Below are 144,179 nucleotides of genomic sequence, written 5' to 3'. Positions count from 1 at the left end.
TTGAAACAATATTATTAAAATTAATCATTGTAACATCCCAAAAATTATACAGTCATCAACTATATAATAGAATATTCACATGTATTAATATGACAAAACAGTCTTACAATAAAATAGATAAACCCCGCAAATGGCCGAACGGCCTTACATAAACAAGTAAACTTACGAGCGTTCAAAAACAATAATGACGAACGGTGTACAAAAATAAATACCGAACGTCCAACTATACAACTATAGCAAAAAGGCGCTCGTTCTAAAACGGCCCGTTAACCTAACTAAGCTGACAGCTCACCGAACGTCCTACTGTTCGGCCTTCACTTCAACCTCTACAAGATTCTCTTCAGCAATGAATCCTTCTTCAAGTGCTTCTTCCAGAGATGCATCTCCCTCTGCTCACATCCACACAGATGATCATTGCAAAGACAAGACGGACATACATAAACAGACAACACAATGGAAACGCAAGGGTAAGCTTAATGAATTTAATTCAAGTAAAACATACATTTCATAACATATCAAATACACATCAAATAATTTACAACACATACTTCAATTCATTCATTAATTCAATCAAATTCCTGATACTAGACAGACCGTCCGGACTGTATGAATCCTGTGTAGCTAAGGCGTCCATGCACCCAGGTGGGATAACTGGAATATTCATCAGTCGCCACCTGAGGTTAGTCCGTTCTGTCCAAGTTACAGTTATGGACTAAGACCTCCTGCCATTCCCACACATGACCTACTCCTCTCTACTTGAGAACGAGCACTCACGGAATATCAGGATGAACCACCATCTAAGCTTACCACGTTCATACTTTACAAATTTCAATTTCCACCCAAGAGTCGTTCCTCCCTGGAACACTCGTTCAAAATCCACAATCATAATTTCAGTTCTTATACTGTTCGCACATCATAATACTTCCTTTTAAATACATTTTCATTCTTTGTTCCACTTTCATAAAAGGACGAGCGTTCAGCCCTCTTCATAATGAGGACGAACGTCAAGAACGAGACCGAAAGATTTCTTTTCCAAAGGGATAAAGCTGACACTTTTTACTTGACTAACGTTATTACAATTTGAATCAGTTAAGTGAACTGACTCTAGAACAATTCGACTTATACTTAGAAAAATTCAATGATCAAGATTTAGAGTCAATCTAACTGAATGAAAATACAAAAGACGAGTGTTAAATGTACTAAGTACAATTTAGTTAGAATAAACCGACTGCCAGTAAATGACCGGACGCGGTACGCGAATTCACTGAAGTTTAGGACGAACGTAATTTAAGTTTTTGGACGAACGCTATTTCAGCTCGTTGATAATAAACGAACGTTCGGTATAGGACCGAGCGCTACTTATCACTTACACTTTGGGACGAGCGTTCGGTATAAGACCGAGCGCCACTTAGGACGTACGCTTTGGGTCGGTACCCATCGCTGATTCAAAATCTTAGAAATAGGATTTTATATAAGTTGTAATGGTGAAGTTACGTTTTTAACAATATGACTAAGTGTCTGAAGGTGTATTCGCAAGCTTCTCAAATCCTCACACAACACTCAGGATATCTACGTTTGGCCGAACGCTCAAACGTAAAGTTATTTATAAGAGGGCGTTCGTCCTCAAATAGAATCCTTTCCAAATGAAAGGGTTCGACTATTTCAAAGAATTTACTGAGAATACCGATCGGTCAAAGACCGTTTCGATAACGAACGTTCATTATCATAGATTTCATATTCAAATTCAACTTACAGTAACACATTTTTCAGTATAAACTTTCATAAATTAAATTACTCATATCATAGTACAATCCATACTTCTCATACATCAACTCATCAACAAAATCATATGCTAAAATCTGATAACATAAATCATAATTAACAAAATTCGTAGAACATGCATCCAACACAGTACAACTTCACAGAACAATCATGCAACACAGTATAACTCAAGAATTAAATTTAATAAGCTTCCCTTACCCGGATTCAGTAGTGATCGTTCTAAGAAAGATCTTGACTCGTCCAAATGTGGCTTTCTATTCTCAACTTTTCTCTTAAACTCTTCAACTAGAACTAACCAAAAGAAAACATATAGACTTAGTTTTCACCCTTGCATGCAGCTGAATTTGGGTTTGCAGGGAAACCAGAAACGAGCGTCTAGGTTGGGAAACTTACCGGTTACAGAGCTGGAAGTTGTTCGGTCTAAGATGAAGCTCACGGTGCAGGGAACGTTCCTACGGTGCTGAAACGTGAACGGAGAAAAGGGTGGTAAGTTGCAGAAGAGAGAAGGAGAAGGGTTCTAGAGAGAAGGAGGAGAAATGGAAAAAATCTGAGTTTGGAAGGGGAGAAGGTGCGCGTAAGAGAGTAGGAGATTTTTCCAGAAAAATTCACTTTTGTTCAAATCCCACTGTCAGACGGACGAGCGTCCCTCTTGTCGACACCTGTACCCCACCACTGACTTCAGAAGTTTCTAATTGACAAGTGGCGCACATGCATGGATCGGTGGTGGATTTTTTTAATGCACTCAGTGCATTAATGGAAGCAGAGAGGTGATTCAGCACAGTAATAAATGAGACGTGACAATCATTATATTTAAAAAATTGTTAACGTATGAAATTTTTATTATAGTTTTGTTTTTAGAAAATGTATTGATAATTGACAGAGAAAATGATATTTAAACTATCGTTTACCTTAACATGAGACTATTGGATCTAAAAACAGAAAATATTCATAAAAATTATTCACATATATTAAGATTTTGATTTGTTAAACAAGTTTTGAGTATGAGAAATTTACAGAGTTTTATAAACACAAATTTATAACATTTAATTTTATTGGAAATTATAATTAATTTATGAAAATTTTCATAATCACATACAACCCTTAAAAATATTATATATATATATATATATATATATATATATATATATATATATATATATATATATATATATATATAGTATAATTGTAAGGAGGAATGTAAAATCAAACAGGTGTTGATGTCTGTATACATGATAGTGGAAATATCATAGGATGGGAAATGATTTCCAAAAAAGCCTTTTGACAAACTTTGTTAATACTAAAAAGGCTTGTAGGGGTAACAATCCCATGAGTTTGGGACATTTTGAGAGCATTGTGCCTCCTACACTCATTTAGGTTATACAAAAATTATATTTAACAATTGAATACCGTTTAACCATTACAGTTTTTTTAATAGGAAAAATATATAATAATGAGATTACAGTATTTTTTAATTAAGAAATTACAATTATAAAATGACTTTTTAGGGTTAATATATCATACTCTTAACCTTTTGCATAAATTTATAACACAGACCGTTCCTAGTGGACTTACCAGAGGTTCTAGATCTCATGTAAGAGTTCCTATCGGGTACAATAATTGACAACTGTTATATTATATATATATATATATATATATGAGTTTTATGTTCTTTTTTTTTATTTGTACATTTTAACAATGTGTATCAGGTTTTAGTAGACAAAAATACTATTATATTATGAATTCTAAGTTTTAAGATAAATGGTATTTAAATAATTTTCTTTTTCAAAACTTCAAATTTTTACTCACCCTCTTACTTCCTCTCAACCTTTTCTCTTTCATCTCTCTCACTCTAACCTTTTCTCTTTCATCTCTCTCACCCTAACATTTTCTCTGTCATCCTTACTATAACCCAACTGAAAAGATCAGAAACATTCGTCTAACCCTAATTTACCTTCCTCACTTATCCAATCCAATTTGTTTCTCTCTAATCTCCATACTCTCACTAGTGCAATAAAGGGAAATGACACCGGTTAATTTCGCTTATAGGCACCGGTTCTACAACCGAGACATATACAGGCGAGGTAAAAAGGATAAGTTTAATGCCTCGGTTGTGAACTGAGTCAAAAAGGGATCGATTTTCGCCTCAGTTCTCTTTTGAACCGAGACCGTATCTTAGAAAATTCAATATAAAAAAATTCAAAAAACTGCTGAACCTGCTCGGTCCTTTTCCTCAAACCTTTAATAGTTCAGAAAATCACTCCAGGGATTCATTACAGAGCATCAAAGTTCAGATACATTACAGAGCATATAACAAAAGCCAATGGGATGAAAGAATCAATGTTCTTCATTACAGAGCATATAACAAATGGAAAAAAAAAATCATAAAATAGAATCCGAAAATCATTACAGAGCATCAAAGTTCAGATACATCAGAAAATCAGAAAATAATAGTTCAGATAGATTACAGAGCATATAACAAATGGGAAAAAAAATCAAAGAAACCAGGGAAAGCGTCAACGGCAACGACAAGCGTCAAACCCAGCCTCAAACCCCATTTCCCAGTTTCTGAAAATCGTCAACGGCAAGCGGGTGCTAGGCCAGCGACTCCACAACTGGCACGGGCCGCACCAAGCGGTCCACGAACAACACCATCTGAGAAACAAAAAGAAAAGGGAGAGAAAGGGGATCGGGATCTGGATCTGGATTAGAACCCTAAAAGCTGTTATCGAGAAGCTTCTTCACTCCCAACGGCCACCGCTTGCTCTTCACTCCAGAGGCGATGCACTCGCAGGCGAGGTGGAAGCCGCACTCGAAGCCGTCGCACACGACGAGGTGGTGGTGACTCTCGATGGCGGCGAGGCGAAAGGTGGCGTGGAGAAGGAAGAAGAAAGCTATCGGTGAGTGGTCGCGGCTTCCATGGAGTTTGGACGAGAACGAAGGCATTGTGGTGGCGGCTTGCGGGTTTGCGCGTGGTGGCCGGCGGCGTGGTTGAACGACAGTGCTTGCGGCGACCGTAATGGCTGGTGATGGTGGCGGTCTGATGATGGGGTTTGGTGGAGAGGAGAAATCGTGACGGAGGGAGGGAGGCAAAGATGAGAGCGAGAGCGCGAGAGATGAGAGCGCGAGAGATGAGAACGAGAGTGCGAGAGTCTGAGAGAGGGTTTTTGATTTTAACCTAAGGGTATACTGCCTCGGTTATATTTAAAACCGGTGCCTAAACCCTTTAAGTGCATCAGTTACACAGCGAACCGGTGCCTAAACCATTTAGAATTTATATTATATGCCTCGGTTGACCTTCTACTCGAGACAGTAACATCTATAGGCATCGGTTCAAATATAACCGAGGCATATAACTGCTCAATATTTACCGAAATGCCACCGTACTTTTATACGCTTCGGTTTCAGTAGAACCGAGACATATATAGTGCGTTAAAAAAGCCTTTTTTTACTAGTGTCTCTCTCATCCACACACAGCAACTCGCGACACCGCAATTTGTTGTTTTTGCTTTGTTCGTTCATTTGTTTTCCACTTTAATAACGAAATAATTGATAATGTTGATGTTGATTTTTGATTGAAGGATGATGTTATATCTTTTCTCTTCTGATTATTATTAAATTTCGTTTTTAAATTTTAGAATTAGTAGTTTATCTTCGTTTTTATACACTTAAACACCTTACTTCGTGTTTGGATATTTTCCATTTTATTCGTAAAAATATGAAAAAACGATAATCACAAAATATTGAGTTCAAACAGAACCCAATAAATTAAAACAAACAAGAGAAGGAAAGAAAAACCTAAAACCCGACCCAAATGAAAAAGTGGGTGGTTGACACTGATTAATTAAAGTTAGGTGAGTGTTTCTGATTTTTTTTTCAGTTGGGGCTATAGTGGAGATGACAGAGAGGAGTAAGAGATGAAAGAGAAAAGGTTGAGAAGAATGAGGGAAGTGAGTAAGGGTTTGGAGGACTTCTTATTCAAATATCATTGACCTTAAAACTTAGAATCCATAATATATGAAAATATTTTTGTCTACTAAAACTCGATACACATTACTAAAATGTACCAACTGAGAAAAAAAACGTACGTATATATATATATATATATATATTTAAAAATTAAAAATATATAAAAAAGTTGATGGTACAACTCGTTTTTAAATAAGAAAAATTAAGAATTCTAGCCCATTACGAGCAAGTTTTACCCATTTCATTTTATAGATAACCGTTTTAACACTTCTAATTTGATCAAGCCTTAATTATTAATTTGATTAGTATTTTTATTGAGTTGTTTTAGTTTTAATATATATTTTTTAATTTGATCTTAATATTTATCAATTTTATTTAATTTAGTTTTTTTTTACTAACATTGTTTAAACAACGAAACAGTGAATAATGTATGTCATTATTTGTAGTGGTTTGTTTTTTATTTTTATATTATTTATTTTTAATTTTTAATTTTTAATTTTTTAATTACATTTAAAATTAAGATAAAATTTAATTTTTATATAAATGTTTTATATATATATATATATATATATATTTGTATTAAAATTTATATTTTTATTAAATATTTCTAACTTAAGTTAAAGTTTATTTAAAATTAGAATGAAAATTTTAAAATGAAGACTAACATTGGTTTAAAATTTTAAAAAATTAAAAAATCGCATAAACTATTAAATAAAATTGTCAAATATAAATACATATTTGTTATTTTTGTAAAAATAAATATTGTAGAGATTTTCTTTTCTTTGTTTTTTACCACAATAATAATTATAATAATTTCTTTTAATATTTATACAATGTGTTAATTTTAATTTAATATTTTATGTGACTTTTAACCTCTTAAACTTTTAAATGAATAATGTTAGCCTCATTCCTAAAATATGTGTTCTAATTTTAAATCAACTTTATTCCTAAACCAAAAATATTTAACAAATCTGTGAGTTTTAATAACAATACCAGTATAAAATTTATAAAAAATTAAATCTGTTTTCAAATGGAAAAACACAATATTGCTTAAATATTAATTTAATTTTTATTTTTGTTAAGCTTATTTAATTATTTTTAATATTTATTTTGGTTTAATTTCGTCCTAATATTTGTTAATTTTTTGTTTTCTAACGTCATTTCAATAATTAATGGACATTGAATATTGTTTTTAACTTGTCAGTTCATGATTTTTTTAATTTTTAGTTTTTTAAAAAATTTTAAACTTTTTAATTCAAAAAATGTTCATGTGTTAAATTAGCATTATGTCATCTTTCAGGAATCAGTTACACGTGTTATGACCAATGTTTTATATTTAATTTTGATTTATATTCATTATTTTTGTTCAATTTAGTTTTATTTTTTTAAATGAACCAATTTTATCTATTTTTAAATTGAGACCAAATTTAAATTTTATATTAATGTTATATTGATATTTTTATTAAAATTTAATTTTTTATTAAATATTTTTAATTTAAAATTACAAAAGTAAAATAAATTTTTAAAAGTGACGAGTAACATCATCACTTCAAATTTTAAGAATTTAAAAATCATTAGTGATTTTTAAAACTTTTAAAGGTTAAAATTTTTAAAATTTTAAACCATTGATATTACTCATCCCACATTTTAAACCAATTTTAATCTCATTTAACATTTTCCTTGTAGCCAACATTTGCTCTGGTTCTTCCATCAATTCAAACTCATTTAAGAAGAACTAGCTAGCGGCAGTTCTTGACTTGTAGAACTTTGAGATTGAGTTTTTTATTATTATTATTAATGCGTGTAACTAGTGACCGTAGTTCATAGGGTTGAGATTTGAAGTAGACGATGTATCCTACCTGAAATTCCACCTGACTCCTACCCCAGCCAGTCTGTTCTTTCATTCTCCCCTGTGCTTTGAGCAGGTTTTGCTTCAATCCAGCCATGATACTATCATTGAGCATCAACTCTTGGTCAACGTCAATTATGATAGTGTTTCTCTTGGGTATGGGATAATCTATCTCAACCAGACTCATGTTTGAAACGAAATTGTATTTTCATTTACAGTGTTTAGTAGCTTTCTAATGCAATTGCATTTGAATTTGAGATACTTTATTTTAATGACAAATAAGAATATAAGTAGTTAGATGTTTTAATAAAAATTAATCATTTGGTCCTACTCTGTATAGGCCAATGCCTAAGAAAGTCTAAAATGTCCACATAAACAAAAACTATAGGACTAACATGGCCAGAAAAGCTCATGGACCGACTAGTTACCATGAGGTTAAGATAAGATTGAGTCGAGATCGAGTTAAATAGGTTGTTCAAGTTGCATATAGGTTATGTTAAGATTGATAGAGTTTTAGTTATTTGAGATAAATCTCATGTTAAGTTATTTCATTTTAGGTCAATACTCCGATCGAATTCATTCAGATCAAAAGTTAAGTTAAGTTGGTGAGACTGAATAATTGAACTAATTTGACTCCAACATCGATCTAAACTTATTCGAGAAAAACAACACATTCAAAAAATTAAGTAGAGTTCACCTAAATGAAAATTTGAGACAAATAGGTTAAATTAAATTGACCTAAGTCAAAAGTTGACTTAAGTAGATAAGATCGATATATATATATATATATATATATATATATATATATATATATATATATATATATATATATATATATATATATATATATATATATATATATATATATATATATATATATATATATATATTTTATATTTATTGTACTAGAAACTATCCTGTATAGTTGAAAAAATTAATTACACAAGATCACTCATTCAATTACCAATTTTTTTACCATGTCGTGTTCTAGTTGAATTGATAGTCATGATCCTTGTGGGAAACGTATCAACGATTGACAGAGTTTTCCTGCGATTTCTTAGGCCATACTGCTCACAACTTTCGTAGTTTTACTGTCCTCATCAATTTTCTTATCAATTGTTGGTTTGGGCTTTGGGTAGACCAGTATTTGTCCAATTTTCCTATCAATCTTACCAATTAGGGCTAATTAACATTGAATGAAAACCATATGGTTCCAAAGAAATGTCGCATTAGAGATTAATAGTTGGATGCTTTAATAGAAATTAATCATTTTCAGACCGAAGCAAATTGACAAACAAATAAAACTACAAGAGGTATCAATTTAATCCTATCCACGGGGCTAGTCTTAATCTGCATGGATCAAATCAAATAAATTATCTAGTTGCGCGTTAAAGTTAAGACAAGGTTGATAGAGTTAAAGTGAACTCACTGTTATTGCATTCTAGTTACGTAGATTGCATTTACATGTGACAGTGGCAGTGGGAGTTAGATGGAAATTGAAGTTCCATGCGTTCAATCTCTCATAACTGGTCTTGTTCTTCTCTTGGTCTTGGTTCAGGCGCGAGCATCATCACCTTTCTTAAGGCGTGCAAGAGCAGTGAACAGCTGAAGCAAGTGCACGCTTCCATCATCTACCGAGGCCTTGAGCAAGACCACTTCCTCATCTCCCTTTTCATTCCCCTCTCACACACCCTCTCCACTCTCTCCTACACCTCCTCCGTCTTCCTCCGTGTCCTCACCCCTTCAACCTTCCTCTGGAACACTCTCATCAAATCCCATTGCCAAAACAGCTGCTTCTCCCAAACCCTCACCGCCTTCGCTCGCATGAAGGCGCACGGGGTCCTTCCCGACACCTTCACCTACCCTTCTGTCATTAAGGCCTGTTGCACCACGTGCATGCCGTGGGAAGGAAAATCGCTTCATGGGTCCGCGTTCCGGTGTGGAGTCCACCGGGATCTCTACGTGGCCACCAGTTTGGTTGACATGTATGGTAAATTCGGGCAGATTGCTGATGCTCGCAAGGTTTTTGATGGAATGTCTAAGAGGAGTGTCGTTTCTTGGACTGCTATGCTTGTTGGGTACGTTGCCGTTGGGGATGTTGTGGAGGCCGAGAAGCTGTTTAATGAGATGCCGCAGAGAAATGTGGCTTCTTGGAATGCGATGTTGCAGGGTTTTATCAAGTTGGGGAATTTGAGTGGTGCTAGGGACGTGTTTGAGGCTATGCCGGGGAAGAATGTTGTTTCTTTCACCACCATGATTGATGGGTATGCTAAGGTGGGTGACATGGTGGCCGCGAGGTTCTTGTTTGATCGTGCTCCTGGAAAGGATGTTGTTGCATGGTCTGCTTTGATATCGGGTTATGTCCAGAATGGGCAGCCTAATCAGGCGTTGAAAGTGTTTTTTGAGATGGAATCGATGAATGTGAAGCCTGATGAGTTCATACTGGTTAGCTTGATGTCGGCTTCGGCGCAGTTGGGACATTTAGAACTCGCTCAATGGGTTGATTCTTATGTAAGCAAGAGCTGTATTGATGTTCAGCAGGACCATGTAATTGCAGCGCTTCTGGATATGAATGCAAAATGTGGGAACATTGATAGAGCTTCGAAATTGTTTGAGGAAAGACCTAAACGAGATCTAGTCTTGTATTGTTCGATGATACAAGGGTTGTCAATTCATGGGCGTGGGGAACAAGCCGTGAATCTGTTTAACAGGATGCTGATGGAAGGGCTGTATCCGGATGAGGTGGCCTTCACAGTCATTCTCACAGCCTGTAGTCATGCTGGGCTTGTTGATGAGGGCTGGAACTACTTCCAATCCATGAAGCAAAAATACTACATTAGTCCTTCGTCTGATCACTACGCGTGTATGGTTGATCTTCTAAGCCGGTCAGGACACATAAGGGATGCTTATGAACTTATAAAATTAATGCCTGAGCCTCGTGACGGTGCCTGGGGTGCACTTCTTGGGGCATGTAAACTATATGGTGATTCAGAGCTGGGAGAGATTGTTGCCAATCGACTTTTGCAGTTTGATAATCTAAATGCAGCTAACTATGTGCTGTTGTCTGACATCTATGCGGCAGCAGAGCGATGGATTGATGTTTCCCTTGTGAGAAGTAAGATGAGGGAAAGGAGAGTGCGTAAGATACCTGGTTGCAGTAAAATTTAGTCCAGGGCCGAGTTGTTCTGGTATATGAAGTTCTGAAATGGGAAATTTGGTTGCAGAACATCGAAGCCGATCTGAATTCATTTTCAGCTGATCTGGAAGCTTTAGCTGTTGCCCCATGGCTGTTAAACTGTCAATGGAGAAATATGAATTGATCATTCTTTCTTCATACGCTAAACACCAAACCGTATACTGCTTTCTCTCCTCAGTACACTTCACTGCACTATTATTCTAAAGGTTTTCCTCCTTTCTATGCTGTGCATTTCCCCTTTGATTTTTTGCAGTAAATAACACCATTATTTTCGTAGATAAGTTTTTTCCTCACTGTAAATTCTGAATTCTTTTGGTAATCTGTTATTTTCTTGATGCAGTTTTTGTTGTTTAATTTGGTTGATTATTAATACTTAAGGTTCTCTATTTTTGTCGTGATTAAAATAAATATGTCTCACTGTTACTGCTTCATTGGAATGGTTCTCTGTACAGAAACTTACTTTGTCCTGAGTGTGCTAAAGACTAAAATATTATTGTGAATTGAGAAGCTAAAGTGATTTATTGGAGTGATAATTTAGTGTGATCAAATCAATGTTGCTGTGTTGTTTGATCTTGATGGCAAGGTTCAGTGCTAAATGTGAGTTGGTGTTAATACAATAGTCAAATGAAAACTGGAAAAAACTGATGCAGTTTGTATCAGAGGTGCCTGTAATTAGATAATCAAAATAACAGAATTAAAAAAAAAAAAAGAGGGCAAATTTCCAGAGAGCAGAGCTCTCCTAAGCAAGAGAGGAATCTCTCTACCCCAAATACCCAGTCCAGCGATTCACCGGATGATCCCCACATTCTTACAAAGGAAAAATATTTGACTAACCCCACTCCCTTCTAACAGAATAAGTTACAAAGGGAAAATGTAACCAACCCCACTCCCCTTTTAAGGAGTCACCCATTCCCCAAATACCCCTCCTTTACTAACCAAACTCAAATAGAAAACCTCTAAACAATCAATCTTGCTTCTTATTCTTGGGGCTACGACAATGTTGCTTACTCCACCCGAAAGAATAGTTTCTATCAAAAACACAATTGAAATAGAAAAACAGAGGGAAGCGTCTATTTATTCATTTATTCTTTTCTGATTTTGTACGTGTTGTCTAGTGCTTGCAAATTAGTCAAAGTTGATATGTGGTGCCTTTAAATGTAACACTTAATCAGCAATGTATTGTTGGCAGGAGCATGTCATAAGTCGGGACGAAAAAGAATTTGTGACCCAACTTTTGAGTTTAGATTTCTTTCGTAGCTATCATTTTTCCCCAAGAGGGAAGGGATGCTTTGCATGAAGCACGAACTGTTGGTAAATTTACTGGAACTTTGCTTTGTTGGTCGACTAGTGCAATTTCTAATGCAAGTAACCTATGGTTGTCATTTGGTGATATATTTTTTATGGAATTATTTACTCCTGAAAAAGTTTGGTAATAAACTTCAAATTTTGAAGAGAAGTTTCATTTCATTTGGCCTCCAGTTAGTGCACATTTTAGTTTTTTAAGGCCTAATCTGCATTTTCAATTGCTTAATTAGAGGCTATTGTGCATGGGTACCAAAACTCTTAAAGCTCAAGATATTTTGTGGTGGCCAGGGAATGGTTTTATGCTTTTCAAGTATCCAGTAGGCATGTGGCTATGTACGTGTGCTGAGCAATACTCCTATATATGTATTATTCAGCAGGTTAAACATCAAATTAATAGGTTGTGCAACAAAATTAATGTATTTGTGTTTAAATCCAAGTAGTTTTGATTTCCTACCACTTTAGAAAGTTGTAAATTTTTTCACTAATATGTTATTATCCGTTATTATTTTGTTTATCTGTTTCCTAAGTAAGTTATGAGACAATTTCCATATAAGTCCTGCCCTGTGGTATTCGTGTATGAGTTAGTAGGTAAAGAATGTAAAAATTTAGTTATGTTGTTTGATATATGGTTATATTAGCTGTTTTGTTACACTTTATTCAATATGACTGACAAACACAATTGCAGCCTTATAAATAAATGCACGACGCATCTATTACAGAAAAAAATCTGATATTAATACTTTTCTGTTCCCTGGAGCCTCTCAGAAAATACAAAATATATTAATACAATTTTCTCCTTTAATATTGACTGCCATGAGACACTTTTAATGATAAATTTTCCAGTATCAAATGCAGTCTACTTATGTGCCTCGTTTTGCAATAATTTCACGTATATTAATTTTCTCGTGCAGCTGAGTTATCCTGGTACTAAATGAAGATAGAATGGGTTGGTGATCGATAAAAAAAGTCAGAGAAGCCGCCAAAAGTTTCAGCTACAAGGTAATATATACATAGTACCAATATTCACAAATTCTTGCAATATGATTGAAAAATAAGTGGGGGATGCTCAGTCAATGGTGTAGTTATACTTTTTCCTTCGTTTAGAAGAGAAAAGTACTCATTATTTAATCAGGTTAGACTTTAAATTTGCTATATAGCTACATCATGAAAAGTGACTGGATCATTTAAGTTGTTTATGAAACTAACATAAGAATAGGCGCCAAATAAATACAACAGTCGAGATTGCTTTGGACAAATTTATTGAACACCTAGTTTATTCTTCGTACTAAAAAACGGAAGGCTAGTCTTATTACTTTGTTTTCATCTGCGTGTTATACTCATACATTATGTTAACTGTGAGGTTCTGCATGAACATTACAAGTTTTTAAGTTAAAATTTGGCAGGAGGAAGGTCTCTATGATTAGAAGGAAGATAATTCTACTGCAAATTTAATTGAGAATCTCACAGTTTTATTTAAGTCCAGGGGCCACTGAATCAAATTGTTTATATGAGCTGCAATAGTTTTATTATTGAATGAAAGTATAGTTAGTTCTCTTAGCTGCACAAATAAGCTTCAATAGCAGTTTATGTCTTCAACACCTTAGATTTGTTATGTAGCTGCTGCAGCAAACATTTACCCGACCAGTTACATTTTTTTAACTATTGGAATGCATATCTCCTCAAATTTGTAATGAAATTTGGAAAGAACATGCATTTGCCTTCGAATTGTTCAACAGTTTTCTCGTGTAGTTGTATTGCAAGTTCGAGAAAAAATCGAACTGAGAGAAATCATTCTGAACCAAACCATAAAAACTAAATCATTTGTGAAAAATAAAAAACCTAACTGTTTCTGTAACACTGTTCGATTGGATTTAAACTGTTTTTATAAAGTGGTGTGGTTTGATTTTGTTTCGTACATATGAAAATGTCTGAATTATAAATGAGTTGTGATCCCATCTAAATCCATTCATAGAAAACCAAACATGTTCTTCACGAGAAGGAACTCTGCTAATTGTCATCACCATCTTCAAATGACACTTACATAACTTGAAAAACATGCTCAACGGCCACTGACCACCACACAACATTACCAGCCACCACCAAAACACACACCACAACCTTCACACCAAACCAAAAACACATCCATGAAACCAAACACACTCCATCCTTTTTTTTCGAAAGGGTATAATTGGTATTTCAAAGAATATGGGGTGCATGAAGAAAGTATGGAAACAAGAAGCATTGGCCCAAAACTGGTCTGCGTCTAACCAACTGCAGTTTTGGGCTTTAATAATTGCAAAATGATGTTTTTTGCTGCACCTAATCAAATTTCTTCCTGCACTCCATTACAGGTTTCCGAAAATTTTGATTTGGAATACAGGTGGGATAAGTGTCTTCCAACAAAAATTTCCAGAATTAGTCTAGTGTGTTTAGAAAAGCAAAATCTGATTTGACAGGGATATGGAAAATTTTGATTGGGGTGCAGGAAGAAACATCAAATGCAAAATTGTAAAATCGTAATTTTACTGTTCGGGAATGTACCTAAAATGTAATTGATGTTACGCAAGAATTACTGATTTCATCTGTTATCACCTACCATTTTTCCTTGTCAGGGAAGAAGCTACAAAGTCATAGAAAATCATTTAAAGCGTGTACATTTCAGCTTCTGATCTTGAGACTGTATTTTAGTAATGAAGGGGTTGTAATAAATAGAAGTGGGAAAAATATTAAGTTTTTTATTACTTGGATTGTTTAAATTAAAATAAAGAAACCAACGAAATTTGTTCAATACAATTTCTTGCAGTATTTTTTATGTCTCTTTATTTTAGGAGTATTAAAATAATTCTGGCTTTATCTTTCCTTATATTAAAAATAATAAGCAATAGTTTGTCTCACTCATCACCATTAAAAATTCTTCTAACTTGGACATCCGAATATTCTTGTGAGCTTTCACAATTCAAAGTAGCAATTTAATGGGTCAAATTGCCGTGTGGAATCCACCATTCTCCCCTTTTCTATGTTTTTTCTTCTCTTTTTCCTTGTGCACCTTTTTTAGGAGTTGATATGACACTCAAACATGATTCATTATAACCTTTTTTTATTTACTAGGTTGAAATTTTGGGCTTGAGACAAAACACAAATGTCGAACAAAACAAACGAATATGCATAATAAGCATATTATGCATGCATTCCTGTGAATCGATATTGTTGTTAACTGTGTCAAGCAAGTTTTACGTAGAAAGCAACTATAAAGCTGTTTTAGAATCAAATAACAGAGATATATTACAAGTTAAAACACACAAAATGCGAAGCGTAAGTTATTCGTAAAGGAAGAGAAAGAGTATATGAAACACATATAATAGTTAATATTTATACTAAACAAATAAGACAATAATTGAAATATATATTTAAGTTATAAAATATAAGTTTACATCAATGAAAGATGTAAAAAAACTTAAATTGTTATAGTAAAAAAACGACATATATTTATTGATTTGTTGTTTTCTTACTTCACTTTAATGTATCAAATATTTTACCTGGCGTTATCTTATTTTCTTTGCATATATGTTGACATTTTATTTGTTTTGTTATTAATTGCAAATACTTTTATTATTAAAAATGAAGAAACGACAACATTCCGTATATTTCCTTACGATATAGAAAGGAATATGCCTGAGAATAGTAACAAAAATAAATAAATAAAACATTTACATTTTTTGACTAATCCTTACAAATTTCTTTCTATATTTCGTGATTTTTTCCATGACATTGTTGGCAAGAAAAATATTTGCAAATCTCAGTGGTATAATAGGATATTATCCATAGACACGTCTTTTTTACGAAATTCATAGTGGTTTGACATTTATAAAAAATTAAGAACTTGTTTAATTAGCACTTATAATTAATTTTGTATCTTTTCTTTCCATATAAAAGGTGAAAACGTGTAAACTATTCAAACTTCTAATATTATGTCCAATTTAGAGCATTAAATAAATCGTACTAAAACAATTAATTATGGGACATTCATCAACGCACTGGTTGCTAAATTAATTTTATATTTATACATAGAATAACATATTTTCATGTGAGTTGTGTAATGAAAAGTAATATAAGGGTAAACAATCTCCATCAATAATATAATTTTTATATTAGTATTTAATTACAAATTAATTTGGAGTTGATTAATTTCTAAAATAATTTTGTCACTACAGTTTGAAGAAGAAAAAAAATCAAAGAAAAGCCTTGGGCTATAATTGGGGAATATCTTTTCGTTTTATGGTTTTGGCAGAAGAGTGTGACTCTGGATCCAGTTCTTAAATTTCGTGGGAGCAGCTACTACCTTTTTCCTGCGCTGCGCTGAGACAACACAACGTAGATAAGAAAGAATCCATCCATCATTGTTTCTGTTTTGTTGTTTTGTTCTATTATCTCATTCTCACATATCACATAACCAACCAACTAACAGCATTCTGCCAATTCCTCCCAAATATCTCATATCTCACTCCAATCCAACCCTTTTTGAGAACGCCACAATTATTCATTCAATCACTTCTCACCCTTTTCAACTTTCTTCACTCTCGCTCCACCCCTTCTCCAATTCGCTTCAAGGTATCATTTTGACGACAACCCACGTTTGCTTCTCGGAAGACATGTTCTTTTTCCTATTTTTTCGGAACCCCTTTTGTTCTGATTCTGCTTTGTTTGTTATTCTCAGGTTTTTCAATATGGAGATCGATAGAGCAATCAGAGAGTGTGACGATCGAAGACTTCAGACCAAGTACAAGAACGCTACCTATGTTGTTCAGAGAGCTTTGACTCTGTATTCGTAAGTTGTTCTTTGTCTCCTCTGAGAAGGGACGTGCAATTTGTGGGATTGGTATTCTAAACCTTTGCATGATATGGGTTTGGATTTCATTTGCGAGGGATTGGATTCTTTTGTCCCTTTTCTGTTGGTTAGTATGAATCAGAAGAGAAGAAGAGTGTTATGTGCTGTTGACTTGATTTTTGTTACTCGGGGCTCATTGCTGAATTGTTGATTTATGTTTGATCTATTTAACGAGAGTATGGGTGTATTGAATTTCCTTCCTTGATTATTATTCTCTTAGGGGCAAACTGTTTCTGAAAATGTTAATAGGTCTGTTCACCTGAAAATGTTGCTGGAAATGTGTTATCTGGAAAGAATGATGTAAAACAGTCTGTGGCGATTTGGTATAAGTTACCGGTGAATACTGAGGATAGAAAACTAGAAATATATATATATATATATATATATATATATATATATATATTTATATTTGTAACTGTATGAAAGTTTATGAAGAAAGGACGATATGTGCTCGCTGAAATTTGAAACAATTTACTGACTCTTGTAGCTTTATAGGAAGAACATTGCATTGGATGATGTCGGAATTTGGGATTTGAAATTTTATTTTTAAGGATGAGTGCATACATCATAGAATGATGCTCCCTACATTTTGGTCTTTTTGCTACTTCATTTGCTTGCAGTCATACCTGTTTTAAATTATGAATGTAAAAAAAAATGATTTTGGGTGACTATCTATCTTTTCAATGCTGATTGTCTGATGTCTGTACGTACAATGTATTTCTTCCTACAGTATTGAAGAGGTTGCATTCAGCTTCAATGGAGGAAAAGATTCAACAGTATGTGTTAATATTTGTTATCTTTTATTACTCATCAGAATCTATGGCTTCATTAATGATGACAGTGAGCTTTGGCATGCAGGTTTTGTTGCACATACTCAGGGCTGGCTATTTCTTGCATAAAAAGGGGCAAAATAGTGTCAATGGGGATTTCCAAGATTTTCCAATTCGAACAATATATTTCGAGAGCCCTTGTGCATTCCCAGAAATAAACTCATTTACCTATGATACTGCCGCTACGTGAGTGAAACTTCTTCCCTTGGATTTTTTTATATATTTCTTTAATTCGTCACTGCAGTTTAGATAATATGCTGAAGTGATATTATCCTATATTAATTTTATAGTTGTTGTAATTTTCCAACTTGGAGAGTTATCATCCTTTAAAGGTGGAACAATTGATGATTTTTTCTTGAACAGATATGGTTTGCAAATCGACACCATTAGCTTAGATTTCAAATCTGGTTTGGAGGCTTTGCTAAAGGAAAAGCCAATTCGGGCTATCTTCCTTGGAGTTCGAATTGGAGACCCCACTGCGGTATCCTTATTTCTTAACCATGAGACAGTTTTTCGTTTTAAATTACATATTCTCTGATCTCCTATTTGTCCAAAACTCAATGCTGTTTTCTGCAAACTTGTGGAAAGCAAGATTTTATTTGAATGGTGCTTGGGGCTATGTTAAAATCCACAACTAAAAACAATACACAATATATGAACATCTTTCGTAAAACTGCACATGTATATAATTATTGATATATAGATGTTGTAAAGGGAAAAGCTAAGCTACATACTCATTACTCTGTAAGTTGCAATCTAGCAAAGATAAAATGGCTTAAACCATCACAAGAACGATGCTTATTATACCATAAAATGGCACTTGCATTAGCTCATAACTTCTAGTGTTCCTAGAATACCTCAGCATTGTTATTAGTCTCATTAATAAATGACCATTATACATATTATGTATACTTTATGATGTGCCAATATTACAATCATTGAACAATTTTAGCATGCATTAAATATTTAAATGCTAAATCTTCAATTTTCCATGTTTAGCAAGCTCAAAATCACTGGAATTTGTGCATAGAGCAAATTCAACTTAAATTTAGGTTCCTCAATTTCTGTATAATCTTGCTTTTAGTTTGAAAATCACCAGAATTCTACCCACTGTAATCAGAATATGGATAAATAGATCACTCTAAGTTTTGAGGAAAGGATAATTGGGGCACATGTGCAAAATCATCTTGTCTTGAAGATCTTCTAATGCATGTGAATATTGAAATTAATCAAGAAGTTCGGCAGTATACATTGTTTTTTTTTTCATTTGAGGTTCCCTTTATTATTAGTTCTTACAAAATATATCTTTTCGTATATTGGGCCAAACCTGAAAATGTTTTCAAAAGCCTAAAACTAACACATTCCTGAAAAAATGTCTCAAATTTCTATTCTATACAATATTTAAATATTCTTCAAATTGCTTACCAGAATCTTGATTTACCACTTTTACTTCCTCAAGGTTATTCTCAAACATGTCCATTCAGAGTCAATTATGAACAAAACGTCAAGTGTATGGCCTTAGTAAAAAGTAAAAGCTTAATATGTATGCTTGATTTCAATGAATTTATTACCATACTGTTTATAAAAAACTGTATTCTATTCTTACATGTGTGCTCCTACCTTACAGGTTGGTCAAGAACAATTCTCCCCAAGTTCACCTGGGTGGCCACCTTTCATGAGGGTGAATCCCATTTTAGATTGGTCATACAGGTTTGATTCTTTTTTCTCTGCAGTCTTCTTCATGCTTTTAATTAAGTAAAATTAAAACCAGCGCTTATATTTAATGCTTTTCTTTTAAACTCTTACCTGAATGACCAAGCAATATAAAGATCTGAAGGAATAAAATTCTCTTGTAAGCACATTATTGGTTGGAGCCAACTTTGTTATATATTATTTCATTTCGGTGTAAATTTCACACTTGGTGACTAGATCTGGGGTCAAGATCATCTCCATGGTATTCATGCTTTTGTCACACTCTCCCTGCTCGGCTCACATTGACCTTGCCTTGTCTTTCATATGCCCGAACTTAGCATGGGCTTTTGTTGGGCTTGAATATTGCCTCATGCTCCTTGCTTCATTGCAATCATTTGGTTGCATCTCCTCGTTCCCTTTGTACTAGATAGGCCCAAGTAGAACCTGGACTAAAATTGCTATTTGCATTTATTTCATAAAGGAAAAGTCATACAATTAATGAGTCTAAGAAATACAAAATAAAGAAACTAATAGACTATTTTTGTGAGCAAGAATATGTTCTCTTTTATGCTCCTAGTTATCCTCCTCGAAATGATGTGTTATTGTTCTTTTTCTTTTCTTTATCTCTGCTGCTATAACATATTTGGTAGTGTTGGATGATATGTTTATTTTCCCTTAAACATTAGTACTAGAGACAAACAAATATGTTTATTAGTCGTGTGAGCAGTTGCTCTAATAGAAAGACTACCTCAGTTGCACTAATAGAAAGACTACCCCATTACCAAATTTATTTATACTTTTGGCGCTTTTTTTTCCTCAGTTATATAACTCAACTCTTCCCTTTTGTATACAGCCATATCAGTATTGTCCTTAGTACAACATCTCTTACATTTATAACCTTTTGGAAATACACAGACTTTCGTATTTGGTTAGCCATGTAGATGAATAGTTAGAGAAAACTATAAAGCCTCTTGTAAACACTGAGGGTAGCTTGTTAAAAGCAGAAAAAGACTTTACTCTAAATGGATTTTCTTCAAAATTTAGTACACATTTAATTTTGTTTTCATTTTCTGTTTTCACCTTTTAATTACAAAACTACCACCTTGTTTTGAATTTGTTGTCTATTTTCAAAGATTTGTAGAAGCTAACAAGACAAATAGTTTTTTCAATGTTTCCTGTGTAGAAATAGGTAATAATTTGAAAACAAGGTGACAATTTTGTACTGAAAAAGTCAAACTGAAGAAGAAAACATGAAATAAACACCCAAGTGTACGGACCCTTATTTTCTTGATATAGCTCAATGACATTGTTTTATCCTTCTAGTCAATCCCATCTAATGGGACAATAATTGGTTGTTGTTATAGTTTATAACTTGAAATATATTTTTCTTTTTGCTGTAATCTGAATTTTTCAAAAGGGACAATTTTCTTAGCAAGTAGCCAAATAACTTGGACATTATTTGATTTCCTTCCCTCTATTGACATATTAATTTAATAGCACTATCACTTGGAACACGTACTGCTTGTCTTTTTCGATGATTATGTTAATTGCTTCATTTACTTATGGTGGCTATATTTCTTCTATACAGAGATGTGTGGGCCTTCCTTTTAACTTGCAAGGTGAACTATTGCAGCCTTTATGATCAAGGGTAATACTCAATAAATATGATGAACCTTATTTGTTGGTTTTTATTATGTCTACTTGCCATATTTTTCTTTTTGGTTTAATATTTCCCTCCAAAATAGGGGGCAATGGGAAAATAATTTGATGAATATCTGATAATTTTTTTTTTCATCATTTTTGAACAATTTAAAAGGCTTTGCCAAACCTGACAGAGACATTCTATTGCTGAATTTAAATAATTGGTCCGTCATGGTTGACGTTAAGTTGTAGTTGTTTGTGTATTCAGCGAATTTAGGTGTGCAATTTTTCCTTTATTATTTGTGCAGTTATACTTCAATTGGTAGTATACACGACACAGTTCCCAACTCATTATTGTCCGTCAGCAATTCTTCCTACAAATTCAAACCTGCATATTTACTTGCTGATGGAAGATTAGAGAGAGCTGGGAGGGCTAAAAGGCCATCTTCTACTGGTGGACAACTTCCTGTGGATAGCAATGGTTTGACTGGCGTGGATTCACATAAAAATAGCATGCTCACAGCATCAATCATTGCTGTGGGGGATGAGATTTTGTAAGTACCTCGATATCATCACATGGATAATTGGATTTTGTGGAATATATTTGGAAACTCTATCTTGTATGAAGTTGTATGCCCTTCTTTATAATTTTCCATTGGGAGATTTCTTAATTCTATCAGACTATTTAGTCTGTTTTCAAGCTTTGGTGTATGGATTTGCAAGCGTTTAACCTACTGTTGATTCTCTTGATTGTGTGCAGGATGATTTGTTGTCATCTTTTTGAGCATTCTATATCCTGAAATAGAAGCTCTTCTACTAAACTTGGACAAACAGTATTCTCTTTTATGTGAATAAAGTAAACAACACCTCAAAAATTAATTTGACATTTTCAACGATCATTTGGGGAAAGAAAGGATTAAATAAATTTAAATTTTTAACATATATCATGTCATGCTGTGTAGTGAATTTTTTATGATCCTTTAACTGTATTGGTGATGTTCTCTTTCTTTACACTGTTCCATAGCTCAGGTTTGGCATTGTTGAAGATCAGTTGGGCCCTTATTTGTGTAGGAAGCTTCATTCGATTGGTTGGTCTGTGTTTAAACTTTCTGTTGTGCACAACAATGTGAGTTCATTTCTGTAGAAGTCCTACATATGTTTGTATGAATTTTTCTTTGCAGACATCATCAGTTAAAGGTGTTATAATGAGTCTGTTGATAATGACCCATATGCAAACTCTAAGTCAGGCATTCTTCACCTAATATTATAATTTCATGGTTTGTGACTTGTGTCTTCTGTACCAGATAGATTCTGTAGCTGAAGAAGTTGAGCGACAAAAATCTAAAAGTGATATGGTACTATATGCCATTTGGGAAGTTATATTCGTGAATTTCTTGATGATAAATGACGATGTAGCATATTTACCTGTCCTACTTATTGTAGGTATTTATATATGGAGGTGTAGGTCCACTGCATTCAGATGTTACCATAGCAGGCATTGCAAAAGCTTTTGGTGTTCGTCTGGTGCGTTACATCCTGCAATTGCTGTATTTTCAAATTTGAAGCTACTATAATCATTCCCTAAATATGCTGAGTCCATCAATATCTATTAGAGTTGTTGATACTTCTTATGCTAGAAGTAGTAGAAACTGCCTATCATATTTCTCTAAACAGGATCAGGTTATGGGTTCTGTTATATTGTAATTGTCATTGTATCAGAAAATGAGCAAATAAGACAATCAGTTCAGATTGCATCTCAACTTCTTTGTTATCTCATCTTCAAATATTTATCATCCTCTAGGAATCTGTATATCATTGTCAATTGATGATTTGGTTTCATGTAGGCTCCTGATGAAGAATTTGAAGAGTATCTCAGGCATATAATTGGTGACCAGTGTACTGGTGACAGGAATGAGGTATGAGACTAATCCTCATTTTCAAAACCGAGACAGTCACTCCCCACAAGTTCTTTTTTATTGGCTCAAATGCTACATTGTTAGGTCCCTCAACCACTGGTTAATTATTACTTACCAAAATAAGCTAATTATTTATCACAGGTTTAAGTTTTTAATTCTACTTTATGTTGGTATGGTTGAATTAAGCGCTTGTTTGATTTCAGTTGTCTGGTAAATGGGAGGGGAGGGTGCACGGTGTTGTTTTAGTAGTTGTACTATAAATTAGGAATGTACCCAACGATTGCTTCTTTGGTAGGAACATTTGAACCATGACTTCATTAGTATGATTTGCATGTTCATGCGTATACAAAATGGCAAGACAATTAACTTTTTAAGGTCTAATTTTTAATGCCTCAGTCTAGAGCAAGTCTATGAGGGCTGTTCATAGTTTCAGGCATGTTTTTTAGAAAATCCTTTGTTGTGCTCATGCGTATACAAAATGGCAAGACCATTAACTTTTTAAGGTCTAATTTTTAATGCCTCAGTCTAGAGCAAGTCTATGAGGGCTTTTCATAGTTTTAGGCATGTTTTTTAGAAACTCCTTTGGTGTGCTTTGGTTTATATGAGTGGGGTGGGAGGAAGCAACGAGAATACACTAAAAGGTTGTACATAAGATTAAAAAGGAGAAAATATATTTTTGGAGGGCTTAAAAGACCCCTACTATGATCTTCTATTTATAGTGATAGAAGTCTGATACAACGGGAAGATGAAAGATCAAAAGACTGTCCTAGACTCCTAAGTATAGAACTACGTACAATTTGTTGGAAGTCCTCCATTAACTAGAAATAAGGTCAATTTATAATATATATGTGGGTGCAAACCTCACCTTACAAACTGGTTTTGTGGGGTTGAATTAGGATTAAAGTTCACTTATGGTATCAGAGTTATGGTTTAGAGCCTATTCTAGTAAAATTTGTTGTTTATTTGGCATATTGTTTCACCCGTATCAAACTGCTATTGGACCACTCATTAATATCTAGTCTCATGCATGAGATGTATATACCTCCACGTGAAGGAAGTGTGTTGAAAGTCTCACATCGACTAGAGATAAGACCACTTTATAATATATATGTGGGTGCAAACCTCACCTTACAAGCTGATTTTGTGGGGTTAAGTTAGACTTAAAGTCCACTTGTTAACACAACTCATAGATTGCACTAGACTCCTTAGTACAAACATAGGTCCAAGAAGAAATGGTTCCTAACACACTACTTCCTAACTGGCTTTTAATACTTATTCCAACAGATCTAAAGGTATAGATAGCCATATATATTTTGATTGCTATATTTCCAACTGAGACATCAATCTGCTTTTCATATTGCGCATATTATACTGTCATGATGTTTTTAGTATGTAGTTCATTCATATTGATTTTTCCTTGCCTTTCACCTTTCAGATGGCTCAATTGCCTGAGGGCATAACTGAATTATGGCATCATGACAAATTGTCTGTGCCCTTGGTATGTTTTCAGAAGATCTTTAATGAAAATTGTTTCCTTGTGTCATTCACCAGAAGTTTACTTTCACATTAAGGAAGAACAAAAGGAAAAATTGTGTACTTCTTCGCTTAATTGTGACCAGCTCCTATATTGTCTATGATGAAAATGTTGAAGTAATACTGGTTTCGATTGTTAGAGATAATTAATGTTTTTTGCAGATCAAGTGCCAAAATGTAATAATTCTTAGTGCAACAAATGTTTCGGAGCTGGAAAAGCAGTGGGACTGTTGGATTGAATTAGCAAAATCTAGTGACCTACTAGCATTGCTGGAACCATATGTATCAAAGCACGCGGCAACCAATTTGTCAGATGTATGTACTCGTACTAACTTTCATATATAATGATGCATCCGCGTGATTTCCTTCCCTTGTGCTTTGAAGATTATTTGGAATTTGGTTTTTATTTTCCGTGTGTTGGACACAATTACTACCTTCGTTTATATTTCAGTTATAACATGTGTTCTGCAGTCTTTATCTATGCTGTAAGACTCATCATTATGTATAACATCCGTTTTTTACTTTTTGTGCTGATTGGCCTATGTAAATGCAAGTACGTAACATTCGATTTTGCTTTCTTGTAATAGAAAGATCAGAGGTGCAATTGACGTGTACTCAAATATCATTGATGAAATTCTTGAATAATGGTAGCATAAGACAATTTATTCTGATGAGAGTACGCAGCATCTATGCTGCGTTTGTCTTCTTTCCCTGCTATTTTTCTTTTCACTGAGGTCGTCTGATTTTACGTTGGGACATCTACACTGCAGGTTGAAATTGCTCAACCTCTGTCAAAGCTTTGCCTTGAATTTCCTGATCTTTATATTGGTATGAAGTTTATAAGTTATTGTGACGTTTACCAGTTATGACTTATTATCTATCTATATTTTTTATTTTCTTCTTTGTAATATCTAGGTTGTTACCGCAAAGCCAGATATGGATCTCTTATTGTTAGCTTCAAAGGAAAGGTAGAACGAAACTTCCCTATTCTAGTATATGTTCTAAGAAAAAACATGTTTGCCTGTATATTTACCAGTTCTAATTTTATGACAGGACCTAGCACGCATTGGTTCAGCTATAAAAGCATTGCACAAGAAGTTTCAACCTGGTGCATTCATTGAGATGAACTAAGATGATATTGTAAATGTTATGCTTCGTATCTTTTGGATGCCAACAGAATGAAAACCTTTCATGGGATTGAATCTTATCATTCTGATATTACTAAGATGCATTGGGATACAGATGGAGCGGGAAGAAAATCAAGGGTGCTACTGTGTTGGTAGAAGAAAGAACAATGGTACAAGCAGGTGGCTGGAGATTCAATTCTATTGCTATTCACAGCACTTTTTACTTCTTCATGGGGGCATGGACAACCTATTGATTATTGTAGAATTGTTATTAAGTTATCTCAACTTGCAGCAGCAGCTTTTACAAATATAAAGTTTTCTTCATTGAGAATCCAGCAATTAAACCTTTAAATTAGCAGCACGAATTGCATATTCAGCTTTGGCTGCTATATACCCGATTTTTATGCTGATTTAAACTATACTTTCTCTATAGTTAGCTAGAAGTAAACCATCTGGTGTATGAACCATTTTGCCATTTATTTTAACCATTCAACAGAGGCATAATTTTCCCAATGCCACAGCGTATATTTATTAGAAAACTCACCATACACTTTTCCTTTTCCTTTTTTTGAACCCTTTTTTTAATATATACACCTCTCAGACCAATTCTAGTGTTCTTCAGCAGATAAAATTCTAAGGAGTCGATTTAGATCCTCTCTTTATGGATGAACATGATATCATTATATTTGATAAACCCTGCCATGCCAATCGACATTTCCCAATCGATGTTAATATTAAATTGACGGAAATATCACATTAAATTTTTTAAATAAAATTGAAAGTAAATTAAGAAGAAAAAATTATGGATTCAAATTGAATAATTTTTTTTTATTTGGAAATTGTTAGTAAATAATTATAATAACTCTCACACCTTTTAGACCGACTTCACAGAGAGTGTCCTGATTTTTTATTTCTCTTTACAAATTACAAAACCTAAAACTGAGGAAGATTAGAATTTATTATGCAAACTATCCATCACTAATGATTAAAATTTATTTAGTTTATCATAAATATTCATATAAATTTTTATATAAGGCAATATTTTAGGAAAGATCTTAGTATTCACCATACCATATGACTTAATTAACAGTGATATGACATTTTTATGTAAATATTTTTTAAATCAAACAAATTAGATTTCTACCTTCTCATTTGAAGGAGATGTTTGAGAAAACATTATCCAATAATTGAGAATATTATTTTTTAAAACTAAAAGAAAAATCCTTATTTCAAATTTCTAGAAATTGGTTACTTCCACTTTTTCGTACCTCCTAAATACCAAAATTAACATATGGTTAAATTTCTTGACCAATAACTTCACTCTCTAAAATATGAATCTGCGCGATGGTGAAATATAGATTTCGTTGGATTGGGAAAAGAAACGACAATGGAGGGAAGCTCAAGCATGGTGAGCAACCAGCATGACAAGGCAAAGAAAGGGTTGGAAGGCAGTGCCTTAGATTTACCCATCAACCGTTATGCCAATTTGAAAAGCGCTACAAGCGATGACGACTTCACCAATGTTCTCGCACTCATCAAATCCTCCAAAACCCCCGTAAGCAAAACTACACCCCCAATGTTAAGGTCATAATCCCTTTTGTTTCCAACTTTTTAACTTCACTGCATAAATTTGATTCTTCTTTTCTGTTACAAAATTCATTGCAGGCTGTTATCAATTATGGCGCTTCTTGGTATGTTAATGCTTCTCCCTAATAATATGTGGATTCTGATTGTTTTGAGCACCAGGTGTTTGATGTTGGAACTCTCAAAATCATTAGAAAATACAAATCTTGTGGTTAAAATTTTGTTTACATCATATTTGGAAGTTTGTTTTGTTTGGGTTTGGAATAATGAAATTGAACATAATACATAGCACAGGGCATGTGGTTATGACCCAGGTGGCATGCGTTACTTGATGCAAATGCTAAAAACTCTGCTTAAAAAACATGAAATGGAAAGCTTTATTTGATCGTGTAACAATGCGTTTTCTAATGTGTTTTTAATGCACTTCCGATGAAACTTTGTCTTTGGGGAGCGGTTACAGTCCAGGTGGCCTTACTTTATAACAAATGTTAAGATTGCTGGCTGAGAAATTAAAAAAGAACAGTTTTTAATTTGAACGTGTAAGAATGCATGCTTCTATACTTTTTTATGCAATCCAATGAAAACTCTTTCATGGGCAGTGATTTGGAAGATCAGTAGTTTCTTGTCTCAAGGTTGAAATCCAATGTGGTGTAATATAGTTGACACCTAATCATACCCCCTTAACATGTTTTCATTTGTTCAATCTCCATGTTTGTGTATACAGAAAAGCGAATTTTGAGAGAAGTGAGTTCTTTAAATATTTTTTTTTTGTTTTTTGAGATATTAGTTCATGTCTTTTGATTGCAAATTATCCTATGCACCAAAAAGAATAATTTATAGTTTTTCACCCAAAGGAAATTACAGTGGCAATTGGAGTTATAAGTGTGAATTATAAGGCTATTAACAATGCATTCAACTCCTTAATCTTTCTTCGATATAAAGGAAGCCGTTAGTGACTATTGTTTCCTGGTTTTTCAGGTGCCGCGTCTGTAGCCAGATTCTCCCAGCATTCTGCAGACTCAGCAATAATTTTCCAAAGCTTACCTTTGTGTACGCAGACATTGATGAATGCCCGGAAACAACTCAACACATTCGCTACACGCCAACCTTCCAATTTTACCGGAATGGTGAAAAGGTAGATGAGATGTATGGCACTGGAGAAGAGAGGCTCCATGATCGCCTGTGGTTGCACTCTTAACTACTCCGCGTAAGAGAAACATCATGTTTGCAATTTCTCTATGTAAGTAGCACTATCATCAATTTTGTGAATCGTAGAACAAAACCTAGTTATTCTGTGTCTCCGTAAGAAATTTTCTTGGCTTTAATATCTATTATAGTTCTTGCAAAATTAACTAGTTTTAACTTTAGTCTCTAGAAAAAAAAACTATTTTTATCCCTCTCTAAGTTGAAATTTTGCTTCTATCTCAATTATCAGGAGATGCTTGTTATGTAATTGGCAAAAGTTCAATTGACTATTCCAAATAACATTTACGAGTGTTAATGGTATAACATCAATATGTGATTCCTTCAAAAGAGTTTCAGATTCTTAAAATAAATATTATTTATTACTTTAAAATGAAATTTAGAGATGAAAAAACGGTAATTTTGAACTTTAGAAGGATTAAAACCAAAGGAAATTACAATGACTAAAACTAAAATTTGTTCATTATATAGAAAAAATTGTTTTATAAGAACATATTAAAAACATATTTAAGGAAATCGTGGTTTCCACGAAGTAAACAATTAACTAACACCCTAGTTTACACCAAACACCCAAAAATGAAGAAAGATATCTCCCTCCCTTTTCTAGTCCAAAGTGTGAAACGTATCTTCAATTAGAGATGTACGCAACGAAGCTTCTTTATTTTCCTTTTATCCAAAATCTGAAAGATGGCTACGATGATAGGCACAAGTAGCAACGAATTCGATCGTAGGTGGCTAACTAACTTATGCATTTGGCTTGAGGATTTTCACGGTCTCCCAAGTGAAATCAGGATCATCACGTCCAAAATGCCCATAAGCAGCAGTTTTCTGGTACCTGCAGTTGCCTCCTCTCATGAGATCAAGATTGATGGCAATCATTCCTGGCCTGAAGTCAAACTTCTCCTTGATCAGAGCCAAGATATCCTTGTCTGGAATCTTTCCCGTTTTGTATGTGTCCACAAACACTGAAAGGGGCTCTGGGACTCCAATTGCATAAGAAACCTGCACAATACAACGTCGAGCAAGTCCTGAAGCTACCACACTCTTGGCTGCTTGCCTGACAATGTATGCGCCACTCCTATCAACCTTGGTTGGGTCCTTGCCGGAGAAGGCACCGCCGCCATGAGCACCCCAACCGCCATAGGTGTCTATAATGATCTTCCTTCCAGTGAGTCCTGCATCTCCATGTGGTCCACCAATGACAAACCTACCAGAGGGGTTGAGGTGGAAGATAGTTTTGTCATCTATATATTTGGCTGAGATGACGGGTTTGATCACTTTCTCTTTCAAATCTTCAGCAATTTGCTCATTTGTGACAGTTTCATCATGCTGAGTTGAGATGAGGACTGTGTGGACCCTGATAGGGACCATGGCTCCATTATCGTTTTTGTACTCAACTGTCACTTGGGTTTTACCATCTGGCCTCAGCCAGGGACATGTTTTGTTCTTTCTCACTTCAGTGAGCTTGGCACCAAGTTTAGTAGCAAGCACATGAGTGAGTGGCATTAGCTCCGGTGTTTCGTCTGTGGCATAACCAAACATGTGGCCTTGGTCACCAGCACCAATTTCCTCTGGCTTTTTGGTCAAGTGACCATGAACTCCTTGAGCAATATCAGGACTCTGCTGCTCAATGTTGACCAGAACTTTGCAATTGTCAGCATCAAGACCAACATCCGCCGACACGAACCCAATGCCTCTGCAAGTATCTCGAACTATTTTCTCGTAGTTCACATTGGCCTTGGTTGTTATCTCACCAAACACCATAACCATGTTAGTTTTTGTACAGGTTTCACACGCCACCTTGCTGTCTGGGTCTTGCTCCAAGCATGCATCCAGGATGGCATCTGAAACCTGGTCACACAACTTGTCCGGATGCCCTTCGTTAACGGATTCTGAGGTGAAGAGGAAAGTTTCCATCTCTGGTGCAAAGAAAACAAAAGGGGTCAAATTGTGTTGTCGATAGAAACTACGGAAGCAATTAACTTGACAATATCTACATATTCAATTCCATGGACCTAAAATATTGATTTTATTACAAGAATCAAGAGCTTAAATCAAATGATAAATGTTTAATTTTTTCTGCACCTAATATAACGGACATATTTACTCTTATTATATATTTGATAGACGTGGACTATTAATGTAAAAATTTTATATTGTCAGCCAATTAAAAAAAAGTCTTAAATATAACTTTTCATTAATTATAAAAGTAAAAAATGTATTATATATGATTATTTTTATTTTCGAGTGGATGTCAAAATGTATATTATTATTTATTTATTATGACATTTTTTTAAAAAGATAAAAAAAAAATCTTCTTTTTTTCCTTCTTTGTCTAAAGTTCAGGTGCAAAGAAAATGAAATAAAAGAATATTAAATAACTTTTATTTGAAATCTGAGGATTTTATGCAGGTCCTTGAAAAGAAATAAATTGCAATAACTGTTCTGAGGTCGTAGTTAAATATTCAAGCATTAAAACTAATGGCGAGAAAAGAATGAGGTAGTTGTAGTTCTTTTCTTTTTCTAAAGAAAAAATAACACATTTATGGGAATGTCACTAAAGCTACATCTGGTTGCATTATAGACAAACAAATCTCAAACCACACAACCAATGTCTGAATTCAATTATCATTTTTATAGAATTGCCATTTTCATTGTTTTATTACTTCCTCATTCAAACCCAAACAGAGAATTACAAAGACAATAACAAATAGGGAATACATGAGCCACCATAGATCTGCAAATGCTGCACAAACAACAGCAGTATACCATTACATGAATGAACAGATCCAATCTAGTCGGCAACGCTAAAAACCTTGCACACATTAGCTATATATATAAACACATACATTTTTAAGAAAACAAATTAATGAAAATAGAACAACCAGATATAAAGCTTGAATTATCATAACAAATAATATGAAGATCTAGATCTATAGCAGGATTCAAAATAACCAATTGTAAGACGCAGGCATTGTTTCAAGATCTGAATACTGGGAATGCTGAAAGAATCAATGGATGAAAAGTAAATTGTATGAGGTGAAAGTAAAAGAGATACATACCAATAATGCCTGGTGGTTTAAGAGAAGAAGAAGAAGAAGAAAAAAGAAAGGGGAATGAGAAAGCAGAAAGGTGAATAAAGCAATGATGAAGGCAAAGCAAAGCTTTCAGAAGTTATATGTATTTATATATGGAGAGACACGAATGACTCGCTCACATTTATCTCCTACTTTTAACTCTCATTCTTTATATAGTATCTTTTTTTATATAATCAATGGTGCAGTTTGAATCTTAGAAACGTTAACTGTCTAATTCTACAAATATTGATTTTATTCCCATGTCTGTGCTGATAATGGAAAGTGAAATTACTTGCATTGTGATGAATTATCTTCATTCTCATAATTTGTAGACCAGCCAATGGATTTGGTTCATTAATTTTGAAATAAAAATTAAGAGAACGTAACACTGCATTAAGTTCAACTTGTTTACGGTAATTGATTCCGAATTGAAGTCCAAATGGAGCATGAATAATGTCTCTGTATGAGAATTGGACAATTATATTCTCTTTAGAGTTAGCTTACCTGAGTCTAGTAAGACTTGATTAATTTCAGTTAGAAAAAACATATTTTTAAAATTTGTTATACTTTAAATTAATGTATTATATTTTTCTATTTTACACTGATTAATTTTTGTCAATTTCTTTTATAAAATATATAGACTTAACGTAATCATTATTTTTTTAAAAATGTGATCATTTCTTAAATAAATTCGTGTATTTTCAAAAAAATTTAAAAACCAAATTAGCTTTATAAAAATGTGGAAAAAATAAGTAATACTTAAAATTAAATTAGAAATAACTAAAGTTGTCAAGAAAAACTAGAAACTAATGAAACATCTTTTCGAAAACAAACTTAATTAATAACAAATCCACATATTCATTAGTGGACATGTAGTAAATAATATATATATATATATATATATATATATATATATATATATATATATATAATAAAAACAACAAAGAAAATTAAATTACAAGTAACTAAAGTTATCAAATAAAACTAGCAACTAATGAAATACTCTCCGAAAACAAACTTAATTAATAAAAAATCTACATAATATTTATTAGTTGACAATTCATGAACAATGAACACATTTTGAAACAAATATACACAATCCACATTACATGCTTTGCACATTAAATGCCTAACTTATATTTTATCCTTTGCGGAATATTTTTTAACTTTTTATAAATTTTACTTATGCTTCTCATTTTTTTTTCTATTTTTTATTTCAATTTCAATATATAAACACATACTACTTATTTTTTAAAATTTGAAAATAAGTTTAGCACAGACAAACAACACCAGATAGTTTCTTCCTGCATTACCATAAATTTATTTCTGCACCCTTATAAATTCTTCTATAGATTATGTAATCTTTACATTTCAAAAATATATAATTTGAAACAAATTTTTTACTTTTATATTTTAAAATATATAATTCAAGATATAATTTTTAGTATTTTAAAATGTATTTCAGATTATACAATCTAAAATTTATTTTTGACTTTATATTTTAAAATGCATAATCTAAAATATAAAAAAAATTATTCTAAATTATATATTCTGAAATACAAAAACTTTATATTTTAAAACGCATAATCTAAAATATATAAAAAATTATTCTAAACTGAAATACAAAAATTTAAGAAGTTAAATATTGAAATTATGAAAATACATGAAGAAATGGCCCAACACCAACTAACAAAATGTCACAAGAAGGCCCATCTCTTGCCCAAACATTAACTCGATAATTCCTCAAGAAAACCACTCCTATGCTTTTTCAACTTTATTTCTCCATACCCACTACTTTAGAGGGTGATGAAAATGAATAAGCCTGAGTCCATCAATGGAAGGTTGGGCCTCCATTGAGTGATAAATAACTTTTTTAATTTAAAAATATTAATCAATTTATTTTCATCTAAACTTCACATTCGATGAAATTATCCACTTTTTTTTTTCATTTTTAATATACGAAAAAATAGAGAGAAAAGACATCACTGTTTGAGACAAGATAAAGGGGGAAAGAGTTTAAAGGCAAGGTGACACATGAGATGAGTCACATCACATTGAAATGTCACTACATCTACAAAGTACATAAAAAAGTATAATTTCTTTTTAAAAAAACATTTCCTTATTCTATGTTAATTTTTAAAAATCAGGGATTTCGTTTCCTTTACTTGAAAATCAAAACGATGATTTTTTTCTTTTTAATCATGCATAAATGAAAATAGGAAATGTTTAATCATAATATAACATTTTTGTACATCGATCTGTTTTTCTCTAATTTTTTTTATAGATATTTGATTCAGGAAATAATAAACAATGATGTTATTTTGGGATTTAAAAATGAAAAAAACAAACAGAAATAAATATTTACTTCCAAATGTTAATAAGAAATATAATATAAAGAATCAAAAGAATCTTGTTCGAAGATTAAGACTGAAAGATAGTTATGAAGTTGACAGGGTTTTGAATTCATTGAACACTTTCTCATTATTCCTTAATTAATATCAATAGGATGATCTTAAAGGGTAAAAACAACTTCCTATTGGCTTAACAGCACGCATAAAAAGTTTAGCTTATGAATTAAAACAAACACTCGTTTAATTAGCTTAATCATACGTAGTATAATTAATTTGCTTACATGCTAGAAAGTTAATAAAGGTTTTAATTCTTTGTAAGTGACTGACAGAAAATTTGGTATCTTCATGAATAGAAATATACGAGGTGTTGCGCAAGTTAGACATTTAACTCCATTTACAATCATAGGTGTCGTCTAAATCAGAAGATAGAATTTACAAACTTCATATTAGTAATTACTTTTTAGTTATATTTAAATATATTTTTAATATCTAAACTTGGATGCAAAATTAAAATTCATTATTTTCTCAAATTTTAGTATATTTTAGTTTTCAAACTTAAAAAAAAAATATAATTATTTTAAATCATCGATGTTAAGTTTCTTTTTTTTTAAATGCTAATATTTGGTTTAAATATATCTGATAGTTCAAATGTTAATCTAAAACACTATTTAATACGTAAAAAAAATGATTAGAATGATTATATTTATTCATTTTAAAATTTGAGGATCAAATATTTTCATCTGTAAATTCCATCTATAAATGGACATCAAAGTTTTCACTTTAGTTTTAATCATAGAGTAATAAAATTCATTGATAATTGAATTTTTTAAAAATTCATTGATAATTGAATTTTTTAAAAATTCATTGGTAGTTAAATTTTTGAAAATTCGTTGGTAAATTTGTCACTAGTTGAATTTTTTAAATTCATCAGTAATTATTTGGTAAGTTCATAAAAAAATAGATGCTAATTTTTCTACTGAATATAATGAAATATTTGTCATTATTTAAATATATATAAATGAGAAGAAAAGAGAAGAAGTATGAGAAAAAAAATGAAGAGGTGGAGGAGGAAAAGAAAAAGAGATGGAGATGATAATAATAAGATGGAGAAGGAGGAAAAAGAGAATGAGAAGTCAAAGGTGACAATGGTGGTGACACCAATAGTGAAAAGGAGGATGGAGAAGAAGAAAGAAAAGAAGAAAAAAGAATAAGAGGGATAAAGGAGAACAAGGGAAATAGACCAATTTTTGACATTTACTAACAAAAAAAAATAGTAGTTATTGATGAATATTTTCTAACAAATAACTACAAACAGGTTATTGGTAATTACCAAAAAAAATTGATTATTAATAGTTATAAGCTCTTATTTAGTTATAAAATGACTTAATTACTTAATTGGTCTCCAAATTTAGTTATTAGTGTCAAATTGGTACCCCTTTTAAAAATGTCTCAATTGCCTCTTCATATGGTTTAATTGCATAAATTTTAGTATAAAAAGAATTTTTATAAAAAAATTATTAAAAAAAAAATTTATTAAATTTTTTTTGTCATATATATAAATGAGATAAGATTAGTTTCAAATTTTTTTAATTATTTGAGAAATAAACTACTAACCACACTTCACATGGAGACATAAGAATTTTGGATGGAAGCAGTGGGGGAGAAGACTTTTGAATCCCTGCATTGAATATTGTATTGAAGAAGATGAATGGATAGGAAATAGGAAGAAGAAGCATAACGGTGATAAATTTGAAGGTCCGTAGTTCCGTCACATCATTCTCTACCAGAAAGTAGAATCTGAATTTTATTATATTTTGGTGGCTGAAGATTTAATTTGGTTGCCTAACACACCTAAGACTCATTCTAAGGACACCAAACCCCATCGACAAGGGTCAGCCCAAAACCAAAGTGCCAACCACAACAAGACATTTACTTTTTCTTTTCCATTTTTTTCTTTTCATGCTTTTATTAATTATTAAAAAAGAGTACACACTTTTTTTATCATTATCATGTTTAAATTTATATTAAGGAATTTTGGTTATTTTTTTTTAATTTTAACCAAAACTTACATGTCGGTTTGGCTGCCAACGTCCTATATGTCGAATAATTTGCTTAAACTAAATTAAATCAGTCATTGAATTAACAAATATGACCATTTTTTTATTAGTTTTACATTATTTAAATTATAAAAATTAAAATAGATTTGTTTATACATTGGATAAAATGTGCATTATATGTACGTGAGGGAAACATCTAAATATACAATATCTTATTCATATTTATGTGAGTAGTTGCAGTAGATATTAAACTTTATTTGAATCATAAATATTTTTGTTAAAAGTTTAAAAAATAAATCAAACCAATAATTGTCCAATATTCTTAAAATTAAACAATATTTTAAATAAAAAATATGAGGTTTCAGATATTAATAAAACTAAAACCTAATATTCCATTTATGTTTCGGTTTTGGTGATAATGGAAACTTAAAGTAAGCTTTGTTTTTTATATAAATTTTATTGGTTTTATTTCTGTCTACACATTAAAAATACACAAAACTAGACAGAACCAATACATTACATGAATCGTACTTAAAATCAATCAGAATCTAGATATAACAATATGTTATTCTTAAAACAAGTAAATGTGCTAAAACGTAGTTAATGAACTGAATTACTTTAAACCGTCTTTCAATTAATTTTAGTTTTTATTAAGACTATGATTTCACACTAATATTAGTTGTACCAACACAATAATGTCAATTTAAAATTAATAATGCTTTAATGTTGCGTTAAGCAGTTTAGGTTAAAAAATTGAACATTTGCGGAGGAGTAACATAGATGGCAACCCTAGCAATATTATTTGAAAGTTAAAATCTCATTTTTGTAGAGATATTCAAAATTCAAATTGGTAGACAAACGATTGTAAATAACATGGTGAGGAAACTTTTTCGTTTGGAAAATGATTTTAGTATGAAAAAGAGCTAATAATAAACACAAATTTGCAATTGTATTTGCATTAGTGATTAATTATATTCCTATTTAAAGGCTAAGAAGACACAAGTTATAATAAATTATCGTCACTCATTTATTTGATTCAAAATTATTATTTATTTAAATCAATCTAATACCTAAAATATATGAGACAAGACTAAATTATTAACTCGATTTCTTGATCCACTATATACCACTTTTAATATTATATATAGTTTAATATTGAGAGAAGAAAATCGTGTAAAATAAAATTTTAATATTACGTATAGTTTAATCATATTGAGAGAAAGAAATCGCGCAAGTTGCAAAATAGAGATCATAAAAAAATAGATGATAGCATCTCTTCTATTTTGTTGGTTGATGCATGATGTCATGTTTTGTTAAAACTTTAAAATAATTGATGAAAATCCAAATAAAAAAAAATTAAAAAATATCATTTGAACACCAAACCTTAGATATAAAAGATAATTTTATTTATATATTATTCATTTTGCATTAAAAAAAACTGAGGTTAAGCATAGTTTTATTATTAGTGTTCTAGAAGTATATTTAAAGGATCGTGGGTTTTTTCCCACCTCAAACGAGTGGTCCCCATGCAGAAGAATATTTGTAGAACACAGAACATCACAAGCAACTTTTGATTTTGTCGTTCCTTGACGGATTATCTGAAGTGAAGAATCCAAGAAGAAGGAGAAAAACACCCAGAGTTTGTTCCATGGTGGAACCTACCCAACTCCGCCACCTTTCATTTCATCATAGACTTCTGAACCAACCTTTTCATCTTTTGCCATCTACTCATTTGTTCTTCTCCATTACATTACTTTACTATAATATCTTCCAAACACCAAATATGCTTTTTTCGATTCGATCCTACTACCTATTAATGCATCGTTACTCTTCATCTCTTTCACGTCTATAACAGTACCATTCCATCATTTCTGCAATATAATTATATCGTCTCTCCTCTCTGTAATTATCAATACATCCCAAAATTTAAACAGACTGTACTTGTTTTTCTTTTCATTTTATCCACCAAAAACACTGTGCGTTAGAAATGAACTTTAAGCCTAATTCAATCCCATAAAACTAGACCAGTTTGTAAGGTGAGGTTTGCACCTCACTTATATATATTATAAATTGGCCTTATCTCTAATCAATATGAGACTTCCAATACATCCCCTTCACGTCGAGGTATAGACATTTCGTGCATGATAGTAGAAATTAATGGGTGGTCCGGTAGCGGTCCGACAACGGGTGAAAACAGAAATACCCCTTTAGAACTCGTTAGGATAAGCTCTAACCATGGTTCTGATACCATGTTAGAAGTAGACTTTAAGCCTAACTTAACCCCACAAAATCAGCTTGTAAGTGAGGTTTGCACCTCACTTACATATTATAATTTGGCTTTATCTCTAGTTAATGTGAGACTTCCAACAGGAAACCACCTTCAATACCTATACAACAATTAAGATTAATCATCTACTCTTTTCTATGTCCCTTTCTCAATTCAATACTGTTTTTAAACAACATGTTATGGCGTCAAATATTTATAGTTCCTTGGTATGTACTTTATCTACAATTACATAAGTATTGATGTAAGATAATATGCTGTACTTATTCCAAATTACTAGGATATGATGAATAAAAACCAACAAGGTCAAATGACTCATCTTAGTCTATGAATTTTCAACGAATTAATATTTAAAACCTTATATTTCTTATAATATGTTAACATAAAGGATTTCTATGATTTCTTAATTAGATTGATACTTGTTTCTTTAATATGATATTAGTATAAATTATTCCATCATAAAAAAAATTGACATGTTGTTTAAGCTCATTCATATCATCTTATTTAATAGCCAGTCAACTGGCTTAATTTGACCGCATAAATAAAGTTCATTTTTTTTATAATATTAGTTCATAAACAATATATATTACCATTATCCCTTGTTCATACAAACTTATGGTCTAGTTTACACTCAAATATTAGGCATGCACCCAACCATTTATTAGAAACTTATAATTTTTAATAGTACTCACATTATCGAATATGGTTAAAACAATTATTTTAAAAAAAATTAACTATTGTATTTATAAAAATAATGTCAAATAAGTGTAAAAATTTGTTAAATATCATTATTCACAAACAAAAATAGTCCTGTTATTATAGCTACTCCTGATGGAAGTGGGTTGCATGAAAAACCACTAACATATCATATGCAAAATCACACATTGAACTGAGTAGATGAAGTTCTATAAAGTTTGTGGATTCAAATTTTGCATTAAGTTTTATTTGTTTATCCATAATAAAAGTAGATAAGTAAAAGTATATAATAACTTTTATACGTTTAATTACTTTACTGGATTCATGGTTTATTTATTTTATCAAGTTGTATACCACTATTAATATAATGTTAAATTTTTATTTGTTATTTTTCAAAAAAATAAATATTTTTTGTTAATAACAAATAAAATAAAATAAGTAATGAGAAAACAAAGATAGTTAAACCTAATTTATCACGAAGAAGTCCAATTGTGGACAATAGTTTTCTTTTTTCTTCTTTGTGTCAAACTAATTAACTTGTATCTAATTTTTGGGAGATATTGTGTAACATCCCAAAATACAGTAATTACCATAATCCAGAATTAATTACAATTAACAGTAACATAAACAGTCTTTGCATTAAAATTAGGATTTAAAAACCGAACGGCATCAGTACAAAAGAAGGCGCATAAACGCAGGCCATGAGAATCTGAAACGAACGTTCTTAAATGTATAAAACAACGTACGACAAAACAAAAATTAGAAGCTTAAGACGAACGACCTTACAAAATACTTGGCCGAACGTTTAAACTACACTAACGTTCACAGATCTATTCTAACGAGCGCTCTAAGGCTCGGCCTTCACATCAACTTCCACCAGATTTGTTTCATCCAAATTTTCTTCTTCCAGCATTTGCTCAAGGGATGCACCACCATCTGCTCACATCCACAACGGATGATCATTGCATTTTGACAAAACGGATTATACATGGACAGTAGACAACACAATGGAAACGCAAGGGTAAGCTTATAATATTTAATTTATACAATCAACACATACATTTACATTTCAAAACACACATACAGCAAGTGATTCATCAAATAATAAACATACAAAGACGTATAATAAGACAGACCGTCCGGACTGTATGAATCTGTGTAGTTACAAGCGTCCTTGCACCCGAGTGATGTAGTAACTGGGATACACCAAACAGCTGCCACTCGAGGTAAGTCCGTTCTTACGTCGCCCATGTTAACTTATGGACTAAGGACCTCCTGCCGTTCCCACACATGAATACCCCCTTCTACTTGAAGAGGCGTATCACGGAACATCAGGATGGACAGCGAGTCTTAACTTATCCACAGTCATACTTTACCAAAGTCAATATCCAATATAGAAATCAGAGTCGTTCCTCCTTGGAACGCTCGTTCAAATATCAATATCATAACTTCATTTCTTAAATCGTTCTCACACCTTAACTCTTTCATTAATTCACATTTTCATTCTATGTTCCACTTTCATAAAAAGACGAACGTTAATTAACTGTATGGACGAACGCTATTTGATATCAGATAATTATTCAATTGTACGAGCGCTTGATAGGAGACCTTGCGCGATTTAGAACGAACGTTTGATATGAGACCGAACGATATTAAAGACGAACGCTCGACATAAGGTCGAATCGTTATCAAAGGTGGACGCTCGACATGAAGCCGTACGTTATCAAAGACGAACGCTCGACATGAGGTCGAACGCCATTAAAGACGAACGCTCGACATGAGGTCGAACGCTCTTAGAGACGAACGCTCGACATGAGGTCGAACGCTCTCAAAGACGAACGCTCGACATGAGGTCGAACGCTCTCAAAGACAATCGCTCGACATAAGGTCGAACGCAAATCAAGGACGAACGCTCGACATGAGGTCGAACGCTATCAAAGGCAATCGCTCTACATAAGGTCGAACGTAATCAAACACGAACGCTCGACATGAGGTCGAACGCTCTCAGAGACGAACGCTCGACATGAGGTCGAACGCTCTCCAGTATTAAAATGGGGACGCTCGTTCACGAGCAGAATTCTTTCCAAATGAAGGAATCCCATTCTAAGTTTATTTAAGGAAAACCGAACGGTTTAAGACCGTACAGTGACGAGCGTCATTTATCAAAGGGGATGAATAAAATTTCAGATTTTCTCAACCTCAGCAGAATTTTCCAGATTTCAAATTTATAAACTTTATAACTTTCATTCCAGATTTATTTCACATTAACATAGTTCTCATACAGATTTCAACATTTTAATCATTCCAACTCTACCATAACCATACTCCATTCATCCATAATCAAATCAACATGCGTTTCAAACCACCAACAATATATACAATCCATGCAAACAGTGATCGTTCATGACAGATAAATCAAAATCAGAAAACCAGATTCCATAACAGTGGTCAACCATACAGCTCAAACATCATGCAGTTCATACATGCACAATAACAGTGATCATCCATACAACTCAAACCTTATATTTTTCATTCATACAACTCAGATCATACAACATACAGTATAAATTAAACATATAAGCTTCCCTTACCTGGATAGCAGTGAACTTCCAATAACAAGATTTTAGGTTTTCCTCTAACCACGTCTTACACCCAGGCTTCGCTCAACAGTTCCCACGTAAATCTAAGACACCAAAAATCAACATAATTCAGACCTAGAACTCATGCATGCAACCAAAACCAGGGTTCGCATGAAACCAGAGGAGACGACGTGTAGAAAGGAAAACTTACCAGATCCGATCCAAGTTCTGTTCGGTCCAAATGAAAGATCACAGCAGGACGAACGTTCCTATGGTTCTGGAAAGTGAATTGGAGAAGAAGAAGATGAGTTACAGAAGAGAGAAGGGCAACTGGTTCTAGAGAGAGAGATCAGAGAAAAATGGAAGATTTTAGGTTTCAGAGAAAGAAGGTGAGTGATGCAGGTGAGTGGAAGGGTTTTCGAAAATCTGATTTTTGTTTAACTCACATTCGTTTGAACGAACGTCTCCCAAACGGACACCTGCATACCAAACTCTGAAACAGAAGCTTCCAACGACAAGTGGCGTGTGTGCATGCAGAGTTTTGTGCGTTTTTAATGCACTGGGACGTGTGGCGCGGCGCATTCATGGAAGCAGCCAGGTGATTCAGCAGCGTAATAAATGCTGATTTGACACCTAATTACGCTTCTAATTTACCGGGATCTCACATATTGTGTATCCAATTCTTATAATTAATATTTAAAAGATAACTTTTATCTAATATCAATTGGGAGAAATTATGTATTCAATTCTTATAATTAATATTTAAAAGATATAAAATTAATTTAAATAATTTGAAAGAAAGGAAGATCTCCATGAAAAAAAAAATCTAATATCAACATTTAGTAATATACACGGTTTATGTCATCTTTTAGTTTAATCTAGTACTAACCCTTTTTCTTTGATTTAGTTTTCAGTTTAACAAGTCTCACAAAAACCAACACTAGCAATTAATTTTAATTGTTTTAAAATGTTTGACATAAATTAATTTTGTGCCGATGATCGCAACTTGAATACTATATGACAATTTCCTTACGATGAAGGTTGTGTCCACATAACACTGTTAGGCAAGCCAGTGTTGACTAGGCTATTAATTATAAAGTTTTCAATTTTCTTCTAGTTTTTCCCCTTCGATGTACATAAATTTTCTGATTAATGTTTAGGTTCACAAATAATTATTACCTATAAAATGTATGAAGTATAATCCAGTCAAACTGAAATTAATGTGGGTTGAAAGTATAGGAAATTTTGGTTTGTCGAAATGAAAAAATTGAAATTGTGAAGAGACTTGTGCAACGGCCCAAGCTAGGTCATTAATAACATGATGTGGATGGTAAACATTGACAAGTTTATCGTTTTGGAATGGTCCATCGTGAAATTTCCCCTTTACCATCATGCCACTGTCAAGAGATTAAAATTGAAAGATCAACTTTTGCAACATTCCAATCACTAATGTTTAATCCATTTTCAACTAAATTGTATCAGAAAAAAAATTTAGTACTCTTTCTGTTTTCTAAATGTTGTTAAAGTTTTTTGTTTGGAGGAAAAATATAATGATTCTTTTACTTTTATATATATATATATATATATATATATATATATATATTATTCTTTTTTTCTTAAATTAGTTAACTTTTCAAGATTTACAATTTTCTTTTTTTATTTTGTTGTTTAATTTATGAGGTGTTCTTGTAATCTTTGTTTAAAGTGATTAAAGTAACAATTGTTGCAGTTATTTCAATAGATTATGTGATCCAATTTTTTTTTGTTATTTTTTAAATTAAGAAGTTAGTGCATATAATTGATAATAAATCTAAAAAATATACGAGTAATGTTACTTTTGATTTTTTTTTAAAATTTTTAATATTCAAGTTAGGGAAGGTATAATAGTTTCATTTATAAACCTAATATTATAAGTTTCATCAACTAATTAGCTTAAGGTAAATATTTATGATGTAGCTAAGGTTGTCTTGGTTTAGTTTCATATGTTAATAATTTTAGGGAAAATCGGGATGAATATGATTAGTTTTACCATTTTTTGGAATACAAACTTTTATTTATACTAAACTTATGGAGGACCATTTATCATTTAGAACATGTTTGGAAGGAAGACTTTCACATGTTTTGGTTTGAAAGTGATCATTCCTTAGTATGTCATAGTTTTTCGAATCAATAAGTGATAGGAAGATAACATTGGTGCTTACATTTCTAACAAAAATTTGGACATAACCTTCTCATTGTTTTTGTGTGAGCCAAATTTAACAATAAAGTTAAATATAACAAAAGAATTCATATTCATAATGCATAGAAAATCTCGTATTTAAATATTCAACTCACTAAATCTAAATAAGCATCAAAGTTAAACAAATATAAAACCAAATTAAGAGTTGTTTGGTTAGCCAATTTTGTTGCACAAACTCATTGACACTATTTTGACTTAGTTAAGACAACTAGAACATTTGAAAAGAAAAATAGTTGTAAATATATCACAAAAAAGTAAAAAAATATATAAGTTTTCAGAAATAAAAACGAACGATTCACCTTTTATGCTTATGTAAGTAAAAATATACTTGAAAACCTTCAATTGTCTGATTGTTTTTAGTTATACTTTTATGTTCATATTTTGTATTTGATGTTTGTTGGAAGTCCCACATCGACTAGAGATAAGACCAATTTATAATATATAAGTGAATGCAAGTCTCATCTTATAAACTAGTTTTATGAGATTGAGTTAGACCTAAAGTTATTTTTTAACCTACAACAATGTTTTGTTTTTGAGTGAGTGTTTTGATCCTTAACTTTGTTTTTTTCATAATGTTTGACCAAGTACATAGATTGAGTGATTGTTTTGATCCTTAACTTTGTATTTTTCATAATGTTTAACCAAGTGCATAGATAAAATATAAAACAATTGCAAAGAAAAAGAATCAGACTTAAAAATATGTGTCAACATGTTAAAAGAGGAAAGTTACATGAACAATTTATGTAAATATTTATATTAAGTGGATTGTCTGGAATATAGAGATAATTTTAATCCACTCTTCATCAAAACAAAATTATTACAGCATCTAGTTCAAGAAATGGCGGAGTACTTTTTAGTTATACCTCTAGTTTATCATCCTGTACAAGTTATTTTATCTATGTTATAGGACAAACTATGTGCCTTTGGTATTTTATAACGTGGGAATGATCACAAGTTTGTCTTGTGTATAGGACTATTTTTATTAAAATTCAATTCTCACCGTAATTTTTGGATACGGTCGTGATATATTATATTTTTAATGCCAACTTTTTGAAAATAATATTTAATTATTAATCTTCAACATAAATAAAAAAGTCAATACTACATATATATATATATATATATATATATAATAATTTATTAAAAATATTTTTTTCCATCTAATTTTTAATTATCTATTGAAAAATGTAGTAAAACACTTTTTTTTATTGTGGACTTATATTTAATACGAAGGCTTATTAAGTTTTTAACTATTTTGTAAATTTAAGTATTTTTATTTTATGGAGTGTTTCAAATATATTTTTTTTGTTAAAAAATCCTGTTGTTTGATTTTGTAACCAACAATGAGGTTAAATAATTGTTTCTCTCGTCTTTTCATTTATTTCTAACTTGTTGATCAACTAGCGTCTTGTCCTTTTTATTTTTTTAACTCATTGGTTAACTCGCTATTTAAAAAGAAAAGGATGAATCCACCGGCAAATTCAAAATAATCAAAGAGAAAATGCATGAGTTTGAGAGGTGATTTGAAAATTAAAAACGAGAAATAACTACTAATAATATATATATATATATATATATATATATATATATATATATATATATATATGTTAAACATAAAACAAAACTTTTTAATAAAAAAATAATTAAATATAAATATTTTTTTTTCAGAAACTCACTATTTGTGTTTGGAAGATGTATTATTTTCAATAGATTTTAACTGACAATAAAAATATATATTACAAAATAATGAATTAATGTGTCTCTTGCTTGCTTGCTTTCGTGGTCCCTTATTATTCCCAAACTTATATCTCTCACTTTTCTTTGTTAATGTGTTAAATACATTTCGGTGTCTAACAAACTTTTCCCAAAATTCTGATAGGAAAGAACGATGTTGTTTTTAATTGGTTGGTGAGATCATGTGATCCTATAATAAATGAAAATATTAAAATTATACAATACTAGCTATAGTAAAATTATCGTGGTTTTCCGATTTCAAGAAATTACACCATCAATTGGAGCTCTTGCAATCGATAACGATCCCGAGTTACATGATTGAAGAATTATTATAAAAAGATGGAGTCTAAAGAGCTATGAGCAGTGCAAGGAAACAACACATAATTGAAGCTTCAACTTGACAATAGTTTACTCATGACTTGGCCCATTGCTTGAAATTGTGCACTAGACCATCGTTTTCAAGGGAAAAAATCATACACGTTATAACTTAGAGCAGACTTTGGATACTTTAAATTGTGACCAAGTTAAACTCCTTCTTACAAAAGGGTCCTTGTAAAAGGCTGATAGAAACTTCTATGGGCTAATCAATTATATATAATTTTGGAAACTGATAAGACAATTGAAGTTACAGAGGCTGTTCCCTTTGACTTGTGCCATTTCTTATCTGAATAAACTTCTATTCATGCCCCTCTCCACGTTCCATTCTTCACTATACCTCTACTTCATACCTTCCTCACAATCCCACTGAAGAAACCCAACCCCAGAAAAACAGGTTTCATACAAAGAGATCCATGGGTAGAGCTCCTTGCTGTGACAAGGCAAATGTAAAGAAAGGACCATGGTCACCAGAAGAAGATGCAAAGCTAAAGGACTACATAGACCAACATGGCACCGGAGGGAATTGGATTGCCCTCCCCCAAAAAGTTGGTAAGTGCATAACATGATGACTCATCCTAGCTAGCTACACTTTCCAAAACTAATGATGATGGCTAAACCATGCTTATATGCAAGGATCTTGCTACCCCTTTGTGTTTGTGTTTGTTTTCCTGATTGAGTTTGTTTGTCGCAGGTTTGAAAAGATGTGGCAAGAGCTGTCGATTAAGGTGGCTTAATTATCTTAGACCCAACATCAAGCATGGTCAATTTTCTGTTGAAGAAGATAAAATAATCTGTAGCCTCTTTGCTAGCATTGGAAGCAGGTACACTCCTTTCACTCAATTTCCACATCCTCTCTCACTTTTGACACTCTCATCTAATTTGTCAGAGGCTTTATAAAACCGTACAAATAATTTCCTTATGTAGAAACAGCCGAAGGGATACATTGGGAAGCATTTTTTAGTCTTGTTTATGATTTTCGTTTTCACTTTTGGGAAATAGATTATGTTTAAGTACGATACAGATGTGTACTTTGATTTTAGATGTTGTGCATCGGTTCATGCATTCCAATTTAGATCTGGTGTCAGTAAGTTTCTTATGGTGGGAAGACATTTTCACTGGGTGCAGGTGGTCCATAATAGCATCTCAGCTGCCAGGGAGGACTGACAATGATATCAAGAACTACTGGAACACCAAGCTTAAGAAGAAAATGACGGCCATGAATCCTTCTCCCCAGAAGAAGCCTCTTCAAATGACCCTTTTATCCATCCTTGAAAGCTCAACACCATTGTCATTCAGAGACAACAGCAGCAACAACAACAACTCATACTACCATCCCCACGGTTCTTTCACAGGCGTCGGCTCCTTTTCCTACTCTTCGTGTCTTCTGAGTGGAAACAACTCTTCCGCTTCTGCTGATTCCTTCTTTCAAGCACAAGAGAGTTTCATGGACCCCACCCAGAAGGGCCAATTCAAAGGTAGCAGCAGCAGTGGCATGCTTGTGTTCGGTGGTGAAGCCACAGCCACCAGTTGCAGCTCTTCTGATGCGAGCTGCAACAACCAGATCAGACAAATCATGGAGCCAGAATTTGGCGAGGCGAGCTTTGTGGAGCAGATAGGTGTTGCTGATAATCCCCTCTACATTGGGGTGGAAAATACTACTAACAAGTTGATGATGTTCTCCAGTGGTGGCAGTGCTAGTGTCAGTGGGTGGACAGACAAACAAAATGGATTGTGGGAACAAAATCCGTTGGATTATAGTCTAGAGGAAATTAAACAGCTAATTAGCACTAATAACAGTTTTAACAACTTTTTGTTTGATGATAAGAAGACAGAAGAAAGGTTCACGTATTACTGATGCTGACTCCGGTTAGAAATTAAGAACATCTCAGACTTGTGACTTGGACTGAGTTTGTTTGTGCCCTTGTGGGGTGGGCTTTTAGCTTTTACTATCTAGTATTGAATATAACCACTTTCTTTGTTTCAAAGCACATTGTAAAAGCTTCCTTTTTGCAGTTCCCTTGCCAAGGCAACCCTGCCCTTTCAAACCATAATGATGTCCTAAAACATCTTCCAAACATCATATATAGTTCAGTAATATTTTTCGCGTATCGCATGCATTATCTATTATTATATGTCACATGATATTTTTCTTATAAAGTCAATCATGCACCTAAAAGCACAAACACCGAAGTGCTTAATGCTCAATTATTGAAGTGTTGATTATAAGATTATGATGGTAACATAAAGTTAGCCAGAGTTCAAGTTTCTTGTAAATCTGAGCATGTTACAGTCACCTACGTTCCTTTTATTTGTCACTAGTAGTACTGTTTCTATAATTCAGTGAGGGTCCTAGGTACCTGATTAGGACAAGAGAGGAAAGGAGTACAGGTGGGACAAGAAGTATACAAATGAAATACGAAAAGTGGTTAATGAAGAGTGTTGTATGAATTTAATTTGACATGTAGTGTACGTTGATGGAGGATTGTGATGTGTTGGACACGACAATGATCAGGCCAAAACCATATGATGAGAAGAAAATCACTTGGCTGGTGTTATTATAAACATGTGAAACTTGCTTCTGTATAATGATGATGATGATGGTGATATAGAAGGGATCCCATAATTGAGGTAAACATGGCCGATCTAGGGATTTGTTTAGTTAATTACGTTTCTTAGCACTTTTGCATATGGTTTAGCCATCATCAATATAAGAAAGCATAATATAAGACGTAGGATTAGGACTTGCAATTGAAGAGCAATAGGGGCTAGTTTTGGAATGAAAGTGAGTTATTTATAAAGAAATACAACTGGGAGAACAGAGATATTAAAGATTAATTAAAGTATGCATGCATTATTCAAACTGATAAAAGAATGGGTGTGGGATAATGATACTTTCATTTGGTAATGTTTACAATACGCATTGACCTCTTCCACCATTTTTGTTTAGTTCCCTCCCTGAGAAAATAAAAGATATGATATAAGTGGGATAAAGTAATAAAAGAAGAAGGCTTTGTTTGAAGGATATTTTCTAGTGGAGTGTGCAAAAATGTCAAATTATTTATAGCCAATATCTCTGCCACAAAAAGTTCCACTGAATAGTATATTCTTGCTTTCATGTGAACTGGTTTTCCCAGTTGCTTTAATTTTCCCATTTCTTAATACACGAGGATAGACAAGTTTTCAAAGAGTTGGACTTTCATATGTTTCCTTAAAACCAGAGTTACCCAATCAACAAGTGGCATTATCATTATCCACAAATTTATTAATTCTACTTAGTCATTTGAAATTATTACCCTTCTCACTAATCCTTATATTTTCAACTTCTTTTAGTTTAATCCTCTTCTTTGTCCGTAAAATTAGTATTTTAATGAAAAGTTGAACTGTTTTTATTGAGATAAAATTTCTACACATAAAAACAATTAATTAAATAATAAACTTTGAACTGGTTAATAATTCTTCTCTCTCTTGCAATAACTCTGCAAAGGAAAATGTGTAATTCATAGTTAATAGTATGGTGATTGACCGCAACCAATGATTTGATCGTCCTTATATATAGGTGGTGGTGCAGGTCAGATATTGCATTCTTCATCGTTAATTTACAGTAATGAATCTTGGAAGAAAATTATTCTTCTATGAAACATAAATTATTGACCTTGGGGGCATAATAAACATATACCAAATTTCAAAGGATGGCATATATATAAATAATAATAATTAAGAGAACATTCACTGAAAAGCATCGTATCATTCTTAAAATCTTTTTACAAATCTTATTCTAATATAAGAGGAAACTTACACTTTGATTAACATTTTATTTGGTTTGTTGATATAAATACGTATCTTTAAAATTGAAAATAAGAATTTGTTATTCATGTAATCTAGAGTTTTGTTTAAGATTCCCAATCTTGTCAACGTATTTTAATAGAAAAAAATTATAAAACTTTATGACCTAATAATGATTTACGTTATAAACCCTAAAGAGCATTGAATTTATAGGCTTAAGAAAATAGAAGATAAGCTTTTCTTATTGTTGAACAATTCCAATCATTAGAGTTTACAAGCCATATTTTTTCATTTGTTTTGGCGAAGACGTTAAATAAAACGAAATTGTGTTTGAAGGAGTGGCAAATAATAATGCCAAAGTTTCTCTGTTGTCGAGGGCTGTGTCTAATAATCTAAAGATTAGGTACAAGGAAAAAATTTAGAAGACTTAATGTTGTTTTACTTTAATATTTTTTCATTTTCTGGATTGTTAAATTATTTATCAATATTTAATAGTCAGTTAATTATAATAATTCATTAAATAGATAAGAATATTAACTTGTTTAATTTATTATGTAAGATTATATTAGACAAACTTTTAAGTTATTAAAGTTTTAAAGTATTCATTTTATAAATTGTAATCGTTACAATATTATTAACTATATTTTAGAAATGATATGTTACTTAAATATAATCTTTAATATAGTTTAGTATTTCTATTATAACTTTAATTTCTTTTAACAGTAATCCTCTCAATACTTTAATTTATTGATTTAATAATAAATGAAGAATTTTATTTTTTGGATTCAAATAAAAAGAAAACAATTTCATGTTATAATATGTATCTAATAAATGCTCGACAAAGGAAAAAATGTAATTAAATCACCTTAAAAACAGTATGTTCAATTATTAGTTTTAATGGATATTATTCATAACTTTCATACAAAATGAAATTGAATTGTGCAATGATAATATATAACTTAGTAAAAAAATTCGATATAGCATTTTGGTTTAGCCTTATGCAATAAAACATGCTGAAATCATAATTTTTAGAGTTGTTAAAACGGGTACTCGGTTCGACTTGACTCGACCCACTACAAGATGGTCACTTAACGAGTCAACCTAACTCGACTCACTTATTAGCGAACTGAAAAAATTTGAATCCGACTCGATCCAACACGGGTTGGTAGGTTAAACGGGTTGATTCACTGACTCATAGTGCTGTAAAAATGGGTTGTAACTCGCAGGTCAACTCGGTTCATCACATGTTTGAGTTGGGTTGGATTTGAAAAAAATATAATTTTTTATGCGGACTAGTTTTCAACTCGTTAGTTCTCACAATGCTTTAATTTTTGTTAGTATAAATATTGTTATATATATATTTATATATATAAAGAGGATCTCTTTTTTTTACATATTTTTATTTTCATTTTTGTTTTAAATAAATGTGATTTTTTACATATTTTTTAAAAGTAATTATTAATAGCGTGTGTTCTAGAAATTTGGTTTCCGAACATAGGCTTCAATAATTTTAATTAACGGGCAGCTAAGCAATCAAATTCGAATGACCAATTCATTAATATTTTGAGTATTAATTCTAGGTGAAGACGTGGTCAAAAAATGATAAAAACACATTCACACCAATTTCTCTACATAAAAAATGTATTAAGGAAAAAGAAAGGAGAAAAAAGTTGGCACTTTAAGGGGTTCTTAATCAATGAACACTTTAATTCCCTAATCATCTAATTCTGTTCAACCCATCCCTTCTTCACATCCAAAAGACATTTCATTTAAAAGAAATAGTCAAGATATATTTTGTAACATTCAATGCTGTAATTTTTTTAATGAAATTTTCATTTTTAATTTCTTAACAATCATTAGATTTTTTTATGTTCATATATTATTTTTATTTATGAAATTAAGTGTTTATATATTAATAGAGCTTACGAACAAGCAGATTCTAACTTCGTTGTCCGGTCTATTATTTTCAAAGCTTTTCTTAAGAGTAAAGTTAGTGACATGGTTGTATGTTTGTTGGTGATTAAGAAAAGTATAATTAATTCAGATTTTTTGTTCAAGTGAGAGGTATGAATGAATGCACGTATAGGAAAAAGATAAATTCATTGATACTACCTTGTTATTTTTTTTAAAATGCACTACAATAATTTTGTATGATAATTATTGATTAAAACTATGCTTAATTTAAATATATTATTTTAATCCTAAAATTATTCATTAATTAATATCCACCAATATATTTGTGTAGAGAGAGTAATAAACACTACCTACTTTTAATATATTTTTATTAACAATTTTAAATAATTTTAACTTTTTGCTAAATTTCCAAATAAAATAGTGAGAAGATTAGTATGTCTAGTATGATTTTATTGGGAGAAGATGACCAATAGAGTCCAAATTTCTCAAATTTTATGTTTTGAAAAATTTAGGTTAACATTTATATATTTTTTTTATAAAAATAAATCCATATTATAATCCTATGGGGCAGATCATTTAAGGGGTCAGGGTTCCATTTTTTTTTATTTTTTTTAAATTACATGTATATTGAGAATGGATGGAAATTAAATTAGATATTTTATTCTTTGTTAATGAAATATTAATTTAATAATTATACTTATTATTATTTTTGTCATTGCATATTATTATTTTTATAAATATAGAATAAAAAATAAAACATTATATGTTTTTTTATAATTAATTTTTGTTAAATATATTATTTTTATTTTATATTTATCTTTTATCTTTAGTTAGTTTATTATTATTTTTTATTTATATTTTAGACTTAACTCATGTTTCTTTTATTATAAATAGAGGACCTTATGTGTATATTTAAAACAAAGGAGATTAATTTTATATATAGTTTTTTATTGTATTCATTAGGGTATTAGAACCAGGTTCCTTTGAGGAAAAAGTTTTTGGTGCCTCTGTCACTACATCTGTCAGTGCCGGCGGTGGCGCCATCTATTGCCGCTGGCGGCGCCGTCATCTACCGTTACTACTATCAAAGTTCAAGTTTTGATCAACGATCACATGGTTTTGATCGTCTTGGTCAGGCTACCACCATGTCATCAATGACACCTTCATCGGAGCTCCTACGCGCTCTCAGCGTCTTTTGAAGTTGTGGATCTACTCCTTTTTCCGTCGTGCACGGTGACATGTCTAGTAACAATTCAGAGCATCGAGGTCGCTCGTTTTCCTCTTTGAAGTTCATCATTGCATGTTCCGTCAGACAGATATTCAGAGCATCAACATTGCTCTTTTCCTTCAAGTGACTTGATTGGAGAATTTTGGATTTTTTATGGTTTCTCTCTATTGTTCATCCATGGCTTCTTCCGTTGGTGTCTCTTCTGACCTCATTTTTTTGTCATCATTGTGTTTGACTCGTTTATATATGCTTTTTTTCTCATGGAAAAGATGGTTCTTGTTAGTTTATTTATAGCTGTGGTGACTCTCCAACAATTACCTCTTTATCCACTGGTAATTACCTCTTTATCCACTGGTGGCATTCCTCAGAGACGATTTGCAAGAAGAGATTTACATGGAGCAATCTCCTAGATTTGTTGTCCAGGAGAGTCTTTTGGGTTGATATTTCATTTTTTATGTCGTCTTGCAAATCATTACCAATTTGGTGTTGCAGAAGCAAATATTTTCATTAATTCTTTACGAATTATATTAGTAACAAGCTTGATACATACGATTTGTATGCACGAGGTTAAGGGGAGTGTTAGATATATTATTTTTATTTTATATTTATCTTTTATCTTTAGTTAGTTTGTTATTATTTTTTATTTGTATTTTGGATTTAATCCATATTTCTTTTATTTTAAATAGAGGACCCTATGTATATTCAAAATAAGGGAGATTAATTGTAATTAATTTTTTTATAAATATAGAATAAAAAGTAATATATTATATGTTATTTTATAATTAGTTTTAAACTGTGAGTTCATTATCATATATTTTTTAGTAATTATGTCTTTGAATTTTTTATTAGATTATGATAAGTTTTAAAAATTTTCTTTAATGACTACAATATTTTCTAATTAATGATGTAATTTATTTTTTTGCCATGTTATATACTCAGTAAAAATGGTAGTTTAGTTTTGTTTTAATTATTGATAAGTTCAAAATTTTAAAGAAAGAAAGAAAATTCTTTAAATATGTATTATATTTTAAGATATGATTATACTAAATTATGTATTAATTTTTATTATATTTGTGATAATAACTAAATATATAAATTTTTATGTGTATTATTTTTTCTCTTTAAAATTTTTGACATACTATATTATATATATATATATATATATATATATATATATATATATATATATATATATAATATTTAGAAAGTAGGAATATAAACCAAAATTATTAAAATATTGAAAGACTACAAATAGCAATATGCTAACCCATTTTTTTATATTATTATATTTTTTATGAGAATAAATTTCAATTGACAGCAGAAAAAGTTATATATTTTTGTTTTAAGTTCGGTTTAGGTTTCCATATTTGGCCATCTTTCTTTTCAAAATTTATCTTCTAACCTTTTAATCCAGTTCAATTTTCTGACTTTTCATGCTTATATATTTCTCTGAATTTTACTTTTGTTTAAAGTTAACTTAGACACTTGTTACAAATAACCACTAACAACACTTTTAATAGGTTGTCAGAAACTACGATGTCAACACATCCCATCCTTGTTTTTCTTTTTCTTTTCAAACACCTAACAATTGTACGAAAGTCGGTAGTATTGACCAATTCTTACATTTGTCATTAATACATATTTATCATGAACTCATACATCAAATGTGAAAACATCTTTCGAGCCAATAGCAAAAGGTAATTGAAGTAAAGTTAAAGCAAAACTTGGTAACGAAAAATAAATAATAATCCTTTAACAATGAGCCTTCGCCACCATGCATATATAAAGAATGTCAAGATTCGATAGGATAAACAATGTAATGGTAGTCACCATATGTTATAGTTTATTACTCTTTTTTTATGTACCATGTGTTATAGTTTATATGTGAGAGGATAGTAGGGAAAAAGTAATTAAAATATCTAATGAGGTTAAAAATTATTTAAATAGGACGTGAAATGGAATTTGTATAATAATTTTGAAAATAAAAAATGTTTTATTTTATATTATAATAATTTTAAACAAATGAAAATACTTAAAATACAACAAAAAAACATTCAACATTTTCTTTTATATTGTTTTTTAGACATAAATATTACTTTGATTCCAGTTTTCAATCAAATTTTTTCAATGGTATTAGTTTTCTTTTTTTAGTTTAATTTATCATTTTTATTATCTGTGTTTAAATAATTAATGTATTGTAAACAATTACATGTCATTTCGTTGTTTTTTTTTTAATTTTATTTAGTTGTTTACTTGACAAGTCAATATCGTATCACATATAAATAATTTTGTCATGTATTAATATTTTATATTTAATTTAGTTCTAATTTTGTTTAAAATTGAGTAATTTTTTCTCTCTCCGATCCTTTTTAAATTTTATATAAATATAATATCTACATTTTTATTAAATGTTTCTTAAATGTAATATTTACATTTTTATATAATTATTAGATTTTTTATATAATTATTAGATTTATGTTTGATTTTTGTTATCTTAAAAAATAAGGTTAAACTTGATTAAAAAGACCGTGTTTGATTTTTATACATGTTAAAAATAGAGTTAGAGTATAAAAATAAGAAGATTTTCCTTCTAATTTTAAATTATCTCTAACTTTATTTAATAATATAGTTAGAGTTTGTTTAAAAGTAATTTTAGAAATATTTAATAAAAATATGAATTTTAATAAAAATATCAATATAACATTTGCATAAAAATTTAATTTAATTTCAATTTGAAGAAAAGGAAAATTGTTCTATTTAAAAAAGGTTAAAATTAAATTAAATCAAAATAAAAAAAATATAAAGACTAGATTACATATAAAACACACACGACATAATACTGAAACATGAACAATTTTTCTTTAAATAAAAAATGAAGATAATAATAATAATAATTAAAAAAAATTATAAATTGATACGTAACACACATTATATTTTATTAACTATTTAAATATAGTTAAAAGAAATAAATTAAACGAAATTAACGGAAACTAAAACTTGATTAAGAAAAAAATAACTAAGACAACGTTAGAAAAACTAAACAAAAAGAAGAATCAAAGTAGTATGTAAGTATAATTTTTATATGGCAGCCAGTTCATCCGCTTTCATGTCACATTGGATCTTGTAAAATAATGCACCATGTGTTTAATAATGTTAATTAGATAGTTAAATAATGCACCATGTGTTTAACCGAAACACTAGTTAAAGGTAAACTGTTTTATGAATATTAGAAGTAGGTAATAAAACGTGTAATATAAAAATGATAAAAAAAGAGACACAAACTAGAAGAAAAGATGATAAAAAAAGATGGAGAGTTACTCCCTCCACCACCACCACACTGCTCGCTGCACCTCCCTATTTCATTTTTTTCTTTCAATTAACGGATATTAACATCCGTGCACGTATATCAACATCCGTACACACATATCGAGTTTTGCAAAACTTTCTCAGTTGCATGTGATGCGGAGGCAGCATGGCCACTGGATAGTGCATCAGGAACTATCTCCAAACCTTAATAAGTGCTTTTAGAGTAGTTAAGGACTTTGGAAATATCTCCAAACCCAATGCCATGAAACATGCTCCTCTGGAACTTTTGTATAAAACCTTTCATTATGGATTCTTTAACAGTAAAACCTTAATAAGTGCTAAATAATATGGATATGAAAAATATAATTAAGAGGACAAATTCTATAATTATGTTCTTAACAGAGATTATTGGATATTTTGCACATTAAACAAATTTTCAGACAGATATCATTGCGTTATAATTTGAAATTTTTCAAGAGATAAAAGACTATAATTTAGGGTGACAGAGACATTGTTGATTTCAACGGATATATTTGCCATGTGAATGCTCCAATGTAGAGAGAGAAAGAGAGAGATTATTTAGGAAAAATGAAAGTGAAGAAAACTCGTTACAGTAAGATTGTGGGGAGGTATAGGATATTTTTGGAATAGAAAAAAAGTGGGGAGATGTTGGGAGCACATAGGGTGGTGGAAGGAGCAACATCCAAAAGATGCTTTGTGGATTTGGTGTTTTTTGTTTGGTTGTAAACAATGCAAGTTTTCTAAATGGGCTCACATAAAATTCAGTTCTCATAATTTTTGTATCGGCCTTTTTTGTTTCATTGGTGTATCTGCATTGGACTTTATTCGGCACAATCTTGTACCAGACTCAATAATAGACTTTTTAGGAATTTTAAATCACTACTTGTTATTTGGAAACTGATCAAATTGAAAAATGGTATATTTTTCAACAGCAGCGTTTATCTGTTTATAACAGTATATAGTTTCTACACTTCTGTTTCGAATCACCTAAATTTCAGAACTTTTAATTTAACTGTAAAATTAAGCGTGTATAAATACAATTTACTATTATTTTTCTTATGCTTTTGTGGAATCTTGTAGTTTGCTCGATTAAATTTTGCTTTATTGGGCTTTCTTTGTTATTTTACATTCAAGAAGATTGTGAAAAAAATGATGTTGTTTGCCGACAAAAAGGTAAAAAGAGCAGAAATTGTTGGGAATATATTGTGAGTGTTGTTGATGATGTAAAAGGAAACAACATTCCTTGATTGACGACATAAGAAAGGTTGAGAGGGAAAAAGAAGGAGAGTGCAGTTAGCGGCAGGAAAGTAAAAAAGGGTGTTTGAAATAGGTCTTCTTTACCACCCACCATTCTCTGACAACTTCTTCCTTCGACTCACACACTCTCCATTATGGAACATTCTCCCTGTCCTCACCATTCCTCCATGCAACACTAACAAATGGGCTTCAGCCAAATTCCACCTCCTTCTCCAAGCCCAGATTCAAACAAGAAAAAAAAAATGCTTTAAGTTGGGAATGACTGTTTTGTTGAGAAATGTAGGACCGATGAAGGTGATATTTAAGTTGACTAAAAGAATAAAATGTAATGATCTTGACAAATAACCTAACTCGATTTCATAAAATCAATTTATTTTTATAGTGAAAATATAACAAAGTCTCATGTTAGATAAATAAAGTTTAATAGTTATTCGAGTATAAACAAAGTCTCACATTAGATAAAAAAACAAAAGATGAATATAAGTTTATATTCATATAAGATACCTTCATTGTTAAAAGGTCTTGTGAAATAATGTCAAAAATAAATCTGTAAGGTTTACACCTATTTATATATAATATATTAAAAAATAGACCTTAAATCTAATTCAGTTTCACAAAATCGATTTACAAGATGAAGTTTACGTTTACTTACATATATTAATTGATACATATATTAATCGATCCAAGATTTTCAACATTGTTGTTCTTCCAAAATCCTTTTTAGTTGAAAATGGATAATTTAGGAGTTAGATGTAGTTGATTTGTAAAGGTAGTATTGAGGTGAGAAGTGGTGTAAAATGATTGTGGCACTTTTCCCCACCCACCTTGAAGATATAGACATGAGATGGTATTAGGCCACATTCCTGTGGTTCAATAATTCAGTTGAGCACATGGCACCTTCTTTTCATTCTCCTTTTTTTCTTTCTTTACCCAATTGGCATACATAGTCCACGCCATGACCCTTAACTTTTCAGCTTTTCAACTCTTGGCCCCGCCAATTAATTCTCAATCCCATCTCAGTTTATAACTAACTTGTTCCGATTCACATCTCTGCCTCACAGTATATCCTTCCCCACACCACCAAATTTCAGACACATTTCCGAATAAATACGTTTTATGCTCTCTTTTTTATGGCTAATTACAACAATATCTGCTTTCCTTTTTCTCTTTTCAGCAATTTCATACACAAAATACCCAAATGCTGCTTTTATCATTTTCTTATTTCAGAACAAGAAACAAACATATTACTTGCAATGTATTGTTTCTGACAAAGAAAGAAAGATCAAAAAGAAAACTTTCTTATCTTATCCCTTCATGCAGTAACTCCTTATCTACTCTACCAGAAAAATGCCTAACTTCTTTCGTCTCTGACCAACCAAACATGCTATATTTTATGATTCTGATGTAAAAAGAACAGAAAAAAAAAATGACCAGGATTTGCCTGATCTGAGATATTGGTGAAACCTAACACGTAAGAATTTGGTAAATAGGCGATTGTTTTGGGTCAAAGCACAGTTCTCCATTTTTCACTTCCCCCAACTAAACTTTAATGCAGTTTTCACATGGTTTGAATCTGTTATGGTTGATTTCAGTTGCCATCAGAAAGTGACTCCGAAACCCAAGTGTGGAGACAAGGGTTTGTGCATCATAAGGATCCTGCAAGGCCGCAACCTTATCAAAATTTTCCTGGTGCTAATAAACACAAAGTACTAGAGCTGTCCATTTGTGCCATCAATTATGTTGTGTGTTTTAAAACATCATTTTCATATGAACCCATGATGAAATATGTATATGTTGAAGGCTGAATTTGATCCTGAGAGATGTGAATCTTAGCCAAATCATGGGTTGTTTGTGGGTGGCACATGTCTACTACCACATTGAAGGGCCACCCTTTGTTTTCTTCATTGAATGATGTAGATAGGTGGCTGGCTAGCTAGTAATGTTACATCTTCCTACCTTTATGTGACCATCTACACTCTTGCTTAAATGCAAGAAAGGAAATGCCACAAACCATGTCATCGTCATTTTCAAGCTACTATGCTATCCTTTATTATGAATCATGCATAAAGTGATTCTATTCAAGTGTATGATCACGACATCACTTCTAAAAGAGATGGAGAATAAATTATATAGGCAACACATTCAAAAGGAACTTCAAACAACATCATATGCTTTCAAAGCCTATTTTTTCTAAGTTGATTTCCTGGGATGTAACAGAATGTACAAGAGCTTCTGAGGTAAACTTCTTCACCAATAAATACTAATAATTGACTCCATACAAAATAAAAAATAAAGACAATTTTTTTTCTGCCTTTATTTTATGCAACCCTTTTCAAACTTATCGCCTTCACATATTAAGCATTGTGCCTCTAAATATCTCCAATGCGTTATCCCACTGTATAATATATTTCGATTGTGTATAATAATTATATTTAAATTATAAAAATATACATGTAATAATATTTCAAGACACACATATTTAGTGGAATAAAATATTAATTAAAATGTAAAAAATATAATAAATTTAAAAAGTATAAAAATTATTTTAGGTAACGGAACATTATTTTATGGCTCGCACACTCACACACACAATATATTATATATGTATAGATATTTGTTGTAATGTCCGAATCTAATAATCAACTATTATTTAAACTGAAATTGTTTATGATTTTCAATTTTTTTTATAATGCAATGAATAAGAATAATTAGGATGTTACTTCTTCTTTTTATAATTGTCCATAAGGTCGAGGTTAACTGTCCAAGGTCTGGTGAGTCGTATAAGATTTGAAAGTTGTTTTGAAATCTATATTTTCAGTCTCACGGTTCGTCCAAACCGTCTAGAGGGTATCTATAGAAGACTTTTGGGACCAAAATTAGTTTAAGATTAGCACTTGAAAAATTAACGACGTAATAAATGCAAAATCACCTATATTTATAGGTTTTAGGATAGACTTTTAATTATCATTGATCTAATCACGGCCTAATCTTGGATAATAATATTTTATCTTTAAGTCGATCAACATTAAGATTAATCGATCTGTTCGATGGCTGATCAGTTTGTTTCTTGATCAATCACTCTCCTAAGTAACTCATTAAATGAGATCTGAATTAAAATTAACCTTTTTGCATATGACTAATGGAAGAATCATCCAATACACCAATTCTAATACATGACCATATTTTGGAATTCATATTAATATTTGAATTTCTTTTAAAAAAGTTTAATCTTCTAGTTTTTGAACTATATATTAAAATTAATTCAAACAATAAGTTCAAGAACACAAGAGTTCATGAATCGGTAAGTTACGTTCCTAAAACTCGTCAAAAACACAAAATTCTATCTCAATCCAACTACATCAACAAAAATCCTCATTATAAAAAGCATAACTTTTATACGTTCCATTAATGGTAATTCAAAGAAAGCATTAAAATATCATCATTCGAACTTAAGAATAAACTTTTTCGATAGAAAATAATCTCATAATGTTCACTTATCCATATCCAAAGAACTTCATTCATGTTGGATATTATTGCTTCAAACATCTTTAATGTTGAGACCAACTTTCACAAGTTTTATTTATTTATTTCTAAAAAATAAATAAATTGAAGTAAACATATAATTTACAAAAATTTAAGATGTGAAACAAACTTATACAAATTATTGTATATTTTCTCCAAAGTCTCAATTTATAGATTATTTTTCATTTATATATGTTTTTTACTCAAACACATACTCATAAAAAATAATATTTTACTGATAAAATAAGTTGTTACATTTTAATATGCTTTTAATGTTAAGTGTCTCCCTGATCATGATTTTGTTTTTATTTTTAATGTTAAGTGTCTCCCTCTAACCATATACTGTATGTTCTAAGTTAAATTTGTTTTAGTAAATTTTCAATTGGTCTACATGGTTAAATAAATACAGGTGTCAAATTAGTTAATGACAACCATTTTTGTAACATTAATTGACATATCATTAATAATAAAAAGATATTTTTAAAATGAAGGTGAATTTTTCAACTACAATTATAAAGGTGGTGTTGTAGAATGTGTATTTTTCTTAGGATAATTATACTGATAATAGTTAGTATCTATCTATCTATCTATATATATATATATATATATATATATATATATATATATATATATATATATATATATATATATAAATATATAATTCTTTTTTGTGCTCATTTTTTTTAAGTTACCGCTATATTTAAATTTAACTGATTTTTTAAATTTAATTATTTTTCTAAATTTAACCATTTTTCTAAATTAAATAAATAAAAATCATCTAAAAACTAAATAACAATTATTTATAAATTAAAAAAATAATTTATATTTATTTTTGTAGTTATAATTTTATTATATTTTTAGCAAAAACAAAAATAAAAACATATGCAGGTAAGACTTTCACTAGTGTGTATATACACCGACCGACAATTAAATTTTAAAATGTTATTATAACGTAAAGCTATTAAACCATGTAACTTGACTCGATCTGGTTCGAAGGTTGGTTACTTAGTGTATCAGTCCAACTCGGATCACTTAGTGAGTCAACTCAACCCGACTCATTTATTAACGAGTTGAAAAAATTCGAACCTGACTCGACTCATTACGAATTGGTGGGTTAAATGGGTTGATTCAGTCACTCATTTGGTTATAAGTTATTTTTAAAATAAAAAAAATTATAATTTTTTTAATTCAAATATAAATAAACGTTCACTAAAATGATATTAAACTCTAAAGATAATTCAAAATAATAAAAAAAATATCATACAATCCAAGCGTAAGCCAAAAACATGTACAAAAGGCGAATAAATAAGTTTTTAATATTGATAATTTTTGTATCACTTGTCCATTTATAATATTAGAATCTTAAATACATAAATTTATAATATTTTTCTCTCTTGAAACATCTTCTTTATCACCATCTACCATATAATAAAAAAATACTAATTAATAATATTGAAACATAAAATAATAAATAACTAAATTAAATTATTGGGTTGGTGAGTCAACCCGGCTCACCACGATTTCAACCCGGTGAGCCGGGTTGAAAATTAATCCGCATAAAAAAGTTACATTTTTTTCAAACCTAACCGGACTCAAATTCTCATGGTGAACCGGATTGGCTCGCAGTTTACAACTTATTTTCACATCACTGTAACGTTATTATATGTATTTACTATGTCAGTTTTTTTTAATAAACATCATTATATGTCTTTTTTATACAACTTTTGTTGTTTTATTCTCTTCACATTCTTCTTGTGGTATATTTATTTTTGGTTTAATACCCGATTTTGTCCCCAGTTTGGTTCGAAAATCTCAATTTAGTCCCTCGTTAGAAAAGTAATTGTAATGGATCCTTACTTGTAAATTTGTGAGTCAAGTTATTCCCTTCCGTTAAATATAAGCAAACAGAGTAATGGGATGATGATGTGGCAGTAGTTAGTGGTTAGGTGTCAAAACGCAATTGTGTGTGTGCTTACGTGTGTTGAATTAGAGAAGTTTGGGTCCCTAAGTTGGGAATACACTTCCCTAACATCAACACTTCATACCCCTTTAGCACCTAGAAAACATGCAAATAAAAGCAAACTGGAATAGCAGACGCATTTTCATAAAGCAAAACAGAAGGCAGAAATAGTTTTTCTATCTAACAAGATCTCCCTCAACATTTCTATGCTACAACATTCATCAGATTAATTCCAAAACGGCCATGACTACTCACACTCACACTCATATGCACTCAACACACACTCATAGTTTCCAACCCCAGTAGACAAAACATCGAACGAATCAATCAATACCAAACTAACCAGTAAATAAAAAAGGATGAGAAAAAAAGAAGGAAAGATGCTTTCGTCCTCGACATCGACGGTGGTGTTGCTGGAGACGTTTGGCATTTGAGAGAAGGACTCTCGAATGGGGAGGGAGGAGAATGGTGCTGACGACGCCGATGAGGAAGCAAATTTCGGCGAGGACAATGGTGGCCAGTTTCGTTGATGGCGACTGATTTTGCTCGTGGCCCGAAAGACGATGCTTGGGGTGCGGCGACCGGCGGCAACCTTGGCCGTGATTTGTGGCGTTGGCGGCGTCCTGGTTCGAGACGTCTGGGCTTTCTCAGGCGGTGTTCGACGGAGAAGGGAGAGAGCTCGCGCCAAATCGGAGGGAGAGGAGGGCCTTGACGCTGCAACTTGCGGCGTCCTGGCTCGTGGCTCATGGTGGTCGGGCTTGCCCAGGCGACGACCAATGTCGTTCTCAGACCCAAGGGGCTTCTCCTCTATCGCACGGAAATGGGGCAAGAGAGAAGATCTGACGCCGCGGCCAGCCGCGACCCTGGTGGCGCTTGGGGTCGCCGGCGACGTCATGGACCAGGCGGAGGGCCTCTTCGCGGTGGCCGGTTTGGCGGGGGGCAGCTGTTACATAGAAACAAAGTTAGGGCAACTGTTACAGAAATTGGGTTTTATTAGAAATTGGGGATAAATTGTGTTTTGACAACAACACGTAAGCACGCACACAATTGCGTTTTGACACCTAACCATTAACTACTGCCAAATCATCATCCCATTAACTCCGTTTGCTTATATTTAATGGAAGGGACTAACATGACTCACAAATTTACAAGTAAGGATCCATTACAATTACTTTTCTAACGAGGGACTAAATTGAGATTTATAGACTAAACTGGGGACAAAATTGGGTATTAAACCTTTATTTTTTCTTCTTTTTTTCCTCTTTATTCTTATTCTATATTACCTTATTGCATATGTGTCATCTGTTTAGGGATGGAAAAAAAATCCGCACCGGCGGATATCCGCGGATAAAATCCGCGACAAATAGTTAATACCCGCAGATATTTACTACCCGCAACCCGCGGGTAGCGGATATTTTAATACCCGCTTATAAACGGGTCGGGTGCGGGTATTATACTATCCGTATCCGCGGATACCCGCTACCCGCAAAAAATAAAAATAAAAATTTAATTTATATTTTATTAAGTTAAATTTAATTAAAATTAACATTAATTTATATTTTACAAGATTAAATTTAATTAAAATTGAATTTAAATTTAAATTTAATTTAATTTATATTATATTTTATATATTTTTTGTAATTCTATTTAAATTATTTTAATAATTTATTAAAATATATTTTTTTTAAATATTTGCGGGTATCCGCGGATATCCACGGGTATCCGCGGGTTTTAAAATACCCGCGGATATTTTTTAAGCGGGTATCCGTGCAGATAGCGGATCGGGTAGCGAGTGAATTTTTTTTGTCGGATTACGAATAAACACTATCCGTGCCCGACCCGATCCGACCCGTTGTCATCCCAACATCTGTTATAGTTTTGCTCTTTACGCCATCTTTTATTGTTTATCCCACCAGTGTATTTTTGTGTAGTTATATAATGCATTTGGTTAATTGTAACGTGTCTGTTTAATTTGATTATTGATGAAACAAAAAGCAAGTAGGTAGGTTTTATGCAAAACAACTAAAATATTTATGTATTAGAATCTTGAATGAGAAAAATTACTAATAGAGTATAAGAAAAAAGATTGACTTTTTTTTCCTAAAATAAAAATAGGACTAGACAAAAGAATACAAACAAATTTGTCAATGAGTAATAACTAGAAAAAGAATTACTAATAATAGAGTACAAGAAAAAAATTTAAATTCTTGCCAAAAATAAAAATGGGATTGAAAAAATAATATAAACAAAATTATTATTGATCACCAATGACAACGATTAAGGATAATTAAAAAAAATAGAAAGACACGTATTGTTGTCCAGACCTTAGTGTTTGTTGTATGATTTTATGTAATCATATATAAAATTAATTGAATTGTATTGAATTATTAATTAAGAGTATTATATAATAAAAAATTATAAATTATTTAAACTAAAAATTGAATTGTACATAATTAAGTTTTAAAGAATTAAATCTTTAAAGTTATAATTTAGTAAATTAGTCTGAGACTGTAGTTTAATATGATCATTGCTGGCTTGACCAAATTTTGGTTAGAGCCAATTAAGCCAAATTCAGTCAATTTTTGACAGAAGTCAACTCGATTGAATTTTGGTTGAGACTGACTTAATTGAGTTTTGAACGTAAATGTCTCACCAAATTTTGGCTATATGGCCCATTCAATCGAATTTAATTAAATTTTAGTTTAAATTTTAACTTCAAATGACTCATGTCGAACTTAGATCAGGTTGATCCTCGATCTTTGCTCCAACAAAACTCATTTCGACCTTTGACATATTTTGTCCATCTCAAAATTGTGTTGTATGTCAAGATGGAAAACAAATTTAGTACAATTTAGTATAGTGCAGTTTAATAGAACAAAAATATAATTCAGTTTAGTTCATCTCAACTAATTTTCGTTTATTTCGTCTGAAATAATTTTCAGTTCAATTTATCTAAACTAATTCAGTTCAGTTCAAACAAATTACCTTTTAATTTAGTAGAGTTTTTAATAATATAGTTGGTTTTACTCGGCTAATTTAGTTTAAATGTTAATATGCACAACCAAAATATTAAACACAACAATATCATAATATATCATACTTCTTTATTGACTAACAAATAGCAATTGATGCCATGTTATTCTGAACTGTGATTTGTTCATTATTAACACAGAATTTTGTTAGTAAAGCCACTACTACATTCACGAGGCAAGAAAGAAAATATTTAGTATTTTGATGGAATATTTTATATTAATCATTAATTTGAATTAAGTATTTATGATATTTTTCAAACATGTAATAAAAAAGCTAACTATTTTATTTGAAGTGCCTACAACCAAATGGACACATGAAGACCAAAACCAAGTGGCACTATGAAACAAATAGTTTTTGATGATTAAAACGAACAACAACAGCACACACTATGCCATCTTGGATCACACCCAACTCTTTTCCCTACCTTTTCTCATCTTCAAATTATTTTGTCCCTTTGCCCTCACTTCACCAATCAATGCCACCAATTATATATATACTTTTTAACCTTCTTCAATTCATCTCATTTCTTTATTTTTTTCATTCAAAACTTTACAAGAGAAGATTCTCCTTCCCTCAACCTTTTTTTCCACCAAACATATATAAAGTATATGGGATTTCAAACCAACTCTTTAATTAATTATATTTCCATGCATATATATACTAACTTAATCTGGGTTTTATTTGGTCAACATCTTAAACATCAAAACTTATTCACGTGACATAAATTTACCTTTTTTCCATGTTGACAGATAAACCGTGAAACTTGCATCTAGCAAAATAGAACTTGTACATTTAGCACCTACAAGTCCAAATTAATTATCATACCATAACTATTCTTTGAAATTAGACAACCTTAAATTAGAAGGACAGACATGTGCAGCAATAAAGCAATTTAAATTTTAAACATCCGTTAAAATCAAACACCTGTACTTGCAGGAATTAAATAAGATACCTGAGGAGCCATGTGGCTTCTCCACTTCTTCTGTCCCAACTCACCTTATGAGAAAAAAAAAAACACATAAATTAATATGTATATGTATATGTATATATCGTGGGCAGACCACTTTAGGAAGAATGAAATATCTTAGGTAGGATTTTTCTCAGTATGAGGATACCTGTTACACAAAAAGGAAGACCTTTGTTTGATTCTTAACTATAGGAATCCACAAAAGGGTTTCTGAATTATTTGAAAAAGAGATGAAAAAACCTAATGGGAAGCAAATGATAGAGTGAGGTAGAGAACATTATTGTGTTAGCATGAGGGTATCATAAGCAAGCTGGAAAAATATGTTGTTACAGACACTAAAGGGAAGGTTGAGGTACTTTAAGATGAAGCATTTGCATATGCTGACAAATGGAGGGAATGAGTTGGTAATAATGTTTTTGTAATCAAATTTCTTTTATCATTGTATCTGCTTTATTGTGTTTTTGGCACCTCTAAGGAATATGTTAGTGAGATGAAGATCTTCAGTTTAAAAATCACTCCTTTTTTCAGTGACCCTTTGCTGGATTTATATCTTTTGATGCAGCTCAGAACAACCTGGAATATTCCTCTGCTTCTTTCATTAATTAATTAATTAATTGTTTCTTGCTTGTGATAGTGAAACCAACTTACATTGCATTACTTTCTTCTTTTTAATACCAAGATTAAATTATACATTCATTATTGGTAAAAAGTACCTCATTCACCAATGAGTTACTACTACCTTTCTCTTTTTCATCAATATCTACCTTATCCAATTGGACTAGTTTATGATTTCTGACAGTTCTACTTTTGTATTGTTCGTTTTTTACAACAATATCTTTACGTATTTTTCAAAGATTTCTTTTTATTTGATTATAAATATTTATTTAACTGTAATCTTTGAAAGTCAACGCAATATTAATTATTGATCTATGCACTTACTTTTTACCTAATTTTTAATCAATTTAGGAATATTCAATTATTGTGATATAGAAATTAAAAAAAAAGCAAAATAAAAAATATTATACACATTTCTTTAAAGGAAAAAAAATTATTATATTTCTTTCTTTCTAAAATGAACCTTATACGACACTCTAAAAAATATATATAAAGAGAATCCATAATTTCTTTGATTTGGATGAAAAAGCCTATAATAAAAAAGATGAAGTATAAGTAGTACTTAAACGATGAGTTGTTTTTCAAGTAAAAAAATGTAAATAAAATATTTATTTTCACATTAATTAAGAATTCTGTTAAATTTTATATATTTTGTAAGCAATACTTGATCATATTCATTGAAAATAATGCTCAAATTTTAAAGTTTTCTTAGAAGGTATTTCACTTTTGTAAGAAATTTAAAGTGTTTAAAGATATTTATATTCTCTCGTATCTCGCATCTATATACCTTCTCTGACATTATATATTTAAAATTAATATAGAGTAGAAATTATATTACCCTATCCAAATTAAGGCTTTACAATTTAAAACAATTAAATTAATTAATCTAAATAAAGGCGGAAGATATTTGAAATCAATATTTAGTAAAAAAAGAAAATGATAAGATGCTTAAAATCTTAGGGAAAACAAACAAACAAAGATTTTAAAGTTTTTCTTGAAATTGAGCTTTAAAATGACCACTCAACCACTAAGTAAGTGCCCAGAGACAAAGATGTGGACAACCTAGAAGCACTCGTTGAAAGAAAGACTCAAATGTCACCCTATCTCGATTATTTCACCTTCTTAAACACACCAACGTTATATTCTTTAGAAAAGTGTGATCATTCATATGCACGGATCATTTATATCCATACAAGTTTTAAAAATTATCAAGAGAATATTCCAAGTTGTAACATGACCTCAGTTTCCTACTTGCGTAGCTAGGGAATATATGTACTCATCTTTTTTACAATTATATATATAATATAAGCTATTACAATAAAATATTACTAGTGTATATTTATCACTATCATTAATTTATATAATAAAATTAAGAACAACTAAGATATCAGGTTGTCACAGGGATGTCCATGCATGTCTGTTGGTGGAAATTTTGGCTACAAAATCCAAGTGTTGATGACAAGATTTGGCACTGATAATTGCTGGGATTTTGACATTATTTGCCATTATTAGGTAGCGCTTTAATCAAAGAAAAGGTTGAAAAGGAATTTTAAAGGCAAAAGTTGGTTCTGATATGAGAGAAGATATAAATTAGTGAGTAAGTTATCAAAAGGAGGGGTTTCGAAAGTCATGCATGGTTGTTGAGAGTTTGGACAATTCTGCAGTGAGATGGCCAGGTTGGGAACTTGGGATTTTCAGACACCTCTATGCTTGTCAACTCTTGAGAAAATCTTTCATGTCTCTTTCCCAAATTTCAATTCGAACAACAACACATGAGAGGACACCACAAAAAATATTACACCACAAACGAGGTTATTGTCTCGTCTCACTTCAAAATCATAAACAATGTTCTATGGTGGGAACACATTCTTATTAAACACGAATCATCAACCCTTTGTAACCAAATTCGCATTCCCAGGCAGAGAAAAAATATCAGAATTTGGACGATAAACAAAAGCAAATATGTATGTACATATCAGAATTTTGACTTGGTTGCCTGAGTCTAGACTCGAATTATATATTAAAATAATAAGTGGCAATTATGGGATGAGTTTTACAATATCTCACACCTTATAATTTGTTTCGGTTGCAGGGCGGCTGAGTCGTCAAACACCTCCACACTTTGCTCTTCTAGTCTCTTCGTCTTCCGGTTTCGCTTCCTTTTTTTCGGTCCACTCTTTCTCGTTTGAGGGAACCTGTCAAGGATTTTCCGATGTCAAAGTCACTCTGAGAACAGTGGCGTTTTTAATAGAACAGTAATAAATGTGCAGTGAATGCAACCTATCTACCACTCACCTTTTGACCTGTATTTATAGTTTTTGTTATGGGTTTGGGATTAGTGAAAAGTTAATCACGGCCCAAATTCGGCCCAATAGCTTTTAGCAGCTACTTACCTTAATCTTAAGGGTGTTGTTCCCTCCACCACCACCCTATACTTCCTCCACCTCCCAACATTATTTTAAATACAATTATATCCTTAAGTTAAAAAGATTTTTACTTTTACCCTATTTTAAATAATTTGAAACCTAATTTTACTTTCCCAGCACCCATCCACGTAACTCTCTTCCCCTTTCTCCATTTTCGTTTCACCTCCCCACCTCCCGCACTTCCATTCCTTTTTCTTCCCAGTTTTTTTTTTGGTTTGAAAGCTTCCATTGTCGCCGTGGTGTGAAGGAGCGTCGCCGCTGTGGTGTGGAGGAACATCGAGGAGCGTCCAGAGCATCAACCAGATCTTCAACGGATGTCAACATCCGTTTAAGGTAAAACGGATGTCGACATCCGTTTTTCCTTAAACGGATGTTGACATTCGTTTTTCCTTAAACGGATGTTGACATCCGTTGAAGGATGTTGACATCCGTTGAAGGATGTTGACATCCGTTGAAGGATGTTGACATCCGTTTAAAGGTTACGTTTTTTATTTTAAGGTTTTATTTCAAGGTTTATTCGAATACGAGGAAGCACGACACGCACTGCACCACTCCATGCACTACACCACGAGAGCGATACTGCACCACTCCATGCACTACACCACGAGAGCGATACTGCACCACGAGAGGGAGACTGCTTGATAATTCTTTCCACCACCACCAACCTTTGCAACTTGTAGTATCTCACAATGACGAAAGAAAGAGAGGAAGAAATATAATGTTAAAATGAAAGAAAAATATTTTACTCATGTACGAGACTAGAATAGGTTATTAGTGAAATAGGTTGTGAATGGGTAAAATTAAAAAATAATAACCCTAAAAATAAAATTTTACTGAGGGACAAAATAGTAAATGGGAGGTGGAGGGAGAAAGGTGTGGTGGTGGAGGGAGCAACACCCTAATCTTAATCCTAATCTGGTTAATTGGCGGTATGGTGGACCGGCCTCCTGATATTAGGTCTTACAATCGGCCGGCCCATATGGGCGATCTGATGAGTTGTTATTCATCCGGATGATGAGTGGCAAGGTCATGTAATTGGATAGTCATTAGCCACACGGATGTCCGGTCTATACGCTGCCCGGTCCCTAATGGTATAGGCGGTATGGCCGGCCGGCCTCCTGATATTAGGTCTTACAGCCGGCCGACCCATATGGGCAATCTGATGAGTTGTTATTCATCCGGACGACGAGTGGCAAGGTCGCGTAATTGAGTAGTCATTAGCCACACGGACGTCCGGTCTATACGCTGCCCGGTCCCTAATGGTACATAATTTATACGTTTTTATAATTTAAATTATAAGATATTTATGTATTTATATCATTTAAAGAATATTATAAATTATATATTTTAGTAATGATAAATAAAAAAGTTTAACTTACCAGTTCATTAGTGGGGAAAACCCATATATGTTATACTTCGTTATAAGGAATTGCCAAATTTTATGAAGAAACTTTATTGAAAGAAATGGAACCTCCAAAGCACTAGTTGATAAATATGTTTTCATTTTAACTGTGAATATAAATGTTAAATTTGTAATTTTAAAGATTAAACGGGAAACTTTTTATATGTATATATTTTATTTTCGTTTTAATTGTAACTTCAATGGAGCTGTTACTCAGGAAAAAAAAATATAACATTCCTTTCAACTGGAATTTCAATGGAGTAGTTACGAGAAAAGAAGAATAAGGCTCTTACCATTTTCCAACAGTAAACTTATATATATGTATTACTTTCTTTTTTTCTTTCAAGTATATCGGTTGCTTGTTCATAATCTTAAAATATAAAAAGAATAATCATCAACTTCTAACATGTTATTTTCATGATTTTCTTAATTGAGAGACTAGATAGAATGAAACAGAAATCACATTTATTTTAAAATTAGTAGAAACAATTTTCGTTTAACTATGAATATTTAATTGATTGAGTTGATGGAGCAGTTTCGAAAAAATAATAGAAACTGAAAATAACCTATTCAAAAAGAGGAGTGAGAAGCACTCAAAGACAATAACTCTCTAATTTTAGTAGTAAACATAAGCATTAAATTTATAAATTATATTTTGCCTTTATTTTTTAAAGTCAATAAACAAAAGATATCAATTAAACTACGTACAAGTTCAGTATTCTGACTAAGTTAATATAATTAAATTAAACATATGATTTTTTACAATTGATTCTTGATGTCCATCAGTTACCTTTCTCATAACTTTTATATCTATTACTTTATTTGTTCCATTGTAAAATTAGAAATTATATAGTTTATTTTTAAAATTGTTCTTTAAATCTTCATATCAAAGCATATAATTTTTCTAAATCAAACTATATTTTTTTCTCTCAAGATTTTTGACCAACTTGTTCAACATCAGTCTCCAATCCAATTAGAAATATTTGATCCTCAATCTTTTATTTTATTTTTTATGTCATTTCATATTATTAGTATCTTTCATAACTACTTTGTCACGATGAATAATAAATGACTTTTGATTCATGATAAATGACCTGTAAATGACCAGTTTCACCATGAAATGTTTTCGACAAAGCATTCATTAGTGTAAAATAGATCAATTACATCACGCGATGTATGCTCAACTATAAAGAATTAGATGCTTTGAATATTTTCATTGTGATTCTCTCACATTTTGCATATTGTTGTAATTTATGTTTCATGTATATTAAACAAAGTCATTACAATTGATATTTTTTTTTTTTTGCATTTTAGGTTATGCTTTTAAGCCAAAACTATCTTTTTTAAATTTATGTTAGGTACTATCAGGATTGACGTAAATTTACTTCGAAAATTTTGTCTAACATAATTTAAATCAATACCAAATTAACATACATAAAAAAAAACAAAAAATATCATACTTGAAAAACCTGTTCTATGGTAGTGTAAATATTATAAACAATGATTAAGCAAAAATAACTTTTTATGATTTCTGGTTTCATAAATATCAGTCATCATCTTCTCACTTTTTGGTTATTAACATTGAAAGAAAAAACAAAGGCTTCATTAGTCGGTTGATCTCACTTTAATGAGAAAGTTTTAAATTGCTCACGACTTTGATTTTTCGCGTCCTAAAATTTGTTAAAATGCTTTAATCAAATATTTTATGTTAGATTTTCAGAAACAATATTAAGAAAGCAGTGATATGGTAAAATGTAATAGATATGTGAGAAAGTTTTCTAAAATCTTCCCATACTGCCATGTGGTCAACTCTTTCTCTCTTCCTTTTATTTCTTCACTATCTATACAGTGTTCACTCACCCCACACACCCCTTCATTGTTCACTCCATCAATTACCCTAAAATCACTCATCATCCCACACCTTCATATCCCCTTAATAGATAACAATAAACATAGTGCTCAAAAATAAATAAATAAAATTCCAAATTGATAAAGAACTCTCCAATTTCAGATTTTAGCCAAAAAAGGCTTTAGTTGAATAGTGAACACTAAGAGACACCACCAGTAACTCCCTCCATGGGTTTTAGAGAAGAATATGAATAATGTGACAATGACTAAGGTGTTAAAATGGTAATGGTGGGTAGAAGAAGAAAGTGTAGGGAGGTTCAACACACACATAGATCTTCATACTGGTAAGTTATTGTCCGTTTTGAGTCAAGCCCTCACGGATTTGCTTTTGGTACCACTCCAAAAAGCCTCTTATCAATGAGAGTATCTTATGTGTATATAAACTCATGTCCATCTCTTATTTTATTTGATGTGAGACTTTTTTTGTACTCATCAGAAAGAGGATCAAGAAAAAAATCCAAATTTCATTCACACCAAAATAATTATGTATCATGTATCACTTGCCAAATAATTATGCATAATTACATGATCCTTAAATATTTTAAGGACATTAACGGAAAAAAACTTATTAAAACGTTTAACAAACTTTAAAATGCAATTGAAACAAAAATCAAAGCAACATCAAAGTAGGAATCAACTAAATAATTAGGTAAGAAAAACAATCCTAAGCTTCATTGCCTAGTTGTAAAGATATGATTAATTTTATTATTAACATTATAACATTAAATTCAACCTAAAATCTTAAAATAATGAATTTGTAAGTCTTTCTACTCATATACTCAATTCACTTATCTCTACTCTTAATTTTATACTAGAATTTTTCACAATTTCTCTTCTAACTTCATACTAAAAGTTTACACAATCTTTCTTTAAATAAAAATAAGAAATTTGGATTATATATAAAACCAAAATACCCATAGATTTGATCCTCTTAAAATTTCAAATTAAAAATATACTAATATCATATATAAAATAGGAAATTTTAAATTAAACGTTGTTAATTTTATCTATAAATTAATCGTATTTTTACTGATGTTATGAATTCCTTTTTAAGTTTTTTCTAGATACTCATAACTCTTTGTCTTTAAAATTTAGTATGTGAATGAGGCTCTAAAATTGAGATTAAATATTTATTAAAAAAAAAAACGGTATGTATGATGAAATATATAGAAGCATTGAACAGGGGTGCATGGAAATGTTGATAACTCATCTCTAAGCTGACAAAACATATAATTGCAAACACATATTACCCCTTTTCAGACATTATGTTAATTTGGTCATTGATAGATAAAGTTGTTGCCTTATGCTATACTCTTGTTTCTCTACTTGGATGTAATTAATATACTATTCATCAAATAAATAATACATATGACCCTTGCAATAATGATTCCTGTAATTCATAAATAAAAAATCTTTGCCAATCAAAATTGTTTTTAATTGATAAAAATAAAAATATTTCAAAAGAATATTACAAATACATAGATATCCAAGAGTAGACCGCTAAGTTGAAAATTCGGTGTGGGACCAGTAACTGCTGTCACTAGTTCAGTGGTTAGGATGTACCTTGTGAGAGAAGTTGTGTATGGAAGGCATGGAATGAAAATAACTTAATAATTAAGATCACATGATCTATTTTTTATGGTTTAAATATACACAATTTGTGCAGTGCCAGCCACAAGAAAGACAATGGAATGGCATAATTAGTGTCACAAAACACCACTTTTGAGAGAAGTATTTGAGTGGATACTTGAGTATTTGTTGTATTTGGGTTAACTTTAATGGTCTAATCTATGGCACAAGTATGCAAAAATCAATTATGGACATCACCCTTAGGCCTTTCAGCCATCATAGTTTACCTCTCTCTATTACCCCTTTTTGACCTTTTCAATTCAATGTAATTCTCTCTACCCAAACTTGGCTCATTATGAGAGAATAAAATATCATTGTGGTGTGTTAATTAGTTTACTTTTTTTATGGAAGTTTGATCACCGACCCCTTTTTCTTTTCACCTAATCTTTTAACAAACAATGTGGAAATTTATTTGACTTTTTCCTTTATTTTATCTCATTCTCATTGGATGTTGGACTTCTTGTATGAATGGGAGGGCCATACCTCTATCATCAAACCCTATTTTATTTCTTATGTAACGCTCAAGACAAGGAATTGATTGATCAAATTTTTCTCAAAGTGGAATTCTTCACCATAGTATATTAATATATGTTCCCCTTTCTTTTCTGTGTCCTACAAATCCTACCTCTTAAGAATCTTCATCCTCTCTATTAGTGGGGCCAAATCACATAATCCTCAATTTAAACTTCGAACACCTTATAATATCTTCCATTTTCTGATTTTGGGGCAATCGAATCGTATATTTTATGAACCCTATATAGATTTATGGTGATCATTCAAAATGTAAACTAAAGTATTTTATCCAAAGGCAATGGGAAGAGAAAAGTTATTAGAAATAGAGTACTTTTAAAGCATACATCAAATCCATAGTTTTCGATATTTTTCTTTAAGAGCATTAAGAGTTATTGTTGTTTATGACTAAGAACATCATGTTGTTTTATATAATTTGTTTATGTGCGAGATAAAAATGATAGACTCGCGTATAAGAAAGAAAGAAGATCTCCTATACTATAAATTCTAAAATTTTGCATGAAGATTAAATACTAAAGTTACATTTAATTTGTATATATTATTTTAATTTATCAATATCACTTATTGCATATGCATCCACATAAAAAAAAAGTATTTATAGATAAAATTCCATTCAACCTAAAATTTTAATGCATTATGTTATCATTCTCTCTCACTTTAAGCCATGTATTGATTAATTTCAAAATAAACTACTGAGCTAACTAACTTTCATTCTTCTTTATGATTACCATAATTCGTAGTCAAAACAGAGAAGGACCTATAAAAATGTGGGAGAAAATGGCAGGTGAATCTTATTTAAAACATTGAAGTGTCTGTTTGAAAATTTTCAATCTCATGATTGAGTAAAATATATATGGAATTGATTATTTGTTATGATCTAAAGCTGTTAAAATTTATTTTGGGAATTGAGGTTACCAACTCAGTGCATAGTACTCTTCCATTCATGAAAGTAAGTATACCATCCAACATCATCCAATTATTAAATTCATTACTTAATTCAATCCAACAGATTGAATTAAATTAAAAGAGAAAATTCAAGTATTTTTGAACTATTAGTTTAAAAGAGGAAGTAAATAAGTTATGCATGCAGTGCATGGCGTTGGGAAGAAGTTAAAGAGAGAAAAAAAAGCAAAGCAGAAATTCACTTTTTCAGCTTGCATTTTACGACTTTCCGGTTTCTGTTGCAGTCTTCCACATTCCATTTATATACACATAAGCTGTTACATCTACATCTCTCTGTACGTATTCCTACTCCCATTCATACACTTTTTTCAACTCTCACTCTATCACTATGTCATTGCCATCTTATCTCAACCGTTCACATTATTTTTTTCTTTTTCATCACAAGTTTTTGTTAAACTGTTAAAAGTTATACGTCAATTAATAATAAAGTCCGTTTAAAATATATAATAAATATAAACTTCATTTTATAAATCAATTTTTAAAATTCAATTAAATCTAAAATTTATTTTTTAACATAATATCAAAATGAGTTAGAATATATCTTAATTTAAAATTCAATTAACAGATAGATTTATTAAGTAGATTTAATATTTCAATTCATATAAAAAATTAATATCCAAAATAATAAATTTATTAATTTTTAATTTAATAAAATACTCAATTTTTTTATTATATCTAATATAGAAGTTACACTAACATTTACACTTTGTTTACATGAATTTGAGAGGTTTTGAAAGTAAATTTAACAACTATATGTGAATTAAAAATATCATTATGTGAAATTTAATAAAATACTTTAAAAAATTTAATAATAATAATTTATTATTCTCAAGTCTAGTAAATGTCACTATATGTGAATAGATTTAATTATCCATTTAAAAGGTTAAATATCATGTTAGCGTATGACTTTTAAAACAATTATTACAAAAGTGAATAAATTTAGTATATTTAAGATCGAATCATAATGTAAAACTTACAATTTGAGTGGGAACTAGTTTTCTCACTACCTTTTAAACTCTCTTTTTTTTAATTCTTTTATATTCTGTCAGTTTTATATTTTAGTCTTTGATTATAAGATTTTTCTCGTACATTAACATAAACTTTAAGTTTGGGAACTTAATTTTTATGAATATTTTATTACCGAATAATAGTGTATAATTTTCAATATTATTAATAGTCTAATCTTATGCTTGGGTTTGGTGGGTGTGTGACAAAGAAATATAAAAAATATCATGTAAAAATATATTATATTAATAATATCTAAACTAAAGGTTTACCTTTTTTTTCCCTTATTGTTTATTATATTAAATTAAATTTTGTAACGATATTAAGCATCAAAGTAATTTAACCTCTGATTTTTTTTAAATCAATTTCATTTTATATTTTCTGTGTAGTGTAAATTGACATATGACAACGTTATCAGTTGCAACTTTTTTGGTGAATTTTAAAAGTGTTAGTAATTAACTTCCCCAATTTACTTAAATTTTAACACAAAATAATTACATATATTTTAAAATGAGAGACAGAATTGAACTATTTATTAATAATTGTCCGAAAGTAAAAAGGCAATAAAGTGTGAATTAAATGTTATTGTTTTATTTCATTAACTGTGAATGTTTTTTCATTAGGAAATCTGAATTAAATAAGTGAGAAGCTTTTCATTAGTACAACCAAAATTAATTACATAATGCATTAACTACAGAATTGCATTATAGCATAGTAAACATGCAAACACAAGAGAAAAGGAATTACCATTAATATTTTGTAGAAGGAACTGCAATGGTGAGATGATGCTCTTTACAATTCCTCACTCTTTTTCTGGTTCCACCAGAAACATCGCTGTACGGTAAGCGTGAAAAAGAAGAAAACAGAGAAATCCAACGTACCCCTTTCTATTTTTTCCTCTTTTCTTTACAATAATACTAATATGTTCAGCCATTCTTCCTTACTGGTTTGGTTTCCTTCGGTTTCACGTCAATCTTAAAAAAATAGAAAAGAAAATATGTTATTGTGTATATTAATATTATATTGGTTTAATTATTGCCTTGCCAAAATGTCATGTCACTAATTGCAAATGGGAAAAAAAGGAAAAGAGTCTCAAAAGCTAAAAGGAATTTAACAGTGTCAGAAGTTCAGACACGTTATTGTTTTTAAGCTAAAAAGAGGAGCTGACCCTGCTGTTGCTGTTCTAGCTGATCTTAATCAAACTCAGAGCGTGATGTAATTGTAAGATGCTGCTTTACTTTATAGTCTCTGATGGAGTAGACGTTAATTTTACTATTTGAAGATTCAAAATGTGAAAAATAATAATAATAATAATAATAATGATGATGATGGTTCTAAATTCCTAATATTTTAATTAAACTCTACTAGAAGATATAGTTCCCACTTAAAAAATCATTATTTGCTGTCTTTTTCACTATACAATTCTGAAAAATTGGAGGAATCCCCAGATACGTTGAGGATTGCCTGACGAATGTGGTGCAAGTACTTGGCTTTCTTCATCTTCAGTACATAAGATTCCTAAAATGTTTCATGGTTTTAATGTTACTGGAAATATGGGTTTCCACGTTTAGCTTTGCAGCCTAAGAACAAACACGTTTCTGGGTTAACCATTTTAATTATTTTTTGCACATAGATTTCAAAACCGCAACACCCTTTTAAAATTATTTATCTGGGTAGAGAGCATAAAAATAATTGGTGGTAGATCATGTGCATGAATGCTTTATTCTTGAAAAAAAAATGGCTGTTCTTTTATGTGACGTGTTTTCTTTTTTCTTTTTTTAGGTTTTGTGGGTTGGAGTAGAGAAAAGTGGCGCACAAAGAGGAAGAGATGTGACAAAGGTGCAAAGCAGAAATTTTTGTAAATTATTAACTTCAAGAATAAATTCGGCATCCTGCTAATTATTTTTTTTTACCAAGAAATTATTCCATTAAGAAAAGGAACCATGTTAAAGAAAACTACTTTTAAATTAAAAGATAATGGTTGAATATTGGAGTTAAACTGTAATGCAGTTTAAAATCGTTAAAAATTAATTGTGGCAGTTTTATTAACTTTAAGCATCAGAGAAATATAAAAGATGATAACATTTTAAATTTACAGATCCAATAAAAAGATTTAAACGGTGAGGGACTTTTCAACGTGTGAAACCTATTGTTATTCTAAAAGTGAAAATGTGAAAAATACGTACAAGAATAATACTATAATCCTGTTCTGTATTGCATATGATAGAGTCAAAAATTGATCTCGAAGTTTAGTGAGAACAGTGTTGATTGTCGGGTGGAAATTCAAAACTCTCTCTCTTTCTCTCTCTATCTCATCATCTCAATGAATGTCTCCAAACTTTTCTCTGTCTAGGTTCTCACCATGTGTCACTTTCGGTATTTTTTACAGGAAAACTCCACGTTAACCCACTTAACTTAACACTCACTAAACTCAACTCAACTCAAGAAGAAGATAATCTAGGAAGGAAAGAATGTGCCCATAACTCCCTGGACGAACAACGAGAAGAATGAAGAATAAAAGGAGTGAAATTAAGAAGCTTTAGCCAGATCAAAATAGTTCCACCGATAATAATAAATAATAGAGAAAGAGATATTACGAGAGACCAGAAGAGTTGGTTAGCAGTACTAGCATGAGTTAGGAGTGGTAGAGTGAGACAATAAAGTAGAGAGGGGAGGGTGGGAAGTGTGCATAAACAATTCTGCAAATGTCAAAAGATTCTGAGGAGATAAAAACCATAGAGCAGTGGAAATGGTCAGAAATGCAAGGCCTTGAGCTTGTTCCTGATGCTGCAACTTCACAACAACAACAAGACCAAGTTCCAAGGGAAATGGAGACTGCTCGTGAACAACCCAACAAAGATGCTGCTGCTGCTGCTGCGGTTACTGTGAACGGTGGTTCCATTGGTGGGGAGAAGGCAGAGAGTGTTCCCTCTGTTGGGTTCGGAGAGCTTTTCAGATTCGCTGATGGGTTGGATTATGTTCTCATGGGAATTGGAACGGTTGGAGCAGTTGTGCACGGCTGTTCACTGCCTATATTTCTTCGCTTCTTTGCGGATCTTGTCAATTCCTTTGGCTCCAATGCTAATGATGTGGACAAGATGACTCAGGAAGTGGTTAAGGTAACAATTAAACATAACAACCATCACAAACGAAACTCGGGAGTATTGTTAGAGTTGGGTGTTTTTTCTTGTTGTTGGAGTTGATGTGAATGAGTTGTGTTGTGTGATATTTTTGCAGTATGCATTTTACTTCCTGGTGGTGGGGGCTGCAATATGGGCATCATCCTGGGCAGGTGAGTGAGTTGAATTGAATTGCGTCTCTATGCTTTGTTTCTGGTTTTTGGCTTTGAATTTTCATTGATGGGTTTGGAGTTGTTGCAGAGATTTCGTGTTGGATGTGGAGTGGGGAGCGTCAATCCACCAAGATGAGAATCAAGTATCTGGAGACTGCGTTGAACCAGGACATTCAGTTCTTCGATACCGATGTGCGGACTTCCGATGTTGTTTTCGCCATCAACAGCGATGCTGTCATGGTCCAGGATGCCATTAGTGAGAAGGTGCAGTAACAAGTTGAAGATTTCTTTTACTTTGTTTGGCTTTGCCATTAGATTTGAACTAGTTTTTTTTTTTTTTCTTTTTTTGATGGTTGGTGGTTGATGTGCAGTTGGGGAATTTCATCCACTACATGGCTACGTTTGTTTCTGGCTTTGTTGTGGGTTTCACTGCTGTGTGGCAATTGGCTCTGGTCACTCTTGCTGTTGTTCCTATGATAGCTGTGATTGGAGGCATTCACACCACCACCTTGGCCAAGCTCTCTGGCAAGAGCCAGGAAGCTCTCGCTCAAGCTGGCAACATTGTGGAACAGGTAAGACTCAAGAGTAGAACAAAGTTGAGAAACTCTGTTTATTGAATTTGATTTGAATCAGCATTACATTACTTCTCTCATTGTTTTTGCATTGCAGACGGTTGCACAAATCCGAGTGGTGCTGGCCTTCGTTGGGGAGTCCAGAGCATTACAGGCCTATTCATCAGCCTTGAGGGTTGCACAGAAGCTTGGTTACAAAACTGGGTTCGCAAAGGGAATGGGATTGGGGGCCACCTACTTTGTTGTTTTCTGCTGTTATGCGCTTCTGCTATGGTATGGAGGTTATCTTGTTAGGCACCATGCCACCAATGGAGGACTTGCCATTGCAACCATGTTTGCTGTTATGATCGGTGGATTGTGAGTCCTAGTACTCTGCATTTTCGTGTTATGGCCATTGAACAACCATTCATTTTTAAGGTTTATAATAGTAACATGTTTAAGGATTTGATTGTTGTACACACAGGGGTTTGGGGCAATCTGCACCAAGCATGGCTGCATTTACGAAGGCCAGAGTAGCTGCTGCAAAGATTTTCCGTATAATTGATCACAAGCCGAGTATTGATCGAAATAGCGAATCTGGCATTGAACTAGAGACTGTTACTGGACTTGTGGAACTGAAAAATGTAGACTTTTCTTACCCATCTAGGCCAGAGGTTCGGATTCTCAATGATTTCTCCTTGAATGTGCCTGCTGGCAAAACCATAGCTCTCGTGGGTAGCAGCGGCTCTGGTAAGAGCACTGTTGTCTCCCTCATTGAGAGATTCTATGACCCAACTTCAGGTAAACTTTCAAAATTAGAGTTTCAGTGTGCTGTGCAAAGTTTGACTAGTTTGTTTGAACTTTTTGAGATTGAAGTTTTAATATTGAGAAAAAAAAAAATGTGTGCAGGACAAGTTCTATTAGATGGGCATGACATTAAAACTTTGAAGCTTAGATGGTTGAGGCAGCAGATAGGATTAGTGAGCCAAGAGCCAGCTTTGTTTGCAACCACAATACGAGAAAATATACTGTTGGGTAGGCCTGATGCAAACCAGGTTGAGATTGAAGAAGCTGCTAGGGTTGCTAATGCGCATTCCTTCATCATTAAACTTCCTGAAGGCTATGAAACCCAGGTTAGCCATCTGTGTTTTATGAAAATGGCTTCAGTAATTGCATGTGCAGTGATGATTGACGATGGCCCTTTTTAGCCAGTCCACATCCATGGATTTTTGAATCTTTGGTGTGGAACTACAGAAGAAGCATTTGATTGTTTCCACGGTTGTCTCACTTATCAGTCACTTTCTATTATAAATTGTATAAAATAAAATATATGTTGCAAAATAGAAAAAGTGGATGATAAAATATAAATGTATTTACCTCCAGAATTGTTACAATTGGTAATTAGCACCACAAAAATAGAGTATTGTCTGGACTATTTACATTTATTTGGTCAACAAACAGACCTCATCTTCATTTAAAAATATATAAAAATGAGATTTGTTCAGAAGTCAAAGCCAGGAAGTGCATGTTCATGCGTTGCATCTCAAAAAGGCAAAGAGGGTAACATGCTTCTGTCAACGTGCATGTTCATTCTTAAATAAGGACATGACAACCGACCAACCTGGAAATACTCGGGATATAACAAAAAATGAAGACCATGAAAATTCTTCTCAATTAGACTCCACTAGAGTATATATATAACTTATGGATATGACTCTTAATAAACTAATTATTGTTGACTGAAAGAAGGAATCATATAATATAACTTAAAGATGATGAGACAGAAAGAGGTAGTATATTCACAATTTTAGTCCTGGACTTTTTCATTGAGAGTAACCTTATTCCCCTCCAAGGAACAAGAGTCTTAACCTCTGTGCAAAAAGATGAGTGGAGTAGGATGAAAGTTTAACTGAATTGAATAAAAATACAATTCCATTGCTTGATTATTTTATGATAGATAGATAGATAGATCCAGGTAATGTTTTCCTTCACTTGTTCTGGAAGTGGATGAAATGGTAAGAGAATCATGGAGTTGTTGTTTCCGTCCAATGTCTGGGAATTTGTGTAAGAAATATGAATAGATATTGTATGAAATGAATTAGAATACATTTTAGTAGATTCCATTCCATTTCATCTGTCTTAAACATGCCAAACATTGTCAAATAATGTCGTTTCATTTTATTTTATTTCACTCCACCTCTTTTTATCAATCTGAACATAGGCTTTGAAAATGAAAAATTGTTAGACTGATGTCTGATGAAGTTAAAATGTATTGTTTTGGCAGGTCGGAGAAAGAGGGCTGCAACTTTCTGGAGGGCAAAAACAGAGAATAGCAATAGCAAGGGCAATGCTGAAAAACCCTGCAATTCTTCTCCTAGATGAAGCAACAAGTGCATTGGACTCAGAGTCAGAAAAACTGGTGCAAGAAGCCCTTGACCGGTTCATGATTGGCAGAACAACTCTTGTCATTGCCCATCGCCTCTCCACAATTCGCAAAGCTGATCTTGTTGCTGTTCTTCAGCAAGGAAGTGTTTCTGAAATTGGAACTCATGATGAGCTGTTCTCAAAAGGTGAAAATGGAGTCTATGCCAAGCTTATAAAGATGCAGGAGATGGCTCATGAAACTGCCATGAGTAATGCCAGAAAGAGCAGTGCAAGGTAGCTTTCACTAATATTCTGCATTGGCATTCTTTGAAAAAACTGATTGAAGTTAATTTTCACAGTTTACGAAAGATTATTCATCATTTGGCCACTAAATTTTCATTTGCAGGCCTTCAAGTGCCAGAAACTCTGTCAGCTCACCAATAATTGCTAGGAATTCTTCTTACGGACGGTCACCATACTCGCGTAGGCTGTCTGATTTCTCTACATCTGATTTTAGTCTCTCCCTAGATGCATCACATTCAAATTACAGGCTTGAAAAGCTGGCTTTCAAGGAGCAAGCTAGTTCCTTCTGGAGACTTGCAAAAATGAACTCTCCCGAATGGCTTTATGCTTTGATTGGCTCCATAGGATCTGTTATTTGTGGATCTCTCAGTGCCTTCTTTGCTTATGTTCTTAGTGCTGTCCTCAGTGTGTACTACAATCCAGACCACAGATACATGATCCGTGAAATAGAAAAGTACTGTTACTTGTTGATTGGACTTTCATCAACCGCACTTCTCTTCAACACACTGCAACATTTCTTCTGGGACATTGTTGGGGAAAATCTTACCAAACGTGTGAGGGAGAAAATGCTTACGGCGGTGCTAAAAAATGAAATGGCGTGGTTTGATCAGGAGGAAAATGAGAGTGCCAGGATTGCCGCAAGGCTGGCTCTTGATGCCAACAATGTCAGATCAGCCATTGGAGATCGAATTTCAGTAATTGTGCAGAACACTGCACTTATGCTAGTTGCCTGTACTGCAGGCTTTGTGTTGCAGTGGCGCCTTGCCCTTGTCCTCGTAGCTGTCTTCCCTATTGTTGTTGCAGCCACTGTTTTGCAGGTTTGTTTTTTTGTACATTTCTTTGTTGAAACTCTTTGTGATTCAATTCTGTGTTTTCATTTGTATTCTTTTGTGTGTTGTACAGAAAATGTTCATGACTGGTTTCTCTGGTGACCTGGAAGCTGCTCATGCGAAGGCTACACAACTAGCAGGAGAAGCTATAGCCAATGTAAGGACTGTTGCAGCCTTCAATTCAGAAAGAAAAATTGTGGGTCTTTTCACCTCCAATCTCCAGGCTCCACTAAAGCGTTGCTTTTGGAAGGGACAAATTTCTGGAAGTGGATATGGTGTAGCTCAGTTTGCACTTTATGCTTCCTATGCACTTGGTCTTTGGTATGCTTCTTGGCTAGTGAAGCATGGCATCTCTGACTTCTCTAAAACAATCCGAGTTTTTATGGTCCTAATGGTTTCTGCAAACGGTGCTGCTGAAACTTTAACACTTGCTCCTGACTTTATCAAAGGAGGCCGAGCCATGAAGTCAGTCTTTGAACTCCTTGACCGTAGGACTGAAATTGAACCCGATGATCAAGATGCCACTCCTTTTCCTGATCGTCTCCGTGGTGAAGTTGAACTTAAGCATGTAGATTTCTTCTATCCAACTCGCCCTGACATGCCAGTTTTTCGAGACCTCAGTCTTCGTGCAAGGGCTGGCAAAACTCTTGCCCTTGTAGGACCTAGTGGCTGTGGTAAGAGCTCAGTTATTGCACTTATACAGAGATTCTATGATCCAACATCTGGTCGGGTCATGATTGATGGCAAGGACATAAGGAAATACAATCTGAAGTCCTTAAGAAGGCACATTTCAGTGGTACCTCAGGAGCCATGCTTGTTTGCTACTACAATTTATGAAAACATTGCTTATGGGCATGAGTCAGCCAGTGAAGCTGAGATAATTGAAGCTGCAACTCTTGCCAATGCACACAAGTTCATATCTGCTTTGCCTGATGGATACAAAACATTTGTTGGGGAGAGAGGTGTTCAGCTATCCGGAGGACAAAAGCAAAGAATAGCAGTAGCTCGAGCTTTTGTGAGGAAAGCTGAGCTTATGCTTCTTGATGAGGCCACAAGTGCACTTGATGCTGAATCTGAGAGGTCGGTTCAGGAGGCTCTAGACCGTGCCTCCTCTGGAAAAACAACCATCATCGTTGCACACAGGCTATCAACTATAAGGAATGCCAATCTGATTGCTGTGATTGATGATGGCAAAGTGGCTGAGCAAGGCTCCCATTCACAGTTGTTGAAAAATCACCCCGATGGGATTTATGCACGCATGATTCAGTTGCAAAGGTTCACACACACCCAAGTCATTGGAATGGCCTCAGGTTCAAGTTCTTCAACAAGACCAAAAGATGATGAAAGAGAAGGCTAGCCATTCAAATGATATTACCAGCTACAGGATTATTAGCCATATACCCATTATAATTATTGGCATTTTTGCTTTGACCATAGTATAGTTTGTGTATCATCCCTACCCCCTCTTTCCTTTCCAATTCAAGAATGTATCTTCTTGTCTTTATGAATGTTACTAAGGAAAATGACAGACAAATACAGGAACGATATTGAAATGGATGAACCTATGCTCATCCTTTTTAATTTATTCAAGGCAACTTTTCCTCCAAAGAATCAACAACAATGCATGCCAATGCTCACACCTCCTTACGTAGCAGTACATTTAAGCAACTACCAAAAAAAAAACATTGCTATCAGGCTGAAACTGAACCTCTTTGAATCAAGATATATTGCCTTGAGGTCACGCAAGTAAACAAGAGTTAGCTTTACTCAAGCAGTTTTCTAGGTGCAAAATGGGATATTATTAACAATAAAAGAAAAAAGTATTTTTCTGAGGGCAACAAATGGTCGTGTTAAAATTCTATCACTTTCCAACACTGATGGCACAGCGGTGGCGGTGGCATGAATCTTGTAGCACTTTAACCTCTTTGACCATCTGAGACACATCACAATCAGGCACTCAACATGATGCAGCATCCCTTTCATGGAAATCCTAAATATTGATTGGTTATGATCCCGATGGTGGAATGGCAAAGGCATACGAAGGGGACAAACATTATTGAGCTAAGATCACATGATGGTGGCACAAACGTGCATGGCATTGAAGTAGACAGCAGGTGAGAATCGGAGAAGGATCTAAATGTGGGATGAGTTTGTGGACAAGTGAGGCACAAAAATCAAGTACAGCACAGGAAAATGACAGAAAAGAGGAGTGTGCATGGTGCTCAAGTGCTTGCTATCCGTAATGGGGACCAAACCTTGGTCCCTTTAATTTGTTAAAACTATAAAGTAAGAAATGTGAGTGTAGCAGCATAATGGGTTGGATTGAAAATGGCTTTGTGAAGATGACATATTCCATGGTACGTTAACAACGCTCATGATAGTGAGTTGGGTAACCATTTTACTTAACGACAAATTTTCAGACAACAACACATGCTGTGACTCATACGGTTTCATAATCATCATATTATATGTTCCATTCACCCAACAATCTAGACAACTTGTTATCACCCCAATCAAACCTTTCATTATACAATATCTACTTCTAAGATTTCCTACATCACTGGCTACTGACATTAGGCACGCTCGATGCCTTCTTCAGGAACATTAAGGATGTTTAGGCTCCCTTACGTCCCAACCCAGTTCAACTTTCTCTTTCACATTTTCAAAACTTTAATCAGATTACGTCTTCTGTAATTTAATGTTCAAATTTTCTCTTCTCTTATTTTCAACCAGTCTTCAGAAGAAGTAAAGTATCAGTTAAAATGTAATTCATCTACTGATAGATATCTTTCTACTCGCACTGTGAACCAAACCTTGTAATCTGTTTAAAAGATTCCATACATTAACTGCTCAAACTCATTCACCTTGTTGGTTGATTTCAACGTGACATGTTGTTCTCCTTCAAAAGCAAACGAACATGGCATGGCATGCAGTTTTTGTATTTTCTAAAGTTTTTGTCTTTTTAAACAATTGGCATGTTTCTGCACGAATATTTATTGGCATTTCAATGCTAATAAAAAAATTAAACTAAACTTGTTACAAAAAGCAACCTTAAACGTAGCTTGGATGCCTAGTTTATAATTTTTTTATATTAATGAAATTTTATTAAATTATTATTTAGTTCTATAATTTTAGTATTTAATAAACATGTAAATACTATATAATTTATTAAAATATGTGTCTAACATCCATCACCAGCAATTTAAAGAAATGAATGATTTACAAGTTGTTAATTTGAACTTACCAGCTTTGGACGAACATTTTTAAGTCATTGTCAACTTAGTTTAATTAATAATCAATTAAATAAACAAGTTTGACTAAATATTTAAAGAATAAAATTCAAATAGTTCATAAACAACTGAACTCATTTACATCTCCAATAACAATTTTCCAAGTACACGTTCAATTTGGAACTACTAAGACATCGACCATGTTGTACATGTTTAAAAACCTTTGTCCAGATTTGTCATTTACATTATCTCTTTGCTCTTTGCACCACCCGTTATTTTTCTTAACCCAAATATCATTCACATAAACATCTTTGTTTGGGCTTAATGGGTTTAACATTAGGCTGCACCTATCAATTTTCTTTCTGCACTCAATCAAAACTTTCGGAAAATTTTATCCAGAATAGGAATGGGTGAGTATCTTCCAAAAAAAGTGGTTGAGTATTTTCCAGAAAAATGTTTGTAGACATGATTTAGTATATTTCAAAAAATAAAATCCGAAATGATGGAGTAAGAAATTTGATGAGATGCACGAATAAACATCGTTAACATTATACACTCCCGAAAACTCATCTACACCCTCTTTTTGACATTTTGAAAACGTATTTTAGGATGTTAAAAAAGGGGTGTAGCATAAGTTTTTTTAGGGTGTATGAAGAAATTATCAACTTGTTGGGCTGGACATTAAAACCAGACTCTAATGCAAATAAAAACATATTGAAAGCTATTTTTTTAGAAATATTGAAAACTGAATGGAGATTCAGTAAAAATATTATTTGTAGTCATGGTTGGACAAGCTAACTAGTAATTTAGAGTAATAGTATTTAAAAATTGAAAAATATCATATAGATTTTATTCGTAGTTGTACATGAATATGCAATTGTCGTATAATTAATTACCAATGCAACGTGGAGATGTTTGAAAACATCATTTTAAAATATTATCATGACTTTTATAAAAAATATTTTAGAATCAAATTTTGAAAGCAACTGATACAAAATATCATCTTGAGCAATCCATGTTTATTTTAACCTCCAACAGCTGAAGAGAAAAGACTTTAGCACACTTGGATCCATCAAAAAGGCAAAAATTCTGTAAAATCATATAGAACAAAACCATAATTACTCGGAGAACTTTGTTTATTTGATTTTATGATTAGTTTTTCAGAAAAAGATTTATGAAGAATGCTAAGGATTCTGTAGTGAACCATAAAGTACGTAAAATCTTTCCCCAACCTTTTCCATACAAATTAATCACTGAAAACTAAGAAAAGAAGTTTAGATTAACAAACTCCTGCTCCAAAAAATAACAAAAGTGGCCTATTTAAAAAACTCGAGAGTGAAAACTAATAAAAAAAACTATAATTCTGCTTAGTAAAATTAATTAAAAATAAGTTGAAAAGGTAGCTAAAAGTATAATGTTAAAAAAGTTAAGACAACAAAGCTTAAAAATTAGGCTAAATGTGTTTAGTAAAGTAAATTTCTTAATAATAAATAAGGACATGATTAATTATTGAATCAAATTTTAATATTAGATAATTGCAAGTTCACAAAAAAAAAATAATTTTAATTAATTTAAAAAATTTATAATCAAATTTTTTATATAAATTAAATTTCAAATAGTATTTACGTAAATATTTCTAATTTGCTACAATTTAAAATAGAAATAATTTCTTAATGAAATAAATAGATATCTCATTAAAAAAGTAAAAGGGCGATGGTAAATCAATAATCCAAATCCATGAACTTCCACGAAAATGTATTGGCATACCCGCAATAGAAAGGCCCGAAGATGAAAATTAAACAAATAGTTACATTTGAAATTTAAAGTGAAAATTCCAGAAGATTATTGGAAAAGGTTTTTTAATATAAAATGGAATAAGAATAAATATTAATTTATCATTACTATGAAACATATCTATGCGCATATATATATATTCCTTTTCTTACAATAAAAAAATAAATATTAATTTTATTACAATGATTAAAATAAAATATTATTTTTTTAAAAATATATATTTATAAAATTAATTATAAAATGAACGGTTTTTGTAATTTTATTACATTTTATTTTTTATTGAAGAAAGCTGAGTTTATAAAATATTTACAAAACTTAAAAAATGAAATATATACTGTTATTAAAATAAAATATTTACAAAACTTAAAAAATGAAATATATAAATAAAAGGTAAAATTGGGAAAGGATTGTATACACTAAAACAGTTGTTATACTGTTATTAAAATGAATCCTCGTTATTAATAGCTATCGGCCGATACTATAAAATAAAGTGACTCTTGTGTATTTCAGCGCCTGTTATCACCAAATCAGTCTTCTGTTTCCTTTTCAACAGTCCAGAAATCGGTCATGTCCTTGCAGGTGCACACACAGATTAAAAATGGGGAGGGGATCATTGAATGTGGGTGAACAGCCTAATTGGATGAATAATATAAACAGAACAGACACTTTTGGTCATGAATAATCAATCACATATCCATATACGGATGTAGGTGAGTAATCACACACATGTAAAACAAGTATTCAAGGTCTGTGTGAATAAATAAAGGTAAATTAAATACCAATAATAAAGAGAAAATACATAAACCAGAAAAAAAAAATCTGATTTATTTGAGATCATCAAGTTTAACCTCGTACTGTTCAGCAGTAGAGAGAATTTTGACACCAACTACGCCTCTTTGCCATTCTGAATTCCCCACTAATACAAGCCGCTCCGCATTTACTCGGGCTGCTCGTTTAAAAACCCTAGAAGAGAATAAACATTATGGTTTATGTACACCATATCAGAAGACCTACAATTCAAGTATGCTTTAAGAAAAGGAACTAAAATAATGAAAAAAGAACCATACCATTTTAGTTGTTTGCTTTCCAAAACCAACTCAACACTATGCCCCTTCTCTCGGAGAATGTTAGCAACCATAGCAGCATGTCCTTGAAGATCTTCATCCAATGCGCACACGATGTCATCTACGTTCAAGTTAAGCTCTGGTAACAAACCCTTCTCTTTGAGCAACTGTCACAAAAAACAGACATAAAGCACAATTGACAAAGTTGGAGACACACTAGTCTAAGCAAAAGTCCTCCGGAGCATAATTATTATAATAGAGATGTACAAAATAGACATTCCTTTCTATATGAGCAACCGTTACAAGAAAAGAAAGACATCAAGCAAAATCGGCAAAGGAGAAGAAACACGAGCCTAAGCAAAAGTTCTGTGCAGCATAACTGTAATAATAGAGATTTACAAGAAACAGACCTTTCTCTTTGAGTAACTGTTATAAAAAAACAGACATAAGAAGCAACGGACTGAATACTGTTAGTCTGAGTACACACGGATATGATGATAAGTTTATACATATAGATTCAATACATTTATTATGTATGAATAGAAAATATTTTGCCTGACTAATGCTGCGGTGAACCACTCGTGTGGTTGGTCTACGGTGCACCATATTTATCCACAGTAGGACTAATCTAGTCTTCGCCATGATATCATACATCCACGTCTACCACACTAGTTTCCCATCTCTAATTGAAATCCTAACCTCCAAATCTGACGTCAAAAGTGACTTTCCCTCATATGGAACCTTAGTAAATAACTCTTGAAATGTTTGTGTTGATTTTTATTTTTTGTTTATGGATATGCTTTCATGTAGGGGGGTGGAATTGCACTACAATCTTCAAAATAGATGATTGGTAGCGGTGCAGTGAGATTGTTAGCTGCTTCACATGATTGGGTGTTGTCGAGAATGCTGTTGACTCCAATTAGTCCCCTCTCTTCTCTTTCTTTATCTACTGTTATAAGAAGCAGATGTCAAATGTAAGTCTCAGTGACCTTTACAATATCCGGAGCTACCACTCAAGCATGCTTCAACACAGATTTCCTTCTTACCATACATGCTCAATCGGGACATTTTGGTTTTCCTAAACTTTAGAAAAAGCATTGTGTTGTGTTTTCTTGGGCAAGGCTCCTTTCCATCATCTAAGAACTAAGTCATGTAACTGATTTTTCAAGGAAGCCAATCTATAAATTACACTTGTCTTTGGTCTGGCCAAAGCATTTACAATAGGTTTGTTGAGGACTCCCAGCACAAGCTCTCACTTACAACCCCCACGACCTCGTACTCAACAATATGCAAAAATTAGAAACAAAAACAAAAGATTCTAGACAAATTTGAGATACATTAACCCAGAACAGTCAAAGCTATGGAGGTGTACAAGGTGAGTGATGAGGCTCTGTCGAAGGAATATCAACTGCAACAAGAATCTGACTACAGCAAGGTTATCAATAGCAGATGACAAAACATGGCAGAAGACCCAAATTTTGCCATACAAACAAATCATCGTGGCCTATGGCGCTAACATAAAAGGTCTCCCTGCACGCAGTGCCTATGACAAAGATGTAAATATTGCCATGTTATGGAACTATGGTAGTGCTAGAACGGTCGAATAATTGGACTACAAACAGACTTATAACTCTAGTAACGGCAACGAAGGACACTGGTCATGTGGCAGCCATTTCTCAAGCTCCTTCTCTGGAACCAAACCCGAATTCTATGTCACTCATCACCACTACAGTAAATCCCTAATTTATTCCTTATTGATTCCCCAATAATTTCTCTATAATATTACCTGCTAATTTACTAGTTTTATTTCATTAGTTCACAATTTTGAATGGCTGTAAATTAGTCACGTATTAGGCAAAGTTTCCTTGTATAACATTAAATATCTTATTAAAGGGAATTCTCTCATGATGAGAGTCATTCGGTTAAATTTGATAAGGTATCAGAGCTTCAGCTCTAAAACCCTAAGTCTCTCGTTATGCTCTAGGAGCACTTGCATCTTGTTTGCACGTCCCAATCCAATTTTTTCTTGGGTTCTTCGTGTTCAAATTCTTGAAATCTTGTTTGGTGGGAATGTGCTCCTCTCTGTTATGTCTAGATAAAATTCTATTGTTTTGATTCAATGGGAAAAATGATTTCAATTCAAAACATTTGTGAAAGGGAAGGAATTGTGGGTCATGTTGATGGGACTAGTCCAACTTCCAAAGCCAACCAGGAACTTTGAACATGGGATGCTGAAGATGCACGTATCCTATCTTGGATATTAGGTTCAATTGAACCACATACAGTGGGCAATCTAGGGTCATTCTCTATGTTAGAAGGTTTTTATGCTGTTTTTATTTAAGTTTAAATATTGTTAAAAGTCTTTTATTTTATGCCGTTAAATAAAGGTCTTATGTTGACCTATTATTAGGGGTTGAGGAGCTGAATTTTAGGAACGTGATCAGTTAGGAGATTTCCCACTCATTTAGGAGAATGGGAAAGAGCAGTTACTTTCTTTTTATTATTTAAACGATTGTAATCAGATAGATTAATAACACATTTAAAGATTACATTTAGAAAGCATTTCTTACCTTAATTGTGTTCACAATTTGGTATGAGAGAGAGAAACACTAGAGAGCTTTGCTTTCTGGATTGGGTTGGGAAGAGTGATACATTGTGAGTTTTGGGAAATTTGAGAGTGCTATTAGAAATGGCAGAAAACGGAAAATATGTCCAAACTGCCATTCCAAAATTTGATGGTCACTATGACCATTGGGCAAAGTTAATGTAAAACTTCTTGCGTTCTAAGGAGTATTGGAGCTTGGTGGAGCATGGAACTGATGGTGTTCAAGACAAAACAAATGCAACAGATGCGGATCTCAAAAGGCTGGAAGAACAACAGCTTAAAGATTTGAAGATAAAGAATTATCTCTATAAAGCAATAGATAGAGAGATTTTGGACACAATCCTAAATGATGAAACGTCCAAAAATATATGGGATTCCATGAAGCAGAAATTTCAAGGATCCACAAGAGTGAAACGTGCACAGTTGCAGGCCTTACGTAAGGAATTTGAGATATTGCAAATGAAGGAAGGAGAGTCGGTGAATTCATATTTTGGCCGAACTTTAAAGATAGCCAAAAGCATGAAAGCGGCAGGAGAAAGAATAGAAGAGAGTGTCATAACTGCACAAATTTTGCGGTCTATGACTACTAAATTCAATTATGTAGTATGCTCAATTGAGAACATGAACACTATGACTATAGATGAATTGCAAAGTAGTCTATTGGTGCATGAGCAGCGAATGACATGCTCAGTGGAAGAAGAGCAGGTTATGCAAACTGTATTTGAGGAGAAATATGGAAGAGGAAGAGGAAGAGGGAGAGCAAGGGGAGCCTTCCGAGGTAGAGGAAGAGGGAGACAAACATTTAACAAAAATGAAGTTGAATGTTTCAAATGCCATAAACTTGGACATTTTCAAAATGAATGTCCAATGTGGGAGAAGAAAGCAAATTATGCAGAAATGGAAGAACATGAGGAAGAGATCTTACTAATGGCTCTCGTGAATAGCAAAGAAGGAAGGAAAACTGATTGGTTCTTGGACTCAGGATGCAGCAACCACATGAGTGGCAACAAGGGATGGTTCTCAGAGTTAAATGAGAACTTTAGAGGCAAAGTCAAGCTGGGAAATGATACTCACATAAATGTAATGGGGAAAGGGAGTATTCGAATGGAGGTAAATGGATTGATGCATGTTATTATGCATGTATCTTACGTTCCTGAACTGAAAAACAATTTATTGAGCATAGGACAACTTCAGGAAAAGGGGCTGAGCATCAAAATTATAAGCAATACTTGCACAATTACACATCCTGATAAAGGAATACTATGGGAAATTCCAATGAATTCTAGCAGGATGTTTGTATTAACAGCAACCATGGGAACAGATATGTGTTTTCAGATGAATGCAGAAAACAATTCTCAACTCTGGCACAACAGGCTCGGGCACTTAAGCTATGATGGTTTGAGCAATCTTGCTTCTAAGCAAATGGTAACAGGTTTGCCTCCTATCACAGCCCCTCAAGAAATTTGCACACAATGTCTGGAACGAAAACAGCACAGACTCACTATGTCCAAGAAAGGAGAATGGCGAGCATCTAGGAAACTGCAGCTTGTTCATGCAGATTTGTGTGGGCCAATCAAACCAACTTCCAGCAGCAATAAGAGATATTTTTTAAGCTTTATTGATGATCTAACAAGGAAAACTTGGCTATATTTTCTGAGTGAGAAGTCTGAAACGTTCTCCTTGTTCAAAAACTTCAAGACTCTAGTTGAAAAAGAAGTTGGAGAAAGCATTATTTGCTTAAGAACTAATAGAGGAGGAGAATTTTGCTCAAAAGAATTTGAGGAATTTTGCAAAAATCAAGGGATAAGAAGGCAACTAACAGCTGCCTATACTCCCCAGCAGAATGGAGTTGCTGAAAGGAAAAACAGAACTATCATGAATATGGTTCGCACTATACTGATTGGAAGATAGGTTCCAAAAATCTTTTGGCCAGAAGCAACAAAATGGTGTGCACACATTCTGAATAGAAGTCCTACATCTGCAGTACAAGATATGACTCCAGAGGAAGCATGGAGTGGAATAAAACCATCTGTTGATTACTTTCGTGTGTTTGGTTGCCTTGCTCATGTCCACACACCACATCAGCAGCGAGTTAAGCTTGATAACAAGAGCAGATTGTGTGTTCTGTTTGGAGTCAGTGATGAATCCAAGGCATACAGACTTTTTGATCCAATCAAAAAGAAAATAATAATCAGCAAGGATGTTGTATTTGAAGAAAACAAAGGCAGAATGTGGCCAAATTAGATACTATTCGCATAATTCTATCTATGGCAGCACAAAATGGATGGTTCATATTTCAACTAGACGTGAAAAGCGCATTCCTCCATGGAGAACTGAAGGAGGAAATATACGTTCAACAACCAGCTGGATTCATCAAAAAGGGGGAGAAAGAAAAGGTATATAAATTGAAGAAGGCACTCTATGGAATCAAACAAGCACCTAGAGCATGGTATAACAAAATAGAAGCATATTTCTTGCAGAATGGCTTTGAAAGATGTTTCTGCGAACACACTTTGTTCACAAAGTCAGCAAAGGAAGGTAAAATTCTTATTGTAAGTCTATATGTGGATGATTTGATTTACACCAGCAATGATAAAGGTATGTGTGATGAGTTTAAAGAGTCTATGATGTCAGCCTTTGACATGACTGATTTGGAGAAGATGAGGTATTTTTTGGGAATTGAAGTTTTGCAGAATTCACATGGCATTTTTATATTTCAAAGGAAATATGCACAGGAAGTTTTGGCTCGGTTTAATATGATGGAATGCAATGCAGTCAAGAACCCAATAGTCCCAGGAATGAAATTATCCAAAAATGATGCAGGGCCTAAAGCAGATGCCACACTCTACAAACAAGCAGTTGGAAGCCTCATGTATCTAACGGCGACTGGACCTGGCCTAATGTATGTGGTTAGACTCATTAGCAGATTCATGGAGAATCCTTCAGAGATTCATTGGCATGCTGTCAAACGTATCCTACGGTATATAAAGGGAACTACAGAACTGGGAATACTTTACAAGAAAGGAGAAGATATAACTCTGATGGCCTATACAGATAGTGATTATGCAGGTGATGTAGATGATAGAAAGAGCACATCAGGATTTGTTTTTTCGTTAGGAACTGGTGCGGTTTCATGGTCATCCAAAAAACAACCAATAGTGACATTATCTACTACGGAGTTTGAATACATAGCTGCAGTTTCATGTGCATGTCAATGCATCTGGATCATGAGAATTTTGGAAACCATAGGTTTCAAAAGACAAAAACATAGTTTGATTATGTGTGATAGCAATTCAGCTATTAAGTTGTCAGAGAATCCAGTATTGCATGGCAGAAGCAAACATATTGATGTTAGATTTCATTTCTTAAGAGATCTAGTTAAGGAAGGGAAAATCAAGTTAAGTCACTGCAGCACTCAAAATCAAATAGCTGACATAATGACTAAACCACTCAAGCTAGAGTAGTTTGTGAAGATTAGGAGTATGTTGGGCATGATTGCAGCATCGGAAGTAAACTAATTTAGTTTAAGGGAGGGATTGTTAGAAGGTTTTTATGCTGTTTTTATTTAAGTTTAAATATTGTTAAAAGTCTTTTATTTTATGCCGTTAAATAAAGGTCTTATGTTGACCTATTATTAGGGGTTGAGGAGCTGATTTTTAGAAACGTGATCAGTTAGGAGATTTCCCACTCATTTAGGAGAATGGGAAAGAGCGGTTACTTTCTTTTTATTATTTAAACGATTGTAATGAGATAGATTAATAACACATTTAAAGATTACATTCAGAAAGCATTTCTTACCTTAATTGTGTTCACACTCTACAGAAAAAGAAATATGGAAATTTTTTAAATTGATATATAATGAGAACAACAGTGTACGTCATTTCCAATTGGAGTTGGAGGTAGGAAATTTGTAATTGAGCACTACTATTCAGGTTTCCGGATTTTGTTGAGTGAATATTCTGATATTAACAATGCAAAAGTACCCAAAGGGGCACTGTCAAACAGTTCAAGAGGAGAACAAATGTGATCAGTTCCTGATTACTAAGACCAGAATTCTAGACTTGCATAGATTGAACTTTTAAATCGAAATCCAACCCCTTCTATGGATATTTGTGCTGATATGTTGATATGTTGCTGTGAGACAAAACAGTACTACTGCCAAGGCACAAAAGACAATCTTTCTAACAAACTATTGGTATAGCTAAGCAATAACAGTATTGAATTCAATAGTTTTTCACATTCTGCTTCACTGTATAAACTGCCTAGTCCTAAACTTGAAGAGACGTAATAGATTAAGGCAGAAAGAATTTACGAGAATGCACAAAAATGATTTACTATAGATAACATTGTGGCTTTCAATTTCTCTTATAGACTTACTTCCACTATAACTGCATCACCAAACCCAAAACCACAAGCAGCAATATCATCAGCACCAAAAGTTGAGAATAAATGATCATATCGACCACCACCACAAATTGCTCGCAGCTTTCCTTCTCGGTCAAAACCCTACTGAAAACATTTTAATCAGTTGAAAGAAAGCAATACAACACCAAATATATACAATTGAAACATGTTAAAACAAATGGAAAGCAAACTTGGACACACTAAAATATAGCCAGTAAAACTTTGATATATTCTCTCTCTGTAAGCATTAGTAGTTTAGTTACCTATAAAGTGCATGCTCTTTCTTTTTCCTTGATCAAATAAAAGAATTAATCAAGAACAAACATGTAGTGCAATGATAGGAAATGTATGCATCTAATCCTCTTGCAGATCATGGAATAATTTTATCACCCAGGATCTGACACGTCAGGTAATTTGAATGTATCAAACTCTGCCCCCATGTTACATAAGTATGTAAAGAGACTTCACAATGTCTTATGAAGGACTACAAAATATTATTTTTAAATCATCAAGCAAATGAAAAATTGCATTAAATCATCAAGCAAATGAAAAAATGCATTAAATCAAGATTATGGTTTTCATCGAGCCCTCTTGATAAATGTTTTGTATGCCTACATGTCTTCGTATCTATCTTACACTTTCTTTACCTAGATCTTCATTTAAATCACTTTTATGCTTATCTAATCATTAAATGCGTAGGTTTATTGTTTTAATCCTTTAGAACTTGCGTTAGATTGTGCTGTTTCATTGCAGAAAAAGAATAAATGAGAAACAGGAAGAGCCTTTGAAGATTGCACCTAATCCATTTTGAAATGAGTAGAATTATTGTTTTAATTCGGTAGAACTTGTATGAGATTGTGATGTTTCATTTCATAGAAAGAAGAAATGAGAAACTGGAAGAGCCTTTGAAGATTGCACCAAATCCATTTTGAAGGCCCCTTAAATGCTAAAAAGCCAAAATTTCCCTCCGTGTTTGCTGTCAATTTGAGGCTGAGCTTGGGAACTTCTGAGGTTGAGCTTGGTAATTTTGAAGCTGAGCCTGAGAATGTCAGAAAGGTGCCTTTGGTGTTGTCAGCATGGGAAGGAAACCTGAGGATGACCATGGGAAAGCTGAGGCTGAGCATGGGAGTGCTGACATGCCTTAAATGAAACAGCAATTAATTAAATATTAATCGAAAAGAGGAGAATTTCCAGACACACATTCACAGAACCTTTGTAGACAGAATGTGACAGCTGAGAGCTCCCCTTGGATCTTTTATGGTTGTTCAACTAGTTTTTCTCATTTTTACAGCCTTTTTCCTTCTTTCATCTGAGTAGCTAAATCCTTCGTTACTGGGGTTTGACGTAACTGGGACTCTTCCTCACGTATCTACTGCAACAGCTAAACTATGTTTATTGTTCTTTATTAGTCTCTTTTATGGTTGTTCAACTAGTTTTTTTCTCATTTTTACAGCATTTTTCCTTCTTTCATCTGAGTAGCTAAATCCTTCGTTACTGGGGTTTGACGTAGCTGGACTCTTCCTCACGTATCTACTGCAATAACTAAACTATGTTTATTGTTCTTTATTAGTCTCTTTTCTCCATGCTAAGTACTTGTAATGGGTTTATCTTCCCTACAAGATTTATAGTTTGAATGCCGTTGGAAAATGATTTTGAACCTTGACTCAGTAAAGAGAGCCTCGTGGATTTTGTATCTAAGAATAGCGCAAAGCTCATTAGTCATCCTTAAAAACCCCATGTTCTTAAAGCAAGTTGCTTGGTTACGCTACTCAAGGGATTGATAGTTGAACGAGTGAACTTAGACTCTCTCAGTAAGGGATTAGGTTTTGAACTATCTTTTGTGTTGACGATGATAAATAAACTTTAATCTTAATTTCGAGCTGGGTTTCTACATGCATGAAAAGAGTTTGGGAAAATCACATCCTTCAATCCTCGATTAATCTGCATTTTGCTACACTCCACATGTTTGATAAAATGAAACTCCTCTAGCTTAATTATAGATGTTGTTTGTAATTTTCTGTTTATTTAAAATATTGTTTCTTATATTATTTCAAATCAATTGAAATCATATTTCACAACGATAGTGAATGTTTATATCTCAAATATGGTATGGGTCCCTATGGAAAGGATCTCTTACTCATACTATTGCACCAATGGCTATGCTTGCCATTAATAAAACAGACTTGAACCTTTATTTGTCAAAGTCAATTATCACAAATGTTGTTACACAAGCCATTAATCATAAATTATTTTTCAGTGAGATTAAGCATGAAGGGTTTTAAATTTGAAAGCAAATAGCCCCAAGAAACATCTCAATATTTGAATGAACCTTTATACGCTTGTCATAGAATACGTTCAACTAGAGAAGTATATAATTATGCAACACAGGTAATCCACAAGCCAGATTTTAGTCAAAATCGGCCCTAACTCATTATTTTAATTGATATAAACTATAACATCTATTTGGTATTAACCATGAAATTCTAACCTCAAATACAATACCAGTGTAGTAAGCAAGACCTCGGACAACTGACGCATCAAATTGAAGCCATTTCGCGAAACCAATTTTTTCAGCAAGAGAGAATAGCTGTTTCAGATCAGCAATTGCTTCCCCACTGCTCCCAAGTCTCTCTGAATACAACCAAATTTATACTTTTTGTAAGTTGTATGACTTGATTTTACAAACTAATAGATAGTACATCGCAGCCTTCAAGTATGTAGAAGTAAATATCACAACAAAAACAGGAGTATTATATTTTTCTCTTTATTTACAAGAAAAAGAAACAAAGTAAAGAAGTTGACCAAGAAAAAGAATGAACTTTTCATCATTTACAAGCCATAACATAAGGAAATGATACATATGGCACACAGCTACAACAGACTTGAATAATGTGAGAGAATAAAGAAATACATTATTGATATTAATCATACTAATTACATTCTCAACTCCTCTGTTTTGTAACAATCACATTCTCTTAAAAACTAAAATAAAATCTTCTGGAATGAAAGGGAATATTCTAAGGATATTTTATTCAAATTACTATTTGGGTAGCTTTATCCTGATAATCCTCTATTTAAAACAAACAGGCTATTTTATAATGTTTCTAGTATTCCCTACAAGATTTAAGATTTCAGGAAAGTTGTAGAGGGTTAACCTTCTAACTCTTCCAATGACTTCACCGAAAGGACTTGCAATAGCTTCTGGACAGCCTCTTGTGATAGACCAACAGCTTTCAACTCTTTCTTTATTTCGTCAACTGGAATTTTCTCAATCTGTACAAAATTAACAATTCTTTTATTAAAAAAACTTGCTTTGATATTATGATCAGACCTTTATCAACAATAGACAAGAGACAAAGACAAGAATATAAAATTTCAATCATACATAGACATGAACTAAAAATGGGAAAAAATTGTATTGGTCCAAAACAAATAGAAAGGAGGATACCCACACAATATGACATACAATAAATAAAATTATGATTGACAAGTCCACATATAAAGGTTCATTTTGTGACAATAAAGGTTTGTAATATTGCTTATTATTTGCTTTGTTGGCCGAGGTGAATGTTATAAATATAAAGACATATTACTGACATCTACTAAAGTTAATTTCTTGCGGATTTTACCTTAAAATGACCATGATTGGTTGGTTAATACAGCTTCTTAGAAAATATTTCATTATGTTATTGTTCAATAATTATGAAAAGTCATCTACACAAGTGTCAATCAATAGGGGATTCAAAAGGTTTGCCTGGTCTGGCTGCCTGTCTTTTTAGGGGCCACAATCTCAAGTTATGGATGTTTCTCCAAATTCCTTGACCAATTTCTATTTTACTTCATCATAGTTTTCTATGATTATATTGTTCTTCTCTGTGCATACTGTCTGTATGAGCTCGATCATCTTTTACTTGACTAATCAAGACTTGGTTGACATTAGAAAATGCTTTTCAACCTAGAATTTGGAGCCAATTAAAATTAATACTGGGAATACGCTAATTTTAATTAGGCATCTTTCAACTCTTAATCTATAATGCTGATTAATTGATTGTAATTCTCAAGGGATTAATTAATCAATTCCTTTAGGTTCACCTGCTAAAAGGATTAAGATTTGAAGTTGATGATATAGTTGGAAATAAATAGCTATAATGGTTTGCATGAGGGGTAGTTTAGTGAAACTCAACCCTGACATCTCAATATCTATAACATTCGTTCAATCTGCTTGCCAACTTTTCAACTACTTACCCCAAGTTTTATTTCTTTTGCTTTACTATTTTTTCTACATTGCAATAGAATACATGCATTTACAATTACAACCTTTACTTAATAAACAAACATCCTTTTACTTGAGTATTACACTAGTCCTTTGGGATTCAAAATTTGGACTCGAAATATCCAACTTCCTACTTGTGGACTTGGAATACTTGTAAAAGTCTTAACATCAGTCAAGGATGTCTAATGACCACAAACAACAACGATACACCAAAGAAGGTGTGGAGGCACTAACAAAGGATTTGCATGAGCTGCAGCCTAGTCATATATCTTCTTGTAAATTGGGCAGATTATATTCTTGTATTATGTTAATTAGGGTTATTTGCATATTCTTGAAGTTATTTGTAATTATTCTTGTACACCTAGTATGAATATTTCCTTCACTGTGTAATTCACACAGACTTAACCACGTGCCTCTTGTAAAAGTATTAACATCAGTCAAGGATGTCTAATGACCACAAACAACAACGATACACCAAAGGTGTGGAGGCACTAACAAAGATTTGCATGAGCTCCAGCCTAGTCATATATCTTCTTGTAAATTGGGCAGATTATATTCTTGTATTATGTTAATTAGGGTTATTTGCATATTCTTGTAGTTATTTGTAATTATTCTTGTACACCTAGCATGAATATTTCCTTCATTGTGTAATTCACACAGACTTAATCACATGTCTCTTGTTTCTCTTTCATTTAAGAAATATAGCAAAAGTATATTCTGTACGAAGACTGAATTTTGTATATATTTTTAGCATTATGTTGGGTGATGTGAAATGTGATTTATCGAATAAACATGAACTAGCCATAGTTCATAGAAATTTAATATCATTTGATCTTAGCTTCAGCCTTTTGGTTGTACTTGTACATGCTCTTGGTCATTAACAAGCCACACAAACTAATTGAACTTATCATGATCCCTTATCATTATTTTTTTCATGGGCATATAAGGATCAAGAATGCTACAGCAGCATGAACAATTAGAAAAATAACCTAAAAGAGCAACATTACGTATCACTCACTTTATCAATAATGATGCAGACCTTGCCAAATAAATGTTCTGGTACTGAATAACAATTTAATACTTCCTGTAGAACCTGTACAGCGAGGAGATATCCAACAGAGTAAGACCATGATAAACCAAAGCAATAAAAGAACCATATTAATTAATATGTTAGAACTAAAGTTGTATGCAGACTCCAATTACCTACAAAGTTAAAACAAACTACATGCATCAACCCAATGAAGATGTACTTCACAAAATATTATCAATTAATTGTCACAATAAATGAAGATAGAACAATCATGCAAAACAGGCATGTGACCAAAAAGAGTCATAACAAGGCAAGGTCTTAGATTGTAATATTGTGCCAAAATATAGGACATATCTATATCTATCATACTCCTCGGTACTACTAAACCAAGATTTAACAGCACACTACGTTAGAAATCATCCCCAACCTACTTTTCTTGCCCATAGCAACATCCCTTATACCAACATTTGAATGACTTTTCAACCACAAATGCGGAGCATATGGCTAAAAGAATTTGATAAATTCAATCTATCATACATCTTGACCAGTTAAATAGAAATAAATACAAACCCCAAAGAAGTGAGATATGTTCTGTGTTTACATGAGTATTATTTATTATTGCGTATTACAGTACAGCAGAATCACTTATAAATAGATAAGCATAAATCAAATCACTAAAATTGTGATAATTGCACCACAAATTTCTAGTAAAAGCTATTTAAATATTCACCATGTGTTGTTATATAGGCTATCTCACACATACAATGAAAATGAAATCTCCACCTTTCGACTGGAAACCTTAAATCCAACATCTGATTCTGTAATTCCTATTCGCTTAAACAAAGTGACAATAGAAGATAAAAGCTCTGCTTCGGCCTACAACATGAAAAGAAGCATGGTAAAAAAATAGATAATAGTCCAATACACTTAACAATATTAAAATTACCATCATTCAAGATTTTAAAATGAGGTACATAATGCAAACCAACCATTAAAACTTACCCAAAAGAATGCCAGAAACAAAATACAAAACAAAAAACAACACATGTTATTTCTTAATAACAAAGAACGTTCAGAAATTTTCATTATTTTCTGACTCGACTACAAATAGAAAGCACAGGTTTCTGTATTGTTATAAGAGAAGGGAGGATGAATAAAATAGAGTAATCAATCACTGCTCAAAGGATATCTTACCATAACAGCCTAAGTGCTACACAAAAATAAGTATAATGGCACAACTACTAATTGATGACACCTTAGTGCCTAGCTTTCTGGATCAATCACGAAACATTTGACCAGAAAGAGGACAATCCATAACAAAAAAGTGTGTATATCAGGCAGCACATACCATAACCCCAGGAACACCAATAATATCCATGTTCCACTGGTAGTGCTCACGACGACGGCCTCTAGTCATTCTCTCATACCGCCAACATTGTCCAACAGTGAACCACTTTATTGGTAATGGTACCGACTTCCTAGAAATTAAAGAACAAACATGAAAAAGAGAAGTTGGCCCTCATATACAAGATATTCAAGCTTAATTTTTCCGTAATAGATTAACATCCAAACTGCAAATATAGGAAAACTTAAAATATGCATAAGAATTAACCTTACCCTTTCTGTATCACCAGCCTTGCCAAAGAAGGAGTAAGTTCAGGCCTCAATGCAACACGGCGATTTCCCCGATCTTCAAAACAATAAAGCTGCAAATTCAAATGTACATACTTTAATATTTTGTCAAAATTCCTTAATGTATTTGCATTATCCACTCTTTTAATAAAAAATGTTTTTCATCAAAATATATTTTAGTAAAATGCTAATATTTTAAGCACACCACCAGCATGTTGTATGTGTGACACAAAAACTGTATCACACACTCAACCATGCATACATGTCTAGCTCTAACATACCTAATTACAATTGTGCTATTAGGAAAATTAAAAGCACAGCCACTATATACCTTACAGCCATACCATGGCTCTATTCTAGCAATCTTAATGGAATAAAGTCAATGAATAGAATTATGCCAACAAGACTCACTACACGTAGCATATTGTCTGATTTTCACTGTATCAATTGTCTATGTGTAGTGTGCAGAATAATAGAGAAGAAGCCTCAACTTCCGAAACAGGGAACACCAAGATCATTTTAAGAAAATTATAACAGGAAAGCACCAAGATCACTTTAAAAGAAATATAACTTATTTGCATTGGCGTTTAGAATGTAAGACCCGGATCTGAAAAAATGAAAGTTACTCAAAGTACCTTCAGCTTGTAGGTATATCATGAATCATTGTTTAACTTTGTCATACACTAAAATAGCATGCACTTAATCAAACATAAATGAATTTCTTCTCGATACGATTTATGAAACAGTAAATAATCAGTTAACTCAATGCTGATAATAAGTATTTGCAGTTTTAATGCTTATCTACAGGACTACAACTAAAACAACAAGACAAGGAGGAAGAATGTCTATCAGAGACTCGTAACAATAAACATAGAATGACATATTACCACCTTAGACATTATCCACCATAGAAAATACTAAACCAAGTAACTCGTCAATATAATCACCAGAGCTAAACAGAGAAACACGGAGTTGATCATTGTCGCAAGTATAATGCAACTATGAAGAGCAGAAAACTTTCAGATAAAGTAATTCGCACCAGTTACAAGGCACAAATTACATCATCAGAGAATGTCTTACTCAAGTCAGATATTGATACTCTCCCGATATTACGAAATACATATTGGAAGAGAATTTTTTATTTTAATTCTTTTTTTGAGATACTTCTGGCATAAATTTGAAATCCTTAGGTTTTCGTATTTGAAAAGTATCCAAAAAGCATGGCTTAAAGATTCTTGAACAGCTATATTTTTCCAATCTTTTATAATTTGATTTTTTAACCTTTTTTCTAGGATATAACTCAGATACATTCAAATAATATCTAAAAAGATTGACCTAAAGATTCTTGAGCAGCTATACTCTTCCTCGTGATACGAGAGGAATTGAAGTACATATTCATTCTTTCAAGAGAAACAAAAATGGATCCAAAATGGACAGAACATTTGGTTTATGAGCATTACCGTCAATTTAATGCCTGGAAAGGATTAAAGATGTTACTGAATAAAAAGGAGAGACAGGATAGTGGGACATCATTGGTGGAGATATTACACTAGAGGTCTCTCTTGATGGTGTTAAGCTTCTTGAATATGGCAGAGTTCTCTCCCGATGTTCCACACTTAAAAGCTATATGATGGTAACGGAGGATAGGAGAATGATAATTAGCATTAGACAGGAATTTCACAAAGATGCTTGTGAATTGTCTGTTATTGTATGGAAAAGCAAAACTTGTTTTGAGTTATACCAAAGTTGTTTTTGTTGATAGTTACTCAGGACTGGTTATAATAATATATACAGAAACTATTTCTTTTTTTTCTGTTATGATCACAGATGTCTTTTTGTAAATTGTGATAATCGCAGTTGTGAATTAATAAGAAAGAATCAATTTCTCTTTCTTTATCAATATTTTGCATCTATATAAATATTATATACATTTTGCTACAGTTGGAACCTTAAATTTCCAAAAAAACTGTCTAGTACCCGTATCCATGTCTTGTTGTTGGACTAGTTATTCAAGCGCCATTGATACACACTCAACATGTCATTGATAATGCGGAAGAGATACCTGGTCCTTAATCTCTTCTCCTGCTTTCCTAGTGAACAATGCCTCCGACTCAAGCACCGGATAATCAACCTCTTCGAATCCATACAACCGCGAAACCTGATCCTCGCAGTGAAAGACAAAATTGTAAAAAAAAAACAATAATCGAGGGGGAGCAGTCATATGCACGAAACGGAAATTAGTAATTCGAATCCAAAACCACAGACACCTCTTTGAAATGGTTGAAGAGCCAGTTCCGCAAGCGCATGTCTTCAGGCGGGAAGTCGCGCGTCCCCTTGGGAGGATTCACGTCGATTTTCTGAACATCGGCCCCAACGGAGGGGGCGGGAGTTAACGCTCCAGACCTGCCGCCGGTCGGAGAATCAGTTTCCGCCGGTCGCGAAAGCGAAGAGCGGAGTCTAATGCTGGAGAAGTGCGCATTGAACGGGAGAGGTGAAGAGAGTTGGAAGCTGAGTGAACGGAAAATAGGGTTAACATAGGAATTGAAGCGTGGTTGCAGGGTGAGGAACGAACACGAGAATGACGTTGGAGGCATGGCAGTGAAGCTTAGCTTAGCTTTTCTTTTTTTCTTTTTTTCTTTTTTTTTGTGTCAGGTGTTCCTCGCGGTTGTACTGTGTGGAGTTAGCTTGCCGGATGGAAATGCAAGATAGATGGACAGGAACGGGTCGGATAAAATATTATTGGGCCCTTCATGTTAGGCCTGAAACTGTTGGCCCAAGTTTCAAACTATCTACGTACGGACAATAAAGGCAAAAAAATAATATAACTGTCCATGTAACTTTTAGTTAAAGATTTCTATCAAATTTATATTTTTTTTATTCTTTTTATTCCTTTATGTGTACTGTATTTATATATTTATATATATAATATATATAACATCATTAAATTTCATCTTATAGTAATTAATTATATATTTTCTTTTAAATTAACTCTTATTTTTACATTATACCAATGTATCTTTCTTCCGTGTAGAGTTGGCTTTAAAACTTTTTACTAAATAAAATAAAAAGTTTTAGATAAATTTAATTTTTGGAGAAGGATTTTACAATTTCTAAAATATTCAAATATATTGAATTTAAATGTGTAACAAGTTTGTTTTTAACCTATGAAATGTTATATCAAGTTTTGCCAAAATAAGATAGCATCAGGTTAGACTCGTGTAAGGTCGAGTCAAGTCATACCATACTAAAATTAAGTCAGGTCAATTCGAGTTGAGTTAAGTTAACCTAAGCCAAAGTTGAAATGAGTTGACCTAGGTTTAAATTGAATCAAGTTAGTACATGTCTCAATCAAGTTAAGTTAGCTCAAACCCAAGTCAAGTTGGGTCAGATCATATTCAAGTTGGTCTAACCCAAGTTGAAATGAATTGGTGAATTCCACATTCAATCGAGTTACGGCGAGTTTACATTCATTTAAGTTGGAGCCGACCCATGTTCAACCAAATTTGGTCAGGCTAAGATCAATCGTAGTTCATTAAGATCATATTTGACCTAACCTAATTAATACCAAATCAAGTTGGGCTGAGTTGAGTTTGTCTAAGTCCCAGTTGAGTCGAATCCTCAAGATAGCTGAGTTAAGCCTAGTCAACAAGGTATAGATCAAATAAAGTTGGTATAAGCCTAGTCAAATTGAGGTGGGTGGATCCACGTTCAGTTAAATTAGGCTAGATTAAGGTGGATCATAGTGTTATCAAGATCAGGTTGAACATAGCCCGATTAATACCAGGTCAAATTGAACATGAACTGAGACAATTTAGGTCAAAGTAAATCTAAATAGGGTGGGATTATGTTTAGCCGAGTTGGATAAAATCCATGTCAAATCATATTTGGTCCAGTCAAACTCGACCAAATCCCTAGTTGAGTTAGTTTAGACAATACTAAAACAAAACGGGTTATATTTGACAAAGTCTAGTTCAATCAAAAACATAAAAAAATAATAATGTCAAACTAAAATGAATTCATTCCACATGAGGTTAGGTATTAAAATCCAAGTTAAACTAAATCAATCTCAACTCCGATAAACTCAAATTAAGAAAATCAAAAAACAAATTAAAATTTATGAAAATTTTCAAATTTTCACTTTCCAAATAGATTTTGAAAACTTTTGAAGTACAAATTTTTAAAATATAATTTTAAATAATTAAATCAGTTTAATGAAATTTTATAATTTTAATTTTCTTTTAATTACATTATTTAAACAACTCGTTTTATTAAAAAAACAAAAATTAAATTCATCAGATAAATGCTCTCTTAAACTGTCACATCTAAACACGCTATAAAATATAAATTCTTATCAATTATAAAAATATAATACATTTTAGGTTATAGATATATAATAAATAAACATTTTTGCATGATTAATTAATTGTGTAGTTTATTTTAAAATAACTTGAGTGACTGTATTTATATTCTTCTTGGAGAGGAAGGAGAAGCTTTTTTTTTTCTAGTGAATTTAAAAGATTTTCTTACAAGAAAATAGTGACTGTAATAGTGTGAATTATTTTTGTAATGTTCAAATTGTCGTTCTTGCATGTGAACATCACCTTTGCGAGGCTAATGGGTGGAAGTTTCATTTGAAGGTTGCATTTGAAAAGCAAGCACATACTTTATTTTCATGTCCATCACAAATGTATATAATTGAGGCTTTTGCGATGATATTCTGAGAAGTTGACACTCCGCGTTTTGTGTTTGGAATGAGACTTCTTAGTATTTGATGGATCATTTTCCATTCTTCTTTAACCCACCCATCGGACAACAAGGGAAGAAAAGGTAGGAAAATTTAAAATAGATTTCTGACCCTTGAAAAAATGAAAAAGAAGTAAAAAATCATTAAAAAAACAGTAATGAGTATTTCGTTTGATATTTTAAATTCGAATAATCATGTATTTGTGAGTTGTACACGACATACAATATTGTATGAATAATTATATACGACATTAATGATAACGAAATGAAAACAAGCTCATACAAGGCCATGTGTTTCTGTCATTTCTCACTCCTACTGTTAAATTTATCAATATGAATGAAGATTCTCGCAATAAATTAAATTGAAAATAGTTATTTTCAAAAGTTTTATTTTGAAAAATCTACCATTATTTTTAAAAATAGGCTGAACTAAATATCGACATCGCTGGTCCGAAAAAGAAATATAATAGTCGAAAGATTTGTATATGAAATGATAACGACAAATCATCTCTTCCATATATTCTCCATTGAATCATTTTTCACCTGTTATCCAAATGTCATATTCATTTACCATATTCGCAGACACTTTAAGATGGGTTGTTGCTTATTAGGCTCAGTGCTGGCAAAAATCTGTGCACATATCTAATAAATATTTATTTATTTTAAGCCAGAAAAATGCATTTTTTAAGAAAATATAGCAATAATATTTAAATTAAGAAAACAGTGCCAGAAACAATGGACTTAAATATAAAATATCTAACTTATATTATATATATGGACTTGCGTTTGACCTTATCTTCCTTCGGCTGATAAGAATGAGAAAGACTTTATCCCAACAATGTTAACATTTTATTATTTTGTCAGTAAATAATTAATGATATTTTAAAAAAGAAACTTTATGCACTTGCCAATCATGTAAAAAAGTCTCGTGAAAACAACATATATTTTGTTATGAAAGATGATTTATAATCAGAGACGAGGTAGTATGTTTGAATTGGAATTAATAAAAATAAATTATATTAATTTAGTAGTGTGAAATTAATTCTGTTTACTTGTATTTTTATTTAAGGAATTATACTGAAGAAAATATTAACCTAACATATTTTACACGTAACGTGAGTATTTCCTTTATTAAAATATATATAGTAATTTAGTCAGAAACTATTATGCGAAACCAGTACGTTAGTTTTACCATAATTATTAAATTAAAATATTATACAAAAGATGATTTCTTAATGGTGGACGTCTGAGTTTTTTCCAGTAAGAGTGGATAATCATTAAACCGATTTACCTTTTCTTCAAGGGATTGAACTCGTTTACTATTTTATATATCAAACAAAATATTGTTCAATATATCCTGTTCAGAGGCTTAAAAGCATAACAAATATTTAAAATTTTCTCCATTAGTGTAATAAATAAGGAATTTGACTGTATCTTCTATAATGGTCTTATTCATATAAAAAATATTATTGTATTTTGAAAAATATTAATACGTTCAGAATATTGTCAAGGCATTTCGAGAATTGTAGAGGCCATGTGTGCCTGAATATTCTCTGAACAATGATATTTACACAATACACCAAGACTGACGTGCAAACCCGGAATAAATTAAGGTGGAAAAGAGAAAGGCGGGAGAAAAATATATATAAAAAAAGTGAAACTTACCTTAAAAAACAGATTTATTATACTTTTTATATTTATTAATTAATATATTTCCTTTTTCACCATGTATATAAAAATGAAGCATCGTTTGGGTAATTTGGAAAGAGACGGAACTGGGAAAAGTGTGATCCTTTATTGGGGGAAAGCCCACGGGCCTGACCTTTATTAATTGGGTGCTCTGCTCCACACACCTCACCGTGTACCTCTCTGTTTTCAAAATCTGTGTTCTGTGTCAAACCCAACGGTTATTTTTCACATTCATTGGTTTCTTTCTACGGCTTGGCTTCTCAAAAGGTTACACGCTTTTTCCTGCCAGGGTAAATCAGTCACTTTCCCATCAAGTCAGCGTCCGGTCAAATTTTCAATTTTCTCCAAAACTACACGCGCCAACATCGGATTTTAAATAAAGGTTTTCTCTCCACGTGGCATATTTTCATATCCCTTCAAAACACCAACAAGTAAATAAATACACAAAAACAAGAAATTAATATATCATTCCATTGTCATGTTAATATCATGGTTCGCATACATACATACATACGACATCATGCAACTCCATACATAAGTGTGACTCATTCTCAGTCTCTTGACTCTTCTTTTCTTTATAAGCACAAGAGCATTCCTTCTATATTTTTTCCTCAAAGGCACATTTCACTCGACAATAGACTCTGTTCCTTAAAACACACACATGGGAGAGGTTAGTTCTAATTTCTTCCTCCTAATTTCTCGAATCTCGTTCACTGCTTCAGTTGTCGCTGATTGTTTTTTTTTTGTGCGTGGCAGAAAAAAGAGAAGGCGAAGAATGAGGCCGGTAATACGCCTGACTCGGGAGGAAAGCAAAACGACGTACTCGCCCCTGTCGTTTTGAGACTCGAAATGCATTGCGAGGGATGCGTAAAAAAGATCAAACGCGCCGTTCGCAATTTCGACGGTATTACTCCCATTATTCAGATCTTGATCGAGCGTTTTCCCTTTTCCGTTTATCCATTGAATTAACTAATAATGAGATTAAAACACTAACATTCACAGTCTGTTGCGGATGCAGGTGTGGAAGACGTTAAGGCTGATCTACAAGGTAACAAGTTAACGGTTTTTGGGAAGATCGACTCTGCCGTAGTGCGAGATAAACTAGCGGACAAGACTAGGAAGAAGGTAGAAATTATTTCTCCTCAACCGAAGAAAGATTCCGGCGCCGCCAGTAAACCACCGGAGAAAAAGGTGGAAGAGAAAAAAGCTGAAGAGAAGAAACCGGCAGATAAGAAAACCGAAGAAAAAACCCCGAAACAGGTGCGTTGTTTCCATTCTTTTTTTCTCGCCTTCAGCAATACGGTTAGCGAAGCGTTGACGAAACCGAAAGTTAATTTCATTGCAATTGAATCATTATTTTACTATTCAACCGTTTGGTTTAGAGATTATTTCATTAATTAGCGTGAGTTGTTCAATTGTGGGTGGTATTCATTGTTTTCTATTGGTCCAGAGCACGGTGGTGTTGAAGGTCCGATTGCACTGTGACGGTTGCATTCAGAAAATTCGAAAGATTATTCTCAAGATCAAAGGTTAGGCGTGCGAATATTTTGGCCGACATTTATAATTAACGAAATTATTATGAGTTATATTAGGTATTGTATATTAGGATGATGAAACCGGATCCCACAATATAAAATTATAACGTACGTGGTATTTTTATTTTTTAATAACCGGCATTATGAACAGTTAATAAATAAGGCGACGTGGTTTGTGCAGGGGTTGAATCGGTTAAAATAGAGGGAGGGAAAGACTTGGTGACGGTAAGTGGCACAGTGGAGTTGAAGGAATTGGTAGCGTATCTGAACGAGAAGCTGAAGCGGAACGTTGAGGTGGTCCCGCTGAAGAAAGAGGGTGAAAAGAAGGGGAAGGAGAAGGAGAAGGGGAAGGAGAAGGGGAAGGAGAAGAAAGAAGGTGGCGGTGGTGCTAAGAAAGATAGTGGAGAAAAAGAAGAGGGTGTACCGAAGGTTGAGGTTAACAAAATGGAGCACTACGGGCACGTTTACCCACCTCCTCCTATGTACTGGTACGACGGATATGCACCAGGTCAAAGTAGTACTAGTGGTGGTGGTGGCGGCTACACGGTGGGGGTTCATTCAGGGTATGATGGTAATTACGGGAATTACCATGACCAATACCATAATGGGTATGGGAACCAAGGGTACATGGTACAGCAACCACCCCAACCCCCGTTCTACTTGAACCCTTATCATCCTCCACCGCAGATGTTCAGTGATGAGAACCCCAATGCTTGTTTCGTGATGTGAGCCGTCGTTTCTCAGTATTTTATGATGTATAGACTATAAAACTACGTGCAGGCTGTAAATAATACAATTTTATATACAAATTCAAAATGAGGTTTATGTTATCTTTTGATAAGATTACATCATCATGATGAATAGTGTGATGTAGCGATTTGGTACGGCCGGCTAACTGGAGAATCCGGTCAGATAATTTTGTTTAAAAGTTTGAGTTCTAGATAGGCTGAGTAGTTCTTGTTTGTTCTGTTTTTTTTTATTAAGAAAAATTATTATGCGAACTAATGTACAAATCAATTCCAGCAACTTTTGAAGTTATCGATGATACATTTTAGATTTTGTCAAAGCTGGTATTTCTGGTAAGTATATGGTTTGGCTCCATATGTTTGTGTCTAGGTGGAAATACGTCATTGTATATGTGTTGGAGGGAATCTTTATTTGTTGGATTGTTACCTAATTTTGCTGTTAGTTCGTAATTCTGTCATATTATGATTACAAAGTCTAAGATCGAATCTAATCGTTGTGCCTCGTTCTTCTACTACATTTCTATCCTTTCGTCAATTAATGCGTTTATGTGGTGATGTCACGTTCTAAATGGTTAATTTCGTTGACCATAGGTATTCATATATTTTATTTAGAAATTTCATTTCTTATTTTGATTTATACAATATTTTAAAGGTAAAAATATTACTGTGAACAAAATTTATTTGAGATAATGTACATAGATATCGTGCAATATGTTTCTAAAATTATTAAATGTTGAAAGATAAAAATTACAAAAGTGGCAAGACTATAAAATCACAATTTGACTGCACTACCCCTTTTTCCGTTACGAAGAGAAATAAATGTATTAAAATAGAAAATAAGTAATTTAAGAAAAATATATAAGATATTAAACCGAATATTTAGTTGTTTGATAATATAAAAATAAAATATTTTTTAAATCATGTAATTAGATCAATTTAATAGAAATTATTTAGACAGATATATAAATAAAAATAGACAGAAAGATAGTCTGTCATTTTTTCTTCTGTAGATATACACAATATTAATTATTTTCCGCTCCACTCTCCCCAGGGTTTTGGAAAATCTCTTTTAAATAATTTTTTAAGATTTTAATGCGGTTGAATAACTTGTACATTTTATTCAAATAGGTGAACTACGACACAACATCAACATTACATTAGTTTTTGTCATTTTTTGTCACATAAATGAAAGAGTTATATAGATAGTTTCTTGCACGAAAAATATTACATTGAATCCATATTTGTTGAGTAAGATTAACAATTGATTCGTGATTTATGTGAAAACAATGTCAACCAAGCAAATTCCTTTTCTGTGCATCTATCTAACTCCTATCTTGAGCATTATAACTTACTATTAGATTTTTCAAAATAATAACTCCTTTCTTATTGTTTCAAACAAAAACTCTTTCAATATTTTCATGATCTATTAACCACCCAAAACACGCACTTTGACATTTTGTTACTTTAACCTTGTAAAGCAGTCACCACCAACCATCCACGTACTACGTTAGAAAGAATCACAGTGACCGTATCAACCATTATTTCAAACCTGGACATATTTGAGTGCCAGGATTAGGTTTTTGTCCATTTCTCTTGTCACAGCGTAAACATTCTCTTTGGAAATAGGGGTGGTTAGTGTGAAGGTTCCACGAAGTTGCATCTTGTCACTACCACCACCGTGCAACCATGGCGTTTCTCCCCGACAGTACAACACGTAAGCTTTCATCTCTCACTTCACCTTTCACGTTTTCAAATTAAAATAAATTAAATTACAATTCATAACGTCCAATTCCACCGACGGTGACTCATGCCAACGAAGAACCAGTGAATCAGTTGCGTTCCTTTTTTTAGTGGCAAAATGAGCTAAGAGATTAAGACTATAGAAGTTGATTAATTATGTTTGTGATGGTAATTAAGCCACATAGGAGTCTCTGCTGGATACTGTTCGACATGACCTAATCCATTAGGTCAATATAATTGCACATAAAACATTTATATACGGTGAAGAAAAGATTTAACGTGCAACTGCATATTTTCGCGTGTTAGGCAGGTTGGATTTGAAAAAAATGTAATTTTTTTAATGCGGATTAGTTTTCAATCCGACTTATTTAGAATCCGGCTCATCCAAGTTTCCGTGGTGAGCGGCTCAACAACACAACTAATTTAATTTAATTATTAATTATTTATTATTTTGTGTTTCAATATTATTAGTTAGCATTTTTTAATTATATTGTAGACGAGGATAAAAAAGAAAAATATTATAGATTTATCTGTTCAAGACTTTAATATTATAAATGGACAAGTGATACAAAAATTATCAATGTTAAAACCTTATTTGTTCGCCTTTGTTTGGTTTTGGATTATGCTTGGATTGTATATGATACTTTTTTTTAATTGTCTTTGAAGTTTAACATAATTTTAGAGTGAAATTTATTTAGATTTGAATTAAAAAAATTATAATTTTTTATTTTTAAAAAAAATTATAATTAAACTCGTTTAACCCACTAACCCGTAGTGAGTCGAGCCGGGTTCGAATTTTTTCAATTCGCTAATAACTGAGGCGGGTTGGGTTGATTCACTAAGTGCCCAACCCGTGGTAGGTCGGACCGGATCGAGTCGGGTTACCCGTTTTGACAGCTCTAATTTTAGGTATCAAATCTTTCGTCCACTTGATTTCAATTAATTTATATAGATTTCATTATTAACCATGGATATTTATTTATATTTTTAAATCTATTTTCTTCTTAATTATGTTTAATAATATTTTTTCGTAGAAAATATGTAATTTAAAAAATATTATTTAATATCTCTAATAATATATACATATGTTTATATATGTTCTAGCCAAATAAAAATAATTAATCTGGTTCTTATAATCTGATAACATATATTAATAATTAAATAAATCGTGTAACTGTTAGTCAATTTGATGTTTAGTATAAGTAAAACACTTCATATAAACATACATTTAGTTAACGAACCATATTCATTCAATTTATATTACTTCAAATTTAGAAGTTTATATAAATATAATTATATCCGAGATTATTTTAATAAAAACAAAAATTTGCAATTTATTTATTTTTTCTAACATAATATAACTTAATGAATCCAAATCAAACGTCTATATGTTATCATGAAATATTAATTGTCAAATTACATTTTTTCTTTATCACAAATAAAATAATCAAAGCTATGATCATTTGTACACAAAAGTATATATTATACTAACTTTAAATTCATAAATACATATATAATAGAAAAACAAAGTCTCAACTTCTAAACTTGTTAACTTTTAGAATATACATAATTTCATAATATCTATTTGAAAATAAAATACTGATGTTGCACATAAATTTTCATTTGGAATATACATTAACATTATTATGTTGCATTGTATGTAAAATATATAATAAAAATGCGATCCATAAAATAAAATATTATACTCTACATTTGTGTATAAAAAACTAAATATTAGCAAATTTTTCCCGAATTCTATAATTTGTATTTACCTTTATACATAAATTATTTTCATAATATTTTTGATAAAACTACAAACTGCAAATCAACTAACAATAACTATACAAAATTCATATTATTATTTAAATTGAACAAAACAAAACAACCATTAAAACAATTTCATAACAACATACAAATGCATATATATTTTTTATCTTTAGCGAATAAGTATACACATAAATAAAGAAAACAACAATAGCATTTTTTAAATCAGTTTAACTCCTAAACAAATAATAAGCTTTATCTAATCAAAACACAAATATATAATATAATCTAAATAAAACTACTAAAAAAATGTCATAAGAAAAATAACATATTTTTACCACAAGTTCTTGAATAAAAAACATCATAGGTAAAACTTAAATCTAATACCTACCCTCTAATAGAAAACTTTTAATTATGCATGAACACAAGCTATATATTGGATTCTAAAGTCCATGTTTTTCTTTTAACCACAAATGTTACTTTAGTTTTGTTAGTGAAAAGTTGAATCTACATATTCTTCCATTATTTCTCTTAAACACTTCAAACCAATCTTAAATCTATTAAATATCAGTAGAAAAAGTTGAACTTATAATTCTTTTTATTGATCATTTCAACTTTTACCACTAGGTTAATCTTATAACTTTTTATGATGTTTTTTTGTTTCGGTCAAAAACACTTTAAATTTGTATATGATTTTTTTTATACTTTTGTAGTAGAGTGCAGTGAGTTTTGAGTTAAATTTTTGCTTTGGAGAGTAAGAATGTGTATAAAGTAAAAAAAAAAACATGAAAATAATATATTTGTTTGTATAAATTTACATTATGTAATTATTATCATACAATGGTCATGATTTTTCTCTAATTTTTTAGATTTTCATGTTATAATGATAATGTATCTTGTATTTATTTATTTCTCATTTTATTGGGGATTTTTTGGAGTAAAAAGTGTAAATTGACAGCGTTTTTTCTAATAGCATTATATTTTAAAAATCACACAAAAATAAATTAACTGAATATATGATGTCAACGTTTTTAAATCATGTAAAATCAGCTTTGACGGTCCTAGATATATTTCCAAACACACTATAAGAAAATAAATTTCTGAAGATAATGTAATTCTGACCAGTCATAATACTTATTTTCTTCGAGGGAAAAGAAAATAAAACGTAGTACAAGTACTTTTCTTATGTTATGCATACGTAAGTACATACGAATATTATAGCATATTCTTTTCAACGATATTATATTTTAATGCCTCGTCGTGTGTTCTTGTTAATAATTTATCTTATCCACCCAAAAGAATAATAAGAACCTTTCCTTTTCCGTTTTATATAATAATGTATGAGAATTCTAATGACATTACAGAGGTTATAACATGTTTAAAGCATAAAATATTTTGTACCTATCCACATACATGCAAATTTCTTATACACTGTTCATGACTTTTTTATTTTCTGGATGATTGTTTTGTAAAATTGCATCAGGAATTTTTAGGTGAAGTGGCTCACTATTTGTTTCATTGATCTGAATTCCTAACATTTAAAAAAAGAAAGGATGGTGGATTAGGTGATGAAGACACATCATAGACATTCATTGTACAGAATACGAGGCAAGGTTGTTGCTGAAAAGGTGACACGTGGATTTGTACAACTTGTCCGGTTTCGAGGATGAACTAGTTTACGATAAGTGAAGACCCTGTTAAAGGAGATTTTGGCAACAACATTTTGGTGAAATACAAGATACGAAATGAGACCGTACTGAGAAGTGAGAATGAAGAGGAAGGTGAGTCACGAGTGAGGTCCCAATTATGACTCACTCTTGATTGTGACACCAAGGACTATGTCGGTTATGATCATGTTGCTCATTTCAAACGTTGACACAAACATCCATACATCATAGATCATGTCTGTCATTCCTATGATTATTACAATAATACTGGGAATTTCAGATTTTAAAAGGGTTTGGAATGTTCTGGATGAATAGGTCAAGAGTTTAGAAGCTGAAGGTTTTAGTTAATTTATTATTTAATTATTTATCTTAATTTAGTTAAGCCTGGCCATCATGGGACAAGATTTGGATTTGGTGGGTCCATTCCAAGTCATCGACACGTGTCGCAGTGCTGGAGTTTGAATCTGCACGCGATAGTGGGTTTCCTCTCTTGCACGTCTCTTATCCATGTCCTTCTGATTTTCATCGTATGTAATTTTTTAAAATATTTTAAGTTATGATGGTTGGTTAAAAATTTAATAATGGAGACGGATAAGAAATGAATTTTAAATTAATTAAATCTTATAAAATTGATTTATTGTAAATTGAGATTTATTATTAGTTAATGTGGATTTTCAATATATTAGTTTTATATTTTTTAAGGCAACACATTTTTCCAAAACACCCAAAAGTCTGAATTCTTAAAATACACGTACATTGATTCAGTTTAAAATCATTCGACCTAACTTTGGTCGCAATTTGATGTTACAGTAAATTTTGCCCAACTTGTGGGCACGGCTTTGTTTTTGAGGTGAAAATACGAACTTTTGAGATGAAAAAGTATAATGGATTATTTCAAATTTTGACTTTTAGAGGTTGATGAGAATACGAATTGAAATCCCAAACTTTTTTATTTTCATTTCCCACTGTCTGAATTTTAAACTATTTTTGACGAAGAAGAATTGTATATTGGGTTGAATTGGGTACATAATGGGTAGTGCACTAAGAATGACGATATGAATACGTATACGTAGAAGAAGGGGAAGAGGAAAACCTTCTAGGTTTTAAAAATATGAGAAATATAATAAAATGCCTATTAAATAGTTAAAAAAATCAAATAAAATAAAACTCTCTCTACATTAGTCAAATATATATGTTGAAGAGGCACCTGCATAGTCATTCATCCTGTATCTTTCCATGCAATCAATCCTGTATCGTATCCGACATACAGAAAACTCATTATGCCTTTTTGAATGCACATTATGCAATAATGGCAAAAAGTGTTTCCCAATTTCCGAACAAGACATTTTAAAAAACATTTCAGATAAGGTATTTACGGCAAAAATATTAGAATGTGTTATTCTAATAATATTTCGCCATTCTAGATATATTAAATGAAAGAAAAGAGCTGAACTTGGATAACAAATAAGTGGGTAATGGGTATTTTCAAATAATATCAAACATATTATAATAGATTACGCATTTATCTTTCAAAATAACCATTCCAAATAATGATAAAATATATCTTGAAATGTACATTCTAATAAATACCATTTACCTAATTCTAGAAACATATTCCTAAAACAATATATTTCCAAATTTGTAAACTGAATCCTAGACACTTCAAAAAAGAGAAGGCACAATTGAAAATTTGAAAAGTATGGAGGTGCAGGAAGTAAAGTTTGGGTGGAGAAAGAAGAAGCCTTTATTTTTATATTAAGCTCCTTTTGATGCAATTTCACATTTATAGTACTGGGCTACAGAATTGGTTTTGTTGACTATTTGCACCTTGTCAATAGTGGCGAATAAGATATGACACAGATACCACAGTTGAAAGCCCAATACAAGTTGGGCGAGGATGAGATTGTTTATTTTCAGGTCATTTCTTCCCCTACTTCTATAATTTCAGCATGTATCCCAATAAATTTGTGTTTCGGATATATAATTTAACCTAATCTTATTATGATACCAAACAGGCCTAGTAATAAAAAAAAAAAATACTAACCAACCTATATAAGTTTTTTTTTTCTGGAGTCTCATTCTAAACGTAGAATATGATTTTTTTTATTCAAATTCATTATATAACTTACTATTTACACGAAGCTTACGACTACTACTTGAAACATAGAGTTTGTATTTTGAATTTTGAATAATAATGCAATCCATTCCATTACAGTTCTGGCCTGTCCCATACCTTGCAAAAACCTATAAAAAGTGTAACATTTATATGGCTGTAATATAAATACAGGATAGGAAAGTACTATTTTGAACAAATTTTTCTATACACTTTACATTTATTATTTTATTCTTTAATTTCTTTTTGTATATTTATCTAATAATTTGTTTTTAATACTAGATGTACTACTTTATAATCTATTTTTAGGAGTCTAGGAGTTTTTAAGTATTAAAAAAATTAACTAAAAAATTGTAAAGTGTGTAAAAATTTGTGAAGTTAGAAAATAATATTACCTGTATGTTTACAAATAAAAAGTAAAAAACTGGAAGGATAAGAGTATTATTTTTCACCAGATAATTGGAATGAAGGTTTGACATCCCTGCAACTTCCAACCACCAGTACAGTAGGTTTGACATCCCTACAACTCTGCAATTGAATTCAACAAAATTAATAACATGATCTGTAATTAAATATTACGCAACTATGTTGGTGGTGTGGGCAGACTCTCCGATTTCCATAATCATCACACTCCTTCTCTTCTTCCTCTTGCGATTTGCTATTTTTTTCCTCTTTCTGCTACTGCTCTTCTTTCTCTGCGCCGAACTTGTTCACCTCATATTCCACTAATTCTCATTCAAAATGGTGAGTTCAATCTTCTTAATTTATTGTTTTGGTTCTTTCATAAAGCTACACTGCATAGGGCACCTGTACGTACCCTCTTGTACCACATACCATCAAAATACTTTTGCCCCCCTCATGTACGGCTACATATGTACCTGAGATCGTGTTTTGCCACGTGCCCTGTCCACTTCTATTTATACACACCCATACAATTTCCACATCTCTCACCTTCTCGATGCGGGGCTCTGAAATAACTTAAGTCGTTACCTCTTCCTTTGCAATTATTATTTTTCCTGTTCTGTGTTCGGGTGGGGGATGTTGGTGGTAGGTTACGGTTACTATCACGCAGGTGTTAGTTAAGAAACAAAATTAATTATCAAGCACGTTCCATCACTTCTTCTATGAAAGGTTATTTTTACTTGTCTCTCTCTTTTGTCTCCTTGAATTTGGGGTAAAATTAACTCCAGGAGTTAAGTTTTGAGTTTAATGCATACCATCTTTCTGGTTAGAGAGATTGGATTCCTGTTTTGGTGTCTATTACTTTAGAAACTGTTTCTGATCAGAGAGATGTTTTAACACAATTACAGGAATTTCTAGTAGCTAGCAGCAGGAGGCACATTTCCCATTACTCGTGATGATGATGGAGGACTTCAGGGGCCTTCTTTTAATGGACAGTAAGGGTTGAAATTTTCTGTTGAAATAAACAATGTCTGGCCTTTCCTAAACACGCTTTGGTGCAAGTTAAAAGTGTGTTTTGGAACTTCTTTAGAAATACTCTTAACTTTGTATCCAAACTGATTAAATATTAGATTTGCCAAGAATTCTTTATTCTGCTTCCAAAAGTGCTCAGGTTGAGATGAATCATACAGTAGTACATGTTGATGTATTGAAACAAACACTATTCACAACATAATTTGAATAGAACTTTTTCTTTTCTGCTGATTTAATTCTTCAAAGCTTTTATGCTGTTACTTGTAGGGTCCTCCGGGTAAAATAAAAAAGGGGATTACTTTGTAATACAATTCAAATGCTAGTTTGTCTGCATATGTTTGTAAAATAAATTTTCCGAAGAATTTACTACACTGAAATTCTCCTTGGACTGCTTACCCAAAGAGCCATATGCAACTTGGTAGAACATACCTGTGATACATGTGCATGTGATCGATGCATAAGAAAGTATATGTGAGTGAAAAAGATGAAATGGTGTCCATATAAAATACACATTAACTTATAGGTAGCGATAATTTTCAACTTACTCTTTCCTATAGTCGAGGACATTCTTGCCCAAGGTAAAGAATAAAAGTAATGCGTAATGCAAGGCAAGAAACACGTTTTTCTCTACCCCATATTAATAATTGCTCTCTTCATTTAAGCATGCAATGAAAATGTGCTTGGTCACGTCCTTGGTCAATGCTGAGTTTCAACTCTTTATCGTACGAGAATAAATCATATGCATTCAAGTTGCAGTTTCCTGCATATGGTTGTAGTTGTACTTAAAAACAACGAGTTCTACGATATCCAAAACTACTTTTGAAATTCAAAATCAATGATTCATAATAAATACGTTACGATGTTTGTTTTGACTCATCCCATTGGCGGTATCCACCAAAAGCTATATATATATACTCTTGTTTCCACTTAAAATCGTGATTTTTGAACCTTGATTACGTGTGTATGGAGCGTGCGTCCAAATATGCAGTATCTATGACCAAAGTTTTTATAGTGATAATGGTTCTTGTGAGAGTTTTAAAGATGGTGTTAGGTTCCTTCGTGTGTGAAGTGAGAGGCCCCCTAAACCCTTACTGAATGAAGGGAAGTTGAAATGGTATTGTACCTTTTGCCCAGTCTTCCTTGCGTATGTTTTTTTTCTTCTTTGCGTGTAGTGAGTTGAAAGAAGATGCATCTAAGGATGGGGCTAACTCGGTATCCAAAATGAGGGGAGCAGTGACATTAATTAACCTCCAACGAAAGCTCACATGTCATTGTCCCCACCCCAATGCAATTATGAACTCCAATTCCATTGTCACCTGACACTCATCTTTTGGCCACACATGCGACTATATATATTCCTGCGTTGCATGTAAGAACTTCCAAAAAAACTTGTTCTGGTTATTACTATTTGTTCCTGTCTGGGCATGGGTAAAACATGTACAACTTGTTCTTGGGGACTGTGGATGGGAGGGGTTGGAGTACTGGTGCATGTGATGAGGAAACTACAAACCTCTTTCTCACGTTCAAAAGGGGTGAAGCAGGGCCATTTTGTGGTGATTGCAACTCGAGGGTGGAAGCCTGAGAGATTCTTCATTGAATTGGGGTATTTAGATCACCCTGACTTTGTGAAGTTGTTAGAGCAAGCTGAAGAAGAGTTTGGGTTCTCTCAGGTGGGAGCACTTGCAATCCCTTGCCAACCTGATGAACTCAAGAGAATCATTGGAAGGGAAAATAATAGGAACAAGGGCATTACCTGTTGGGTTAAAGGGATTACACTTGCATGAGATCACACTTCCCTTGTAATTTTCTGTTCCTGTCGTTATCACTTTCCTTGTAATAATGTTGTCGCCATATATATATATGAAATGCAGTTTGAAGTTTGCTAAATGAAAACACATTCTCATGCACAAATCTCAAACAAATATTTTATCTCATTGAGTTAAATTTTAGTTATGTTTAAAGTAACTTTTATCCAAAAACATTCTTAATATAATAATCGGATTACTTTTGTTTTTATCTTCCGTTTCACTTTTAATTTATAAAACGAACAGTTTCTCTTTAATTTCTTTTCTGCTGTTAAAATTATGTTATAAAAAATAAAAAATGTTGAAAGTTCGTCGACTAAAAAATAGACTAATTTATAAAATTTGAACGGAGTAAACCTTTTAATATAAACTATTTTTTGTAAAGTTAAATCAAGTTTATGGATATATTATTTCACCTATCGAACCGATATCAAACCGTCCATTTACATGACTAAAAATAATATCAGTACAAACGAATTTTATTATAAGTTGAATTGAAGTAAAGTTCACTCCTTAAAAAACATTTTTCATGCTTATGTTTGTCAGGTGGAAGACCTAAGAACATTCATTAGTCAGATTTATGTTTGGCAGGTAGAAGAAGGCCATATTACCGTCTGGTTATCTTATTAGTGTTGTGTCGTTGGGAATGGACATTTTTTTTTTTTTCAATAAAGCAAGACATTTTGAGCATGGAGTACCTACTGAATCACATGTATATTTCACAAACGAGTTCTTATGTGATATACAAGGAAGGGCATTAATCTTGAAAAAGAAAAAGAAAAACTTGGGCAGATTGGCATGGGGAGCGGATCTTCTTGAAATTGTGAAGATGCTGCCATCCCTCCAAAAACTTTTTAAATTCTGTGAGAATGTATAAGAATGAAATTAGATAAAATTTTAAATTTTTTTTATAAAAAAACTTTATTTGATGTTAATAAATAATAAAACATAAAATTAAATATAACAAATAAAAAAAATTGTTAAGATTTTTTTCTCTATTGATTTACTTATTTTCTTATGTTTACCTTTTATTCTTATGTTCTTTTTGTTTCTAAATAATAAAAAAAAAGATAAACATAGACTTATTATTCTGTTATCACTTTTTACGTTTTATTCCATTACGAAGAAAAAAAGTAATTTTTTTTTTCCACTTTATACTAAAATGTTAGTTTGATATTTTCATTTTCTCATGAGTCTTTTATATATAATAAATTTTTATAAACATAAAATAAAAAAATAATTACTATATGTTTTTTTCATAATTTGATTTAAATTATGGCTTGATTTTGATAGTTTATTTTTTATTTTCAAATATGTTTTCTAATAAGTATATTTATGCAAAATAAAAAAAATTATTTTTTAAAATTAATAAAAGAAAAACTACTTATGAAAATGAAAAAAAAATACACAAATTCAATTTTTTATCCATTATTAAGGATGATGTTAATGATCTAACTATTTTTGTATTAATAATAATAATAATAATTAAATATATAAATTTTGAGTACATTATTCGTTTTCAACATTATTGTTCAATATCCGCTGATCGATATTTTCCCCTAAATGAATCGTTATAACATTTTTAAATCTAGCCTTAACTTTTACTAACTTCTACTTATGACTTCATTTAAAATACAGATTAAACTAATATGGTCTTTACAACCAAAAGATTACACGCTACAAATAGCTATTTCCAAACTTGCTTGTATTTCCTCTCTTTTATAAGAACTGTTGTAAATTTTGTGAATACTTAAGGCCTTGTGAATAAGTGTGTGTATATATATATATATAGTTGTGAAGTTACAAACACCATTTTTTCCCATGGAGTTACGTACTGAGAAGGAGAAAGCAAAATTGATGGCATGATGAAGATGATCGAGGCTGGTTCTTGGATATACAATACGGAAAGAAGGTATGCTATATATCTTGTTTTCTGATACAAATTCATTTGATCCCTTTTGAATCTAGAGATCTTTTTCTTACAAAATAGTATTATTTTTGTTCATTTTGTTTAGTAATATTGCATATCCATACACATGTTGAAATGGGGAGGCTTTTCAACCTTTTTCTTTCTTAATAGAGGGACAAGACAATGATCTTTTTTCCTTGTAGATCTTTGTTCTCTAGTTGAAAAGATCCACACATCTTATATTATAAATCTTGTTATAATCAGCTCTTATAAATCTCTCACTTAAGCTTTGTCGGTGACTTAATTTTGTTTGTTGAAGAGTCCAAAGATCAGGTATGTGTTATGAAACAAACATCGAAGACTTTTGTGAGAGTTCTTCATCCAAAATAATCGCGGATAAAATAAATATGAAGTGACAAATTAGAGAGATCATTTCCTCTAACATTGGCTACCAATGCATCGTGGATTTGGAGAAACACCTTTGGGTTTCCATCTACCATGAAAGCTTAATAAAAACACCTTCATTGCCATAATGGAAAAGATTAACCAAAGACTTGATAAATAGTAAGTTATATCTATGGCTAGCAGAGTTACTCTCATCAAATATGTTCTCCCACTAGTGGAAAAATAGTATATTATGACTAACCTATTATAACTGGTAAAAATAATCCATCATAATAGGTTGATCGGTGGCAAACTTATAATAAAAGTTAAACATATTATAACGTAATTTTGTAAATCAGTTATAATATGAAACGCGGTGGCAAACTTGTAAATAAGTTTAAAACATATTATAACGTAGTTATGAAAACCAGTCATAATATAAAATGCGGTGGCAAATTTGTAAATAAGTTTAAATCTTATTATTACAGAGTTATGGACACCTTAAATCTTTTTTAATGTATTATAACTTATTTTTAGAAACCAGTTGTAATATCCCAATCTGATTTTCACTTTTTCCCCCTAATTTCTCTTCCCTCTCTTCCTCGCTTTCGTTCCCCGTAATACACCACTACCATTCTTCCTCTCTTCTTCACTCTACATCATCCGCTGTTCACTCAACCATTCACTCAACCATTCACTCTCCATCAGTCGTTCATTCGCTGCCTTACGAGAGCGTTTCTCTCGTCTCCATTATCGAAAGGCTCTCGTTGCCTCTCCATCATCGAAGGCTCTTGCTGCCTCTCCATCATCGAAGGCTCTTGCTGCCTCTCCATCATCGAAGGCTCTTGCTGCCTCTCCATCATCGAAGGCTCTTGCTGCCTCTCCATCATCTCGTTGAACCACAGTTCAAGCAGTAAGCACTCTCCTTTACCTCTCTGCCTTTTCACCTACATCTTTCACCCTCAACTGCTAGGGTTTCTTCGAATCTTCATCTTCTCACCTTTTTACCAATTGTTTTGACTTTTCCTACATTTTTCATTGAAATCGGTTCCCTCAGTGTTTGTCTAGGTAGGCTTTGAGATGATTGATGCAATTGCTGAGTCGTAGGGGATTCCTATGAACACTGCCCATTCCAAAGCCATTTTCGGAAAAGGTTTGCTTGTTCCCTTTCTTAGATATTTCTATTTTCTATTTCTCTCTCTATGTTTATTGTATTCATGAATTAGTAAGGAAACAGGATGTGCTGATTTTTTTCTCTCTGTTAACCATTTGAGATTTAACTTTAGCTTGTCACTTGCCACTCTCAAAAATTTATTGACCACGAGTTCCTTTAATCGCTTAAGCTTATAGTCTACTTTGAAGGGTAGCTTTTCTAATATGCACATTGAAATTTACTCTTATTGGTTGGAATTTTTGTGAAGTTATATGTACTATTGAAAGTATTTAAGTTTAATATTACAACCACAGGGATAGGAAAATCTCGAAATTGACAATGACTGCTAAAGGAATACCAGTATTTTCGGCAGTTTAAGCTCTGACAGAGTGGATGGTGTTTAGCTCCCTTAGATTCTTGGGAGGCTTTGCAGCTGCCCTGATTGATGATCCTCTGTGGGTCATGAACACTGTCCCTATTGAGGCCGAGTTCAACACCCTCGGTGTCATATATGAACGTGGATTGATTGGAACCTACCAAAACTGGTATGCCTTTCTTCCATAATAGTAAATTAGTAGAGGGACTCATTCTAGGAAAAGTAGAACATAGTTGGGGTAGAAAGTAGCTTTCTCATTGACTAATTAGATTAGAAGCATATCTCACTTTAGCTTAATTTCTGTTCATCACTGCTAAATGCTTAAACACAACTCAAGTGGTACCAACTTTTGTCCTTTACCATAGACAGGGCACTGTTATACAGATACACTTGTTTAGCTCCCTTAGTTTCTTCTCATTTGAATATTGGGTGTTTAGAAGAGCTTATACTGAGCAAGTGGCACCAAAAAGAATTAATGTTATTTACAAATCCTTGGTGATAGAATGTATATTATTCCGTGTGTAGAAAGTGAAGAATATCATCATATATATGTATACTCGTGTTGATTATAGATGTGAGGATAAGGAAATAAGGGAAATAAAAGCGCGTCCACAAGATTCTGCAGATAATATATGCCAAACAAACCCTTCTGGGACTTTCTTTCTGTCCTCAAAGCTGATATTAATTTCTGCTTTTTTTGTAAGATCCATTCACGAGGTGTTGCGTCAAAGAATTCATTAGATGCCATCGTGTTTCTTAACATTAAATTCTATGGAAGCACTTTTATTTATAACAAACACCAAACTTCATTGATAATTCATATATGTATATATCATATGGGTTCTATTAAAGCAAGTCATTGTAGTTTGAAACACTTGGAGCACAGGTAGACTAAAACTTGTCACTTTCTTTTATTCCCCTTTCAACCCATTTCCTGTCCCGAAAATATATATGCAAGTTTTATATGCTTTCTTATTGAATCTGTATTTAATCTTATATATAAAGTTGCTTTGACTTCATGTTTGAATCCTGTTATTGAATTCTTTGAAAAAAGACATTGATGATTTATGGTCTCAACGTTTTGAGGACATAAATTTTTCTTAAGAAATTTTCTTTTGTTGTAACTTAGTGATTTTAAGGAATTGGATTTAGTTGGTCAATTTCTTATGAATTTCACCACTTTAATGCATTACACATTTTTGCTCATGCATTACAGAACCTATCAAAACATAACCATTAATTAAGATATTTGTAAGTGTCATGGTTTGGAATACTCATTAATCTACTCATCCCAATAGCTCCAGCAGGAACAGATATTTCTGACTATCTGTCATATTTTTCTTCAATTTTATAGGAAACAGAGTGAGTCAAATTTTAAAAATTAATTAAATTAATATATGTTTTATATTATTATTTGGAAAGTTATACATTATCATTATTTTTATATATTACGTATCTTATCAAGAAAGTGTTCTTAATAAAGTTGCTTACTACAAACACAACATGTTTCAGAATCTGACTATTACTTACCTCAGAGGCCTCGAGGCCTCAAAACTTTACACTTTTGGTGCATGAATTATATCATTTTTATAATATTGGTAATAGTTTGCGTCTATGGAGTATTCAATGTGCCACTTTTTCTGCTTCAATTGACCACTTTAATTGTTGTTTTGGTGTATTCAATTAAATTTCATTTTCAATTTTTTGTTAAAACAGGTTTATGGTTGATCCATCTACACCTACACGACCACAAAGTGAGGACCAAAGTCAATCGTCTACCCAACCCAAGTGTAGACGAGCGACTAGGCTAAAAGACTTGACTGTTAGTCGTAATGTTGATCAGAAATTGCCCATTCAATTTGATATGAGTACAGGAAAAGTTATTGGAGACAACCGTGCAAGATTCACTAGCTTTGTGGCCTTACTTGGTAGAAGTATTGTTAGTATTCTTACTTGGTAGAAACTTGGCTACACTTAAATAGTATATGTACATTAATGTAATATTTGGATTTAATATATAGTTTCATGTATAAATGATGTATTAAATATTAGACTATTTAACTTTTGAAATGAATTCTATTTTGTTAGTTTCAATAAATTTGTTTATTTAAAGCTATATTTATTATAAATGGATTGGATGAGATGATAATACAGGAATATTATTATAATTTCATTGGATGGTCAAATGTAATAATCAATTTTTTTTTAAAAAAACATTTATTATAACGTACTAAGCAATGTATGATATGGTACGTTGATCACATATTATAACGTACAATAATATGTACGTAATAATATATAACATATTATAACGTACAAAATCTTCTACGTTATAATATCTTCCACTTATTACAACGGACAAACGAAAGATTTGTTATAATAAACTGTGTATATTATAACGTACTTCTAAAACTACGTTATAATATGTTGAACATACTATAACGTAAATTTTTGTTACGTTATAAAATGCGCAGACTTATTATATCGCTCAGAACTATGTCCCCAGTAACTACGATATAAAAGATCATTTTTGTACGTTATAAAAAGTCATTTTTCCTCTAGTGTCCAGCTTGCACGATGCAAACTATGTTATTCCACCTCTGTGTACAATGCTATTGACCAGAAGTGTTAATCCCTTGTTTGGAGAGACAAAGCTGAAGCTAGAAAAGTGCACATGATCTCCTCCAGGGAGATATGTGAATGTAAAGATTCATCGTGTTTGAGCTAAAGAGTATAGTTTTACGAAAAAAGGCCATGGGAGTTAGAGTGAAAATTGGTGACTAAAATTACTGATGAATTTATTTTTAGTCGATAAAATATTTTAAATAATTTCATGAATTTTTGTAGTGAAATACACCGATACAATGAGACAAACCTTGATCCATATACTTTTTACATCGTCGTCCATTCTATTCTATTTGCACCCTTTTTAGACCAAAAATAATGATTTTTTTCATTGTCCCTAAAGGTTATTTGGTGTCCATCTCATTATCTCATTGTAATGGATTATGATATTTTAACCATTTTTTTTATTTTAACAATAGATTATGTTTTACTATTTTATTAATTTGTATATTTAAAACCTATTAATTTGTATATTTAAAACGGATTAGGTTGTTGTAAAAAAATTATTAAAAAGATATTTTCCTATTGTAATTCATCTTGCATGGCTAGCTTTGGTTCAGATCCTCGAAACCCGCTCATCACCACTTCAACTACGTCTTGAAACCCGAAGATTGCTACCATCTTTATCTTTCAATCATGAGAACCCTTCCCATGCACCTTCGATTATTCTTCCATTCCCAGCCGTTTCCAATTTCTGAATTAAAAACTTTACTATTATAAACCTCTAATAAAAATTATATTTGTTCAGTGTCCTATTAATTTTTGCACCTATAACATATTCACATTTTCTTTTTCTAGTTTAATTAAATAGTCAACAAAACACACACACACACCCATTCTTGTCAATATTTTATTTTTAAATTATACTATAAAGTATTTTCTATGCACATAAAGTAGATAATTAATAAAATATATTAGATCACATTAACATTATTATCATCCTAATCTGTCGTTGCATTGACTGACCGAAGATTCTTGATGTTTAAAATTGAAATGGTTAATCTGTAGCACAAGTTTACTCTGTCATCTACCATGAAAATATTATATTTCACACATAGTATACCATCCTCTCAAAATTTATATTTGAATAGTTGAGAAATATAACATTTAATTGACATCTTACAGCACAGGATTACGAGTAACAATGTTCATTAAATATTATTATTAACTTTAGAAAGTTCCACTTTGAAATTTACTTCAAACTATGTTATTTATACACCAGCTTACCAGTCGAGCACCCACATGCATGGAGCCCCACACTGCATACATTAACACCAAAACGGAACATCAACATTTTCTTTTGTTCCATCCTTGTTCAATACTATTTCATTTTCAATTCTTTAATTAATTATATTGTTGCTGAAGATAAGTGAGATTTGTATAAAATATATATATATATATATATATATATATATATATATATATATATATATATATATTGAAGTATGACGTATGGAAAAGACGCTTATTCTTAATAAATCAATATGAAAATGATAAATAAAAGAATTAAGCATATTTACAAATGAACATATAATGGAGACAAAAACCTGATTTTGGTAATGGTTATGGATTGAGTAGACCTAATAATTAATATATCTGTAAGTACGGCACCTCATAAGAGTAACATGTTGCCTATATATGTTAGCAAAATAAGCTTTTGGTGAATAAACTTATTCACGTTTCTCTCATTCACGTAAATAAAACATTAATTCTATTTTGAGTTTTCATCCTCAAACCTTAAACTTTATTATTTATTTCGATTTAAGGGATCAATATTAATTCACTTTTCTTTCACTATTTACTTTTATATCATTTTAAAAAAACTAAATAAAAATATCTTATGTATATATAAATTTATGTTCATTTATTGTTTTAATTGATGTAAGATTTGTACATGTATCGATTTCATTAGAATAATATCTTTTAAAAATCACTCTTAAATTCCAATTTAAAGAGATGAAACACATAAAAGCTGAATTCAATCATTGTGTTTCGAAGATATGAAACCCAGTTTCTCTTACTGCATCATCAAGTTCAATCATTCTATAGGCCATGTGAATGAGATGAAACACAAAAAAAGTTGAATTTGGAAGCGTGTTTGAAGAGAGAAACCTAGTTTGTCTTATTGCATCTGAACTTCAATCATGCAGACTCTGCTATAACCCATGTGAATGCGAAGTTGATCATGCAAGCTTTTAAGTTTTTCTGCGTGCCAGTGCAGATTCCAGTCTCTATCCCCAGGGTATGGAGCAGGGAAGAACATGGGAACAGTTACAGGTGATTTGGACCTAAACTACTCCACCTTCCAATTAAAGAATGGGACAACCGACATCCTATTTTTCCATTAGATAGGTACCCTCTCCAACAAGACACACAGTGCATGATTGTGTGTTTTACATTTACAAACTAGACCATATCATAGTTTTAATCAATCATAATTAACAATGTTAACAAAACACAATCATAGTTTCTAATAGCTTCATCTTATAATGGGTGTGTGATTGATACCTACTTTACAGCTGATAAGGACATCGTAGTTCAATTCATAATGGCTTATATCTATGTGTTAAAGAATTGATTAAAAATGTTACAAGTTATAAATGATAAATGTTTACCTTCATTTAATACATATTACGAAAATAAAATAATTATAAAAAATATATATATTTTAAAAAATTAAAATTAAAATAATATCAAATAAATGTAAAAAAAAAAATCATGTGTCAATTATCGTTTAAAAAAAAACCGTTAGTATCATACAATCATTTAAGGAGCAATAGTACCATATATATGAAGTTTTAGGTCTATTTACTATACCATGTACCTGCTCTGTGTTATGGATGGTAGAAACTACAGCATATCATTGACTTTCCCTTAAAACTATAAATTACTGTTAATATGTAATAAATGGTTTCAATACGTCGTATAATCTCTTAGCATCTACTAGGTCTTGGATTGAAAGGTCCGATAACTAGATGATTTTGTGAAAAATATATTCATGTGTAATTTTCATTAGTCAAATTGTGATAAAATATACGTCCTATAATATTGTTTAGTATTTATTACAAATTTTTTTGTTATCATTTTTCTTTGTATAATAAACGTTCCGCGGTGAATTTAATTGAGCTAATTCTTAACCTATATTTTAATACCTATATATAATTCTAAAAGGTTGAATTAAAACATAAACTAGTAGTAAAGAAGTCTGTGTAGAAAAACAAATATTGAAATAATCTGTTTGAAAATTTTATGTTGTTATCTGTTAGAAAATTTAGAACATCGTGAAAACTAGTCGGATATAACTATAATAATGAAAAGAAAATTATTCTATGAAATAAAACATTAATGAATATTGAGACTATACTTTTGAGTATATTTGTGTTAAAAGTCTCGTATCGACTAGAGATAAGACCAATTCATAATATATAAGTGGGTACAAATCTCACCTTACAAATTGTTTTTATGGAGTTGAGATAGGCTTAAAGTTTATTTCTTAACATGGATAAGGTCAATTTATAGTATATAAGTGGGTGCAAACCTCACCTTACGGAGATGATATTTAATACGCATAAATAGCTTGAGTTGTCGAATATTTATTGATTTTAGCATCGGAGTACCTTCAGCATGTAATCTCCGCTAACAACTTATACGATAATAAATTGTTGACCTCAACGCTACATTTGAAACTCCGCCAAAAAAAAGTTATCCAAAATTTATAAATAGGCATTATTTTTTTACTTTTCACAATTCAATTTAATGAGTTCCAATTTCTGAAAATCTTAATGTCCAGTAAACTTACTCTCCTTTAAAAGCCATATACACATGCATGCACGTTAAGATGTTATTAGATTAATTAATTTTATCCATTTTTAATTTATAAAATAAACTATGTCTCTTATTTTTATATTTTTATATCTCAGATGCTTTAAAACTTTAAGGATTGAGTTTGAGATGTAAAACAGGAACAGAAGGATGCGACTGATTGTGTTTGGATCTTGAGATAGTGAATAAAAAATGATGACTAAAGTTTTGAGAGGAAGACATCCAACCACTATATTGAAAACCACCAAAGAGATAAGATATAAATAAATAAATAATGAAGAATGAGTTTTTGTTGTTTTTTCAAATATATGTTTATTAGAATATTAAAGAAAGTTAACGGAAGAAACGAAAAAAGAACTAGAAATTTGGACATGTGTTACACATGTATCTGAATTGAGGATGAAATATTTTTTATATATTTATATATATTTCTAAAGAAGTATTTCACAGTATCTATTATTTTTACAATAAAACACTTCATTTTCTCAACCAATCAGTTTCTCATTAAAAAAGTTCAAAACACCTTGATAATAAAAGGAATAAATGAAGATGAAAACGCTTGTTCTATTATATTATTGTAGACAATAATATGTTAATTAGATATGAGTTTATTAATTAGCAGTTTTCATCTTTTATTAATTAGAAACCCAGATCAGAAACATATTTTTGCTTTTAAAGTTTTCAAAACTCAAAATTAAAAACCATTTCAAAATTATGTTTTTGTAAACTTGTGCATTTGATTTTTTTTATCAACATTGATTTACTTTTTTGGAATTGGTTATCAAAATATTTTTCCAAAAGAAGTTTGTAATATGATTAAATAAAGCTTAAGCAATAAAATAGGTTATTTGTCCATCGCTATTGGGCTCTGAGATCCACAGACCAACCACGAGCCTTTTTTTTTGTCGTTTAAAATCTCTCACCCCCTTTTTGTTCAATGTTTTCATCTTTGTTTTACGTTTTTATTTTTATTTAATATTGACATTAATGAAAACAAATAAAAATGATGATAGATATGAATATAAATGAGAATATTAATAAAAAATTTAACATTTGTAAATAATAATTTGAAAATTAAATCATCCTTAATTATATTATTTTTCTCCACCAAAAACTTCTACATTCATTCTATCTCTTATTTTTTTTAGCGGAACAATATTTCATCTTATTTCTCATTTATTTATCTTTATTTTTCTTTAATAAAAAATTATTTTCATGTTTTTTCTATTTCTCTATTTATTAGACAGAAGAATAGGAAAAAAAAACTTAAGAGTATTGAGACAGGGATGCTAATTTAATTAAAAGTATAGTAGTATTAAAAAATTTAGATTGATTGGAGGCACATGTCCCCATATGGTTGAATATGTGGTTCAACTATGTATATATAATAATAACATTAAAAATAAATTTGTGTATATGTAGAAAGAAATGTCTCATTACTTGCAATACCATGCATGGTCAAAGAAACATACGCACCAAAGTTGTTGAAACCCAAACCCAGGATCTTCTTCATCCAAAAGAGTTTTCAGTCAAAGAGAATAAACACATGCATAAAAAAGAGTCCAAAATATTTAGCTTTCTTACATAACAAAATAATTATAAATTCAATTTTTACATACAATTTTCGTTTGGATTGTGCTCAAAACATAAATTGTTCTTAAATGTTTTTTTTTTAATTTCCTTTTTACTATCATAACTTAATTTTTTTTTGCTTATTTTAGCGTGAAATAAAGCTCATACCACAGTCTAGTACACTAGTTATTTAAGTCGCAGTTTTAAAAAAAGTCACATTCACTTTCAATAACACTTTTTGAATTCTTTTCATGTCTCAATCTTGGTTATCTATAATAATATCTAAGCATTTTTGGAAAAACGCTACTATTTTTGGGAAGGTAAATGCTACCTAATTACCATGAAAATCATGACGAAAAAGTACACGAATTATTTTTTTATTTTAAATATTCAAGCTATTTAATTTGTTAATTAGCTATTATGAAAAGCCTCCATTTTGATTTCAATCAAATTCATGGGAAATAAGGGACTGTTCCAATTCATTCTACTCAATTCCTTTATGATTCGTCAAGATTAAGTGTGAAATAGAAAAAGGGAAAGAAATGAAAAAGAAAGATAGAAATAGATTAGAAAATTATTGTTATCTAGATTAATAGAAACAAGAAAAGATATGATAAATTTCTATTAACTTAAAAGCAGAGACGGATGTATAGGCAGACGTAGTCGTTCTCTTTTTAAAAAAAAATATAAATTATATATTTATATATTTTATATTATATATTAAAATAAAATAAAAGTTAAAATTTGGTTGAGAAGTTAAATACAAATTTTTATCAAAAAAAGTCATTGTGTTAGTGTGATTTAAAAGTTGCATCTTTTCGTCTTCTGTTCAACTTTCATATTTTGACAGATTTTCTTAGATAAACAAATTCCATTATTGTCTTATTAATAATTCTTTCCTTAATCTTCAATTCATGAATATTTGGCTTATTCTTTCAATTTATTTTTATCACTGAAATATAAAGTGAGGATATATTTATCATTATGAAAACATCATCTACAATTGATGTATATTTTAAAAGAAAAGTTATTGAAAGATCTTTTTCAACTATAAAAATTGTAAAAAATAGACTTAAAGATTGAAGATTAATTTTTAACTTATTGTTTGATTACCTACATTGAGAATGATTGCTAAAAAGTTTGATACAAATTCTATCATTGATGAATTTTATGAGACATAAACAACTTAAATAAGATATAACCTATTTTTATTAAACTTTATTTCCTTTCAACCTCCCTTTCTTGAATTTCTAGACCTGTCCTTTAAAAAAAAGTGAGTAAAAAGAAAAAATAATTTATGTGAATATTTTTATACTAATTAAAAAAATTAATAATTTTAAATATTAATTAATGAACAATAAATTATTTACTATTTGTAATAAATATTTTAAAATTTATTTAACTTTTTCACATTTAAATTATACTAATTATTATGTTAATCTATTGAACAATAATTTCTTAACATTTAAACCATCATCATAGTTCCGTTAATTTCGTTTACACTCAGTTAATACTTAATGTAATTGAATACACATATTTAATTGGTAATTTCTACATAGGTTATTAAAGCTAAAATTAAGGATAATATACAATTGAAACTTTTTACCTTAATTCTTGTTTTATAAATGTAAAACTATTAGTTGTTTCTTTAAAATGCATATCAACCTCACTTTTGTTTTTCTTTTAATAAAATTTAGTAATTGCTACATATATGTTTATTGAAGCTAAAATTAAGGTTAATATGCAGTTGAAATTTTGTATCCTACTTTTTGTTTCATAAATTTAAAATTCTTAGTTTTTTCTTCAATATATTGCATATTAACATCAACTTTTTCTTACTTTAATAAACATAACTAACAATTAAACTCATACTTAATTATATTAACTATTAATAAAGTTGAAATAAAACTAAAAGCATTGATATTGTTATTTTCTAATTGTATTAAAAACAAAATACATCAATATTTGTGTATTCAAATAACTATTCATCTCTTAAAAAAATGAATTTTTATAATCTTAAAAAAGTAAAAAATCAAAAAGGAAAATAGTTTATAGCAATTCGTTATTGAGACCATCAATATACCTTGCTCTAATCTTTTTTGACTATTCCATCATGTAGTACAAATTCCACTCTATTTCCACTCAACGTGTTTTTTTTCAACCCATAACAAATAAATGAAGAAAAAATCCTTTACAAATATTATGACATGCTAAGTAAATATTATAAGGATTGAGTTTGAATTGAATAGTCTCGTTCTAAATGATTGGTACAATTAAGAATGATCGGTACAATTAAGAAAATGGACACACTTAAGACACCACTACCAATTATTTTAAGTATATATATATATATATATATATATATATATATATATATATATATATATATATATATACATATATATATATATACATATATATATATATATATATATTTCTTAAAGTTGACATGTTGACAACACATTATAATGGAAAAAAACTATTTCTATGATACACTTTTACATATACACTGAGTACTGAGTATAAAGATAAAATAGTGAGTACTGAGTACAAAGATAAATAGTTATAAAAATGTAGATTTTTGTATTTTTTTAACGAAGAAAAGAATAAAAAATAAGAAAGCATAACGTGGAAGGTAAAAATCTAAAGATCGAAAGAATCATTAATATTATAAGAAATATATATATGACAGAATTATGGGCGGAGAGAGAGAAAAGGGTGTTATATCGATGTATGAACACAGAGGTTGAAAAATCTCATGGCGCCGACATCTAGAGGTCGTACGAACACCGTCAAGAAAACCTTGATTTGTTGCGTGGCCACGATGTTTCCGTAGCAAACGTAATCCATGACTTTTGCACTTGACATTACTTTTATTCCACCCAACCAACACCAAATTTGCCTTCACACTTTCGTTGAGTACGTAAGTAGTTGCATATTAAAATATATGTATATATATCGTAGTCATAGAGACAGCAGATTAGTCCCAAAAAGGATAAAGTACTTTGGTTCTCAATTATGGTACAGCACAGTCATACAAACAGCACATTAGGCCTAAACAATATTGTCTGCTTAGTTTTGGGGCTAAGAAGAAAGCCCCGCGTATAAAATTAGAGAACAAACCGACGCGTCAAACTTGCATTAAATGGTACGTACCTAGCTGCAGCACGCGGAAAATTAGACATGGCTCCACATGCAACCAGAGAAACTTCCTGTGTCTTTCATATGCTTATATTCCCATTAGATTATGCTTTATAAAATCCACACAGACACACACACATATATATATACAACGGCAACTGGCACTGAAAGATCCAAAAGCGAGTTTGTTTCAACACTAACTGAATCTAGCACACAGTACTATCGTCATTGTCAATAAGCAAGAACATTGAAGAGTAAGACATAGAGTGATGGAGGTTGGAAAGAAGAAGATGCTCAAGTCTTTGATCTCAAAGGTGATGAAGGGTGTTCCGTTCTTGGCACCCAATGGAGCACGTACGAGAAGGGTTTGTTATGTCAGTGACATTGACGAGGAAAGGGAAAATGCGACGAGGGTGCCAGAAGATGTTAAGGAAGGACATTTTGCTGTTATTGCAATTCACGGTGAAGAGACCAAAAGGTTCGTTGTTGAGTTAGATTATTTAACTGATCCTGCTTTCTTGAAGCTGCTGGAGCAAGCCAGTGAAGAGTATGGCTTTCAACAAAAGGGTGCACTTGTAGTTCCTTGCAGCCCTCAAGAACTTCAGAAGATTATAGACAACAAACGACTCAATGTCACTTCCTAATTAACACTCTGTCAATATATCTTGAGCTGTTACACATATCTATTCATACTTTTCCCCTTTTTTCAAGCATCTGGCAAAGCTTATTAGACATCTAATGGCTTTACCTATTGCCTATACTCCTTTTTTTTTTCAATGTAGCTTGAACATATGACATTGTCTGTGTGATAACTTTATTCCACAAATTTTACAGAAAGGAAAATATACAATATAGTTGGTCATGTTTTACTTTTGATCAGAAGAGTATATATATATATATATGGACGAATTTGTTGCATATTATGGAAAATGAGTTAACGTGTGCATTATTCATGTTACAGTGATGGACTAGCTGTCTAGTATACATATGGTTCTCATCCTCTTACACGGTCAATCAGAAACATAATATACAGAAAGAAAGTGCAGGTATATATATATATTACTTTTTGACACCTTTTTATACTCTTTTGATACTATTATTATTTGTGTGTATTAATTAGAAATTTGAAATAGGGTGTGTAAATATAGGTATAGGAAAAGAGAAAGAGGAGAGAATATTGAGAGTGAGTTTGCATGATGAATGGTGGTGGCTGTATCACATGCAACGGTTTCCTTTTACGCGTTAAATAAGCAAGCTATGATATTCCGCTTTTTCTCTTATCTGTTGCCCGTACGTACCCTTTCCGCTACAGTGTCATGGATTTTGTTTCGTACGAATTGAAAGTTTAAAATTTAAAAGAAAAATATTTTTTTAATCACTTTTGATAATGTATACCTAGTAGTTCGTGGGTTGTTTCAAATATTTTTCTGAAAACAAATTTAAATCGATTAATAAAATAATTGTTAAACGTATCAGGATTCCTAAAAAATTATTATTATGAAATTATTATTATGAGACGTGAGTTAGTATTTAAAATAAAAAATAAAAGAGATTATAATAAACTAAAATGAGTTTTTTGTAAATTAAGTTGAAATAAAATGTTGATGATTACTTTAAATAAATTAAGTAATAATTTGAATGAGTGAAACTATAAATAATAATTTAAATGAGTGAAATTATTTTAAATTGAGATATGGTTGTTTAATATTAATATAAATTAAAATATGAATAATTTGTTATTCTTGTAATTCAAGATATACTGATGTGACATTTTTCTTTCTATTTTCTTCATACAAAGATTAAAAAAAAAACTCAATCCTTCAATTCTTTAAATCTTTAAAATCAAATAAGTTGATCCAAACAAACTTAACATTTGCTTTTCTCCTTTACACTAAATCACCCCTAAAAAAACATAAATAATAAAAAATTACAATGAAATTTTTGGTATAAGAAAAAGAAGGAAAAAAAGATAATACTGTAGAAGTGGTCCGTACGATGTCCCGCGTGAAGAGAAAAGGACTAAACAAATGAAAATTTTGCATTAAATGAAGTGTTTCAGTGCCAACAGGCAAAAACTCCTCCACACCGTCTCTCAACAAATTCATGTTTCTTTTTCTCTTCATCTCAATCTCATCTTTATAAATAAAATATCCACATTAATCATTTTCTTTTCATCACAATTCCCACATTAAAATCATGAAAATATCCAACCTATGTGTCAAGCTAACTAGATCTCTTTTCCCATCTCATCAAGACCAAAATAAATCTTCTTCGTTAACACCCTAAATCCGTCATTATGATATTTAATTATTTTAAATTAAAAGGTTTAATAATTAAACGGGTATATTCGCACCCATTATATTAGTTAACTTAGATAAAATTCTAACTAAGCATTTTATCATATTACTAACGATCTAATCATATAGTTCAATTGATACTAATTAATAATGTTTTGTTGATAAGTTAATTATCATTAAGCTTAATCATTATTTAAGGATAATCATTTCATATATAAGTTATACCTGTTCGGTTTCTTGAATGATTGTCATATTTGTTTTTTACTGTGTGAACCAATCTAATTAATAGTCAATCATATATAAAGTCATAGTAGAAAGAACAATTAGCTGATAACATTTAAGAAATAAATTCCACAAATTAAAATGCAATTAGTGGGTTTGAGATGTTGATTAGAGCTGGCCCAATAACTAAGGAGAGCAAACTATCTCATCACCAGTCCAATTGGATTGCTGCAATGAATTTTATAATTTAAATAAAATTAATTAAATTAGTTCAATTTGATTTAATTAATTGTTTGATTGACTTCAAAGGAAATCGTATTATTTATAAGAAGTTTTATGTTTTGAATTTATTTATTTATAATCAAAAGCAGCCTAATAATCTGGTGAATTACAGCTCATGAAGCATCACATGGAGTTGCTTTGCTTTTGTTGACCATACGCCATGCTGTCAAATATTCAATTGTCCCATTTTTATTTATATTATATATCTAATTTCCATTTGCGTGTGAAAAGCCTATAGCTCAAGTGCTTCCAGCATTAGATTATAGTGTTCTAAAATGAGACTAGAAAAAAACCAACTCTTTAAAAAGAAACTTTCAACAACGCTTAAACTTATACACCAACAACAAGACATATAATAACAACACGTTTTTTAATAACGGAAACTCTTTTCATTTTATTTCAACAAATCATTTACAGAGAAGGGAAGGATATATAATAATACCATTGCAACGAAAAGTATCGCCGTGGAAAAAGCTTTCTCAACCTTTTTATCTACGCACTTAAGTGAAAATTATATAATTGATAAACTTTTATTATATTTTTCTTAATATGTTTACATTATTTTTTTTATCACTAAAGAATAAGTGTATATATTGTAGAAAGTTTAGTTCAATAAGTTTGCAATCAGCTCTTTTGTGCAGTTTGCTTATTTGACTTTTACCTTTGTACTTTGTACTAACCTTTTTTTAGGTTTTTTTTTAGTGATTTATGCTTGTGAAGCGAAAGCTTTTTTGTGTAGATAAATTGTTGTTTGAATAAAAAATTAAAAAGGTAAAAAAAAAGGAAGTAAAACCAAAAAAGTTAAGCATAAAAAAACAGGAAAGTTATTCCCTATCACAATCAAAATAATCTCAAGAGGATAAGACTGAGCAAGTAATTCAGGAAAATTGAAAGGTCTTGGTTTTGTTTATAACAAGAAAGGTGATATAATTGTAAGTCTTTAAAAGATATAGAATAACTCTTCACAATTCCTTGTACTAATATTTGGCAATTCCTACGTTATATTTATATTTAACAATGCTTTTGATTAAGGTATTCCTATAAATAGGTTGTCAGCTAATTGTAAATGTTAAAGGAAGTTGCCAAATATCATTTACTTTCTAACAATTATTGTCTTCACATGAAAGTTTTAGTAAATAAGTTATCTATGCTCCATTTCTAGTTAGATTTAACCTCTATAAAAATATAAAGAAAATAAACAATAAAATTCATTCATTTAATTTTATCCATGGTTAATGATTCATTCGTTATTTCTCAAATTTTAATGAACCTCTTATCAATAAAGATTCATCCAACCAAATTTTAACTATTAAATATATCTTTTTGAAAAGTTTAAAAAATATATTTTTAATTTTTTCCTACAGAATTTATTTTTGAAAACATTTTTAAAAGTGCAGTTAAAAGTATCATGTATATTTTTTATGGAAGATTGTATATTCAATCATGAAAAAAGTTATTAAAACGCGAATTAAATTGGATTTTCATTTATATCTTTAATGGATCAAAATAATTTAATAGATATTTTGATCTGATCCATTACAATCAAAATAAAATTGAACTGATCCATTTATTTGATCCTCATAATTTGAACACCGTTTTCAATTATGAGAGATGTAGTTCTGCACTAGATCGAGGAGCCGTTGAAAGAGAACCTTTTTCCTTCAGAAACTAAGCTTCTTCTGTTTTAGTCTTTGGTTGTTTGGAAGGAAAAAATCAGTAACTAAACTGTCATTTGCATGGATTTTGTAGTTTTATGCAAATGGCAGTGAGTGGAAATGTGGTACTTGTATTTGCCTAACTAGGGCTGAAATATGTGAATCGCATATGCAAAGATATAACTTCATCTTGAATTCAAGACTTCTACGTTAATATCCATCAATTCCCAAATCAAAATTCACATCCTTGCAACACCAGCTTTGAATTGAACACCCCATTTTATTATCCTATTGAGCAAAATTATTTGTAATCACCACACACTGGAGGACTCATTCTTCTAAATGAATGAGATAACTTGCTATCATTTCGACAGTCAAAGCATATAACTCCCCTAGAATGTTTACTTGACGCCTAATGTAGCAAATAATTTTTTGTGGACATGGTTGAAAGTGCAAGCTAACTCTTCATATGTATGATTCAAATAATAACATCCTGTCTAAATTACTATGTCAAGTGGTCAGTAAAGAAAGTACAAGATACAGAAGAAAACTGCTAGACTCATGCATCAAACAACGGATATTCAAACGCGCATCCCAAATTTTTAATTTTCTAGAGTAAAGTTTTTCCTCCTCGTGTGAAGGATAGCAGTCCTCATTGTCTCAGCTTCACATCCAGTTCCACAGGAAAGACCTTGCCTCGGTGATTGAAGATCATGAAGTCTAGGTTGGCAGGTAAAGAAACAATCCTGCATCCAAGGA

General features: G+C 31.7%; 12 protein-coding genes and 1 long non-coding RNA gene across 21 annotated transcripts in view; 10 read left to right on the top strand and 3 right to left on the bottom strand.

Annotated features, from left to right (window-relative positions):
• Nucleotides 1-8,982: 8,982 nt before the first annotated feature.
• On the top strand, nt 8,983-14,857 carry LOC108322368 (putative pentatricopeptide repeat-containing protein At5g37570). Of its 3 annotated transcripts, none has more exons than XM_052872726.1 (4): nt 8,983-10,999; nt 11,983-12,104; nt 13,010-13,097; nt 14,450-14,857. In XM_052872726.1, exon 1 carries the CDS (start codon nt 9,104-9,106, stop codon nt 10,763-10,765), a length of 1,662 nt encoding a protein of 553 aa, XP_052728686.1. In that variant the 5' UTR covers nt 8,983-9,103; the 3' UTR covers nt 10,766-10,999; nt 11,983-12,104; nt 13,010-13,097; nt 14,450-14,857. The 3 variants fall into 3 exon arrangements, with proteins under 3 accessions (XP_052728686.1, XP_052728685.1, XP_052728687.1); XM_052872725.1 differs by lacking the exon at nt 14,450-14,857 and adding an exon at nt 13,502-13,805; XM_052872727.1 differs by lacking the exons at nt 11,983-12,104; nt 14,450-14,857 and adding an exon at nt 13,502-13,805.
• Nucleotides 14,858-16,375: 1,518 nt separating this feature from the next.
• Nucleotides 16,376-26,265, top strand: LOC108322460 (uncharacterized). 2 transcript variants are annotated; one of them, XM_017554562.2, is made up of 17 exons: nt 16,377-16,706; nt 16,813-16,923; nt 17,714-17,759; nt 17,842-17,999; nt 18,177-18,294; nt 19,441-19,523; nt 21,094-21,153; nt 21,455-21,700; nt 22,176-22,272; nt 22,451-22,501; nt 22,590-22,670; nt 22,991-23,062; nt 24,498-24,560; nt 24,758-24,910; nt 25,366-25,423; nt 25,511-25,563; nt 25,649-26,265. In XM_017554562.2, the coding sequence occupies exons 2-17, from the start codon at nt 16,823-16,825 to the stop codon at nt 25,724-25,726; spliced, it is 1,518 nt and encodes a 505-aa protein (XP_017410051.1). In that variant the 5' UTR covers nt 16,377-16,706; nt 16,813-16,822; the 3' UTR covers nt 25,727-26,265. The 2 variants fall into 2 exon arrangements, with proteins under 2 accessions (XP_052728684.1, XP_017410051.1); XM_052872724.1 differs by lacking the exons at nt 25,366-25,423; nt 25,511-25,563; nt 25,649-26,265 and adding an exon at nt 25,183-25,359 and having other exon boundaries at nt 16,376-16,706.
• Nucleotides 26,266-27,002: 737 nt separating this feature from the next.
• LOC108322464 (thioredoxin-like 3-3) lies at nt 27,003-30,550 on the top strand. Of its 3 annotated transcripts, XR_008246841.1 has the most exons (4): nt 27,003-27,306; nt 27,388-27,413; nt 28,285-28,546; nt 29,213-30,550. XR_008246841.1 is itself a non-coding variant. In XM_017554567.2 (3 exons), the coding sequence occupies exons 1-3, from the start codon at nt 27,110-27,112 to the stop codon at nt 28,502-28,504; spliced, it is 414 nt and encodes a 137-aa protein (XP_017410056.1). In that variant the 5' UTR covers nt 27,017-27,109; the 3' UTR covers nt 28,505-28,637. The 3 variants fall into 3 exon arrangements, 2 of the variants coding, with proteins under 2 accessions (XP_052728683.1, XP_017410056.1); XM_017554567.2 differs by lacking the exon at nt 29,213-30,550 and having other exon boundaries at nt 27,017-27,277; nt 28,285-28,637; XM_052872723.1 differs by lacking the exons at nt 27,388-27,413; nt 29,213-30,550 and having other exon boundaries at nt 27,004-27,306; nt 28,285-28,637.
• Nucleotides 28,950-31,761, bottom strand: LOC108322463 (S-adenosylmethionine synthase 3). Its single transcript, XM_017554566.2, has 2 exons — nt 31,572-31,761; nt 28,950-30,428 (listed from the first exon to the last, which is right to left on the bottom strand). Exon 2 carries the CDS (start codon nt 30,424-30,426, stop codon nt 29,254-29,256), a length of 1,173 nt encoding a protein of 390 aa, XP_017410055.1. The 5' UTR covers nt 30,427-30,428; nt 31,572-31,761; the 3' UTR covers nt 28,950-29,253.
• A 14,378-nt stretch (nt 31,762-46,139) lies between these two features.
• Nucleotides 46,140-48,012, top strand: LOC108322424 (transcription factor RAX2). The gene is made up of 3 exons (XM_017554499.2): nt 46,140-46,453; nt 46,596-46,725; nt 47,030-48,012. The coding sequence occupies exons 1-3, from the start codon at nt 46,318-46,320 to the stop codon at nt 47,757-47,759; spliced, it is 996 nt and encodes a 331-aa protein (XP_017409988.1). The 5' UTR covers nt 46,140-46,317; the 3' UTR covers nt 47,760-48,012.
• A 31,636-nt stretch (nt 48,013-79,648) lies between these two features.
• On the top strand, nt 79,649-86,322 carry LOC108322440 (ABC transporter B family member 1). Its single transcript, XM_017554535.2, has 10 exons — nt 79,649-80,493; nt 80,612-80,666; nt 80,755-80,930; nt 81,038-81,238; nt 81,336-81,595; nt 81,702-82,018; nt 82,127-82,350; nt 83,502-83,875; nt 83,988-84,702; nt 84,788-86,322. Exons 1-10 carry the CDS (start codon nt 80,080-80,082, stop codon nt 86,069-86,071), a joined length of 4,020 nt encoding a protein of 1,339 aa, XP_017410024.1. The 5' UTR covers nt 79,649-80,079; the 3' UTR covers nt 86,072-86,322.
• Nucleotides 86,323-90,413: 4,091 nt separating this feature from the next.
• Nucleotides 90,414-107,432, bottom strand: LOC108322451 (histidine--tRNA ligase, chloroplastic/mitochondrial). The gene is made up of 11 exons (XM_017554551.2): nt 107,014-107,432; nt 106,809-106,904; nt 104,732-104,820; nt 104,463-104,592; nt 103,898-103,990; nt 103,103-103,177; nt 100,967-101,084; nt 100,300-100,442; nt 97,785-97,913; nt 90,806-90,969; nt 90,414-90,701 (listed from the first exon to the last, which is right to left on the bottom strand). Exons 1-11 carry the CDS (start codon nt 107,338-107,340, stop codon nt 90,563-90,565), a joined length of 1,503 nt encoding a protein of 500 aa, XP_017410040.1. The 5' UTR covers nt 107,341-107,432; the 3' UTR covers nt 90,414-90,562.
• Nucleotides 107,433-111,721: 4,289 nt separating this feature from the next.
• LOC108322411 (heavy metal-associated isoprenylated plant protein 6) lies at nt 111,722-113,760 on the top strand. Its single transcript, XM_017554485.2, has 5 exons — nt 111,722-111,848; nt 111,935-112,082; nt 112,197-112,438; nt 112,629-112,707; nt 112,895-113,760. The coding sequence occupies exons 1-5, from the start codon at nt 111,840-111,842 to the stop codon at nt 113,440-113,442; spliced, it is 1,026 nt and encodes a 341-aa protein (XP_017409974.1). The 5' UTR covers nt 111,722-111,839; the 3' UTR covers nt 113,443-113,760.
• A 7,361-nt stretch (nt 113,761-121,121) lies between these two features.
• Nucleotides 121,122-122,408, top strand: LOC128195397 (uncharacterized). Its single transcript, XR_008246840.1, has 2 exons — nt 121,122-121,487; nt 122,054-122,408. It is a non-coding gene; the product is annotated as an uncharacterized LOC128195397 (long non-coding RNA).
• An 803-nt stretch (nt 122,409-123,211) lies between these two features.
• Nucleotides 123,212-124,064, top strand: LOC108322390 (auxin-responsive protein SAUR71). The gene has a single exon (XM_017554464.2). The coding sequence runs from the start codon at nt 123,602-123,604 to the stop codon at nt 123,959-123,961; it is 360 nt and encodes a 119-aa protein (XP_017409953.1). The 5' UTR covers nt 123,212-123,601; the 3' UTR covers nt 123,962-124,064.
• Nucleotides 124,065-126,824: 2,760 nt separating this feature from the next.
• On the top strand, nt 126,825-129,920 carry LOC128193314 (uncharacterized). 4 transcript variants are annotated; one of them, XR_008246837.1, is made up of 4 exons: nt 126,825-127,188; nt 127,333-127,428; nt 127,743-127,973; nt 129,521-129,920. XR_008246837.1 is itself a non-coding variant. In XM_052872721.1 (4 exons), exons 3-4 carry the CDS (start codon nt 127,822-127,824, stop codon nt 129,762-129,764), a joined length of 396 nt encoding a protein of 131 aa, XP_052728681.1. In that variant the 5' UTR covers nt 127,231-127,249; nt 127,344-127,428; nt 127,743-127,821; the 3' UTR covers nt 129,765-129,920. The 4 variants fall into 4 exon arrangements, 1 of the variants encoding a protein (XP_052728681.1); XM_052872721.1 differs by lacking the exon at nt 126,825-127,188 and adding an exon at nt 127,231-127,249 and having other exon boundaries at nt 127,344-127,428; XR_008246838.1 differs by lacking the exon at nt 127,743-127,973.
• Nucleotides 129,921-139,122: 9,202 nt separating this feature from the next.
• Nucleotides 139,123-139,741, top strand: LOC108322391 (auxin-responsive protein SAUR71). The gene has a single exon (XM_017554465.2). It carries the CDS (start codon nt 139,234-139,236, stop codon nt 139,606-139,608), a length of 375 nt encoding a protein of 124 aa, XP_017409954.1. The 5' UTR covers nt 139,123-139,233; the 3' UTR covers nt 139,609-139,741.
• A 4,123-nt stretch (nt 139,742-143,864) lies between these two features.
• LOC108322404 (membrane magnesium transporter) overlaps nt 143,865-144,179 on the bottom strand; it is a 2,230-nt gene continuing 1,915 nt past the window's right edge. Inside the window, exon 4 of the mRNA XM_017554478.2 lies at nt 143,865-144,166. Within this exon, the coding sequence (XP_017409967.1) occupies nt 144,073-144,166 (94 nt within the window). The 3' untranslated portion in view covers nt 143,865-144,072. The remainder of the gene's footprint in view (nt 144,167-144,179) is intronic.

Source organism: Vigna angularis, chromosome 2, assembly GCF_016808095.1.
Source record: "Vigna angularis cultivar LongXiaoDou No.4 chromosome 2, ASM1680809v1, whole genome shotgun sequence".
Classification (NCBI taxonomy): Eukaryota; Viridiplantae; Streptophyta; class Magnoliopsida; order Fabales; family Fabaceae; genus Vigna; species Vigna angularis.
Note: the sequence above shows the minus strand (reverse complement) of the source record. Positions and strands in the feature narration are given on the sequence as shown.

Bases quoted from the DNA above. Each gene is read 5' to 3' on its own strand.
- LOC108322424 (XM_017554499.2), top strand. From the start codon at position 46,318: ATGGGTAGAGCTCCTTGCTGTGACAAGGCAAATGTAAAGAAAGGACCA. The intron at 46,454-46,595 runs GTAAGTGCATAA...TGTTTGTCGCAG, and splicing joins TGCCCTCCCCCAAAAAGTTG to GTTTGAAAAGATGTGGCAAG. The intron at 46,726-47,029 runs GTACACTCCTTT...CACTGGGTGCAG, and splicing joins TTTGCTAGCATTGGAAGCAG to GTGGTCCATAATAGCATCTC.
- LOC108322463 (XM_017554566.2), bottom strand. From the start codon at position 30,426: ATGGAAACTTTCCTCTTCACCTCAGAATCCGTTAACGAAGGGCATCCG.
- LOC108322451 (XM_017554551.2), bottom strand. From the start codon at position 107,340: ATGCCTCCAACGTCATTCTCGTGTTCGTTCCTCACCCTGCAACCACGC. The intron at 104,821-106,808 runs GTATCTCTTCCG...TTGAATTTGCAG, and splicing joins GAGAAGAGATTAAGGACCAG to CTTTATTGTTTTGAAGATCG. The intron at 97,914-100,299 runs GTTAGAATTTCA...TGTTTTCAGTAG, and splicing joins ACACTGGTATTGTATTTGAG to GGTTTTGACCGAGAAGGAAA.
- LOC108322391 (XM_017554465.2), top strand. From the start codon at position 139,234: ATGGAGGTTGGAAAGAAGAAGATGCTCAAGTCTTTGATCTCAAAGGTG.
- LOC108322368 (XM_052872726.1), top strand. From the start codon at position 9,104: ATGCGTTCAATCTCTCATAACTGGTCTTGTTCTTCTCTTGGTCTTGGT.
- LOC108322390 (XM_017554464.2), top strand. From the start codon at position 123,602: ATGGGTAAAACATGTACAACTTGTTCTTGGGGACTGTGGATGGGAGGG.
- LOC128193314 (XM_052872721.1), top strand. From the start codon at position 127,822: ATGGTGTTTAGCTCCCTTAGATTCTTGGGAGGCTTTGCAGCTGCCCTG. The intron at 127,974-129,520 runs GTATGCCTTTCT...TTGTTAAAACAG, and splicing joins ATTGGAACCTACCAAAACTG to GTTTATGGTTGATCCATCTA.
- LOC108322460 (XM_017554562.2), top strand. From the start codon at position 16,823: ATGGAGATCGATAGAGCAATCAGAGAGTGTGACGATCGAAGACTTCAG. The intron at 16,924-17,713 runs GTAAGTTGTTCT...TTCTTCCTACAG, and splicing joins AGAGCTTTGACTCTGTATTC to TATTGAAGAGGTTGCATTCA. The intron at 24,911-25,365 runs GTATGTACTCGT...TCTACACTGCAG, and splicing joins CGGCAACCAATTTGTCAGAT to GTTGAAATTGCTCAACCTCT.
- LOC108322411 (XM_017554485.2), top strand. The intron at 112,439-112,628 runs GTGCGTTGTTTC...CTATTGGTCCAG, and splicing joins AAGAAAAAACCCCGAAACAG to AGCACGGTGGTGTTGAAGGT. The intron at 112,708-112,894 runs GTTAGGCGTGCG...TGGTTTGTGCAG, and splicing joins GATTATTCTCAAGATCAAAG to GGGTTGAATCGGTTAAAATA.
- LOC108322464 (XM_052872723.1), top strand. From the start codon at position 27,110: ATGGAGGGAAGCTCAAGCATGGTGAGCAACCAGCATGACAAGGCAAAG. The intron at 27,307-28,284 runs GTCATAATCCCT...CTGGTTTTTCAG, and splicing joins ACTACACCCCCAATGTTAAG to GTGCCGCGTCTGTAGCCAGA.
- LOC108322440 (XM_017554535.2), top strand. From the start codon at position 80,080: ATGTCAAAAGATTCTGAGGAGATAAAAACCATAGAGCAGTGGAAATGG. The intron at 82,019-82,126 runs GTAAACTTTCAA...AAATGTGTGCAG, and splicing joins ATTCTATGACCCAACTTCAG to GACAAGTTCTATTAGATGGG. The intron at 83,876-83,987 runs GTAGCTTTCACT...TTTCATTTGCAG, and splicing joins GCCAGAAAGAGCAGTGCAAG to GCCTTCAAGTGCCAGAAACT.